General features: G+C 41.7%; 2 protein-coding genes across 5 annotated transcripts in view; both read right to left on the bottom strand.

Annotated features, from left to right (window-relative positions):
- The window catches only part of etv5a (ETS variant transcription factor 5a), a 13,474-nt gene extending 932 nt beyond the window's left edge, over positions 1-12,542 (bottom strand). Inside the window, exons 1-13 of one of the 4 annotated variants that reach the window (XM_028590871.1) lie at positions 12,398-12,542; positions 10,157-10,301; positions 9,881-9,977; positions 9,695-9,742; positions 9,065-9,115; positions 7,214-7,337; positions 6,809-7,099; positions 5,824-6,143; positions 3,932-3,994; positions 3,086-3,154; positions 2,612-2,781; positions 1,863-1,970; positions 1-1,154 (exon numbers count right to left, since the gene is read on the bottom strand). The exon at positions 1-1,154 is cut by the window's left edge and continues 932 nt beyond it. In XM_028590871.1, the coding sequence (XP_028446672.1) occupies positions 924-1,154; positions 1,863-1,970; positions 2,612-2,781; positions 3,086-3,154; positions 3,932-3,994; positions 5,824-6,143; positions 6,809-7,099; positions 7,214-7,337; positions 9,065-9,115; positions 9,695-9,742; positions 9,881-9,977; positions 10,157-10,204 (1,620 nt within the window). In that variant the 5' untranslated portion in view covers positions 10,205-10,301; positions 12,398-12,542 and the 3' untranslated portion in view covers positions 1-923. The remainder of the gene's footprint in view (positions 1,155-1,862; positions 1,971-2,611; positions 2,782-3,085; positions 3,155-3,931; positions 3,995-5,823; positions 6,144-6,808; positions 7,100-7,213; positions 7,338-9,064; positions 9,116-9,694; positions 9,743-9,880; positions 9,978-10,156; positions 10,302-12,397) is intronic. The other 3 variants (XM_028590873.1, XM_028590872.1, XM_028590874.1) reach the window with 3 other exon arrangements.
- A 15,170-nt stretch (positions 12,543-27,712) lies between these two features.
- Positions 27,713-143,677, bottom strand: dgkg (diacylglycerol kinase, gamma). Its single transcript, XM_028591639.1, has 25 exons — positions 143,386-143,677; positions 129,978-130,459; positions 122,821-122,897; positions 115,798-115,948; positions 110,878-111,144; positions 109,394-109,546; positions 108,883-108,932; positions 108,040-108,114; positions 106,951-107,070; positions 105,206-105,323; positions 104,392-104,480; positions 100,562-100,678; positions 99,531-99,629; positions 95,898-96,008; positions 95,715-95,788; positions 90,606-90,680; positions 86,305-86,390; positions 84,377-84,466; positions 76,665-76,825; positions 60,560-60,624; positions 48,161-48,251; positions 45,497-45,698; positions 30,724-30,844; positions 29,439-29,499; positions 27,713-28,947 (listed from the first exon to the last, which is right to left on the bottom strand). Exons 2-25 carry the CDS (start codon positions 130,042-130,044, stop codon positions 28,849-28,851), a joined length of 2,619 nt encoding a protein of 872 aa, XP_028447440.1. The 5' UTR covers positions 130,045-130,459; positions 143,386-143,677; the 3' UTR covers positions 27,713-28,848.
- Positions 143,678-144,179: the final 502 nt, after the last annotated feature.

Here is a 144,179-nt window from a genome sequence, read left to right as displayed (position 1 = left end):
GAGGAGTGTACTGTATAGACGGTGGGCTCCTGCCGTAGGGTCCAGTCTCTAACGGGAAGCAGATACAATCTCTTACACGGGCAGAACGATTAAAGAACGCAACGTTTACACGAGAGAGCAGCCCAACCAACTAGCCTGAAATACAGCAACACCCCAGAAACCTGAGAGTTCTGGGTCTCAGAAAAAAAAATAAAAGAAAAAAATCGCAAAACAATTGAACAGCTGGATTAAGAAGAAAAAGTAGTTCTATCTACAGAAAACAAAGTGATTTGTGAGTTTAGAATATGTTGCGTTTTTTTTTTTGTCAATCCGTTTTTTGCAAATTAAAGCCCTTTTACGGATCTTGTAAATTCAGATGTGGCGACATGAAAATGGGGGACCCAAAAAGGCAACTATAGAATAGTGCTGCACTTAGAATATCTTAAATGTTTTTTTACTCTGTTGGTTACTTGATTGTTTTTAAGAAAAGCAGATTGTCACAAAATGAGAAATGCAACAACTCTTGCAGTCTTGTCCAAAGGGGGGTTACTGTCAGTTCTTTTAAAGTTGGTGCCGTGTGGCCTCGCTTTGTCGGTCTCCGTAGCAACAGCAGCCCCTTGCAGTCCAGTTGTCCCTCGCTGGTTTCGCCAACCCTCGCTCTCCCATGATGCTGCAGTAGAAGAGCTGTCGCAGGCCTTTTCCCCTCATCCATTCTTAGCGTGGGAGCTTACAGAGTTTTCTGAAGGTTTTCCAGGGAGCAGGAGAGGAAACCATAAAAAAAAATAAAAAATAAAATAAAAAGGAGCAGAGCGTGTGGATTTTCTTCCGAGCAGCTCAGCCGTCCCAGCTCTGGATTTTTATTTATTTTTTTTTAAAGTGGCCGCCGAGAGACTTTTGGGAGTGTTAGCGTGCGTTATGTGCGTCATGACCCCGCGCTGGCTTTGTTAGTAGCCGTAGCCCTCTGGGAATGGCAAGCCTGCCACGCACTGCTCCCCGGCGTCCAGCAGGTAGGGAGCTGCGTCCTCATAGTGGGTGAGGGGCACGGTGTCGTCGTCCAGCCCCAGCAGGCTGTCCGGGTCCACCTTCAGGTTGGGCCTCTGGTTGTCAGGGAAGGCCATGGAGAAGAGAGCCTCGGGGTCGCACACAAACTTGTACACATACCTCTCGCCAGCCACCTGAGAAACAAAAGACAAAATACATATTTAACTCCCATAGGAAACATCCTGAGTGATACTTGTTGTGCAATCTGGGTGGGTGTAAAACTGCGAAGATTAAATCGATTAGTTGTCAGCTATTAAATTATTCGCATCATCGGTCATTTTTATAAAAAAATTCTCCAATTCCAGCTTCTTAAATGTGCCTATTTTATCGTTTCTTCTCTCCTCTGGGACAGTAAAGTGAATATCTTTACGTTGTGAACAAAAACAAGACATTTGAGGACGTCATCTTGGGCTTTGGGAAAACTCTGATCAACATTTTCTGACATTTTATGGACCAAACGACTAATCGAATAATTGAGTCAATAATCAACAGATTAATTGACAATGAAAACAATCGTTAGTCGCAGCCCTTAGTGCGTGCATAACATAACATTTCCTTTACAGACTCTCTATTCAAGGATGACTGATCCACACATGCTCATTTTCTTTTTTTTTTAGATCAAGTTTAAGACATTTTGATCTGGCTAAAACCAATATTTATTACGAGAAGAGATGTGGTCTGCAGGCTAGTATTCACTGCCACTATTTAGCCGCTTGCTGGGATAAGACTCTACTTTAGAGCATCCCCGTGGTTGTAATGAAATAGCACTACCTTGACTAGGTTAGCCCCATGCAGCGCAAAGTTGCTGAGGGAAGGGAGAGAAAGGAAAATGGTGAACGTGCCTTTACCTTCTGCATGATGCCCTTCTCGTAGTAGTAACGCAGCGAGCGGCTCAGCTTGTCATAGTTCATGGCCGGTCTGTTCTTCTGGATGCCCCAGCGACGAGCCACCTGAGGACACGCGAGACACAAAGAGTTGCAGTAAGCCGCAGTGAATTGCGGTGTATATAGGGGGGGGGCTGTCAAAATTTGGGCGTAGAGTCTCAAATACCACATGAGCATTAAACATTTTAAAAAAATATCCTTTTTTGAAGAACATTCAGAACAGATACAAAAAATTGCAATTAATCATGAGTTAAAAGCTTTTGTGCGTAACCTTTTGATATTAATCCGTCCGTTACATTCGAGCCGTCGCCAAATGAGTTGCTACAAAGCTAATTAAGACTATCAGCTCCACACAACTCTCTCTGGATTTCTCAGTATGACTATGTTCACAAGATTGGGGCATCCGGTGACTTTCCCGCGCAGAAACTCAAGTGAAGAGAATCACCTCTTCTGAAGAGTCCATCATGTTTTTTTTAATCCTCCTTGGCTACTAGCAGCTGCTTGGAGGATGGGTGGAGGGCGATCACGGAAGGCTTGTGTCATGTAGACGCACCGACAGTTTTGTTGTCGTTACTTAGAATTCGTCATGGGGGCGACAGAAACTACTAAAGCACTATAGCTTTAACAGTGGACATGTAATCAATTGACAGCCCTAATATTCAGTCGGACAGAAGACATGAGTCCAGGTGAGGACGGTGGGTACTGACCTCCTCGGGCTCAATGAGTTTGAACTCCATGCCCCGACCAGTCCAGGCTATGAAGTGGCCATTGGCTGGGTCGTCCAGTAATGTGACCAGGAACTGCCAGAGCTGCAGGGAGCCCCGGCGCTGGTAGGGAGGTCCGTCACGATAAACAGAGGGCTCCTGTTTGACTTTACCTGGGAGTGGAAGAAGAGCAGGAGAAGAGCAGGAGAAGAGAGTGTAGAAAAGTAAAAAAGGAGGCAGAAAAACAAAGAGTGAAGAAAAAGGGTCAGTCAGCAGTGTGGTGAGACATTCCTTCCAGATGGAGACTGTGAAGTGGACTTGCTGTTCATTATGCACCACGAGCAGTCAAAGGACTCAGAAAATGCCCACAATAGCCAACTTTACGGGCATACAATATCTGGTGCTTATTTTTTGCGCTAATTTTGGGTTAATATTGAGATTGTTTTTAATTTTTTTGTTGGGATTTCTCAGTCTTACCTTCTAATCTTTCAGGGACCACACAGGTATCGTCAAAGTACAGCTGATGATCTCTGTCGAAGGAGAAGCCTGCAATTGACGAAAAGAAAGAAATGCAACTTAAATGGGATGAAGGTGGAGCAGCGCGGGATAGAGCGGGGGAAACAGGCTTTTGTTCTGACATGAAGGCAAGTGACAATGTTCAACCCAAGAGATCCAAACTGCACGCAAAGCAATAACATAGCCGGGCAGCTTCCCAACAGTGGAGGCTTGTGTTGTGCGCAGCTTCTGCCAGCTGCTGATGTGCGAAATGTACTGCACGTGTGGAGCAGCTACACACGATTCATCGATAGATTTACTTCCCTCTTGAGCTGTCATTTCAGTGCTGCTGACCGCCATTCTTTCCCCCGGCTCTCGCCAACGCTGAGCTTTCAGCAGCTCGATAAGATGCGAGGTTCACAGTCACAATTCAAGGATTCTTTTTTTATTATTATTATTACAGATTATCTTGTCGATTAAGCGATTAGTTGTTTGGTTTATAAAATGTCAGTAATGATCAGTGTTTCCCAAAGCCCAAGAGGACGTCCTTAAAATGTCTTGTTTTGTCCACAGCTCAAAGATATTCAGTTTACTGTCACAGAGGAGTGGAGAAAATATTCACATTTAAGAAGCTGGAATCAGAGAATTTTTCAAAATTCAAACTGATTGATTATAAAAAAAAAAAAAAAAAGAGTTGGAGATTAATTTAATAGTTGACAACTAATCGATTAATCTTTGCAGCTCTACAATTGATGGACTTCACTAATGAAATTATTCAAACATCGGAGACATAAAAAGACAAAAAGCAGACAATAATCTACAACTTACTTTCGTGGTTATTTTGGTAGAAGCTCCCCGCTCTCCCAAACGATGAGTGACAGTTAGGCACTTCTGTAAACAAAGAAGATAGGTGTGTAAATTTAGACCAGAGACATCCTCACTGTTGTATCAAATGTGTAATACATCAAAATCCACCTCGCAGCTGACAGATATTTTTGGATCCCTGCCACCGTGTACAAAAAGATACACAGCTTTGATACTTATGTATGGTTTGCTCTATGTTTATACAGGAGTCATCGAGTCCAAGCTATATTAACGTGTTAAGTCACATTATTGGGTATAAAAAACATCCAAAACACATGGTGGCTGTTTTTCTGGCCAACGACGATGCTACAGATGAACATGGTCAACAGCTGGGCTGAAGAACACACACACGCACACACGCACACACGCACACACGCACACACGCACACACGCACACACGCACACACGCACACACGCACACACGCACACACGCACACACGCACACACGCACACACGCACACACGCAGGACTAAATCCCAGCTCACAGTACACTGCACAGCACACAACATCCCCCGCATGTCCACCAAGCCTTTAAATAAGATTAGCACCATGGTTGCTGTATTAAATCTCAATGACAATCGAGTTACGCCAGTCCCCCCCGAGGGGTCGAGGCCTGTCTTCCGTTTGCAGTGTCTCTGCAGTGCGTACCGACCATCTCCACCCCCCATCCATTATTCTCTTTCCTGTCTACTGATAAGCCAACCAGAGATCAATCAAGTGTTTTCTTAAGTCTCTGTCTGCTCTTGTCCTAACTAAAGGAAAGAGGCTGCAGGGAGTAAATCTCTATTGCCAAGTCGTACCACGCGTGTAGAGAAAAAGAAAAGGTGAGAGTAAATTGAAAAAGAAATGTAGGAAACTTCCTCTGTCAAATGCGGATATGATAATGCATGGAGAAAAACATGCAAACATGCACTTCTTCCATTCATCCAGAGACACTAGGCCCCGGTGACGTAGGTATTTAAAAAAGGCCATAAGAGGCTAAGAGGATTTGTCATTACATCACCGCCATGCCAGCCGGTCACCCACCAGGCAGAAAAGGAAAGACAATATATGAGTGAGCGAGAAAAGATTTAAAATAAATAAATAAGAGTTGCAGAGTTTCAGGAAAAGAGGATGGAAATGCATCAGAGCAGGGACAACAGCTGGGTGTGTGGGCGTTAGGATCACACAGTGCAGCGACAGTCGCTCTGGCTTGTTTGATTTAAACAAAGCGAGTAAACAGCATCTCTGCCGTGACTGTTTGACAAGGCCTTTTGGAGAGGCACAATTTGGCCCCTTGTGTATTCTGTGAAACCAAGCTGAGAATTTCCAGGCTCTTACAATCAGCTTGCTGTGCTGCATGTCACTAAGTCCTCGGAGGGTCCTAGCCTAGATCTATTCCAGGTAGGCTCAGTCAAGAGGTTCTCTGCACCTGGCTGGATGACCCATTTACTTTCTACCTTTGGAGGCTTAGGCAGAGCTAAGAGACCCACTTTTACTTTACTGGCATGGCTCTTGAGGAATGATGCAGATTAGAGAGAGAGAGCGAGATAGTGTGTGTGTGTGTGTGTACCGTATGTGTAAGTGTGTGTGTGAAATGAGCACCTGTGCGCCCAGGCCTCTGCTGCACGCTAAAACTCGCAGGCGCGTGTTAGTGCCCAGAACAAACACGGCCAGGCACATTCCACACCTTCTGCCCGCTATACTTTCACACGGCCCTAGACATCACTTTCACACAGCTAGCAGTGGATTTCCTTGCTATGCTAGAGCAGAGGAATAGATATGGAGGAAGCTCCACGGGGACATCTTGAGAGGTAATTGACTCTTCAAGGTTGTTTTTTTTTTGTTTTTTTATTAAACTACCCTTCTCTACTCACCAGAATCAAAGCAGTAGTCACGAGGCTCCTGCTTGATGGCCATGGGGTGGAAAGCAGCCTGATGCGGAGGGCCCGGGGGTGGACCTGGGGGGCCCATGGTGGGGACACCCTGCTCTGTGTAGCGTGGGTCGATGAGCTCTTGCTTGAAACCCTGGGGTGGCATAGCTACCAATGGCTCTGACATTTGGCGGTGGTAGGGCGGCCGGCCGTCACGTGGCAGACTGTTGCTGCTGCTGGGAGGCTGGGGCAAGAACTGGGGGCGCCCTTGACTCTCCGATTGGGGAAAGGGTAGACATGGCTCCGACATCTGCCGCTGGAACCTAAAAATGGAGGGGTGGCAAGACAGAGAGATTACGTCTCTTTTCAGAAACACGCCTGCGTAAATACACCAGATGAAACACAATGGAAACATTACGAGGAAGAGGCTCATACCTAGATAAAGGAGGTTCAACTCTAGCGGCGTTTTGAGAAAAAAAAAGCTCCAGTAGCAGAACTAATCTCCCTCCATATTAACACATTTGACAACACATTTACATTAATATTCTCATACACTAGGAATGCGTGCGCCAGTGTAAACTGGAAGCAGATTGTCTGACTTAACTCTGCTATTAAAAATCATGGATGCATAAGTTAAAAATACAGAAAACGCTTTGGAGAAAGAACAACGGCAAAAAGTAAGACCAGGGATTTATCTGCTTGGACCGACGACGAGGTATAACAGTTACTGTAAGGTATGTAAGCGTACCTAACCGATGAGGCTGACTGACGTGAGGCGGTTGTTTCCAAAAGGTCCCCGTTTGTGCTTTTCCAGACTACAAAGCAACCCCACAGTTTTCAAACCGAAACAGACCTTTTTTTCCCCCAAATGTCGGTTTTAGAGGCTCTGAAACGCCGGAGTAGCGTGGACGCGAGACTTGAACGTAGCAACAGATATTCGTTTTTAAACCAATACGTAGTAGTGTAGACGCAGGCTCTGAGTGCTCACCTGTGCTCAGGTGTGAAGTTGTTGGCATCCTGGCTGATGGGTGCACAGGGCACGGCGAAGGGTGGGCTGTGGACGGCCTGCTGGTTAGGAGAGCCGGCGCTCGCCGTTATGGGCTGCTGTACGTGCACCGGACGCGGCCCCGGGGTCGGATTGGCTACGTGGGGGTGAGGAGGGGGGGTCTGTGCACTCAGAGGGTGCGTCCCTGCTGGGTTGGCAGGGCCGCAGGGAGAGACTGGTGTTGAGGGGGGAGTTAATGGCTTGAACCCAGGAGTGGACTTCCTGTCACAGGCACTGTGGATGAAGAGATGGGGGAGGGGGAAACAAACACAGTCAGAACTCCTTTAATCGGAGAGGAACAATCAATACGCTATCCAGTGGCTGCCGTCTACAAATGTAATTACATACCTGTAGCTGTAAAGGCACTTTTCTTCGTAGGGCATGGGACTCCTGTCCTGGTGACAGGGAGAGAACTCTCTGGAGGGAGTCAGCTCTCGTTTGATCTTGGCTGGGGGCGGGCCATGAAACATCACTGGATACGAGGAGACATGCAAAGAATTGAGAGCATTAGATCAACTCCAGATATCACCTAATCGCAGCCACAAACAGAAGTGCAGCAGTTATCTTAACCACATTTGGAATTGATGGATAAATGGACGTATGGACAACGTCCGTGTATTCCCTCGACTGACAGAGCCACTTAGCAGCAATTTATCATGCAGCCCTAATGACGGTCGACGCTGGGCTCTGAAAACAACCAGCTACCACTGCTAGGTAGCGCGATACTAACTGCACTATACACACAAAAGCTATCAAACGTCTCGTCTGATTCCCATTAGGGCAGGCCAATACCCATGAATCAGTGTGGCTGTAATCTAATGGCGGTGAATGATTTTCTTCTCCCGTGCTGTAACCATTAGACACTAGCTGCAGCTTTCTGCGTATCGGCTGCACTTTCCAGGGCGCCACATAATAGCCAGGCAGAAACTAGATCTCTTGGCACAGAGGAGCGGGGGCCAAATAAATCACCCGTGGTGCTGATGGACCGAAGCGGAGTTACAATGGGCACGTGAGCTCCACTGTGTGCACGGTGAAACCTAAATGGCTCGAGTGAGGCTCCTCACACACACACACACACAGAAAAGTGAATAATGAGGAGATTAGGCATCTTTTCCTTCTCCGGACTGGTGGCCAAGTGAGTGGATTAACAAGCAAGCACCCAGACTCCTCTCCTGGAGGATCGGAGCTAAAGCATCACACGTCAATGAACTGAGAGCGCTCCTCCACTCTGGAGCAAACTTAAACACAGTTCGAGACATGTGATGTCCTGTGGCTCATACTGAAAAGAAAATAAAATAAATCTGGTTTTGGTGAATAGGCAACTTGTGAGAGAGAATGGCCTGCAGCCTGGCAACAGAAGCAACTGCCAAACTCCCCCACACACACACTAACTAAACAAAAACAAATACATACATGTCAATGCATCAACCTCAATAATATGTTTGCACCAGAGGCTGGCGGTCAGTTTGCAGCTCGCTGAGCACATTAAACTAGATTTAAAAAGGCAGCCCTCACAATGACAGCGGCTGCCACACCCTGTCTCCACCTCCTACGCATCAGACACAAAACATAAACTCAGAAAGACAGAGGGGATGGGGGAGAGATCATAAAAAAAAAAAGGAAAGGACTGAAACAGGCAGCTCTGAAGCTGCCCTATCCACTGGAATCCAGCCCACTTCAGCAGCAGGGCCTGGGTGCGGGAAAGTGTGAAATCAGATTAGGCGCTTGGCTCATGTGATGCCCCATTCCAATCGGCTGATTAAACTCAAAATGAGGGAGAGAGGGAGGGGGGGTAAGAGCAGCCTTTCCCAGAGCTGTGTTTTAAAGGCTGAAGAATGGCGTTTGTCCTCGGCAGGATGAAGAAATGTTGATAAAAAGGAGGTGGTGACCTAGACATCTGGTCAGGGACAGTAACGCAATAAAAGAGCACTTTCTTCCAAGCAGAAAGAAGCCTGTGGTGAAGGATTCTGATGCAGTGCTGTTAAAGCATATCTTGGTTTTCAGCCTGAATTGCCACTGTGGTTTGAATCCCTGCCCAAATCAGACAAGAACCAGGCTGGGCTAAAAACATTGTAATCGGTTTGACGGATATCAAAAAAGCAGTAACAGAATCGGTTTAGAGGACCCGGACCCGGACCCGGACCCGGACCCGGACCCACACACACACACACACACACACACAAAATCTCAGGTACTCACAGCTATCCGACTGGAAATCTGGGACAAACTGTTCGTCATCAGGCACCTGGGCTGTGAAGACAGACGAGAATGTTGCACATGTGAGAAAAATCAAGCACATACCCCTTTTTGTTTTTCTATAGCCAACATATTTTATGTGCCAAAAAACAGTGGACAAAAAGATGAAACAAGGGAAACAAAAACAAGAAAAAAAAGATAGAAAAAAAATCTGCTGGAAACTGGTTCATTAAAAAGAGTTTTAAAGAAGAGTAACAATGTAATCTAACAGAAAAAGGCGAGAAAGCTACTTAGACAAAAGGGGGGTCTCGGTAAGCAGTTTTTCATGCATAGGACTTTGCTCTTCTTGCTCTAATTGCTAACAAAAAAAATATATTGAAAAAATATGAAATATTTCACATTCTCTACAAGTTAATCTTTAATCTTGCCCAATTTTATCCTGTTCACTATTTAGAAAACAAAAAGGACTACAAAATGTTTCTTAAGTCAAATATGACTTTCACAAAGCCAAAAAAAACCAAATCCAATGTAATGATTTTGAAAAGGTTGTTTGTGTAGATGGAGACAGCAGCAGAAAACACTGGCGGCCATTACCAAAAATAACTCCACTAATAAAACCAACATGGAGCTCACCTTCTGCAATCCAGATCTCTTGCAGCTGACTGAGGTCTTGGAAGAGTTCTGAAAATCAAGAAGTGAAAGATATCGAGTGTAAGTCCCCCACCAGTTTGACTATACTTCTGATTGCATGTTAAAAACATGTCGTCGTGGCAGCTCATATGTGCAACCTGCACCGTTCATTCACATCAACGACGTTACCTTCTGTGTCCTGGGCGAGTTCTGTGTCGACAAACTTCCTTTTCCTGTCGCTCAGAGGCCTGTTGTGAGACGGTTCCTCCACGTGGGACTTGTGCTGCTGAGAAGGGGAAGATGGAGAAATGTCAGAGCATCCAACGGGAGAGAGGTCACTTCACCTCGCAAAAAAGGACAATGCAGATTTGTATGTAAGAGTATTAGAAGTGTCCATCCGTAATGTAGAGCCATGGGTTGAAAGTGTGAGGATGTGATGTGTGAGGCTGGCATGTGTCCACTTACACTGGGTGGGACCATGAATGGGACTTGCTGGTCATAGAATCCATCCATGTTATGTGGGTGATTGGGGGGGCTCCGATATTGTGGGGAGGGGAGGGGGGGAGAAGTTCGCTTTAAAGCGACAGCGCCCGGGTCACTTTGTGGGTCACTGGAAAACACAAGATTGGAAACATACAGCAGGTGTCACAAAACGGCGAGAAAAAAAACCATCCCTTTGGCCATAAATGTGTCTTTTAGCCAGTGTAAGGGTGGACACAGCGCATCAATGTGGTTGGAATTCACTTCTGTTGTCACGTTTGAGGCCATACTGTGTGCTGGGCTTCATTATTTTGTAATGTATTTATATTATCGCTGCAAAGACTATTCAATTAATTGTCAACCATTAAATTGCCAACTATTTTGATAATCGATTAATCGGTTTGAGCCCTTTTTTTTTTATAAAAAAAGAAAAGTAACAATTCTCTGATTGCAGCTTCTTAAATGGAAATATTTTCTAGTTTCTTCACTCCTCTGTGACAGTAAACTCAAGATCTCCGAGTACAAGACAGACATTCATCTTGGGCTTTGGAAAACACTGATAAACATTATTTATTTTTTTTAGACCAAACAACTAATCGAATAAAATCGAGAAAACGATCGACACATTAATCAATGAAAATAATGGCCGGTTGCAGCCCTACTTTGAGGCCATGCTGTTTGCTGGGCTTCATCATTTTGGTAAAGTGTTTATATAACAACACAAGTGGTCCTCTGCATCATATGCTGATGCTGTAACAAGGCCACCATCTTCTATTTAACCAACAAACTCTGTGAACCGAGCCGTGCCGAGTGAGAGAATGCAGCACAATGTAAACACACAGTCCCATGGAGCGCTTGTTATACACTTATAAAAGCCACTCTCTCTGGCCATCTGTGGGCACTACTTTCCACTATAAAATCAGCCTGGAGGGAGGTGTTGAGGAAAAAAAAAAAAAAAAAAAAAGAGAGTAAGTGCCACTCTTTAGATTATGTCTATGGTGTAAGATCTGCACTGCAAAACACAAAGCTTTCCAAACAAGATTAGACGCTTATAGAGGCTTGAACCTACGGAACCTAGTACTATAAAATCAGAAACACTAGCAACAAATACAAAGTTTTCCTTCAAACAATAATAACACTAAGCCACTAGCAGTGCCCTCTATCCTCACATCTCTCTCTCAGCAGAGTGATATGACTCACTGCTCCATCTACTGTTAATGGATGACGAATACAGGATAGCTGCTGGGCAATAATTACAGGCGCCGAGCACATATTAGAACCTTAGAACTCACTGTGTCTTCATGTGGAGCACTTGGTCATATAGCACGTCAATCAAGAGTAGGAAGTTTACTGACCGATTGTGCTGGCTCTATTCTGACATTCACACATAGTGGTTTACAGTGAGAATTGAACTAAGATTGGAGATTTTAAATTTAAAAAGGCAAAAGTTACATAGGCCTATTAAGACAAAAACTACAGTAATGACCTACAAAAGAATACGGCAGCAGCGTCAACTATCATAATAAGGTTAAATCAGAACTTGATGTGCCAAAATCTGGCCTCAACGCACCAAAAACTAGGCAAAGTTTACCAACACAACTGGCGTGTAATTTCCACTACGACTTCACAGCCATTGCGGTATTTAAAAAAAAAAGAAAAAGAAAAAAAAAGTCACAAGTAAACAGACAAACTTGGGGAGTGCGTAATTCAGACCAACTTGTATTACTGTGCTAACATGTCAAAATCGAGTCATTTTCCGTAGAAGTTCTGCGTTTCAGCCGAGGATGGGGGGACGAAATCACCCGACACCCCCCTGTACTCCTCCGCCACCTCCTACCCGCCCTTCCCCCACCCATACCTCCCTTGTTTTTCTCAATGAAGTGAAACTCGAGCCGTGTAGAAACAGAGGAGAGAAAAAAAATGCCCGTCCATTCATAAAAAAAAAAAAAAAAATCAATCAGTCGCCTGACCGCGCCGATAAGCCAAAGTCAATATCCACGCAGATAACCGAAGGACCGAATACAACACACGCTGGGCTTAAATATGACATACGGCGTATAATTTTACACAGATAGGAGCCGATATAAAATGGTTGACAAAGTAAATACTTTAAAATAAGATGGCGTTGCAGTAGTTTGTAGTCTAAAAGAGCGTAAGAAAAAAATATCTAGCTAAAACAGGGCTTCACAAAAGCAAGTTGTCGCCGAAATAAACGTTGCAGCTTACCTTGTCTGTGCTTATAGACGTCCTCTGTGTCGAAACAATACGGTATTAATATCCACAAACACAACAACAACGTGTCGATAGTGGTGTAATCGACTGCGCACTGGTACAACGATGTGTCTCCTTCGACTGACAAAACTTGACTGAGCTTTTCGTTAATGGCCCGGTCGGTTTTTCCCCTGGGCTCGAGCGGCACGCAGAGACAGGCGCTGATTGGTGGATCGACCCTGTCCGTTAAGTCAGTAGCCAATGGCGTCTCCGGGGTTAATGAATAATGCATGAGGTTCTGTTTGGCCAATCACAGCGCAGCACAGGCCTATTTTTATGAATGGCTGGATTTCATTCACATTTTTTTCAACCATCAATGCCAAGATGTGTTTGTTAAAGGGCCAGCAGCAGTGGAAATATACTAAAGATCGACACAGAGCTATACAGACGCTGCTGTAGCAAAGTCAGTGTCACGCTGATTTCCCATGGACTCTCATGATAGATAATAGTGAGAACAGCAATTGGACTTTAACACACTGTGCTCAATCAATTTGAAATTGACTTAAACAGTAATTTAACAGATTTGTGTTTCAGGAGAGTGACGCAAATGGTTGAGAATTAAAAGGGATGATAAAGAAGGAAATGTATTTTCAAGTAAATGATAAGTGAATGGATCATGGAAATGACTTATTATTAATGACTGATAATTATTAATTATTAGCTCTTATATGGCGCCTGCATCTAAAATACCAATTATGAAGCATTACTTTTTTTTGCCTTGGTTAAATGTTTTGTTTGTTTGCTCACTGTCTTTTAATGCTCATCTAAGTAGTATATATTTATCAATAAACAAATACAATTAACTTCCATCAGCATCTATTTGCCCACAATCTGATTCATTTTATTTAAAGAGCCTTATTTATTATAAGAGGTGATAAGATGATGAGGTTAGTACATCTGTTCATCACTTTGTTGTCAGAGCAAGGTGCCAAAACAAACGCTGGTCAAATTTGCATAAAATGGGGTATAAACATGTATTGATTGGTTCCCATTTTATTTAGCCATTTAACTGTTCATTGACACTACATATTTTTTGTGTACTTTAGTACCCAGAATTAAGGTCTAAATCCATGTGGGTAAATCCTGACGTACATGTTCTAGAAGTACACACATTTATAGCATATTAAGTGTAAAAATTGTTGAATCAGGCTTTAAAATAATGTAAGTCCTCCCCAAGTTGCTATTGAGAGCATGACCCCAGTCTCTCATTAGCTACCTTCAACCAACTCTTGGGTCTATAATAATATATCTTCTGAACCCTGTTATGGATATTCATGTTTCCAAGAGAACCAATCCAACGTTTTCTTTTGCCAACCAACATATGAGAACCTAATTGAGATATATTTCATATCAGATTGCTATGAAGTAGCTCCCCAGAAGATGAACCACTTTCATTTTTGATTATCAGCTTTCCTTTACGCAATAAACACAATGTCAAATGAGCAACTTTGTACACAAAGGTCCTAACTTCACCACCATGGTATTTGCTGAACACATTCATGCTTCCGAGAGGATGAACTGATGTCGTTTCAACAGCATCAAGTAAAGCAACATGGTCAGTATTTTGTTCTTTGGCAATCTGTAATCTGCCAACAAAACTGAAGCATTATTTTTTAAACAAGTGGTCTTCAATCGTAATAAAATGGCTTCAACTTCCTAAATCTCCTGAACTTTTTGCACATTTATCAACATCTTTGCAAATCCTGAACTAAACCATAAAGCCTTCTTTATAACAGTTATATTGTAGGCCTACATATTTGTTCATTTACGTTACTGTTACTTTTACATTTATTGTTTCCGTTCAATATGTTCATGTGTTCAAATGCCTCGTCAGTTAGTAGTGTTACTTATTTAGCAATAAATTAAATTAATAAATAAATTTTCTGATTCTCTTTCTGTTTCAAAAGCCATCCCAAGTTGACCGCCATAAAGCATTGAGAGGAAACAAATAAATAAAAGATAGCATGACTTGTGTGTGTGCAAGTGTTTGCTCACAAACATGTGTGTGACGGAACGGCTGTTGGAACCCCAAAGGTTAGAGTTCATGAATAACTAACCTTTGCCATTATCACCTCGGTCACCAAATTAGGAATCCCTCGCGTAAACTTTGTGTCACTGCACGCGCAAATTCCAGCAGCCGGTATGAAAACTCGAATCCCCGGCTAAACCCTGCAGCCATGATGCAGATATTATGAGCCTGCCGCCGAGGCAATAATAGTAAGAAAAGACAAACACACAATGACATAATTACTGAGCTATCTTTGTTGGTCGTCCCCAGAGAGACCTAAGGCCAAAGGCAAAGAGCTTGTCTTTCAGGATATAAGCGCCACTTGGAGATGTGGCGCTGAAAAAAATGTGAAGGGGAGAGCGTTTAAAAATACCCGCTGTCACATTCTATTGTACGTGTGTGTGAAGCATTAAATTGCAGAGGACTGTTTGAAAAGCAACCGCCTGCAGGTCCACTGTACACAGTGTTGGGGAGTAACGGAATACATGTAACGGCGTTACGTATTCAGAATACAAATTATGAGTAACTGTATTCCGTTACAGTTACAATTTAAGTAGTTGGTATTTAGAATACAGTTACATTGTTAAAATCAATGGATTACATGACAATACTTCTCCGTTTCACGAGTTTATTCACTCTGAATAAATTAAGGCAACTTAATGCATTTTCCAGAAGACCCGATATGAAATAGAAAAAAAATAGCTACTTGCGTGATCAGTCACAATGGAGTCGGAACCGGCACGACAGAGCCAGGGCAGCAATAAGTTTCTATCTTGGAAATTCAAACAGCATTTCACATTAAAGAACGAACAGGGAGAATGAAATACAGCTAACTGTGCCGTGCAGCCTCTGCTTGCCAGCAACCAACCTCCTTTCAGCTCCAAATTACTCCACTTCCAACCTGAAGAAGCATCTTAAAGTAAGTTATTTTGTTAATTAGCCAAGAGTAGTCGTCTGCTGTAGTTTTACTGGTCACCTTGCTATTTTAACATTGACGTGCGACTTTACATTCTCCTAGGTGCTGATGTACTAGCTCCAGAGCCGTTTAAAGACTATAGCCCCGTTTGACATGCTAACTAACGTTAGCTAAAATTAGCTTTGTGGTAGTTTAGACCGTGGTTAGATTTTTGTAGTATGCAGTTCGGGACTACCAATACAATAATCTATCTGCTTGTTCAGGTACACATTCAGCCAGTTGGAATAAAAAGAACACACCATTATAGGCCTGTTTAGTAAACTGGATGGGATGGCCGCATTCCTACACTTATAAAACGCAATTCAATGTAGAAGTAATCTTGAAGTAATCCAAGTATTCAGAATACGTAACTCAGATTGAGTAACGTAACGGAATATGTTACAAATTACATTTGTGGGCATGTATTCTGTATTCTGTAATGAAATACGTTTTGAAAGTATCCTTCCCAACACTGACTGTATGGCGCATCTCTTCGTTGGTGCGGATGTAGTGGGTGGTCACTTGGAGGCGTGTGGAGAGCGAGCACATTGTGTTGCTCTTCTTATTCTTTCCTTAAATAAACCACATGCAAAGGGTGACATGCTGCTTGTGTACATATACCTCTTACTTTCTCTCTCTCTCGCTCTGTATGACTGCAAGTGTGAGAGAGGGTGCTGTGAAGGCAGGGTGAGATTTGAAGTGCTAATTTCCTGTTCCCTCGAAGACTACTACTGTAGCTTAGTGTGACAATGACATAACGGCCAGGTCAGTAGAGCTGCCTGGGCGCAATGTGGGCTAATCCTGATGGTGAAAATCCTTGACTAAACCAGGTGAGGAAAAAAAAAAAAGAAGAAGAAGAAAAAAAAAAACACTACGCCCTGGAATCTCTGAACCATGACTCTTAACGATAGAAGTTGGACAGCACTGTGTGTACGACCAGACAAGACAGATGTGCTAATTATCTGTATATAACTACAGCTTTCACTACTGTTGATGCTAATCTGACTTCGGGGGGGGGGGGCGTACAGTTGAAATTTCCGACTTAGAACTCGGAAATTCCGACTTCCCAGTTCAAATGCAACGCACCGTTAGGCCTCTATCTATGATGAGAATCATGCATGATGGTCAAAAGCTCCAAAACGGCCACTAAATGGACCTTGTGGTGAGATCGTTTCCTCAACTACCACTGCAACACACAAACTATAAATGTAAATATGAACGTGGAGCTTTTTGAACTCTTCTTCTCATTTCTTGGCCCATCGGTGAACCCGAGCGTTAGTCTTATCACAGCTTATAATAGCGGCCGCTGTGATGAAACACAAGTGGGTGAGAGCATTATAACTGAGAGTCTGCGCAGTCTGTCCCAGCTTGCACACGTCTGTCAAATGTGTGCACATTTCAAAAAGAGTTAAAATGGGAAAGAAGTGCCTCTGGGTGTAGGATGCTCTCTCTCACCGAGGGACAAGATGTGACTCGCCTGCTATTAATAGCACTTTGGGAGATAATTCCTGCCTTGTTATCTTTGCAGCCGTAATCAAGAAGCTTTGCCAAAGGCAGACTCTTCTGAGGCTCCGAGTTGTATAACCATGCTGTCTTCATAATCTCTCTCTCTCGTCTCTTTCCCATTGTTAATTCAATGCCTCTTTTCTTCTTTGACATTTTCTCTTTTCTTCCTGATTCTTTGTCTTTCTCCCGCTCTGCTTTTTCATGCCTCTGCAGCTACTGGGCCACAGATCAGCGCCAGAAGAAGATTTAAACACACTGCAGAATGTGACGAGCAGTGGCGTAGTCTACGCCAGTGGTTCCCAACCTTTTTTCCTTGGCGCCCCCCCTACTTAAGTCTAAGAAAAGCCTGAGCCCCGAAACCGAAGTTGAGGTAACTCTCAAGATAGAGCCTTACTTTCTTTCTGGATACAAAGGAGTTATCAGCACTTTTACGTTTCTCTGCCATGTTTCATTCCTAAAATAGTGATGCCGTGGCGGCAGGAGAAACGAGAATGATAGCAGCTAACAGCTAACAGCTAGCAGCTAGCAGCTAACAGCTAGCAGCTAGCAGCTGACCTGATAACAGCCAGGGTCCCAGGTTAAGAGGTCCTGGAGGTTTGGCCTACTAAGTAGCCTGCTTACAATTTTAAGCAAGAAAAAAAAAATATAGTTTTTATACAGATTTTTGTATACTATGTATACAAAAGTCTGTATAAAAACTATATATTTATACTATACAAATTATGATAATACACTAGAATATATATTCTAGTGTGTACCTCAACCTTAAACCAGATAAAGACATGCGCCCCCCATTGTGATCTTTGCCGCCCCCTAAGGGGTGCCCGGATCCCAGGTTGGGAACCACTGGTCTACGCGATACGCAGGTATACGCAGTATACCCACTAAGAGAGCTCCAAGATTTCCATATACCCACTTAAAAATGCAACAACATACTTTCCATTATATTTTTGATAGATTTTGAATTGCCATCTGTGCTTTTCTTCTTCACGTAGGCTAAATAAAGGTATCTCCACCGTAAATTGGTGCATAAAAGTGTATCCGAATACAGGAAATGAAGTCCTTGACGTTCCAAACTACAATACATTAGACTACACCACTGGTAACGAGGACAAAACCGAACCTTCCCTGCTTATCAAGTGTTTTTAGTTATTTGCTTCCAGGTTTTAGATTTAAACTCGGTGACACTAAACCCACCTAAAACCAAATTGCACATTTAAGCAGCTATAGCCGCTCCGTGAGGCTGCACTCACCTGAACTCACCTGAACTCTGGAGTCCAGTAGGAAAAGGCAGCGCTCTTCAAACCACTGTCTCGTCGTTTGTTCACTCAGTCAATCTCTCCTCACGTGTTTCTTCTCAGTCTGGATCGCACTGTTTAATGTCATCAGTGACTCACTCATGTGTTGTTGGATTGTCTTCAATGATCCATGAAGATTAAAGATAATACACAGCTTTCTGTCAGGCACCATGTAACAGATTCTAATTATATCACAAGTGAGCAAATGTAATGTTTATGATTATTTTAGGCCTTTAATTCCACAGGACAGATGAAGACATGAAAGAGAGAGAGAGGACTGACATGCAGCAAAGGGTCGCAAGTCAGAGTCGAACGCACGGCCGCTGCGTTGAGGAGTAAACCTCTATATATGTGCGCCTGCTCTGCCAACTGAGCTAACCCGGCCACGCAACTGTAATGTTTAATGCTAATGCTGCATGCAAATAATGCGTGTACCTGGAATCATTAAATATATATATAGCTATTCACAACAATGTACACTGTAAAAAAAAAAGGTAAAATTACGGCAGCCGGGGCACAAATTCTTTCTGGAAAAATAGGTAAAAATAACTTTCTTACTTTAATACAGTAATTTTCCATAATTAAAATAGTCTGTGGCTTTCATTTTACATGATATCTTGCGTTTGATGTTCGATGTTTGATGGATATTTATACCTGTAAAAACAAATTTTCACTAATCAGCAATTTTATTTAATTCAAGAAATGCATATGCAGTATTAAACTTGAATTTAACATCTACTAAATAAAAGATAAACATTTGTGAAATTGTGATACATATACGAATGTATTTTACCATTTGTCTTTTTATGTTAAAACAAATTAATTTTCTTTTCTTTTTTATGGAAATGTTATGGTCATTCACAATTACAGGTTCTTCATGTTCTTTTACCACTGACATGTAGATTCACAGTTTATTTGGGAAATTCTTTTTGATATCTTTGTGTTTTTAAAAGTACAATACAAATCTGTAATAGGTGATAGGTTTCTTTTAAATAATAGAAGTAATGTGTGGAGTTCAAAGGTCATTTCAAATCCAACTAGCTTAAGTAGAAATCCAGGAGTGGCTTTAGTTTATCTGAATTAAGAAAGAAAATAGACAAAATGCATATTCAACCTTCTTTGTTTAGTGGTAAAATGGTTCGTCCATGGAAATGCCAACAAACAGCGAGGGTGACATACTGTAGAGACAGACACAGGGCAGGCTGCAGAGGCTGGACATATTGATTTTCAACCTCTCTCATCCAATCAGGTCCTGGACAACACGGCGGACGGTCTGCCCTTGACCCTCTGTGGGCTGAGAGCCCCCCATGGTACCGCCCCCCGAGGGGGAACAGAAGGATCATATCACAGACGTAGAGTTTGGTTAACTTGATTAACTTGGTTACAAACCGTAGGTTTTTTCCTACTCTGTAATAATACCCTGAAGCTGTGTGATGATGTCGCTTTTGTGATGTGTAGTATCTGATCTGCGATCTGCTCTGTAAACTCTATTTCTATGATTTGGTGATTTGAATATACATGTAGAGCAACAAAACGCTGCAGGGGCTCTGCGCTTCTGATGTCACTCAATACATCTAATCTGTCCCAGGACGAGATCTGGATCACACTAGTCAGGGTCAGATAGTTCCACATGGGGGGAGCAGAAGGAAACATGTCTGTGAGGATCACAGACATGTTTCCTTCTGCTGTTGATTAACTAAAGTGCTGCTAATTAAGAACAGAGTTGTGCGGCGGTAATAAATATCATACAGTAACATGTCACACTTAGGTCTAGTCCTTGTGCACAGCACATGGGTATTTTTGGGCCTTTCATCCTCACACAAACTGTGTTTTAGGTCACTGCAAATGTATCTTTTGGAAAACTCCTGCCACGGTATAGATTTTCAGAAACGTTGTCAATGTTGGCATGTAGACAGCGAAAAACAAAGTTTTGGGCTTGTAGCGTCAGAGTGTTGGGAGGCGTCACAAACGAGGTGACATTTCATGCAATGTCGGACTAAAACTGGCTTTTAACACGTTTACACATAAGTGCACAGTTACTCTTCTGATATATTGATGAACAGATGCGTCACAATGCTACAGAGTGATTGATGCGCCATTGCAGCCAAGAAGTAGCCTGACAAGCCAGACCCACATCGAGATGTAGGGTCTGGGAACTCACCATTGGTCAGGGCTCAATCCGAGGGGTGGGATAAACGGTTGTCTTTCAAATTCCCCTCTGCACGTAATAGGATAGCGCTACAACCAGTAAGGGCCACGAAGAAGGTAGCGGAGCTAGTTTATAAATTAAACTTTTGCCGTATCTGGTCGGCAAAACTCAGAACACATCTTCCTTTTTTTAAGAATTACTTCAGTGCCGTACTTTTCTCAAAGTAAAGCTGAACTCCAAGTCTTCCAGAAGACCGCTGTTCCCAGCAGCAGCCATAAGCCCGCCCACCGACTCTATACACGATGTGATTGGCCTGACCAGAATTGGGTTTTTCCAGCTGGCAAGTCAACGGAGAGTGCCTAGACCCCCCTGGCTGCAAATTAAATTTACTGCCACTAGGGTGCGTCTAGATTTCTAGGCTAGCCACGAAGCCCTCCGGTAATGGCGTTTTTTACAGGCTTCTGATTGGCCAAAATGGCTTTAGGGTTATATCGCCCCCTGTAGGTTTGGCATGCCCTGGACAACACTTCAATTGTGTTTTCGCACTTTCATTTGGACAGAGAATTTTTAAAACAATGGTGATGGGATTTCTTTTGGAACGAAGGAGGGAGAAACCTTTGTTTTCAAAAATACCCATGCATGTGTGGACTAGGCCATAAAGAACTAGTTACATTTGAGTTCATCATACGGGCTGAATGGTTGAGACAGGAAATAATCCCATGTTTACGACTTGCAACTCAAGATGGTTGTATGACTGCAGAGTTTGTCGTGTGAGGGTTAAAATACTGTGAATGGTCAGTGACATTACATCCATAGAATTTTGGGTTTTACCCACGTCAAACGACTTTGGCTGACACGAGACATCCTCGTTTCCCCTTGCTTTCAGTCTTTATGCTAAGCTAAGCTAATTGCTTCCTGAGGCACGACAGAACAGTGGTAAGGATCTTCTCAACCAACGCTCGACAAGAAAATGAATAAGCATGTGTTGCCAGAATTATAAACTTCTTTTCCTTAAAGGTATAGTGGAGGATTTTCTTTTTCCGGGTGGATCATCAAGACTATTGGTCCTCCTGGTGGTCAATCATTCTGGTGATGTGTTTACGTAAGCTGTCGTACATGCACGTCCCTAGCTTTCAGGTGTATATGTGTGGTGAGCTTGAGCTACGGTTTCAGCCATTCATTGAAGCTTTTGGGAGAATATTTCACACGGTGGCGTGCGCTAAAAGCACAGGTTGGGCTTCCCACTGATGCCTCAGTCGTGAAGTTTCTACTCCACAGGTAAAGTTTGGCTATTTGGAGAAATCCATTTAAAATCACTGCTAGTAAAAGTTGATGTAAGCTATGATTAGCGATGCTAATCAATTTGTGAAAAAGTGCAAATCTTCTTTTGGAAAGTAGGCTTGTATGAGCCGACAGAAACTTGTAAACAGTGCACTCTCGTGCACACGTTTAATAGGCGTTCCCTCTTGGGAGCAGGCAGAGTGTTGCGCATGTGCATTTTTTTCAAAAATTACAGAGGGCGGTTCTTTTCTAAAATTCGGGAAAATCCTCCACAATACCTTTAAGGTTCTATATCAACATTTTTGGGTTTCTTTCAACCAAACTGTCAAAGAAAAATAACATGGATGGTTCCATACAGCACTTTTCACAATTAAAATAAATGATCAGTTCAGTAATTTCATTAAATTTGAGTGATTTATAAAATTTTATAGCATTTGAAAAATAAATGGTAAAAGAATGTTGAAAAAAAATGACAAAAATGTCTAAAAAAGCTTCAAAAACGTCAGAAAAAAACAACCAAAACGTCAAAAAGCGTAGAAATAAGCGACATAAACGTTGGAAAAAAAAAGTGACAAGAACGTCGGAAAAAAAGAGACGTGTCGAAATAAGTTGGAATCATAAATTTCGACCCAGGAAGTCAAAAAGTTGCATGGTCGACGGGAAGACAACACAAGGCTTAAAGGAACATTTGGACAGAGAGAAAACCATGAGTGAGAGGCAGGTTTTAGTCCAAGGGCAGAGAGAGAGAGATAGCGTGTAAGTAGACTAGAGACAGTAGCTTATGAGTAGACTAGAGAGCCACGTTGCATGTTGTGTGTTTTTACAAGTGGAAACCTGTTGGGTAACTCGACGAATAGCCTGTGGCTGATTTGTGCCAAGCTTGTCGTCGCTTTGCTCAGAAACATCATTCTCAGAACACAAAGACATCTCAAACTGAAGAAAAAGTAAACCAGCATTATACATTTGAGTGTCCAGGTGTGGCTTTTTCTTTTACTTTTATTGAACCTGGTTAACTACATGTTCCTTTTGAATACTTTGAGAATCAGTTAGTTATCAAATATCTAAAAAGTAGCAATAAAGGATAAGGATGGTAAAACCCACAAAAAAACCAAAACCAACAATTCATTGATATTACTAATCAAGTATTACATCAAAGCCAAAGTAGCCAAAGCCTCATGCGGTTAAATTCATAATACTTCCTGTCCAAGTTATTAAAATCCCATCAGTGATCCATACGCTTGCACTGTGTGACATGTTCCTTCATTACGACCAACATGGGCACTGTCGTTTTGGAGTCAATCCCACGTACACCTTTCTGCAGCCAGATAAACTAAATAGACCATAAAATGTGTATTAATCCGCTGCTGAAAGTAGACCCCAACAAATGTACCACTTACTCCTATTTAAAGTGCTCATATTATGCTTTTTGGCTTTTTCCCTTTCCTTTATTGTGTTATATATCTTTTTTGTGCATGTGATATGCTTCAAAAATGAAAAAGCCCAAAGTCCCCTCCAAAGGGACTTACCATCTCCAACAGAAAACACTGTTCACAAACTGCTCCAATCAGCTCTATTGTAGTCCAGCCTTTACTTCAGAGATGAACGTGCGTCACTTTGTAACACACATTTTACTGTCCTTCCAGAAAAATGTGTTTTTTTGTGATTGTTGCGGGCAAAAATCCTTGATTATGCGGCACGTTTTCTTAAAAAACGCGATGGAATATGTGGGATATTTATGCAATCTTATGCGATGAAATTGCGGGAACTTGCAAAACGTTTGATGAAAGAGAGAAGAAAAAGTGATTCGATGACGTAATTACGTCACTTCATAACGTTCCCATGGCAACAGGGGAAAATGCCTGCTCTTGTGTGAAGTAAACGCAACATTTTTAAGCTTTCTGCTAAGATATATATGCAACTTTTTTGCAACGAAAATGCGGGGATTATGAAATCATGCAAGCCCTGCATATTTTACGAAAGTGCGGCGTATTTGAACAAATGCAGCCCCCGCATCAATATGCGGACTTTGGCTGATTATACATTGAATTATGCAATTGCATAATCACATTTTTCTGGAGGGACTGGTTATAATGCTCGCCTAGCTGCTAGCATGGCACGCCCTCATACTCTGCTTCTGATTGGCTAGTAGTCCTTACCTAGCTACTGAGCATGTGCGACTCCCAACAAAGATGGAACAGAAGTAAGATCACTCACTCTGTAGCTAAAACAGAGAGCTCAACACACAGGGTGAAAAGAGGAGCTGCAGCAATGTCTAGTACAACAAAATATATGGTGTTTTTTGAAAATTAAACCTTGTAAACCTATTCTGATATAACCTCTAAATACAATTATGAACCTGAAAATGAGCATAATATGAGCACTTTAAGTAAAGTTTGCTAAAAACCAGGCTGTTTTAGGAAATTACAGAGCCTTTGAAAACTAAATATATGTGTCCTGAATTTAATGAAGTATTCAATGAGAACAAATGGTCTTATGAGTGCCACAGTCGAAAAAGTCTTTAGAGACAGATAGCGCATTGTTGGTTTTGGTCTCTTTTCATGGAATTTGATGCCTTATCTTTAAAGACAATTTGCTCCAGGAAACTCAGCCTGCAGATTAACATAGACACAGATATCTCCTCCTGTGTTTGCTAACAAAGGTCAGCTCAGTGGCACCAAATTACATTAGTCCATTACCTCGATGCCAACCTCTGCCGCTAACTGAAGGTTAGGATGCCACAGAAATTACTATGCTGGGTTGGCAAATATTGTCGCAATTGTCGGCATCAATTGTCTAAATCGTGTGGGTCAGCTGTTGACAGTCAGGGTTTAAAGCAATTCCTTTCTAGTAACTTTTAGGGCAATATTTTGCTACAAATAATCATCCTCCTGAATCCTGTGATTTGATTTCTCTGTGAAAATCTGTGAGCACATAACAGAGCCATTTATTTGTTAAGGCAATTGATTACTTCAAAGGACAGACATAGACATGAGTTGTGACACATATTGGATATTCACTCAGACAGACAGGCCCTGTGTGGGCGTTCGTGTTTCTGCCCTTTGATTCCACAATAAATCACAAATGGATGTTGTATTGGTAGAAACTTCATCTGGGGATTATACTTTTTTTTTCTTTTTAATGTAACAAGACAGCTACTTCCCTGCCTTTTCTTGCACATGATTATAAACATGCTGCCAAAAAAAGAAAAGAAAACCACAACAAATAAATATATATAGCCGATAAATGGAAATGTTTTAACCAAAGAAATGAGTTTTGAATAGTCTGATCCACACTCTCCTTTTTGTTCACTCTCCTTTTGTTTCAGCAGGCATGCGGTGATGTAAGTTAACTTCAGATAAAATATTATAAACAAATATATACACTTGGTAATATAGCCGTCTAAAACAATTCTCTCAATAAATGTAAAGTTACTGTAAACATGCACTCTTTTCCCACTGAGTTCTCTTGGCGCCCAGGCTCCATTGGGAAAAACTACAAATCAAGGAGAAAATGATTATAATGTGCTGTATTTCTCATCTTGTGACATCCCCACAGTGCCTTAGCATTACTGCCAGTTCAATAGGTGTATATTCAAACATGAACCATTGACATGGATGACAGTGACATACGGCAAACCTGTCTGTTTTCATGGGGCCTGGGTGCAAGAGTAATGACTCGGTGTATTTTAAAGGGAAACAGGGTATAAAGGCATCAGAGCCAGACCCTACAGTGGAGCTCAGTTTGGACCGTCAGAACCTCCCAGCAGTCTCCCTCCGCCCTGTACTGTTAGGATACACACATTTCAACAGGGTGCAAGACAGTTTCCCACAATCGTCTAACTCACAAAAAGATCGGTAGAGTTCTAACATTCACATATTTACATTCTCTTTGATAAGCTTGTCTGTAATTTTCTTGAGCATGAAAGTTCATTCTTCAGCTTGGGGAAAGTATGTGTGGCAAAATATTCTCACTTCAAGGTCCATTACCTGTACCTATGACCTTTTTCTGAGGCCGATATCGATGTTTGAGAGTCACAAAAAGGTGAGGATATATATATATATATACAGTATATATATATATATTCTTTTTTTTAAATAAACATTGATAAGGACCCTCTAAATATGTTCTTTTTTTTTGGTGCTTTTCCCTTTATTAGATAGATTAGATATTATTTTTGTTAAAATAAAAGCAATCATACAGTATCAGAACATTTCTTTTTCTTTCTAATTTCTTGTTTGTTACGCCAACGCCGCTATATCTGCAATAACCTTTTATCATTGGTCTAGCTTTACTTTTAGCCGATAGACAAGGACTTGAGCCTGCTCCATTCGCTGATGAAGGCCATGTTTAAAGCTCAATATGAACCGTGATATTATTTTGTCACACATTCTGTCATTTTGATGCATTTGATCCAACGTTCCCCGTTTCTTCTACAAGCAAGGACGAAGCCAAGCTGAGAAGAGAAGAGGATACAACAGTAAACCCTGATCTAAAACAATATGAATTAGACAAAGTGGGAAACTCACTCAGAGAGCGACTGCAGCGGCTCAGTACGGTAAAGGATACTGATCTGAACTCCTCTAAGCTAAGATTTCCACATTAATAACAATGATATATTAAAAACACATTCGTGTGTACAGTATGTGAGCTACTCCTACGTTCCAGAAATATACATATACTCTTTCTGCACACACTGTATAGTATACTTTGCCATATTATGGGGGCATTAATATGGATACATTCTTCCTAAACAATGAACTAAGCTCTCTGGTTTCTGAGTGATATAGCCATCTTCCGTCAAACACAATTCCTCTACAGTACCATCACATCTTGATTTGGTAAACAAATCATGAATGCATTAAAGCAGTAGGGGCAGACTCTGGGATTCGCACTCGGACAGCACACTTGACATTGTGAGTCGATGTTTGACACGGTAATTAGGCGTACAGTTTCACTGTAGGAGAGATAGACCCTCCCTGAAATAGAAGGATAAATTTAGTGCCCCTGCCAATGCTGTGGTAAATAAAAACCCTCGGGGGCCCTGCTGTTATACCCTTGTGGGGATTTATTTCCATCCTTGACCCACTGGAAGTGTCCTATACTGTATGGCATACGGTGCACAGGAGCTGCTGTTGATACAATTTGGATGGTAGCGTTAGACTACATCTACACGACTATGTTTTGGTTTAAAAAAAATATCTTTTTGCTACGTTTACGCCTTGCATTCACACTACTCCGGCGTTTCCCGAGCCCCTAAAACGGAGATGTTTGGAAAAAGTGCTGCCCCCATTTTGGTTTGAAAACTCCGGGGTTGCTTTGTAGTCTGGACCAGGCCCCCAGGAAGTGCGCCGGACTTTGAAGCCAATTTCACATAGTGGTCAAAACAGGTGAATTGCAACTTCTGTGTCCATCACGTGATGGGCATTTTTTTCCATAGACTTACACAGCTAAAGAGACGTCTGTAAATCAGTGGATACATTTTATCGAGCGTCACAACCCCTGCGAAATTACTCGTTTCACCATAACATGTAGAAAGTCTAGAAGAGCCGCACGATTGAATCTTTTAATCCCCATTCGAGTTAGCGGAGCGCTACACCGGAAGGTCCTCCTGCACCAGCTCTATGGGCCCCATGTGTGGAAGCAGCGTCGACCATCGGGCCAATTTCAAACGCTGTATCCATGTTTTACAGACCTTTCAGTAATCGTCGTCTCTCCAAGCTATTAAATCCCTGCTCTTAACTTTTTGCCGCAGAGTAACGTCAGACAATCTGCTTCCTGTTTACACTGGCATGTGCATGCCCAGTGTGTGTGAATGGCCATGTGAAATGTGTTGTCAGACGTGTTAATATAGAAAGAGATTAGCTCTGCAACTGGAGTTAAAACTCTTGTGGACAGAGATTGTTTTTTGTCTCAAAACCCAGCTTAAAAATGAAAACGTAGTAGCGTAGATGTAGCCTTAAAGGTGCACTATGAGTTCCTGCACGGCTTCAGCGCGATTTCATTTTTGTCTCAAATCATATGCATCTCTCCTTGATCCGCTAGCTGCCTGCCCCCTGAACACACCGTGAAAAAGCCCGGTCTCGGGAGACAACACAGGGGTCGTAAACGTCAAACAAACTCTAGGGGCGCAGGCTGTGCACCAAAATATAACAAACCACATTCCAGCCAATCAACAACTCATGCTACTCAATCAACTCTGCTCACTGGAATCGCGCTACGCCATGCAGGAACTCATAGTGCACCTTTAAACAACCACAGAGGACCAATGAGTTTCTTGAGAACGCAACTACAATGTCTCCAATCTTTACTTTCAATCTCGGTTTGATTTCTAAAGCAATAACTTGAGAACAAATGGACAGGAACTTCCTCTGCCTGAAGTCTATCGCCAGATCTTCCACACAGTCTATAAATATGGTTTAGAGGATCCCTGCATGTTTCAACCCATCCCAGGCCACTGTTACGCCCCCGCTGCCATTGACCCACAAACAAAATAAGTCAATAATGGATGAGGCTTTTCCTATTTTCTCTGCCCGGCTGTGCCGTGCTGTCAGTCTGTGGGGAGGCCCCGGAGCGAGCGCTCTTACAAGCAACCGCTCTTTCATTATTCATACAGGTGTTTTAACGAAGAGGTGGATGCTTCTCTATTTACTCACCGGTCTTGTAAACAACCACGGTTACTGCTACACCGCTCTCACTCCTTCTCTTTCTCGCCGTAGTGTGTCGGAGCTCTTTCTTTCTCATCACACAACCTGCTTTCTTTAACCCCTACGTCCCCTCTCACTATCACTTTCTGTACTTCATTTGAGGGCTGTGGTGGAATCCCAGCCGCCAGAGTTGTGTTTAGCGGGCAGTGTAGTACTGGTATGAGTTTTCTTTGGGGCTGAGAGACTAAACTAAATCCATGGCTGGGACGGAGTTTTGGGGAAAATAACTAGAGGATGATGGTTACACAGGAAAAGGTCGGTGCTGTATACTGAGAGTCATTTCTTTTCAGGTGCCATCACTGTAGTTGCTCTGGGAATGAATTGTCTGTAGGCATCCTGACCTCAGGAATGTTCCACACTGTGATCCTGTTGATGAACGTCCCACTTTCATTCTCCAACCAGGGAACAGTGTACCAGTCGTCTGATGGAGCTGCCTATACAGTGGGTGGCGTGTGTGTGCGTGTGTGTGTGTCTGTGTGTGTGTCTGTGTGTGCGTGTGTGTATCCTAGTCGCGGCTCCGGTTGCGTTTCTTGAAGAAAAAGAACGGCGTCTTCTGAGGCGGGCCCAGTAAAATGGGGACCTGGTTCATGTGTGTGATCCTGATCTGTAAGATTCCGATAGAGAAGAACATGACAATGGTACAATGTTTGTACAGGAAGCGGTTCTCAATATCTTTTTTCTTTTTTACAAATTCACAAGGTTGACAGTCATCACTTCCTTGCTCTTCACAACAGACCTTTTATAAAATCAGTCACTGCAGCCTTGCAAATAACCTCCATAACACAACAAAAAGCTTTCTATCTTCTATCAAGGTCCACTATGACAATATAAAAAGAGGTTGAAATGCCATGAGGATGAACAGATAATAATGGATTTCCCTCTTTTTTTTAATGAAGAAATAGTTGGACTGTGGTTTTTGATGGCATGTTGTTGTTTGAGGTCGAGGCTGGGGGCGCGCAGAGGAGGAAGAGCAAGAAAATTAACCCTTACAGAATAAAAGCCGAGTAACATACTGACTTTATGAATATAATAACATGCAGAAAATCCCAATCTTAAAACAAGTTTTCAGTGATTCTGATTTACTGTAACTCTCACCGTGCAGGGGGGCTGCATCCAGGGCTCGCCATCGATCTGCATGGGCAGCCGCCGGGACGTCCTGTGAAGAGAGACCAGAAGGACGAGCAAGAGAGGTGGGGGGGAGGGCAGAGAGAGAGAGAGATAGAGAGAGAGAGAGAGAGAGAGAGAGAGAGGGAGGACAGGGTGGGGGTTTGAGGTTGTGAAGGTCAGATCACACACACACACCTTTGAGGCACGAGAGGCCTGTTCACACTGCCCCAGGACAGGGTCAAACACTGCACCCTTTGTTCCCATGAGACCCATTCCCAGACAGGCCCCCAGTCTATAAACTCCCAGACCCACTGTATATGTACACACACACACACACACACACACACATGCATATGCACACACTCAAAGTTGGTTTAAGACTTTCATGCATGCCTCTCCGGCTAGAGAAACACAGTATGGGAGAATGACTGTGATGAATGCTCTTTTAATTCGGGTCTAGGAAAATATTGGGGGCAGTTCGCAGAACAAGTTAGAGAACGACTTCTAAATGTCACTTCTTTGGTGAAACTGGCTCACTGTAGATGTAAACTGGGCTGAGTCTGAAACAAATGCACTTTCTTTGAATGAAAAGAAATGGGTCAGATCTAAAAAGAAACCACAGTTGGATTTGATTGAATTACATTGAATCTGAAACCAGTATCGAATAAGCTTATTGAATCCGATCCATTCTATTTGCTTATCGTATTTATTTAGGTCAGCTTTCATTTGTAATTAGAGTTATAGTAAATAAAAAGTAAGCTTTGAGTTTAAAAATAATTTGAACCCATGCATTCAAATCGTTCATCATTCCAAAGTACAGACAACATTAGCTAAAGACGAGGCACATTCGACCTGATTGCTTTTTACTAAAACACAAGAGAGAGGACGGATAAGAGTCATTAGCATCCTAGAACAAAATCCAAACTCTACACAAAGACAGATCTATTTCTAATACTGTGACTGCGACTGCAACTCAGTCCTCGGCTCCAACGGCTCACGCATATATGAAATATATAGTTTTTTAGGTGCGTTATTCTTTGGATGCTGCAGGGATTTTGGCCTTCAAATGCACAAACACTCAAAAGGGAATGCATTTTTGATCACACATGTGAGATTGATGTATTTTGTGCAGAAAGTACAGCTTCCAGTTGGTTGACCAAAAAGAAGATAAAGGGAAGGGAGGGTTGATGACACGAGGCAGATACCGGGAAGGATGGAGATCAGGAGGTGACGAGGACGGATTAAATGTAGCTGAGAGGCAGCAGGTTCTGACCTGATGGTCACGTTGGTACACTGAGCCAGTCTACGCCCGGCACTCTTCAGTCCAGTGTAGATCTGTCCCATCTCTATCGCCCCTTCCAGGCCAACCACCTCCAACAGCTGGTCACTGAAGTCTGGAACAGAGAGAGATTAGAGAGAGAGAGTGTGTTAGAGAGAGACAGTGAAACAGAGATATATTATGACAAGTTATAGGTACGATGCTTGACCAAACTGAAAAATAGAGTTACAGGAAAAGGTCAATATTTGCACTGTAAAGCACATTTTTCACAAATGTATTTCCCTCATCTGATTCACTTTTTTGATTCACCATGACAGTGCAAAATTCTGACTAGCTGCTATTTACACATCCAGCAGTTACACAGCAGCATGATCATTCATTTGGAGTTGTGTTTGTGTCCACCTGATAAATGTGTTCCAATTCTCTCTCTCTCGGCTCTGTTTTTGGTTTCCACCAACTCCTGAGGGAAATTTCTGTCTCTTTAGCTGCTAAATGCTCCACTGTGTTCACCAGCTAGTCTCTAGTCTGGATCAACGGAAATACATTCCGGATGTCAGGCTTTGCCCTTCACCTTCCGCTCTCTGTGTGTTCTCAAAATCCTTTCGCTTTGGGAAACAACAACAAACTCCAAGCTAGCAAGCTGCACTCGTGCAACAAGGTGGACCTGCTGCTTGGTTCTTTTAGGGAATGATTGTAAAGATTTACAAAGAATATGTTTCCGGTCATTACTATCAAACTGGGACGTTTTGGGACCGATTGGTGGGATTGCTGTGGACGAAACACATCCGGCGATAACACTGGTAAGAGCAAATGATGTTCGTGCAAATGTTAGACCAAAACAAGTTCCTTGCCGAGACTATTTTGCAGAGCCACCGTCTTTGCTTCCAGAGCTTAGCGCCGCTCAAGACGATTGTGACTGGTTGAAAGAAATGCAAACAACCCAGAGCTAAGGTGTTCCCTTAAACGCCAAAAAAGTGCCTGTAGCTAGCTAAAAACATGAGGATTATTCTATCGAACTATGTCTACCAGTGAGGACAAGTTAGCTGTTAGTAAGCTACTGTTAGCTTTGTGTTAGCAAGCTAAGGCACTTTCAAACATAATACTATAGCTTTCTGATTTAGCCACATTCCACTATAACACAAGTTGCATACTGTGTAAATGCAGCTTGTTCACCAAAACGTTACAAGACATCTTGATTTCACCCATGCTCCACTCAAACTTTAGCCATCTTGCCAACAAGAGCCAGGCAGCCTTTTTGTCTCTGTGAGCACACTATCATACTATCTTACTTACCACTCGGCTAAGTGGCAGTATTAGGGGCTGGTACATGTACATGTGTTGAAGGGGAGTGCAAGGACAGGGTGGTGTCCGGCTGATTGTGGTGGGACAGATTCTAAATAATGAGCTAAAACTCAAACTATAAAGCTCTGTAAAGCCGCGTGGAGCTACAGATTCAGTTGATAATTCAATGATGTTTACTGTTATTCTGTGTCAAAGCGTTTAATAGTTGCGTAATTGTAAAAAGGGAATTTCCCCTTTGTGTTCTCTCTTTCTTTGGAAAGTGTGATGCCTAATATTCAATATTTACCAACATGATCTCAAAGGTCAGTGATGATGTCATTTAACATTTCTCGTTCAAAAAAAGATTAGCTCATAAAAAACCTAATATGATTGAGAGTGTTTGTAAGGCCCTAGCAACTTCACAGATTTTACAAATGAATTATTAGAGAGAAATCTGAGAAATGTTTCGTCTTCACAGCCAGGGTGATAATTTGTGAGGTGCTACAGCAGAATCAAATCTCATACAACTGTGTTTGTGGCAACTCATCTACAATAATTAACTGTGGTCGCGCCCGAACATAGTAACAGGAACAAAGCTGGAGGAGCTGACCAAAGATTTTCATTTTGATAGTCATTCTTGGTTTTTTAATTCTTTTACTTTCAGTAACAGTAACTATTAATACTATAATTAGTTTGTATTTGTTGAGTTGGTTTTATGAGTGTATTTATTACAAGATCTTCTCTTTTTATTTGGACAATATGGTCTGGTGGTGCCACACAGAAAAATAGACCCGGAGTTGAGTCCAACCTCTGCCTCTGTAACCCAGTCTCCATGGTTAATCATGCAGGTTAGTGTGGTACTCTGAGAGATGAATAATTTGATCCAGTCAGGCAGGCTGGTGCTAGCTGAACACCTAAACCTAAATATTCCAGTCCTTTCTCATGCATGCAAAAAGCACTGGATTTCCACTGATTGCCTCTCTAAATCATACATCTTGAAAAGTCAAAGAATGACTTCTGAAAGTTCTACATTTAAGCTCTCCAAATTGTGACAATTGTTTTTTTTTAAATTACATGTTTCTAATGTTAATGCCATACAGAAAATGTCAAGCATAAGAGTCTCTAGAAGGCTCTAGCAGAGTTTGCTTCAGAGCAAGAGGAGAAAAGAAAGAGAGTTTGTAAGAGGCACTCAGGGGAACCGGTCAAACCGTTACCTGAGGGTCTCAATCCTCCATCTAGCCCAGACAAGGTCCGACTGTCTGTCCGTCTGTCTGTCTGTTACAGTGTAAACAACGTTAATAATTCCCCAATGTCGCTCAGCCTGTTGGCTTTGTTACCAACCACAAAAAGGAAACGGTAGCATATGTTTTGCCCTGCTCTGGAGAGGAAATGTGTTCTGCAAAAAGCCTGGCGCAACAGAGTTGAGGACAATACTGAGTCATGACTTTTCCCACCTGAAAAAGGTATGTAAACATTGTGACACAAGTACAGAGTGAGCTACAGAGACCATGTAATGGTTGGCAACACATTCCGTGTTGTTTCCAATCTTATATCATTAAAAAAAACTATCTGTAAATTAATTTAGAAAACTGGGTGTTCATCTCTTCGTCAGTTATTCTCACTGTGGTCAAAATGTGTACAGCAGCTGGGTAATGTAAGTTTTAACATGTTGAGGATATGCAGTTTCTTCACATGTATAAAGGCACGAGTGTGGACCTGCATGTGTGGCATTTAGAAAGTGCTGCCATTTCGTGCCTAGCATCAAAGATGATCAAGGTTTATACAAGAATAAGGTTGCTGCTTCTGCTGAGTCACTGGCACTCTTGAATATTTCAGATGACAATTCAAAAATAAAATGTCAGAGCCGAGTAAGGAACAAACGTCTTAAAATCACTCGAAGGCTGTACTTCAGTTGCGTCAGTCCTCGTAAGAATTAAATGCTTGGGGCACACACGCAGAAGTGCTCGTGAGGGAAAAAACTACGACGTATTGTTTATTGCATGAGAATGTACATTATAAAGCTCTTTTTGATATTAATGTGGTGATGTAACTGATTTATACTTACAGAGGCTGGTTACATTAACTCTAACTCTGATTTTATACTTTACTTTGTACGTTTGTAGGGGTGATTGAATTGAAAAGTACAGTTGTGGTGCGAAAATGTAAAAACAATTCCTTTACAGTTGCTACAGAATTGTTGTTTGTATTTCTAGAACATTAATAGTAGATATTGTGGGCAACATTTACGACGTAAAGATTAAAGATCTATATGCTGTTTCACAGCTTGTTCCTCACTACCACAAATACAATTTTGAATACTGAATAATTGATTCAACAAAATACTGGAAATGAAAATGCCAGCCTGTGTACGTTTTTAACTGTAGCCTTTAAATCTGCAATAACAGATTGTTTTGGGGCACTTTTTGCAGGCATTGTATTACCTTTTAAGTTGTTATGACAGACTTTATAGACTTTATACAGGGCTGTATAATCAAGAACACCTTTATTGAGTCCAAGACCAGGACTAGTCGAAACCAAGTCAAGACCGAGTTAAAAGAGGTTCAAGTCCAAGTCAAGACCGAGTCCAAAGAGTTTGAGTCCAAGTCAAGACCGAGTCCAAATGAGAGACACTCAAGACCGAGACGGAAAAAAGAATCCTCTTTAATCCTTTAATCCTCACTTACCTGTTTATAATTTATGCAATGTGAGAGACAGTGTAGCATATAGTGCCGAACTTGGTCGAGACCAGCTAGAATATTTGACGAGCACAATGGCCCAGTCCGTGTGCAACTGCCAACAAGCCCAAGACTTGTCCGAGACAATAGAAAAACGTTGGACTTGAGTACTACAGAACTGATTCAAGGATACTGAATCTTTTATTTATTTACACAAAAAGGCTACAAAACACTGGAATCAGACTGGCTAGTAGTCCTTACCTAGGTACTGTCAGGGCACGCCCTCATACTCTGCTTCTGACTGGCTAGTAGTCCTTACCTAGGTACTGTCAGGACACACCCTCATCCTCTGCTTCTGACTGGCTAGTAGTCCTTACCTAGCTACTGTCAGGGCACGCCCTCATACTCTGCTTCTGACTGGCTAGTAGTCCTTACCTAGGTACTGTCAGGACACACCCTCATACTCTGCTTCTGACTGGCTAGTAGTCCTTACCTAGGTACTGTCAGGACACACCCTCATACTCTGCTTCTGACTGGCTAGTAGTCCTTACCTAGGTACTGTCAGGACACGCCCTCATACTCTGCTTCTGACTGGCTAGTAGTCCTTACCTAGGTACTGTCAGGACACGCCCTCATACTTTGCAACTGTCTAGCTAGCTGTCCTTACCTAGGTACTGAGCATGTGCGACTCCCAACAAAGATGGACCAGAAGTGCGATGCCTCACTCTGTAGCTAAAACAGAGAGCTCAACACACAGGGTGAAAAGAGGAGCTGTAGCAATGTGCAGTACAACTAAAATATGGTGTTTTTTTCAAATTAAACCACATAAACCTAATCTGATATAACCTCTAAATACAATTATGAACCTTAAAATGAGCATAATATGAGCACTTTATAATATGAATAAAATGCAATCCTCTACTTGTAGAATGAACTCCTCCCAGTTTTATAAAACCCCCAAATTCCCAGAAAAAATACTCAGGAAATGATCCGAGTGTCCTAAATGGCATCTGTCCTGATCACATGTCAGTTATCCTGCGTCAAATACAGAAACTATGGCTCATCTCTAGACTGCATGCTACAGCACAGACACATGGCTACCACATGAATCCCTCCGTCTCTGCAGAGTTTTCCAGGAAATAATTCTAATAGGATTGGGCATCCATTAAGAAGAAAATGGACAGTTGGAGACTGTAAGGGATCAAGAAGAGTAGTGACACAATGGCTACACATGACAGATAGGAATTAAAAAGGAAGGCTGGATGTAAATATGGACGCAGTCTGTCTTTTTATGATGTTAAAAAAACAGGAAGTGTGTAAAGCTGTAACACAGTCTTATACAGCAAGACAGAAGAGGTATAAACTGGCCTATTTTAGGATTTAAAACAGTACTATTAATATATCCTTTTCCTGTTGTACTATATATTAAATATATAAATCCCCCTCCTTCGCACGCCCACCTATATACACCTCTACTTCCTCCAAAAACCAAAAATGGGCATGCCATCCTGCCCGTGTCGCAGTGTGAGAGCCTGATGGCAGACTGTGCCAGTTCTCACCTCACTGATGATTCCCACCTCATCAGATCTCTGCGCTTTTGACTCTCAGGCAACCAGCACTGTTACTTCCCAGTGAGGTAGAGCTAAAGATAGAACAGAACAGCCTCTTACATAACGCAGCCACGGTGCATTCTGGGATGGGATGGCATTGCTTTGCCAAGCAGCGGGCAGCGAAAATCGTCACTGCTGTGCTGCACTATTTTCTCTGCTGTGCAGGCATTCTCATGGTATTTCAAAAATTCATCCATTACATAAAAAGAAAAATCACGCCTTATATAGTGACACCTCAGAATATTTCTGAATGCATTACTGCTGGATATTTTCTAACTGTTAAACTGATATTTAAATATTCAGAATTGCTTAATCAACTACAAGAGATATAAAATATAGGTTATTCATGACTAAAACCTTAAATATAAATATATAGAAGTATGAAACAAAAACTAGAAAGATGGAGATGACAATACAAATTAAAAGAGAAGGTTGGCTTTATTCTATATTTGAGTTGTTTTCAACGAATCAAATGAAAAGACCAAAATAAAAAAAAGTACTTTCACTTCCCTTTCTGTGTCTCTCAACCCATTTGTTCTGAAATAGAACTGCATTTTCGTTTGTTCTCCTTTGAGAAAAAAACAAAAAAGAAAACAAGGGTGAGAAATTTATATTTTATGGTTTCATGATAGCGCCCCCCTAGTTTTGCATTAATTTTACGGTGTAAGGCTGCATTTACACCAAATCAGTCGTAGCGTTTAGTGCAGAGTTGTGATGCAGTGTGGGAGTGTCTAAATGGCCCATTTGTGTCTCCATTGTGTTCCCCATGGTGCTAGTTTCCGGGTCCTATGAGTGATTATCTGTCCGCATTTACAAAAAAATAAGTACTTTTAATAACTAACCAGTATGTGAGACTGATTACGGTGGGTTTTTAAACTGGTGCACTAGGCCAAATTAAGTGACTACACATGAAACATAATGTTACACTCCATCGTGTTTTGTCTGATCACTGGTTACATAATTGGCCAGCGAAGTGCAGTGTCAGGTTTTTGCAGCAGGGCCACAGGTATGTTTGTTCATCTTGCATCCCCTCCCTAATCTGAAGTGCCCACATTCATCGTGATAAAGGAACATGTCACTCAACAACCACGCAGCTCTATGGCACGGAGGAATAAACTATATCTTTTTCTCTTTGGCCACACAGACAGCACTTGTTGCTGGCTTTTGGTTTTTCTGTAAGTTTTACATTTAATGATGAATTACTTATAACAACCTCTTCAATTTGAAATTGAGAGATAAATTAAAAAAAAATCCCCCAGAGCAATAGCTGCAGCTTTCATTGTGCATCGGCTTGAGTTGTTAGGCTATAATTATATCAGGCAAATTTGTGTATCCTTCCTCCGCCCACATGCCCTCCCTCGCCGACCGGCCTGTTATTGTCTCAGGGTGGCCAGAGTCATGGCAGATGGTCAAGAGGAACTGCAGCTCACCTCGCCTCCAACAACACCAACGGAGGTAAAGGTACGGGGGAGAGCACTTGGCCATTTGACAAAGAACACTGTGTTACTATGATACATTACACAAATCCACACACACACACACACACGTCTCTGAACAGTTTTGTTCAGAAACTAAATCGTCATGAGAATTTTCCAGATGGGAAAAAAACAATCATGAAGAACAGATTATAAAAAGAAGCTTTAAGAAATGTCATCTTTTCCGTTCCCATCTTGTTTGCAAGGCACTGGCCTCTTTAAAAGATCATTTGTCATTCATTATTTCATTTCATTATTCAATAACTTTGAGTAAATGTATGACTGGAAGGTCACCCACTCTCCCACCATCCGCTGAGAGCAACTCAGCAGCTTCATACAAAAACTATTTCCAGCCGCACAGACCGGTGGGCGTGAATCAAAGTAATTATAGGCGCTGTTTCTGTTGTGTGAGAAGAAAACAATATCTCTGGATGTGATCGGCCCAATATAGCCTCCTTCATGGTGTGTCACAGCTTGACTGCCAGCGGGGGGAGGGGGGTGGCTAGGGGTTTGTGGACATTGGGAAGCAGGAGGAGCGAGAGAAGGAAAGGTGAGGGGAGGGAGACTTTGGTTGTGTGATGGGTTGAAGAGGAGAGGGAGGAGAGAGTCTGACAAGCGAGGAAAGAAAACAAATGAGTCATGGAGGGGAGATGCAATGGGAACCTGGTCAGAACATAAACCTGAAATAGCAGGTTTCTAAAACACGGCAGCTGTCTACTGCCAGTGTTGAGCTACTTAACATGAACAATGCAATCAACTACTCATCAGTTACTGTACTTATTACACATCGGAAGAAGTAATCAGTAATCTCCAGTGAGAAACATGCTGTCTATACTAGGGATGCATTGAATCCAGATTTTTGGGGTTCGGCCGAATACCGAATCCACTGGTTAAGATTCTGCCGAATCCGAATACCGAATCCTATTCCCATCCTCAGTCCATTAACACAGTAAACGCATTAATGAAGTAATGACTGTCCTTCCTTTGCCGTATCTGAAGTTGCTGCATTTTGGCTGCTGTCTGTGGATTCCTTCATGCGCAACTCGTATTCTTTCGGATGTTTCATACTCAAACGTTTTAACTGCGGCGATGTTGTGTATAACAAATCAGCATTGCAAATTGAACATGTAGCTGGACATGAATGGCTTTCTTTTGACTGAAAGTACTGCCAAACAACACTTTTTCTGCACATGAGTTCCATTTTCACTTTCTCACAGCCTACTGCATTGAACGCTCCACCTACGTAAACACCTTCCCGTAATCATTACGTCGACCAGCGCATAGTGAAAGCGTAGGGTTCGGTTTGGTGGAAAACATATTCTAAGGTTCGGCAGAAACCCAACCCCGTCAAAAAGCCCAATATTCGGCTGTATCTGAAGTCGAATCCTGGATTCGGTGCATCCCTGGTCTATACTAATGTTCACACATGGCCTCTTTTTTAAAGCTGCCAGCATCTGTTTTACATTATAATCTTATGGAGTTAACCGTGTTTTCAAAAAAGTCCTGACCCTAACCCTATATAGCTATCTATTGCTCCGTATAGCACTCTTGGATACTGTAGCAGTAGCTGTTTTTATAGCAACAAAAGACGCTCTTGGCTGCTCTCATGCTGCCAGCTTCTTTTTTTTTTTTTTTTAACTGCAAAAGCGTCCAAGTCAACTTTTTCTTGTCAAAAAAGAACCCAAGTGGGATCATGGCCTAAGAGACACATACTGTACAGAGGACTGATAGAGAGAGCTGAGTCACATGGTGCAACAACAATCACCTGAAGCTCAATATCATCAAAACTAATGAGCTCACGGTGGACGACCAGAGGAACAGGATAGAACACAAAGCTGTAGCCAAGACAGTACAGAATGCTTCAAATATGGATGCTGCTGAAAGAAGCTATGAATTCTAAAATGTTGATTCTTCACACACATGTTCCACTGTACAGTCACCACAGCTTAAAGATGAGTGTCATCAATTCAGTATCCGACCAAATGTGCCCCCTTCTGTTCCTGAGTTATGTCGTTGAGTAATGGCCAGAAAATGGTTTCTTGCAGAACGTGACGTCACGGTGAAGTTGACCTTTGAGTATAAAATGTCATCATTCCAATATTTTATCCTCATGAAATTTTTGTCGTAATTACTCCTATTCTCGAGTTATGGCCAAAATATTTGTAATGTGAGGTCACAGTGACCTTTGACTACCAAAATCAATTAGCTGAGTCCAAGTGGACATTTATGCCAAATTTAAAGAATTTCCGGTTACACTTTATTTGAAGGTATCTACATAAGAGTGACATGACACTGTCATAAACATTAATGACATAACGCTTCTCTCATTAAGTATTATTCGGTTTTTGTTACATTACATGTCATTTAGATGACGCTTTTATCCAAAGAGACTTACAATTCTTATATACATATCAGAGGTCTCACACCTCTGGAGCAACTAGGGTCTTGCTCAGGGACACGTTGGTTGATGTATCACAGTGGGAATCGAACCCGGGTCTACCGCACCAAAGGCATGTGTCATATCCTCTGCACCATCACCACCCACGAGAAGTTAGGGTTAAGGTTAGGGTTCATGTGTCATGACAGTGTCATGTCACTCTTATGTAGATACCTTCAGGTAAAGAGTTACCAAATTTCCTCCAGGCGGTCCTGAGATATCACGTTCACAGGAACGGGATGGACAACTAGTAAACACGATGCCTCCAGCCACAGCTGCCGCCAAGACAGGCATTAAAACACAACATTGACTACTTTACAGTTACTGTACTTATCCCCGTAACACTCTTACCAGGAGATGATAGAGGGTTAACATAAGTTTCGATTCTGTGAATTCAGTGGACAGACTTGTGTAAGCTTGGCACAGGGACTGGAGATGTGGAGCTAGTCTTTTCAAGAACAACAAATGCAAGCCTTCCGGCAACGTCTTTTTTACGTGTTGTTTCTTCTTACCTGGCGAACTAGACACTGGTTAGCTACATGAGACATCAAAAAGGAAAGAAAGAAGAATTGTAACATGCTAGTGAGTACTAATGAGCAGCACAGTATACAGCACACTCACAGTTCCCACGTTTCAATCCCTGGACTACTGCTTGCTACAGCCACTTTATTTATGGGCATCCTTTCCAGCTCAATCCACAGCAGGAAGTTGAGGAAATCTGATCCAGGAGCAGGGAGGAAATAAACAGGGGAGGGGAGAGATGGCGCACAGATAAAAGTTGAGGAGGAGCAGGGTGATGGGATGGGCTGACACCGGGGGCCTTCGTACATGAATCCTGTTCCTGGCAGTAGCTCCAGTCATCGCTGCTCTGATTGTTATCCATCTTGATCCGGCTGACAAGAATGGACTTTTGACCCCCAACTTTTCTCAAAAATTCAGACAGAATTTGACTTTGTCTTTCCACAACAGCACTTTTGGAAAGTCTTTTTTCTTTGTTCCATTTGCTGTGCGTAATGTACACCTTGACGTCAGAACAGGAGGCACGCAGTGTTTTTGAGTACAAATGTTTGTTCAAAAATCACATATGTTAAGAGTCCAGCTGTGATTTCTCTCTCGCCTAAATTGCTTCCTTGCTAAAAGTTGAAATAAAAAACATTTTGCTTAAAATATCTGTGAGAGAAAACAAGCTAATTGACAAGAGTGATGTCAGCGGTGGGCATTATAATGAAGTGAAACTAAACAAACTTGAATGAGCTTGGTGTAATTGTTTTAGGGCTGTCCCGGATACCATTTTTGGGTCTTTGAAGCTTCAGTGAGAATTACATTCAACTGAGATTATTGTCTGTTTGACGTGATGGTGGGGGGACCGTGGGGGGATAATGACCCAAAATGACACTGTTGTGTCTCCCGTCATTCGCCGAACTTTTGCCAGTGGGTGAGTGAGGAGGAGCTACTCGTGCTTCTCTTCTCTTTAATCAGAACACTCGCTTAACGAAGCAGAGCCTCAATGTTTTTGGAACTTAACCACGAAATGCGAGCAGGCAAGAACGCTTTCACAGCAGCTCTCTCTTTCAGTTAAAGACTAAACCGGGTAATGCTGTAGATGCGATGTCTGTATTACAATGATACATTACTATAGGCTGTCTCTGTGTGTCTGTCTCCGTTGTCTGTGCAGAACAAAAACCAGAGCAGATACACAGTGACTCAGAGAACTGAAGTTTCATCACTGAGGTCAGAAGTGCCCAAGGCGTCTTTCAGTCACTCTGGGTAACCCTGGCTGATTGCATTAACTGAGGCAAATGGATTTAAAAGCTTTAGTTTATTGCGCCAGAGAAAGCAACTGCCATAAACAATTAGTTGTATGATAAACATGCCGGCACGCATACACACTGACAAAGGCATGCTAGCGCACATACACACTATACGGCACACAGACACCAAGGCACATAAATGCATACCTCTCTGAAACTGGAGCGCTCATCTCTGAGTCCGGTTTCCAAATAGCAATAGCTGGAAAAGCTAATTGAATAAAGGTTCAAACCTGAGGGACAACGCCGAAGCACAAAGATTCCATCACATATGTCCCAACATGCACGATGTGAGTGAATTTACACAAATATTAACATTATTTAAGATAATTTATTGGGCATTTTAGGCCTTTATTTGTATAGGACATGAAAGGCGAGAGAGAGAGAGGGGGAATGACATGCAGCAAAGGGCTGCAGGTTGGAGTCGAACCTGCGGCCGCTACATCAAGGAGTAAACCTCTATATATGGACACCTGCTCTACCAGGTGAGCTACCCAGGCACCCAGAAATATTTACATTTCAGACTAAAACTGTCCCTGAATGGTGAAGCTAGTGGTCCGCAAATTTTGTGTGTGTGTGCAAAGTAAAAAAAAATAAAAAATGGTTTAACTCATATTAGTCTCATATTAATTTGAACCAACGGAAGTTGGGAAACGGAACCGGGAAACAACAACAAACTTAGAGCGAGCAAGTTACAGAAAAATTTGGACCGGGCAACAAGGCAGGCCTGCTTGGTTCTTTCGAGGAATGATTCTAAAATTTTATGATATATGTTTACGGTATTTTCTCTCTAATTGGAACGTTTTGGGACAGATTGGTGGGATTGCTGTGGATGAAGTACACACGGCGGCGATACACTGGTAAGAGCCAATGAGGTTTAACCATGTATTCAGCTCATTTAAATAACTCACGTTACTGTATAGTGTGAACAGTTCACTTTAGTTAATATTGTATGTATTTAGTATAGAATGTATTTGTGGTGTAGCCAGAACTTAAACCACAGCACTGCTATAGAGCCCTCAAAGCTCAGATTTTATCCAAGAGCCATCACTAAAGTGAACAAAATCAAACATTTCCCCACCTTGGTGTCATGAAATAGATGTGCAATAATACAACCTGTGCAATGCTGTTCCCATGCTTTTATAATGCTTGTTCATCTTGTTCAATACCTATTTTGTCCAACAAACAGTCCAAACCCCCAAATCATTAAATGATTTTTTTTTTATACACTATCAGGACCATAATACAGTCTGTTTTATGGTATTGTACAGTATCTGTAGTATCATGGGTTAAGTGCCCAAGACAAATTTCCCACGATGTGGGACAATAAAGTTAATCTTGAACCTTGATGTAAAACAAACAGGAGCACATTGGAAAAGCCTAAAGTAGATAATGATTATGATTATGTAATGATTTTTATTTCCCCCCCAATAATCGATTGAGTAATCTTTTTATATACGCATTGTAATACAACTCCAGCACAAACTAACATCAATCAACTCCTTTCTGACATAATTAAAATGTGGTACAGGGCTATTAGGTTGTATTACAGTGTACAGAGGTTTATGTTTTTATTCTAGTCAGTATGTGTAATAAGATAATGAAAATCCCTTCAAGTGAGGACAGTTTATCATCAACACTTCTTTAAGAGGCTACTTTGGGATTACGGCTCGGATTTAGGTCAAGAGTTGATACTGAAGATTGAAGATTTACAACACAAATGGAGCTGATGGATGCAAAAGCTCTTAGACGTACACTTATACAAACTTGTGTTTCTGCTTGTGTGTGCCCACGGCAGCGTATAGATGTCTGCTCTGTGTTTTGTGGGTGAAAACACTTCTGCATGTGGACTCAACGGTGCTTTGGACTGAAGTGAGATAGGACAGGGTGGTGGGGTCAACAGCTAATGTCTTAATGGTGGAGGCACTGGTTATGGGAACCGTAGTCTCGCTTTGCCAGTCCAGCCATACGTCCACACAGCATTCCGGGATGGGAGAAAAACGTGCTCTGGTTTATTGGCATTTCTTTAAACCAATCACAATCGCCATGGGCGGCGCTAAGCTCCGCACGGAGCTGCTGTTAAATAGTTGCGCGAGAGAAAACTCAGATTGGACAGATAGCTGTCTCAATTTACCCTGCAGAGATGTGAGGAGCAGTTAACCATAGTCCTCATAAATTGATCGGAGTTTAGAATTCCAACAGAAAAAAAGCGGAAGACATCCGGCTGGAAAGAATGAAATCCGGCAGGATTTCTGGAGACAACGGAGCAATCCCGGGAGTGGAACATCATGGATATAGACCAGAGGAAGTGTATCTACTGTACTGTGTTGTATGTATGTTATCAAAGGATGCTATGTTCTAAAGGGGCACTACGGTAATTTAGTGGTTAGCATGTCTGTCGCTCAACAGCAAGTAGGAAGTGCTTAGTACCGGTTCGATCCCCCGTTCTGTATGTACATGTTCTCTTTGTCTTTGCGTGGGTTTCCTCCCACCACCAAAAACACTGGCAAAAAGACTGGAGATGGTTTAAATGCCGATGAGGATAAACAATAATTGTAATTCTTTTCCTCAAAATGCAGTATTAAGTGCAAAGACCGATCACCTACGAAGAGGTAAAGTCCGTCAACTTACAGACACACACAAAACTGAAAGTGACTGATATGAGTCACCCCTGTTCCTTCTATAGATTTTCTCACTGTATTCCTTTTCTCCTGTCTTTTGCTCTTCATGTCCTCCAGCCTTTACTTTAGTACAGCCCTGAGATCTCCATGGAAACAAGGTTCAGTTCAGTCAGCAGAGATGTAGAGACAAAGTTAAGTGAAAGAGACAGAAGTGGGATGAATTGACTAAACCTTGGCAAAAGCATAGAGTGGGTTGTTTTTCTAAGACAGTTGGGTTTACGAAAAGAAGAACAGGACAGTTGGGTTTAGGAAAAGAAGAACGGGACAGTTGGGTTTACAAAAAGAAGAATGGGACAGTTGGGTTTACGAAAAGAAGAACGGGACAGTTGGGTTTACGAAAAGAAGAACGGGACAGTTGGGTTTACGAAAAGAAGAATGGGACAGTTGGGTTTACAAAAAGAAGAATGGGACAGTTGGGTTTACGAAAAGAAGAATGGGACAGTTGGGTTTACGAAAAGAAGAACGGGACAGTTGGGTTTACGAAAAGAAGAACGGGACAGTTGGGTTTACGAAAAGAAGAACGGGACAGTTGGGTTTACGAAAAGAAGAACGGGACAGTTGGTTTTACGAAAAGAAGAACGGGACAGTTGGGTTTACGAAAAGAAGAACGGGACAGTTGGGTTTACGAAAAGAAGAATGGGACAGTTGGGTTTACGAAAAGAAGAACGGGACAGTTGGTTTTACGAAAAGAAGAATGGGACAGTTGGTTTTACGAAAAGAAGAATGGGACAGTTGGGTTTAGGAAACGTGACACACGGGACATGATCCGATACGATAAACATTCATCCGCTTTGACTTACCTTGCATGCAAAATTTGAGCTCTTTAGCGTCAGTGACAGTGCTGGCTGGCATCCTTTCAGGAACCTTCTTGCTCATGCGGTTGTAGTTCCTCCTCTTCTTCGTCTCGCCCCACAGATTGGAGCCGCCGTGCATGCTGGGAATGTTGAGCACAGCGATGCCCTCTAAGGAAGTGTTGCTGAGGTCCATGATGATCCCATCGCACTGGGAGGGGGGGGGGGGTTAATTGAGGAGACCAAAAAGAAAGAAAGAAAACAGACAAAAGAAAGAATGATTATGAAGAAACATTTCTGCAACTAACGATTATTTGCATTGTTGATTAATCTGTTGAATATTGTCTTGATTATTTGATTAGTTGTTTGGTCTATAAAATGTCAGAAAATGGTGAAAAATGTCGCTCAGTGTTTCCCAAAGCCCAAGATGACGTCCTCAAATGTATTGTTTTGTCCACAACTCAAAGATATTCAGTTCTACTGTACATATATTGTATAAAATTAAGTTGCATGTTAAACCAGGCTGGATGGATGAAAATGAATGGATATTAATATATTATTTATACATCATGTTTTAATGTTAAATGTTAAATGTTAAATATGATTCTAAACTGTACGGCTACAATAGTGGCTAGTTTACCTATAGTAAGCTTATCTTCAATCTATACATTTATTCATTTTATGTTTTACAAATAGGCCACTTTATATTTGCTATAATATGCTGGATTCATATTATTGTATATTTTCAGATATTTGAATTTTTGAAAAAAGAAACTTTCAAGAAATAATGAATTTGGCAGCCCCCTTGCACTACCTCTGAGGCCTCAAGGGGTCACAGACCCCCCTGTTGAAGATCTCTGCTCTAAGTGATGGGACTGCTGAACGTACACATGCAGAGGAGCGCAATCGTTGGGCCAGGGTGTAGGGTTTGACAATGGCTTGGGGTTAGGAAGGAGCAGGTCCTTTCAAAAAAATCGGAACTCTCTCTTTAAGGTCATAGTAATACAAGCCCCACAGTTAATGCAGCTGCTTTAAAAACTATCAAGACAACAACTGCACTTTCTCTATCCATTTCTGCCTCTGATTACGCTCACCAGGTGTTTATTTTCTACACACTGTGGTTTAGCACCTCTCACGGTGCCTTCCAAAGGTTTCCTGCCACTTTACATCACCTTAGCACCCTTATGATTTGCAACCTGCCTAAACAGTTGTCCCCTAGTTTTTTATTAGACATGATGTCACACTACATGGAAATGACATGTTTACCACTCAGAAGGGCTGAGTGGTAAACACGTCAGCGTCCCTTAACGCACACACAACACAAGCTGTTTTGCAGTCAGCTGCACAGAGAGATTGAGAAAAAATTCAGGCAAAATCTTTCATTGCCTTAGAGAGAAACAAGGTGACACTTATAAGAACTGTATTACTCATAAAGTACAAGGTTTTCTGAGTAAGATGCAATACAATCCATATCCAATTTCTTTTTGGAAAACTGCCACAGAAACATATCACATCATACAATGACAAATATCAGAAATACTAACTACATACAAACATACTTGGATTAAACAATAACTTCAATCAATCACACTAGCATTACGTAAGAAAGTTAACTTATGTAGCCTACGTAGTTTAAAGCTTTAGCGCGTAACTTTTTGATATTAAAGACCATCTCTACCAACTCTCTCTCTCTCTGGATTTCTCAGTATGACTATGTTCAGAAGACGGTGTCGTCCGGTGACTTTCCCACGCAGAAACTCAAGTGAAGGTAATTACCTCTTCTGAAGAGCCCATCGTGTTTTTTTTTATCCTCCGTGTCCTCCTTGGCTACTAACATCTGCGTGGAGGAGGGGTGGGGGCGCGTGCGCAATCACGGAAGGCTTGTATCATGTGGACACGCCGACAGTGTTGTTGTCATTACTTAGAATTCCTCATTGGGACAACAGAAACTACGCACTGTACAATGTTGACACACACTGGACACAAACTCGTCTCCCAGGTGAAAGTCCTGTTTGTTTGACCAATCCAAGAGTCCAATATTGACACAGATGGGTGATCCAGTTTACAAATCGATGATAACGGCCTACTGACAACTAGGAGCCAGAGTAGGGCCATACCGCCTCATATCGGTAGTGATATAACAACCGATTCAATCGGCTGATACCATTCAAAGCGGGTGACTAATGAAATCTTGAATATTGTTGTCTGACAATAAATATATAAAAATAATAAAAGATTCCAAAGATGGTCAAATTGGATTTTTTGAATCAATTAAACACATGAAGAGTGTTGGGCATGAACCCTTTGAGATGAAACGCTTGCTCAGTGAGTCTTGCTGTGCCTAAAGCATCCAGGTGACAGATTATGCAGCGCTGTATGACAGAATGAGGCAATCAGTGACTTTATGGAGCATTAATCTGATGGTGTGCTATGAATAGCCCATCTCATTAATATGAGAAAACTGCTTTGTTGTAAATCTCTGCAGCACATAAAAGAATAGCAGCATCTTAAAAGTCTTTCAGCAATAAGACAGAAAAGCTAACTTGTTGACATGTAGTGTTTTTTTTGTTTGTTGTTGCATCAAATATGGTATATTCTTGGGTATTTAAAGATATGTTGTCTCATTTCTGTCAGTAAAACAACCAATCACTTTTTGATCAGACTCTGACTCACCTCGACTTCTATGCATTCGTTAAGTTTCTTGCAGGTGGCAGATATGGTCTCAGTGGTGCCAAACTCAAAGTACCAGAGCTTGTTCTTCATTCTGATGAGCGAGAGGGGAAACAGAGAACAGATATGTTTTTTTTGACATTAGACAATATGCCCAAACCTAACTTGCACATGAGTACAGTGTTGTGAGCCTACAGCGGGATTTGTTTCGGGTGCAGTGGACACATATTGAAGCTATCTGGTGCCTCGAGTTGTGTCACATTTTGGATGTGACAGCTCAGGACAGCTAGCGGCTGTGTGACCACAGAGGCTCCATCGATGCACCCTAAAGCCTTAAAGTTTAGACACTGGCCCTGGCAGCATTGGTTTCTGGATACTGAAGCACAGAAAGTTAACGCCGCCATCTGTCAAAAAGGCGCCCTGCTGTCGTCCGCTCTTTCATCAAAACAATCCACAAAGTCGCATCAGAGTTGAAATGTCAACATTGCCTCTGGAGGAGACACAGGGTGGAACATTGTTGGTGTGCGATCACGGTAAATATTATTGTGATTCGCAACACTCAAAGCAACCCACAGGACTGAATGAGCAATGGTTGACTTCTGCCCTGCAGAGGATTTGTCAGAGGTGACCTGATTGATGGTGGCTCTGTTTATATCCTGATGTCATTTGTTGTACTTTTGGGACTGGACAGTGGCTGAACAACACGGTTTACAGTCAAGGTGAAACTTCTGAGTTTTTAACAGTGAGGGGTGGAGGGAGAAGCAAACAGCGAACCAGCTATCTGAAGAGAACTGAAGGTAACTGTGGAAATTCTGTCACGAAAAGGAGAAGAATCATTATCATATATCACAATAATTCACAATCAGCGGCCCTGCACTGTTGGTTTGTCTCTGTAAGTTGAGACTGAGTGAGCAAAGACACTGTTGAACCTGTGCCAAAAGTAATCATATGGATTTGTAATTCTTTAAAGACAGCACTGCCACCCTCTTCCCACCACACTTCACACCAACTCAATCTAAGGTTCAAAGTGTCAAAAATGAGTCTGCATAATGTGTGATTAAAAAAAAACAAGTGTCTACAGTTATGCCAGCAGCTCTGAGAGGCTGTACTTAGGCTAAGTGGCAATCATAACCCCCGTCTCTGTTTAAAGAGATTTGAACATTTTATCCTAAGAAATTCCCTCAAGGTGTTTCTGAGATATTGCGTTCAGAAGAATGGGACGTACAGACGTACGTTTTGGACAGATAACCCGGAAACATAATGCCTCTGGCCACGTCTGTCACCAGCGCAGAGGAATAAAAACTGAAATACCTGAAAAAACAAATAAAAACATAACTGACACAGCCTGCATCACTCTACAAATGACACTCATGTCATAATATGGACATGCTGCTGATACTGACAACATAGCTATTGACACAACAGCTCGGTAACATGTGGGTATACCAGTGCCAGGGTAATGTTATTGGCAAAAACACATTAGTCTACAATGCATCAGTACAGTGGAATGATATGCACACAAATCTGATACTGAGTATTTCACAAAAGCATTCTAAAAGTGGCTCTAAGAAAGGTTTTTATATATTATGGTAATTTCCCATTTTTTTTTCGGATCAATAAAAAAATCTATTGAAATCTTTTATTTTGTATGACCAAGAAAACAAGAGCATGTTTTACATGGCTTCCCTGCTATTTATATGTTGTATTGCATTGTCTGCAGTTGCTGTCTTGTAGATGTGCTGTGTTTTTATCGTCTGTGACTTTTAACGTATATAATCACCCCAGTGCTGTGTTGAATGTGTTTAGTCATCAAATGAAATCAATGAATCAATTGATCAATCGATCAATCAATCAATCAATGTGCCACCTTGGCACTGAGAACAAGAAGAGGACATTTAAACATGACACAACTCAAAGTAAGCGGTGCACAGTTTGAAAGGTTTCACTCGTGCACACTGAAATAATTCAGGAGAGAAAACTCACCATGGACTCAAACTGTACAACGGACGTCAAACCAAGCATTTCAATAATTCAGAACTGTTTATTTTACTTAATATTTAGCCTGAATGTCTTTTAAGCCGCCCCACTTCACATGTTTTTCTCCCTGCTAATTGTCTTTTTGTCCCTTATTCGCTCTCTTTCACCTTAATACCTCCCCAGAAACCTCTGCCACTGTCAAATCAGGGGATTATGAGCATATTTGAGCTCACAATTAGGAACAGTTGCGATTTTCAATGAGGCGCACTGCCTAACCTCATTAAGCTGCTTCCACTTGAGACGGTCTGTAAAAAAAAAAATGCAATTAACTCGTGTTTCTTCCCTCTCGTATGGACACAGAGTGCAACAGGGAGACAGACTACTTCCATAAGCCTTTCCTCCATTATTCCCATGTTTATGCACCAAAACTAGTGAAATACTGGAACAAAAAGGCTGTTAATGAATCTTAAATAAAAGAGGGTATTTATTCCAATTATGACATGTTTTTATCCCATTTTTACACTCCAGTTAACCGTGTAAGGCTTTTTCCCGAACAAAGCAGAGTCCTTATAAATTCTATTCATCTTTAATGAATACAGTCGGTTTGTAAGATAACTTGTCTCTTTCAAAAGAGAATTTCAAAGACCTGGGGGAGTCACACGCCGCCTCTATAATACAGTGGAAGGTGGAACCATGTTGTTATAAAAACACTGTTCAGCAAAAGCTCGGGGCTCCAAAGCTCTCCAGCTACTGTATCCAGCCATCTCTCCCCCATTGTGCCCCTTGCTACCCCTCCCTGCAGATAAGCATCTCCTTTAATCCCCAATATGTGCAGTGGCCTTGTGACCCCACCACCTCTTTCCTGCCCCTCCTCTTCCTCACCCTCATCTCTCTCATACATCTTGCATTAAGATATAGAGGTTGAGTTTTGACATCACTTTTTTTTCATGTGATATGGAACCACCCTCCTCACCACTGAGAGGCAAATACAAACCCTTATATGGACCAGAGTTTCTGCAGGTTTCTGCAAGTCAAATTTAAGACTTTTCAAAGCAACACCAAAGCACTTTTCCTCTCCGGTCCGCCTACAGGTTGGAAGCGGAATTGTCCATTATCATCTCATTCGAACTACAGATCAGCTAACCTGACTCCGATAGCTACGCTCATCTCATCCGTGGAAGCTGCCATGTTGTTTAGACTGAACAGTCGCTTCTCGTTGCGTCACACCTAAACCCGCCTCAAAACTAAAGCTGATTGGTCGGTCGTTTTTTCGCGAGCGGCTCCAAATTTTCTCTATCTCAAGATGCCAGACTGATCTGCGAGTGGAAAACTGGAGCTCGCGAGATCAGGATGGTCTCACAAGGCTACAGATCCGCTACCCGATCTGGCAAACTTGCATAAACTTATAGTCGATAGAGAGCCGCAAAGCGAATGCAGAAGTGCCGTTCGACCCGGTTACAAGTTGATGAACCACTGAAACGATTTAGGAAACATTATTTTAAGGTACAAAAGAATCTTTGGTGTTGCTTTGAGACCTTTTTAAGACCATTATGAATGAAATTTAAGACCTTTATCACAACATCAACTAAGCCCAAAATAAAAACGTATCGCTAAACTTGCACTTCCCCAAAGCTGAAGAATAAAATCAGTTTTTTATGCCTGTGGTACAATCTGAAAGAGACTCGCGCCAATAACACCAAAGCTGATTGGCTGCAAAATAAGTTACATGTTGGTCTCATTTGTAGTCGGAATACAGCGAAATTACATTTGGACTAGCGAAAGAAAGAACGACAACACCACGGAATGAGCATTAGAGGTAGCGTCGAATGGACGTCGGAAAATTTAGACCCGTTTAAAATTATTTAAGACCTAGAACACATTAGGTCAGCGAATTTTGAAATTTTTGACTTTTTAAGACCCCGTGGAAACCCTGTGGATGTTCGGATGGTGAAGCTGCAACACCAGGATGAAGACAAACTGTCAAACACCATAAACGACAATGATCCACACAACATATCGTGGGCAGAGCTTTCTGTGGAAATTGAAATTCATCCTAAAGAGTTCCTGCATTGTCTGTGTGAGTTTTCCGTCCACATGATTGTGAAAAATAATTCAATTCCATTACGTTACGCTTAGTTGTGTTGTTCTCAGTTGCAACAACAATGAATTTTGAATTTGAAAAGGCTCTCATGGGTGCCTCTGACTGGCCTTTTCGCCATAGCAACACAAGTAGTCATTTGATTCATTGTTCACATGAAACATATGAAATATTGATTGATAAAACTCAGCATAACATCTCCATCTATGCCTTTACTGTAGATGGTGTGTATTCAGCTGAATTCTACAATAATCATGATTTATTGATCAGGTAAAGTCTGTAAGGATGTGCCTACAAGACAGATGCTGTTAAGGGCTTAAAATTGCTCCCCTCAGGGAAATTGTTAAGCTGCAGTTGTTTCGCAGTTAAATTTAAGGCAAACATTTGAGTAAGAACAAAGAAATTGTCAATAAGTCTATAAAGTAACACAATAGCACAAGAGCTGGAAGAGATGAACCTGTCATGTGGAGAGGCCCAACATGCTGCCAGGGACCAAATGTAATGGAGAGTGCTCATTGAAGCCTTATGTCCTATAGGGGACGAAGAGGAGTAAGTAAGTAAGTTCACTCTGTAACAACATTTACAGCAAACATAAAAACATGATGTATTTACATAGCCAAATATATGTATATATTTTTTAAAAGCCTAAAGAATGTAAAGCAACTACAAGGAGCTTTCATTTTGTGTTGATGTGGCGGCCCCTGTGGACAAAGGCGGTAGTGTTTCTTTTTGGTGATCTCATTTTTTATTTCTAGTTAAAACAAACAAAAGCGTATATACAGACCAGTCGCAGTGTCTACGGACTGTTTTTTTCCCCGAGATTTCTCCTAAATGATTTGCCCAAAATGTGTCAATTAAACTTTAGTTTGTTATATATATATATATTTTTTTTTTAGTTTGCTATTTATTCTCTTTACTTATATTTATTGGTTGTTTGTTTATCTGTGTCTTGTACTTTTCCCCCTATCCCTTGCTGTTGCAACAGTGTGAATTTCCCCATTGGGGGATTAATAAAGGATGGTTTTGTTTGCTTATGTCGGTCATATAGAGGCGTCAGTATTAAATTGCGACTGTTTCATAAGCCGTTAAGTAGTTGTAGCTATTATCTTCTGTTATCATAGGTTTTGTGTTTGCTTTGCTACCGTAGGTACTTTCCAGTAAAAAAAAAAAAGTCCTTCTGCATAGAGAAACTGAGGCTTTTAATTTTCTAGGAGCAGTAAGAGCTGTTTGTTTGTAACAAATAGATGTCACTGTGGCTGAACAAACACAGAAGGAACATTTCTCAGACCTGATCACCAGAATACTTAAAGGGGAAAAACAACACCGCCAGGAGTGTTCTTGGAAAGAGGTCAAGAAGGTGTTGATCTCTGATCTCGGATAATCCAATCAGGTGTTAATCACCCCCCTTGTTCGTTAGGCTTGACAAAGCAGCTTATGAACAGAGCTAATGGTGACTGCGTTTACAAACGGCGGGCATAAAAAGAATCATTTTAAAAACATGTTCACTGTACTCCCTTACTACCGCGACAACTAAAACAATCATTTGATAGAAGAGATATCAGCGGGTGAATAGGGTCAGAGGTCATGACTCAGTGTATTAAAAAAGAAATCAATGTCTATATCTCAGCAGTGGAAAAAAATATATTTAACCGAGGTCATGTTTATGTGCATGTGTTTGCGTCATGGCATGAGTCAGCTTGTTTGCACGCATGTTTTTATGACAAACGAAGTCCTCAAATGCGTTTATGAATGTTTGCTCGCATGCTCGCCCGTCCTTGTCAGTCTAACAGGAAGCAGAGAGAGCGAGGATCATTTTTCCCTCTCTCTTTGGGACACGTCACATTTTCAAAATATTCCTTCTGGGACGAGCCAGGCAGAAATCGATTGTGTACATAGTACTCTTTAAGTTTAGATTTATTTTCTATCTTGTCTTGTAATGTATTGCCATGTTCAGCATGGATCTTCAGATAAAATGACCCCTAGTTTGCACAAGTGTACAGTAGATTTGAGGCCAGACCATGGACGTATAATAAAACCATGTATTTAATTTAATGTATTTAATTACCCGGATGATCGGTGCTGCTTCTACACTTTTGGGACCATAGAGCAGGCGCACTAGAGACCTCCGCTGGCCGAGCCGGCTACTTCCAGTTTAGCGCTCTGCTAACTTGAATGGAGATAAAATGATTTAATCATGCGGCTCTTTTAGACTTTCCAAATGTTATGAGACCGAATGGATCAAATAATTCTGCTAGTGAAACAGATGTCTCTTTCCCAATTTAAGTCTATGGGAAGACGTCTTTTTGGGCCAGAGGGCATCACGGACACGAACGTTGTAATTCCACTTGATTGGCCGCTTTGTCAAATTGGCTTCAAAGCCCGGCACACTTAGATAGATAGATAGATAGATAGATAGATAGATAGATAGATAGATACTTTATTGATCCCCAAGGGGAAATTCAAGGTCCCAGTAGCTTAAAGACACACACAACATCCACATACATCATAAACAGGATGATAAAATAACAAATCCACATGAATAATGTGGACAATAAAAGAAAAGATACTAAATAAAAAAATCCACATGAATGTACAAAGGGATGTATACGCATGAGACGCTTGCAGTGACAGTCTGCATGGTAAGGTGCTCTATGAGAGTGTGTGTCATGGTGGTAGTGCAAATCAGTCCAATAGTGGAAGGATAAAGTCTAGAGACCAGCATTAACTATGGATAATATAAGAGAATAAAGTAGACAGACAGGGTCTGAGCCAAACCTGGAAGAGAAAGATGCATTTCCAAAAACTAGTCTTTCCCCCCATCGTCTTTTAACACTTCCAAATCCAATTGTTCTTCTCTGAAACTCCCTCACTCGGGACGACACACACACATTCACAAACAGAAAGACAGCATTGTCCACACTGTGAGAAGTCATTAACACCTGGGCTTTGGGCTCCTGGAGGTCTGGCTACTGTGACAATTAGATGCTGGTGGGTTGAGGTGTCAGGAGTCACACATCCCCTCTGTCCCAACAGGCGCGGGATAGGAGGGTGACACTGAGGGGGGGGCGTATGCGCTAGTAGACAAGCGGGGGATGGTGTGTGGTGTGAGTATGTGTGAGAGAGACACACACACATGCAGACAATGTGGGACTGTTGAGTGGCAGGGAGGACAATAGAGCACTCAGTGCTACATGTGGCTATGGGCCTTTTCTCACTAGGTCAAAGGTGATGTATCATCTGCACGCCCGCAGAGAAAAAAAAAACAAACAGCTCCTTCTACACACTGACTTCTTTCAAATCAAATCGCTGTAAATAAATAAATAAAAAAGAAAAGGACGGATATTTACAGTGCCAAAACATCAGTCAGACAACAACAGAACAGTTACAGTTGTCCATCAGCTGTCTGTTACTCCGTGGAAGTACTAAAGAGGAAAACTAACAGAAGACAAATGTTGTTATTGTTGTAAAGATGTTATTTTGAGTGTCAATGCAGTTGGATCGGAGCCATGAGTGGCTCACACGGCGATGCAGCAAAATAGAAGTTATGTAATAGTTTGAAGCGGTGAAGAACATTTTGTAGAGAAGAAAGCGCTCTATAGCTTACTGTGTTTAACCTCTGAGTTTACAGTTTGTGTGCTGAGTAGGTCTCTCCGCATAATGCTTTGCATCTTTTCAACTGTTTGCTGTTTAGTGGATCAAAGATATATATATATATATATATATATATATATATATATATATATATATATATATAAGAGAGAGAGAGAGAGAGAGAGAGAGAGAGAGAGAGAGAGAGGGAGAGAGAGAGAGAGTCCCCAGAGCACAGAGTTGTCTTTCTTTTATCTTTCATCACCCTCTCTTCCTTCTGACTGCGATCCTGGAAAAAAAAAATACATGGGGCTCGGGATGAAGACTTAAGCATTAATTATAGAATGAAGTAGACTATTAGCTATTAGCTGTGGAGGGAGGCAGCGGCACACATGTTGTTGTCATCATGCAAACAACATGAACCGGCCCAAACATACGAGAGCTGCGCAGAGACTCGGTTCCCAAGTGAGTCGGTAGCCTGCAAAACAAGTTTTTACACTTTACTGAGTATTCCAATGCAGTAAAAGCACACGTTGTGTTCGTCTGTTGGCCACTGTTACTGTTAAATTGTGAATTCGAACCTTCAGAGCCCTCAGTGATCTGTGCTCATGTTGTTGTTTAAGGCACACAGTGTACAGTTTACACAGAGATGCTTTTAAGCAAATGACTGGTGCAGGTCTGCGTGCACGCTTTGCATACAGGTTCGCTTTGGGACACCTGGGGCCCGTTTCAGGAAGGAGGTTTAACAAACTCTGAGTCTAACCCTGAACTCTGAGTTGATTTACTCTGAGATGGGAAACTCTGAGTTTTCGGTTCCAGAACAGCACAGAATAGTATGTTGACTCAGAGTTAAAGGTCCCATGGCATGAAAATTTGAAAAATGAGTTTTTTTTTTTAACATTAATATGCGTTCCCCCATCCTGCCTATGGTCCCCCAGTGGCTAGAAATGGTGATAGGTGTAAACCGAGCCCTGGGTATCCTGCTCTGTCTTTGAGAAAATGAAAGCTCAGATGGGCCGATCTGGAATCTTCTCCTTATGAGGTCATAAGGAGCAAGGTTACCTCCCCTTTCTCTGCTACAACTACTACTATGATAGTATCAAAATCAACATTTTAAAACACTAAGAAGGCTCGACACAACATGAGACTTTGCTCCAAGTATCACCAGGGGCTCTACACATGAACTCCAGCATTGCTGAACATTGCTTGTGTACACAGAGTTTACTAAAAAGAAAGGTTTTTCATGTTGTGTCGAGCCTTCTTTGTGTTTTAAAAATAGCAATTTTGATGCCATCATAGTAGTGCCCCTAGCACTCCAATTCAAAAGGCCATTTGACCAAAATCGAGAATACGGTAAATCTTAAAAGTGTCCGTCCTAATTATGCTTTTAAACGAACGTTTGACTCGGGTATATTCACAAAAAGACCCTAGGTTGCATTTTGGCGAGGGTTACGCTTTAAAGAGAGCTGTATCAGAGGGAGGAGACTGAGAGAAACTCTCAGGTTTATTGAAGAAAACCTGCTCCCTGCTCAGTTAAGTTTCTGAAACCGGCTGGAGTTGCCCCTCTTTCTCAGCTTTAAATCACCTCCCTTTCTGAAACAGAAATCCAGAGTTTCCCTCATCTCAGGGTTAACACACACACACACACACACACACACACACACACACACACACACACACACACACACACACACACACACACACACACACACACACAGACTTTTCACTAAACCTGCTTTCTGACTTGAGAGCATTACCACATCCACAAACACACAAACATCCCGCTGCCTCGGGCTACAGCGAAGACAGCAGACAGCACCTTAACTCATCGGCAGTGATTCACCTCAGGGCTCCAGTAGCTGTCTACTGAAGGTGTGTGCCTACTGCTGCTGTTTGTTGTCTGTGTGCATGTGAATGAGTCGTCAGTGAGAAGTGTGGCCACAGCAAAGGCTGCTGGAAATGAAAGCAGGGAAACATCAAAGGTGGTGTTTCCCCAACAACTCATATTTGTGGATGTTATTGCTTTTGGGGCTGAGGGTTGTTAATGTTTTTTTTTTTTAAAAGACAAGGCCGGCGATATTCTTTGGGAATTCATCTTTCCTTTGGCTCGAGGTCATGGTGCAAAGGAGCCTAGGGTGAAATTACTCTGAACCATCCCTTTAAATGACTGCGGTGCTGTCTCGTCAATATTATTAACAAATTAAACACTTCAGGAGAGGTGTTCATTTTGATACAGGTTTAGTGGCTTAAAGGCTCTTATATACTAGACGCAGCCCAGCTCCTGAACAGCGGTGGCGCTAATGAGCAAAGGCTACCGACGTTGCTCTTTCTACGGACTAGAAGAAGAAGAAAAAGGTAAACAACGGCAGAACTGGCAGCAGCATTGCCGTCAATGCTTCGATTTGATTTAATGACCTACTTGGTCGGATCGAGCCTTTCATTCACCATAAAAGAGCTCATCTTAACCCGGTAAGTTTACCAGAGAGACGTGCAGTCACTCTGAGAGTCCTGGCATCACGTTGTCGGCGAACTCGTTCAGGTCTCCTGTTTCTGCTTTGCTGTGCGCCGCATAAAAAGAGCTGTGTGCGACCTCTGCTTGCGCGCTATAAATCGGGCGGGCAGGCATGATATTATGTCATTTTGACGTCACGATGGCACGTGCCACCTTAGATGCGTCCAGTATATAAGAGCCTTAACGTTGAAACGTGGAATGGATTCATTTTTTTTTGCCGATGGTACTGTTATTAGTGTTATGAGTTAGCAGCACACATAAAGTGCTCATATTATGCTTTAGGGCTTTTTCCCTTTCCTTTATTGTGTTATATATCTTTTTGTGCATGTTATAGGTTTACAAAGTGAAAAAGCCCAAAGTCCCCCCCAAAGGGACTTACCATCTCCAACAGAAAACACTGTTCACAAACTGCTCCAAACAACGTGGTCACTTTGTAACACACGTTATAATGCTCGCCTAGCTGCTAGCATGGTACACCCTCATACTCTGCTTCTGACTGGCTAGTAGTCCTTACCTAGGTACTGTCAGGGCACGCCCTCATACTCTGCTTCTGACTGGCTAGTAGTCCTTACCTAGCTACTGAGCATGTGCGACTCCCAACAAAGATGGAACAGAAGTGAGATGTCTCACTCTGTAGCTAAAACAGAGAGCTCAACACACAGGGTGAAAAGAGGAGCTGCAGCAATGTGCAGTACAACAAATATATGGTGTTTTTTGAAAATTAAACCATGTAAACCTATTCTGGTACAACCTCTAAATACAATTATGAACCTGAAATGACCATAATATGAGCACTTTACGTAAAACAACCGGACCCAGGGTGAGTCTGATGAAGAGTGTTGTCTTTGCCTGGTCAGCTCCGAGATAGTCTCGCAGTCTCGCACTGCCCAACCTTTCTGCACGTTACGACTACGTTATGTTCTGCCTCTGTTTAGAAGTGGTGAATTTACAGCTCACACCAACTTAATTTGTGATATTTAGTGTCTGCAAAATGGCTTTTATTGGGAAAGGGTAGACACAGAAGAGCTTATGGTAGTGCCTTTTTTTTCTCAACCTTTTTCAACCCAACAGTTTTGATGTTCCTGTCAGCTATCTGCTCGTGCTCCAGCAAAAGGGAAGAAAAGTCTTGTTGGTATATGCAGCAATCATGTAACGTTGGAAGCAGCAAAAAGTGAACCGCAGTCAACGCCAGTAAACCAAAGTACCAAGGAAACCTGATATTCCAAAGACAGACCCCCCCCCCACACACACACACACTTCCTGATTTATGAGATATATATCCGGGGGGGCGAGCCTGTTTAAAAAAAAATAATTATACAACATTTAAAGGGAAACTCCGCTGATTTTACACATGAAGATCAGTTTATTCCCCACGAGGAGTAGTACTCAACAATAGAGTTGTATAATGTATTGTATAATGGCTCTGGAGGGGCTTTGTCAAGTTTGATAAAAAAAATTATGTTAAAATCAAAATGATCTCAGATTACATTTGAGACTTCAAACTTATAACAGAGGGGCTTTTTAATAGACAGATGAAGCCAGTAATGTTACAGATTCCATGTCCCAAAAGGTCTCTTGCTGATGTGACCAGGTTGAATTTAACGTTCTTAACTTGTAGTGCAAGGTATTTCTATTTCTATATATACATGTAACAATTCATTAGACGGCTATGCCCTTGTCTGCCATTTGAAGATCACTTCTCTGCTTTGAGACTGACGTAAACCTCCATTTACATCACCACTGTCCTCAGTCTTCATTTGAACTCTCTCGCAATGTAACAGCACTGTTTTGAGACAATGAACTCCCCATTTGACTTTTTACAGTTCCTTTACCTGAACTGACAGTTTGCTTTTTTAACACAACTAATAATTGTCATTCCAAACATTTGTGTCTGAACTATGGAAACCATGGAGACCATGGCTGCGGCCCAGTTGGCCTTCACATCCTCTCACATGATAGCTCAGTTCAGCTTTAACACAATCGAGGCACAGCCAATATATTGATTCCACTATGCAGGCGAGTTTTGTTCTTATTGATTGCTGACGATTGCGGCCCGGTGTGATATTGGATTTCCAGATGAAAGTGCGAGGTCACCAGTTGGTTGTGAGGTTGCTCGCTAGCTAATGGTGTCAGGACGTCGGAGCAGGGAAGGCTATCAGTCTTTCTGAAATAACAGTATCCGCCTCATCAACGGCTCAGTGCTTTTTAAAACGTCCTTTTCTCTCACCTGCTGTTGAACTTTTCAGGGTGCTTTTCTCGCATCAGATGAAAGCGATGGGCGATGGAGGCATCCTGCAGCAAAGAAAAGAAGAGACACCATTAGCTGCAGGACTTCAGTAAAACCTACACATCACAGCCTGCTGTAGGTCAAATACTAAGGTAAACGTAAAAATATGTTACACTTCAGTTATGTTCAGCCATCTCTCACTTTTAGAACAAGCATTCTTGCATTAAAAAACCAGACATTCATCCAAATGCGTTCAGTGAATTGAAGGCCAATTATGGTGTTTGTCTCAAAGCCAAATTATTCTCTCTGCATCTGTGTAGCTGCAAGCGTCTGCAAGCACGTGATTTTAATTTTGTCTTCTGCCCATGTCTGAGAGAGTGCTGGTTAGTGCTACGGTCCAGTTTTGACCTATGTCCACCCCTTTACTGATGTAGTTTTGTCTAACCGGTTTAAACAATGGAGTCACCACCATTACTGTGGAGCTTGTGGATTGGATTTCAGTGCTCTGCAACTCTACATGGAAGCCCAATGAAGCAAGGGAAAGCCTCAGATGGCCCAGTCTTTAGATTTATTTTAGATTTATTGATTGGATTAGGACAATGCACATTAATAAACATTTCTGTAAATGCGCCAGTGTTAGCCAGTCGGCTAATTTTCAACATTAGTCCTAGTTGCATGCATGTCTTTATGGTGGGAAGAAACCGGAGCACCTGGAGGAAACCCACGCAAGCACGGGGAGAACATGCAAACTCCACACAGAAAGGCTCGGGAGCCACCGTGCTGCTATGAAAAGCAAATATTTGGAGGTGTAAATAAAGGAAAACATCAAACGTTAGTGTTCTCATATTCCATCGTGGCTGTCTTTTGCATCAAAGAGTTACTTCTCTGTTCAATCTCCAGGCTGATTTAACATACAGTAGGTCCTGAAGCTAAAAGGGTTAGATGAATCAATCAGTTGACTGACAATCAATTTGAATAAGTGCAATCGCAAAAATGCCAAACATTCTCTGGTTCCAGCTTCTTCAATGCGATGATTTGCTGCTTTCCTTTGTCATATAGTAAACTTAAAAATCTTCGGACTGTTAGATGGAGAAAAGAAGAAAAACAGAGGATTTTTGGGAAATTCAGGAAAATAATCAGCCGATGTGACATTAGACTTTCCCACCTAAGCACACGTGTCCACAATCCCAAACTGACAGTGGTGAACAAGTACATCATTTTGAGCTAACTGAACAGTATTTCTGGCCCAAACTACCACAACGAGCTTGTTGTAGTTTATTTGATCTTTGCAACATTCCCACTAAAACAAACGCGTCGTCATGCACTGCAATACTTCAGTCTTAACCCTCCTGTTGTCCTCGGGTCAAATTTGACCGATTTTCAGAAAGTTTCCACATCAGAAATTTGGGTTGTGTCCCAAAAAAATAACGTGGATGGTTCCATACAACGCTCTTCACAAGTAGATTAAATGATCAGTTCACTACTTTCATTGAATTTGGGTGTTTTATTCAATTTTAGTGGGTAGGGCAGGTGCACATATACTTGGAGGTTTATGCCTCAACGCAGAGGTCCAGTGTTCGAATCCGAACTGTGACGATTTCCTGCATGTCTTCCCCCTCTCTCTCTCCGCTTTCTTACCTAGCTGTCCTTTCAAAATAAAAAAGTGACAAAAATGTTGGAAAAAAAGCAACAAAAACGTCATATAACAAAAATCGACAAAAACATAGGAAAAAAATGAAAAAAAAAAAAAAAACGTCAGGAAAAGTGACAAAGGTGTCGAATAAGACGACCAAATCGTTTTTGACCCAGAAAAACAAAAAGTTGCACCGTCGATGGGAAGACAACAAGAATGTTGACAACGTAAAATACTAAGAAGAGTGGAGCTGTGGCTTATGACACAAAGCAGCGTTGAACGAAAGGTCACAAGTTGATCCAGCTCAGGCCGGACCCTGCCCTCCCCTCCCCATGGTTTAACCCCTGACCTCTGGGGCAGAGGTGACTGTAGCCCTGATCCGTCACAAGAGCAGCCTCAGTATGACCTCACTTACAGACAGACACAAACGCCTCAGGGGGGGGTCACGCTGTCACAACAGCGTAATCAATGGTCTACATCTTAAGCCATGCGGGCAATTTGATTTTTCATTCATCACAGAAATGCTTGATGGTCACAAGAGCCTCGAATAATGCTACATTACAGAGGTTTCACCTTTTAAAACCATTAACTTGCTTCATAATACTAAACAGTCACAAGTCAGATAAATCACAAGCATTTAGATTTAAAGCTCCCATCAGACATGCACCTCGTTACTTAACGTGTTATGTTAATTTTACAACACCTCCAACATAGCTCCAGTCTGAAATGTACGCTATTAAATGTAAGACTTTTTAAGACCTTTTTAGGGCCATTATGAATGAAATTTAAGACCTTTATACAACATCAAAAACAAAGTCAGATGTCAGAGTCCGGAAACATTGTCTGAAACAACTCCCCCATTTCCTCAATGGCATTAGAGGATTGGTGTCTGGATTGGCTACAATATAAGTTGAATGTTGGTCTCATTTGTAGTCGTAATACAGTAAATTATATTTGGACTAGCGACTGAATGAACTACAACACCACAGAATAAAAAAAAAAAAAAAGGGAACAGTTTAATGAGCATTAGAGGTAGCGTTGCATTGAAGTAGGAAAATGAAGATCTGTTTAAAATGATTTAAGACCTAGAACACAATACTTCAGCGAATTTAATACTTTTTAACGCCTAACATTTCGTTTTTGAAAATTGAGACTTTTTTTTAAACTTTTTAAGACCCCGCGGAAACCCTGCTCAACCGAATATCATGAACATCCTGCAAACCGCTTCACAGCATGTAGGCATACAGCACACACACACACACACACACACACACACACACACACACACACACAGACACACACACGCAGCGGTGCTCTGGACACTTGAGCTTTCAGTGGATGTGATCAATTAAACCGAGCAGCCTTCATTTGGCTGCAAGTTGAGTTTGTCCAGAGCTGCTTCTTCTCCACTCAGGCCTGAGGATGTGATCTGCCTTTCGCAGATAAACAGCCACTGTACATATAAAATAAGTCCAAGATGCATGGGCTCAGAGATTATATCGACTATACATCCGAGGAAGTGATATAGCTAACGTAAATGTACATGTGATGGAGATGGTACATGGAAAGTGTCACTCTGACGGTGGAGTCAGTAATGATGTTAACGTATGAAGGCCGAGTTAAGGACTGTTATTGTATAATTACATCATCTGGCTCTGCTTAAAGTGCTTAACAGAGACAAGACGCATGACACAACCCGACTTACTTCCACCAGTTAATGCGTAAAGACGATAAGGACATGAAGACATGATTATGGAATACCCAGAAAAACAAATTAACTGCTAAACTGTATGAAGAAAATCTATATATAACTCGTAAATGGCTACAGTTATGACAAAAAGCTATTCCGCGTGGAGAGAGAAAATATATAGTGAGTCTTGCTATACAAATACCTCATATTGATAGAGGAATCAAATATGCAGTTCTCATATGCAGCAATAACTCGTAAATCAGGGGGGATGAATTAGCCTTCAAATTTAAGTAAGTGGTTTTTACAATTTAACTAATTGGGCTTCAATCAAGTTAACGTGATTTGATAGATGACACTATCACACATGCATTGCAACCCTGAACTTATCCCGCAAGGAGCTGTATGTGACAACGCAAATGTCTGAATCAGTTAGACCGGACAATAAACAGCATTCAGCCTGCCAGCTCCCAAGTATAAAGTCCATGTAATGTCCGACTGAGCCCATGTGTGAATAGAGCCGGAAATTGTCCCAGCGAGTATCCACCAATCCCCTCCTGATTAACTCTTTTTTTTTTTTTGTTTGTTGACTTCCCGTCACCCATGCAACTTTTTTTTTTCTGGGTCAAAATTTTAAATTCTAACTTTTCAACATTTTGTCATTCTTTTTTCGACACACTGTCACTTTTCCCGATGTTGTCACTTTTTTCCAAGTTTTTGGTCACTTTTTCCGATGGTTTTGCCAATTTCTTTCCCGCGTTTTTGAAGACATTTTTTCACTCTTTTTTTTTTTTTTTTTTAAATAGAATAGAATAGAGAATAGAATTGAATAAAATACCCAAATCCAATGAAAGTAGTTAACTGATCATTTATTTTACTTGTGAAGAGTAATAGTTGTATGGAACCATCCACGTTATTGTCTTTGACAATTTGGTTGAAAAAAACCCAAATTTCTGATATAGAGGACAACAGGAGGGTTAACATTATTTTTTGGGCATTTTAGGCCTTTATTTCAATAGGCCAGCTTAGACATGAAAGGGGAGAGAGAGGGGGGAATGACATGCAGCAAAGGGCCCCAGGTCGGAGTTGAACCTGAGGCTGCTGCGTCGAGGAGTAAACCTCTATAAACTGTATGGGCGCCTGCTCTACCTGCTCTAACTAGGTGAGCTAACTCACAGCTCATTTTAAGAAAAACTCTAATACAGTACATTTTCATACACTATTATTACCGTCAGCGTAAGTTTTACAGCTGGAGATAAGAGTACTCTGCTCATGCTCAAACTACTACCCATATTTTGTACATTTCATAATGAAAAAAAAGAAGAAATGTTGAACGTGGTACACAGCCTAAAAATAAATATCAGTACATAAAAATGACACAATGTGACATCTTTAAACTCCACACTGTATGCTAATATTACCAACCTGGCTCGTCACTAGGCGCTAAGCTGCTAACAGGATGTAGCAGGAAAATGAGCAAGCTGCTGTTTAAGAGGCAACAAGTGTTTGGTGTCATGCGTCTCCACTTTCCTGGAAGTGTATGTGGCCTATGCTTTATTTCATTTCATAATAAAACTATGGCATCATAGTCAGTTAACTGATCTGTTATACCCTCTTTGTGTGTGTGTGTGTGTGTGTGTGTGTGTGTGTGTGGGGGGTTAGTAAAAGAAGTGTGTATTCACACCAAAGTCAAGCATCATGCAACTCTGAAGGGGAGCCTGGCACCCTGCCTGCCCGTGCAGGTGTTTCAACACTCTGCAACAAGGAGAACGGAAGGTTGTGACAAGACAGGTGGACGTGTGCAATTAAACGTGTCCTCCCTCAGTACCATCTACATACGTGCCCCCCCCCCCTACCGCTTGAAAACCCTCTGTTTTATGACCCAAACGCTCTTATACAGCGGCAGTCTGCACTGTGCACTGTAGGTGCATACAGTAACAAATACGTAGAATACATACAAATTACAGTGCAATACTTTTTTGTAGCTATATGTTCGAATGGTTCATGAGAACGACCTGACCGGGCCTGCTGCAATGCACTTCCTAAACCAGACTCTGAGATCTCACAGCATCAGCAAATATGAGATCTTAAAATAGAGCTGCATCTGCTGCTTTAACTGGCGGAGAATTTGACACTGGAACCAGGGGAGTGAGGACTAAAGTCGCCCCGCAGAGCTTGAACTAAAAAGCTGATTCTCATGGCAAGGTTACTCATCACAACAACAAGCATGCAACGCAAAAAAAAGTTTTTTATTATTTTTTTTATAGTTTGCCTGAGGAGGCTTGTCAAGTGTGAACAAAACAGGGAGTTATGTTTTCACTGATTTTGAAACAATGTGGGCAGCGAATCCAGCACAGCGTGTGGATCAGGGCCAGACAATGACACAAAGTGGCTTCCCAAAACCTGACGGGCTGTTTGATGTCACTAAATCTGCTCTCTGTCCCCTGCTGCAGGCAATCACTGACCAGTACCGCTTTTATGCATTCTGTCCCCCATGAAAAAATCTGGCTGTAACAATATGTGACATTTGCCTTCGCCTATAGTTGCCTGTGCGATGAAGGTTGTTTTGATCTTGCCGTTTGAAGTTCTGCACGTGGTGCGTGGGGGCGAGAGGAGGTGCTATTAGATGGGTGATGTGAAAAGTAGGAAGGGGGAAGAGAGAGACAAACAACGAAAAAACAACAAAAACGCTGGCTGGAAAATGTCACCTCAGTGGGACCCACAGCAGAGAAATAGATTGTCAGTTCCCCCAAGGGGCTTGGTTAGCTTAATGTCAAAGAGAAATGTCATAGCCAGCCCCAAATCTCTAATTTTATTATTATTCTGTTATACCAGGAGCTCAGGTTAGCGTGCACGATAGAGAGCAAGCTAAACAGGCACTGTCTATGATTTGAAGAGGGTTTTATACTAATATTTCCTATTACAAAGAACCTACAATTATTATGGAAGACCTTTTCTGCCAAGAAAAAAAAGAAAAAGAAATGAAAAGTTTGGCATTATAAAAATACTTATATATATATATATATATATATATATATATATATATATATATATATATACTAAACCAAACCTTTGACTGGGGGGTGTCATAATTTTGACTTATTTATATTGGTCATGCATGCTTATTTTCAGTGTATTTTAGTTTTTCCCTGTCATAAATTGGCTTCCATTTGTTATAAATAAAGTTTGAGTATTGTAGGTAGGTAAGGTATTTAAAAATGTATTTTAATTTAATTTAAATTAAGGTATTTTTTTATTTTTTATTTAATTAACAGCACTTTTACTTTTCCACTCTTCCCATCCATGTTGCTGTTGTTTGTCTATGTCAAAACAGAAGCTGTTGTTTTTTTTCAGTCTGTGAAAGAAAACAACATTATGTAATGCATGAAAGAATAAAGATGGGTATTGTTGCTAATTTAGTCGTGAATATTTCATGTTATAGAGACACACTTAAGTCCCCCCCACCCCCCTTCACCCGTTTTAAAGCATGTAAAAAATACTACATAATAATATTAACATGGTTTTCCCACATTAACCCTTGTGTTGTCTTCCCGTTGACCGTCAACTTGTTGTCCTTGTCCTTTTTTTCCAGGTTTTTTCTGAGCTTTTGACGCTATTTTTTAGTCAATAAACTTAATTTATATGACATGTTACGTATTTGTGAGTTAAAAAAGCAGAAATGATTAATTATTTTGACTAATAGTTAAGGTCAAAGGATGTTGAGTGAATCACAAACTGGTTTATGTCAAAGTTTAGTCAGGATAGTGTTTAGAAACCATTAAATACATTTTCTTTTTCAAATGCTATAAAATTGGCCAATAGTAGCTATTGAAGGGCAGGTCTTGGCGTGGCCCATAGTGGGGAAAAAAAATATCGCTTCCTGGGTACGATCATAGACTATATATTATTAGTCTATGGGTACGATTGAATCTCAGATTTCAGGGAAGTGCACAGACATCTCCCCCTTCAGGAGAGGGATGTAATTACACCTCTCTTGTGACAAACTATGCACAGATACAAGTCGCTATAGCCAGGGTCAGACATTTTAGGGGACATAAACGCAGGAAAAACATGTGTGTTATGAGCGCCGCTCCTCTTGTCTTTAAGACCAGCCAGGTGTCACTCAGCACGGTCATTCATTACCGTGGTAACCTGGCCTGAACCTGGCAGGCGCTTATTTCCTGTCACTGATACTTCCCCTGACCTTCAGTCTGTGCCAGCGCTACTTCATCACACACACGCACACACCGCACACACACGCGTGCACGCGCGCACGCACGCACGCACGCACGCACGCACGCACGCACGCACACACACACACACACACACACACACACACACACACACACACACACACACACACACACACACACACACACACACACACTCCATACTTTCTGTGCCTTGTTGCTTTGCCTGTTCTCCTGAACAAGACTCGGTTCAGGACAGCGTTGCATTTAATTTGGGCCTTTGTCTCACTACACTTACTTTAACAAAACTATGAACAGTTCTGATCTGATAAAGTGACCTGGTGGGTCAGGATTAACACTTGCCAACCATTGCACAGATCTGAGTTTAGCACCACTCAGCAGTTCCTCCCGTTTGTCCGAGCGCTCAATAAAAGACGTGCAATCCCTTTAGGTTAATCTGATGGCAATTTAACATGTTGGCCTCATGTCTGAAGAAGACCTTGTAACATTGCCGTGTGCTTTGAACACGGCACAAGAGGAGATTCTTCTTATATAGATCAGTCTATAAAAACAATTTTTTTTCCCCCCCTCGTGGGCAGAGAGGTTAAAACAATATTCAACAGCAATAATCTGACAAATAGCCTCTCCCTATAGTTTTAATTTACATTTATTCCAGCTGCAAGCTGAATAAATGAATATCCAGCAAAACACTTTACATATAGCATGTTAGCGTCATTCAATGCTTCTTCACTGACGGGAGTTGATAAAACAGAGAACAGTGGAATCCCAGGGATTCCCAGTCATTATTTAGGCCACCGATGTCTGAATAACAGGACAGTGTGTAACGTGTTTAGTTGTTCATTCTCAAAATCTGTGTTGCCCGTTTACAAACTTGTCCTTTTTCATGAATATTTACCACCACCATCAATTCCAAGTATTCCTATTGGCTTGAAATTTGACATTTGTGTTCGCATGAACTGGGGTAGATGCTCCATATTCATGCCCCATCTTGAAATACCTTAGCCTGTAAGGGACATACAGGACATACTGCTCTGCCTTTCGCGTTTTCGCTGTCACATGATAAACTCACAGGTGCTGCTAATGCTGCTAATGGGTATCGCAGCTTCACTGCCCCGGCAAGTTTGAAGAAAGAAACATGGAGGACCGCACGTATTCAAAATCCAAATTTCAGGACCAGGAGTCTTCTTCTTCTTCGCCCAGAAAAAGAAAAAGGATATCGAAAAGAGCAAGAGACCAACTTTTTGAAGTGTAAAGGCTACCGTAGCTGTAATACGTACTGTGAAGTGTGTAGTGTGTGGCGCGAGAGAGTTGATTGCGATATATGATCTCAACGCTAGATGGGAGAAATTCCCACTCATTGGACCTTTAAACTAAGACTTTTCATCTGAATTGTGTGACAATAAGTGAAAGCTCCGGAACACGCACTAAACCAACCTTGTGGTGAGGTTGTTTTTTCAAGAACAATCCAACTGAAATCCTATCTGCACTAGAATTCCAGAGGGCTGCGGTGAACTGCATTAACCTCTTCATGTTAGTTGCCGTGGTGCAGCTTCTGCCAATCAGGCGAAAGAAGCAGCTCGCGACTTATATGTCCATCAGAAGAGGCCCAGGGTCGTCTTCACCCTCCTGGCCAATGGCACAGCCAGGGATTGCGGTGCACATTAGGATTTTGCCATTAAGACGAGGTGCGCACATTCAAGTGCACACGCATACGGTACACATTTACACCTGCGCACCCATCCACAGAAACTCCTGCACACCGACACGCGCTGCAGAGGGATCAGCTTCCTCACTGCAACATGAGGTGGCATCTTTAATGGCTGCTGACATGGTGTGATTTCCTTCTCTCAAATTCTTTCCAGGCTGCAGGTCAAGTGGAAGCACTTTAAGGACTGACACCGACCTGTACACAGATGCTTAAACCCACCGCCGTTATTTGTAAATGAAATGTTTTTATTAATTCAGCAGAAAGGGTGTTTAAAAACAAAAGCTTTAAAAGTATTATTTTAGTATCTGCAACTAAATCAATACCGACACACCATTTTAAAACAAGGAAAATATCTGTAACTGTATCTGTACCTATCCTGTCACTGGTGAAGCTATAAAATGCATAGTATAGAATTATATGGAGCCACATGAAGCTAAAAAAAGGAGGCAGAGGCTTCACATATATTCGTTTGGCTATCCCAAGAGTACTTTCAGAAGAAAGTAAGAGATCTGGCGATTCGCCGCGGGTTGTGCGGCGGTGGGAGTGTCACTTAAATGGCCCAATTTCTGAAATGTCCCGTTGGGTTACTTAACTGAACAAGGAGACTTTATATTTCACAATTAATGTTTTCCGTCAGACCGTTTATAGATCTCGACATTTCCGCACTTGAAAGCAGCTTCATTTTACAAGCTGGGGCATGTTGCAGGAAACAGCTGATACCGAAACTTTTTTTACCCTCACAGTGTTTAAAGGTCCTATGACATGGTGCTCTTTGGATGCTTTTATATAGGCCTTAGTGGTCCCCTAATACTGTATCTGAAGTCTCTTTTATATAGACCTTAGTGGTCCCCTAATACTGTATCTGAAGTCTCTTTTATATAGACCTTAGTGGTCCCCTAATACTGTATCTGAAGTCTCTTTTATATAGACCTCAGTGGTCCCCTAATACTGGATCTGAAGTATCTTTTATATAGGCCTTAGTGGTCCCCTAATACTGTATCTGAAGTCTCTTTTATATAGACCTTAGTGGTCCCCTAATACTGTATCTGAAGTCTCTTTTATATAGACCTTAGTGGTCCCCTAATCCTGTATCTGAAGTCTCTTTTATATAGACCTTAGTGGTCCCCTAATACTGTATCTGAAGTCTCTTTTATATAGACCTTAGTGGTCCCCTAATACTGTATCTGAAGTATCTTTTATATAGGCCTTAGTGGTCCCCTAATACTGTATCTGAAGTCTCTTTTATATAGACCTTAGTGGTCCCCTAATACTGTATCTGAAGTCTCTTTTATATAGACCTTAGTGGACCCCTAATACTGTATCTGAAGTCTCTTTTATATAGGCCTTAGTGGTCCCTAATACTGTATCTGAAGTCTCTTTTATATAGACCTTAGTGGTCCCCTAATCCTGTATCTGAAGTCTCTTTTATATAGACCTTAGTGGTCCCCTAATACTGTATCTGAAGTCTCTTTTATATAGACCTTAGTGGTCCCCTAATCCTGTATCTGAAGTCTCTTTTATATAGACCTTAGTGGTCCCCTAATACTGTATCTGAAGTCTCTTTTATATAGACCTTAGTGGTCCCCTAATACTGTATCTGAAGTATCTTTTATATAGGCCTTAGTGGTCCCCTAATACTGTATCTGAAGTCTCTTTTATATAGACCTTAGTGGTCCCCTAATACTGTATCTGAAGTCTCTTTTATATAGACCTTAGTGGACCCCTAATACTGTATCTGAAGTCTCTTTTATATAGGCCTTAGTGGTCCCTAATACTGTATCTGAAGTCTCTTTTATATAGACCTTAGTGGTCCCCTAATCCTGTATCTGAAGTCTCTTTTATATAGACCTTAGTGGTCCCCTAATACTGTATCTGAAGTCTCTTTTATATAGACCTTAGTGGTCCCCTAATACTGTATCTGAAGTCTCTTTTATATAGACCTTAGTGGACCCCTAATACTGTATCTGAAGTCTCTTTTATATAGGCCTTAGTGGTCCCTAATACTGTATCTGAAGTCTCTTTCCCGAAATTCAGCCTTGGTGCAGAATTACAGCCACTAGAGCCAGTCCCACAATGAGCTTTCCTTAGGATGTGCCATTTCTGTCTGTAGCTATTGAGGAGGAGAGAGGGGGGGGAGGTGGAGGGGGGGGAGGTGGAGGGTGGGGGTGTGGCCTTGACCAACTGCCACTTTGCTCTTTTGAAAGCCATGATGTCTCTCTCTCATGGGTGGGCCAAATTCTCTGGGTGGGCAAAGCAGAGAAAGGGGAGGTAAAATGAAAGCTCAGATGGGCCAATCTGCAATCTTCCATAAGGAGAAGATTCCAGATCGACCCATCTGAGCTTTCATTTTCTCAAAGGCAGAGCGGGATACCCAGGGCTCGGTTTACACCTATCACCATTTCTACCCACTGGGGGAGCATAGGCAGACTGGGGGAACACATATTAACGTTAAATAGCCTCATAAAGTGAAATTCTGGGACCATGGGACCTTTAAAACCTTTCTTGTGGCAGCGATAGAGGCAGTGATCCTGTACGGGACTCTCACACAACCGCCTCAAAACAGACTGCCAAGTCTGATCGCCGGTTACATGACTGGCCACTGCAGCGTGATGCCGGGATGCATCTCTCCAAAAGTTGAATCCGTCTCAACTTTTTGCTGCAGGCTGCTGCGTTTTCTTCTGGCTCCCCCCCCCCCTACGGACCACGCCACCACTGCCTTATCGCACTACCCGCATTGAAAATGAATGAAAAGACCTCGTTTTTGGACCATCTGACGACTGCCGCAGTGTGTGTGAATGCAGCCTACTGCCAGCCCCTTACAGTGAGCCCACTGCTTTTACAGCCAATTGCTCCTGCTAATGACAGAACCTATTAAATACTCATCAGAATATTTGTAAACTTATTTTTTGGCCCTGGGGATCCAAAAATTCTTATCTAATCTAAAATATGGGAATGGATTGAAACAGAATTCCCTTCTGATTTACAGTTCTGAGTGCCTTGGCTGAGCCAGCCACATGCTCCACACTGTGTCATCCACAATTAAGTCGGTGAGATAAAGGACAGATGACTGTGCAAGCTTTTCAGATTCAGCCTTGCCAGCCTTCCGTCTCCACAGCAACCGAATCCTGAGCAGCAAGGTCTGTGATGGAGTGGCAGGAAATGCAAACCCTGTATGGTTAGTAAACCAGATTTGAGGGTTACTAATGGCTACCTCATTGGCGTGAGTCAGAGATCGGTTTGCTCTGGTGTTGTGCGCTGCCAGGTACTCAGCCATCTGTCACCGTGGCTCTCGAAAAGGCTCGCCGGTTTGTCGCTTTGTTTAACGGCCGTGAAACATCGTGGCGCTGTCACAACCCGAGGAAAACAGACGTGGCTTCACACATTAAAAGGATAAAGCTGGTGCTATTCTATATTTTGTTCAAAGTCTAATTTTCATTTGAATTTTCAGTTCATTAAAACGTTTTTTTAGTTTTAAGTTTAGTTTTAGTGAACCATTATAACCTTAACCTGACATACTGTATGCAGATATCAGTTGGGGGGCAGTTACATAACATCCCTGTGGTTCATCCTCTTCTTGCCAAAACCCCTTTAACGTCTAGCTGCGCACATATGTCCTCTTTACTCATGTGCCACTTCTGTTTATTTATGGCCATATGTACTGTATATCTAATGAGTTTGACTGATATTTTTAGTCATCAGCTTAATGGTGCTTAAATGTTTAAAAAAAAACATCAGATGGCACCTACTTTCTGATATGGTGATGATTCATCTCGAAGTTTGGCAAAACACTGAGTTTAACAGCCTGAAATACACCAGGCTGTCCTAATGAACCATTCGTACATACAGCTATGAAAAGTCATTTGTATGTATTCCACGTATTTATTACTGTATGCCCCACGTTGAGTGCTGCTGTGTAAGACCACGAAGATCCGCATAGGGACGAGGTCGGGTGGATGGTTGGGTCCTAAAAACACGGCGAGGGAGCGGAGTTTGTGTCCCGGAAGAAGTTAACGGGAAAGCGCAAGACTTTCACCCAGGACTCAGGTGTTTGTGTCCTGGGAGTACTACGAGCGGTGTTTTAAAGCAACATGATTTAACTTTTAGCTGCAGCTGGAGTTCCAATGAGACAACCTGTAAGGGGGCGGTCCGCCTACAGGTTGTCTCGGGTTGTCTCATTGGAACTACAACTCGCGAGTTGTAGTTCCAATGAGACAACCTGTAAAAGTTACATAGTGTTGCTTTTACCCAAAACACTTTTTTTCATTTCGCTGTCTAAACTTCGTTGCAGCATGACCTTCGCCTTTTGTCGGCTAAACTTAACTCCAAAGGCTGCTGGAAGGACCATCCCTTCGCGGTGCTCTGTATCCGGCTCACAGTCACCTTTTCTCGGGTAAGTTTAACTGTAAAGAGCACGTAAGCGGTCGTCACGTGACCAGACAGCGGTCGCTGTAATTTCGTATGATATCATACGAATTGTGCATACGTTTTCGTACGATACCATTCAAACCCATTCATGAGAATGCTTTGAATATACACTGTGCTCCTAATTAAAAGTTTGATATGATGGCGTTTATTTGCTGTGCTGGTAGACGAGTAAGGCAATGTTCACACTTGGCGTCTTTTTTAAGGCTGCCAGCGTCTGTTTTACATTATGAGTAAACCGGGTTTTCAAAAAAAGTCCTAAGCGTTTTTTCAAAAAGACGCTCAGAGCAGCGAGACCTGTCGTTTTCCATAACAACAAGAAAAAATGGAGAAGGCGCCGATAGATAGACTTGTGTTCGTTGCAGAGCACAGCGAGATACTGTATATGATACGAGCAGGTGCTCCTGTATATATATATATATATATATATATATATATATATATATATATATGTATGTAGCCTCACATTCATTCTTGTGAGCCCAAAACAATGCGGGAGCGGTAAAGTCATGGCTGCCATTTTTCCATAAAGAAATACCAAAGCCATACCTTTCACTGACTTTCAGTGCGGAGTGCAGACACGTCCATTATTTATCAACACTTAAGCTAAATCAGCAGAGCTGCACTGTGATTACTTCACGCCTTGTTTGTCACCTCTGTATTAACGTCCCTGAGCTTTTATACTTGTACCTCCATCAGGACAAGTTAAAAAGGTTGCCAAGCAACTGGGACCTGGCATCATGTTTCTTGCCTCCAATTAAAAGAAAAAAAAAAAACCTGCCCAAGAGGGAGCAGAAAGTCACTGATGAATCTACTAATTGCTTGTGTCCATAAAGACCAGGTAATCTTCCTCACCGTGTTGTTATTGTTGCAAATTTGTCTCAGTCAGACAATTTGGGGGCAGGAGTTTTCTATATATTGTATATTTGCTTATGGTTCCACTTTACATTCGGATGAACTTGTCATCGTCATCATTACAAACTTAATTGTCCCTTTTTTCTGCACCGAATCACATGGAGGTTTTTGATGCGTTTGTTTTAGTGTGATACCAAATTGGATTTCAGACGTGTTTAAATGTAATTGGACCAGGACATTTTGTCATAGTTGATAAAGCGATAGATTAACGGATAATTCTAATTTTTTGGTTTTTAAAATGTAAGTTACATGACATTTTTGTGCTTTAAAAACTAATATCCTTGTAATGCCTTATAATTGGATGATTGTGCTTTTTTTTTTTTTTTTCTTAAGTTCTTTAAACCTACATTGTGTAAAGTTTTAAGTTGATTCTTAGCAAACCCCCCTTCGTTCTTTCACAAATATGTGCTCATTCATGTGTAATTACTTCCACCAACTAATCAAAGTATTCTCATAAGCGTAGAATCTGACATTCACAATAATTCAGAATACATACGGGCGACTCGCTCGAATGACGGCAGCAATGCAAAGAGGGACATACCTCCGCATTTCGCCCTCTTACACTCAGTGGCACCGTGACGAATGCCATGGGGAGACTACTCGCCAGGGAAGCGAAGAGAATTAAAAAGAGAATTAAAAACGACAACGCGACAGGCAAAGCAACAAGACCAGAGTTAATGTTGGAGTGGCTAGAACGGCTGCGTGTAAACGATGGAGAGAGCTAATTTCGGGCTAGAAAGTAATATTCAGTTGGTTGTCATATACAATTTCACCGCTTACACACTCTTACACAGTGTAGCTTCAAGAAGCATATCTAGTAACAAGGGCTGTCAATCAATGACAATATTTAATCACAATTAATCGCACATTTTTTATCTGTTCCAAATGTACTTTAAAAAGAGGATTTTTTTTTAGGTTTATTTTCTTTTCTTTTTTTTTCTTTTTTTCTTATCAACGTGGGAGTAGACACATATGCTTTCTTTATGCAAATGTTTCCTATTATTGCAACAATCCAAAGCAATGACAAATACGGACTAGAATATTCTCCAGAATAACCCTAAAGGTACGGTGGGCTCAAAAAATACGATGAAAGCATAATGTGGCAAACTCAAGCCCAGCAAGCAACAACAGATGGGCACATATGACCACATGACATATTATCCAGCGTGGCCTGCCTTTGGCGAGGAGGAGGAGGAGGAGGAGGAGGGTTCTCTGTAACAGCCGTATACTTGGCCAACAAGTGGTATCTGAGCCTCGACGTACTCCGCTGGAAACTCAACAGAACATGCAAATAACTTGAGTGTGGAAGGGCTTTGAAACTGAACAGACCCATTTCTGCTAGCCATCCACAACGTTACTGCTGCATGCTTCCTGATTTCCCAAACTACGGAGCGGCCCGAGGCCCAAATCCCAGAACCCGTATGCATTAATCTGCATAAACAAAATGAGGCATTAAAAGGAATTTGTGTTAACTTGTTATTACCGCGTTCATTTTATATTAGGTTACGTTATATGTTGAGTTTCCTTACCACTCCGATAGAGAAGTAGTTGTTGATGATGCTGTAAGGGACGGGGTCTCCCTTCTCCTCCTTGTCGTCAGGGACGATGTCTATGTTCCAGCGGTCCAGCACCCCCTCTGTGCTGTGCTCGATGTCCCGGAGAAATTTCAGCAAGCTGCCGCCCTCGTAACCTGCCGAGAACCGCCAGAGACAAAGGTGCAATTAGTAAAATACGAGCACATGCACAGATCTTTTTTTTTCTGCTGAGATTCTGCCGAAAGAGAGAATCCCCCCTTAATAAACATACATGAACATATGACAAACAATATGAAATAACACATGAGAAGGAGACTTTAATCATTGGTCCTGACTATACATTAACACAATTATTATTTCACCCAATCCATATTTAAAGCCCTACGTTTAACTGGCGGGATGATGGGTTATACGAGATGAAACGTGAAACACAACGGCACTGATTATGCTGCCATTTGATAGAGAACGCCGCCCTCACCACCTCCGAACCTACAACACGGCCCGGGCCTAACAGCACCCCAGGGAGCCCTCTGGTTTTGCTCTGTAGCTGACAGCAGCCTGCTTCAAGAGCCAGGCATTTTAATAGCGATCAGAGGCGGAAGAGCGTTCCAAGGGTGTATGAGTACCATCACACTGGGAGCATCATGTGTAAAATGTAGGCGTGTTTGCATATTCTGACATACTGGTACTCTCACGGTATAATAGCAATTTCAGAGGGAACAATTTCTTTTTCATATAAAAACAATTCCTTTCCCACTAGATCCTTCAGCACAATTTATACAGGATGTGTGCACATGTATCACACACATTTATCAGACACCGAGGAGCCCGTGAATACTTTCCGATTAAATCAACAGATGACAACATGAGACTTAAAGTGCTCATATTATGCTTTTTGGCTTTTTCCCTTTCCTTTATTGTGTCATATATCTTTTTTGTGCATGTTATAGGTTTACAAAGTGAAAAAGCCCAAAGTCCCCCCCAAAGGGACTTACCATCTCCAACAGAAAACACTGTTCACCAACTGCTCCAAACAGCTCTATTGTAGTCCAGCCTTTACTTCAGAGACAAACGTGGTCACTTTGTAACACACGTTATAATGCTCGCCTAGCTGCTAGCATGGCACACCCTCATACTCTGCTTCTGACTGGCTAGTAGTCCTTACCTAGGTACTGTCAGGGCACGCCCTCATACTCTGCTTCTGACTGGCTAGTAGTCCTTACCTAGGTACTGTCAGGGCACGCCCTCATACTCTGCTTCTGACTGGCTAGTAGTCCTTACCTAGGTACTGTCAGGGCACGCCCTCATACTCTGCTTCTGACTGGCTAGTAATCCTTACCTAGGTACTGTTAGGGCATGCCCTCATACTCTGCTTCTGACTGGCTAGTAGTCCTTACCTAGGTACTGTCAGGGCACAACCTCATACTCTGCTTCTGACTGGCTAGTAGTCCTTACCTAGGTACTGTCAGGGCAAGCCCTCATACTCTGCTTCTGACTGGCTAGTAGTCCTTACCTAGGTACTGTCAGGGCACACCCTCATACTCTGCTTCTGACTGGCTAGTAGTCCTTACCTAGCTACTGAGCATGTGCGACTCGCAACAAAGACGGAACAGAAGTCTGTAGCTAAAACAGAGAGCTCAACACACAGGGTGAAAAGAGGAGCTGCAGCAATGTGCAGTACAACAAATATATAGTGTTTTTTGAAAGTTATGATATAACCCTTTATACATCTGTGAACCTGAAAATGAGCATAATATGAGCACTTTAAGGAGTAACATTTGTCACAGCCATGAACTCAAACATCTCAACAACAACTCCATTATGACTAGACCCTGAAAAACAAACGCCACCATAGGTCGTTTGTTGAAGCAGCAATTACAACTCATAAGGGCTGGGCAATATGGAGAAAATAAAACCAAATTGACCAAATACATCGATATCGATATTGCAGGCCATATTGTAGGGTTAACTACTGGAGCAGCCACATCAGGCTGTAGATGTTTTGCCTAATGTGTTTAGGATTGTGGTTGATTTTGAGGGATTAGCTGTTTCAGTTGTTTTATGTTTTTAGTGTATGTATGTGTGGTTGTACTGCTGCCTGTCTTGGCCATGAAACTGTTGAAAAAGAGATTTTTAATCTCAATGAGTCTTTGGTTAAATAAAAGGTAAATAAATAAATTTCACAAAATATTTACACAATGAGATTTTTGCTAAATAACCATCAATGACATGGATATAATAACTTAGTGGGCAAAGGGAAGTCAAATATTAAAACAGCTAGTACAGTCTCTTAAGTTCAGAAAATGACATCTCTTCATTGTAATGTAGCCTTTGAAACCAGGAAAAGACAACACTTGTGTCATATTGTGATATCCAAAATTTAAAGGTCCAATATGTAATATTCGTACTGTAATAAATCCAAAAATGACACCAATGCCTCATCAGATATAAAGGAAACATGTTAAACTGAAATACTATCTTTTCTGACAACAATGCTAATGTCAGTATTTTTTCTTTTTGAAATTTACATTCCGTGACGGAATTTATGTTTATGTTTTGATCTGTGTGTTGTTATCAACGGCCCAGTTTGACAGCCAGGCCGGGTTGCCAGATATACCTGTAAAAACGTAAACCCAGCACGCTACAGCTGTAACGGTAGTACAGCCATGAAAGCAGCAAACAAACAAACAGGATCAACGGAGATAGATTCTACATGACATAAAAATAGAAAACAGCATGTTTCTAACAGTTGCGTGACCAGAGACGTAACAACCCCCTGGTAAATATTGAAGATGTATTTGAAAGATGGAGACAGCTTAGATCCCAAAAGGACGCGGAGTTGGCTTATTTTCTCCTGAACAGGTAAGCATTAGCTTCAGGCTAATTTATCACAGCTACTAGGGACGGGCATTTTTTGTCATATCAACATTTGTGTACTCACATTGAATTATATAGCTAGAGTACCCGAGTTGGTTACTCGCAAAAACAATTGAGACAGCCAGTAGTAGCAAGTGATCCCGACTGGTCCGGGCTAACGCCGCCATGCTAACCCTGTTAACTGCTAACGTTACCGGGAGGACCAGGCATGCAGCCCATGGCTGTTTACAGCGTGTAGCCTCTTCAGCGGCTGGAGCCGACAACGGTGAGTTATTTTAAGCCACGAGAGGGGGGCTGTAAATCGGAAAGAGGGGACTGTGAGTTTGCAGTGTGTTTAGCGATTGTTGCCGTAATTCTAAGCCAATGAAGTGTGTTCCGTCGGCAAGGTAGTGGTATTTTTAGCGTTTCGTATTGTAATTCTAAGCCGAGGAAGTGTGCCTGACTGGCGTGTGGAGAGGACAGTGAGGTTGTTGTGTTTTTAGCGGTTCATACTGTAATTTTAAGCCAAAAAAGTGTGTCTGTCAGTTGGTTACAGAGCTCCGCGTGAGCACGGGCTTTTATGACTGTCAATATAGCCAGCATCTACCGTTAGCTACTCCGCTGTGCTGTGGAGTAATGTCTGGCTATGTGAGACTAGCATCTAACGTTAGCTACTCCGCTGTGCTGTGGAGTAACGTCTGGCTATGTGAGACTAGCATCTACCGTTAGCTACTCCGCTGTGCTGTGGAGTAATGTCTGGCTATGTGAGACTAGCATCTAACGTTAGCTACTCTGCTGTGCTGTGGAGTAATGTCTGGATATGTGAGAGCGTCTAGCAACATTGTTGTGATTGCTGGGGTCTCAGCCTGGCAACCCCCGTGAACTTCGAGTCTGGGCAGGAGGGGGCGGGGGAGACGACTCTCCAGTATTTTGGATTGGTAGTGCAGTAATTATTTTAACCGCTAGCTGCCAGTATTACATACAATATTACATATTGCACCTTTAAGATGATATCTAGCCTCATATACCGATATTGATGTAATCTCGATATATTGCCTAGGGCTGGGCGATATGGACCAAAAGTCATATCCCGATATATTTTGGCTGAATATCGATATACGATATATATCCCGATATTTTTTTCCGCAAAGTGAGAGCAAATGTTCAGTCAAAGCCAAAATCAAATATGACATGTCACAAGTAGTTTCATAGAGACAGTTGCAAAATCAAATAAATAATAAACCGGTTTCTTCACCTGGTTCATGATTAAATGCTCAGCTGTTCAAATAACAATAAAATGTAAACCTAAATACTGTATAACAGGAGTACCTTTTTTGAAATCAAAGCTCCATATTTGTGATTCGTTCCAAAGGTCAATTAAGCTTTTGATATTAATATAATCTACTTTGTTCAAAATGTAATGCCTCATGCCTGTAAGCCTAGGTTTATAGTCCCATTCTTCCACTTGATACTGCTTCCACTTAAGTAAACTAAAAGATGAACTATCGACTACAAAACAAAGAAACTAATTAATGTGTTAATACAAAGAATATTTATTATGATCGGTTCACAGATCTGAGTTCAAACGGAAACTTCACCCTTCTGAACTAAGAGTTTCTGCTTCAAGGTGAAGTTTAAAACAGACTGAAATGTCCAGGCTCATTCCTCCACTATTTATTTCTGTATGTATTTATGCGTTACATGTCATTTTAACGGGCACTGAGCTCCAGATCCTGCAGCCGCAGACGGTCTCTGCTGCCCGCTGTAGCTTCTCTCCGTCCGCCTGCCGCCGGCAAACTTAGTGGAACTTTCCGCCGATATCGACATACAGGTCGCCCTGGACTACGTGTAAGATCCTACCGATCACCACTCTGTCTTTGGCTGGTCCGATCTGGATCAGCGGGGACCCGGCGCAGCAGCGAGGCAAAGCTGTGTTTTTCCGGGGAAGAGACGCTGCGGCCGGCCACGGAGCTCTCCGCCTCCCGCTGCCGCCGGAGCTCAGGTTGCTGGTCGAAGGCGGCATACATAATCATAAAACACATTGTCACCTGTTAAATGTTATTCATTGCTGTTTGTTCTTTTCATTTCCTCTATCGAACATAATTAAGCAGTACAAAAGTCCGGCATCTTTAGCGTTGATCTGAATGCTTCGCACCCCTGTTCCAAGATGGCGGCGGTTTTGACGTATGTTTAGAACCTCAAGGCGACATCTGTGTATATATCTATGGGAGCAAGGATCACATTTGAACTATATCGATATATGCGATATGGTCTAATTCCATATCTCATTTAAAAATATATCGATATATTTTTAATATCGATATATCGCCCAGCCCTAATATTGCCCTATAACTCATGTAAAAGTTTTTAGTGGCGCCGACCTCTAGTGGCTGTAGTCATTGTTACGGGAGCAAAGTAGTAAGGTGAGGAAGTTTAACAGCGCCAAGTTCCACGTATGGAGGCCGGTTGGGGAGGGTCATGGGTCAAACAAACAGGACTTTCACCCAGGAGACTGGGGTTCAAAAAAAGAAGTAAACGGAAACTTTACAGGACAAACGGAACTACATCACGTTCTGCGCCACCTGAAGTTAAGTAACGTAACAGATGATTTAACCATGATCTTTCTCTAAACTTAATTTGGTAGTTTTGGTGCCTAAATGTAACTGTAACCTTTTTTCACAACGTTAATGTGATTGAAACCTATCTATCTATAGATTTATTTTAATTTTTTGGGGCATGTCTGCCTTTATTTGATAGGAAAGCTGAGATTTGAAGGGGGGAGAGAGAGAGGGGGGAAGACATGCAGGAAAACCACCATAGGTTGGATTCGTACCCTGGATCTTCTGCGTCGAGGAATAAACCTCTGCATATGTGCGCCTACTCTACCAACTGAGCTCACCGGCCACAACTGTGAATCATTTTCAAATAGAAATTTGAAAGAATGCAATTAGCTTATTGTGAAGACCGTGATTAATCGAATGTACAATATTTAGTTGAATGTTTGGCGTAACATTTAAAAAATTGTAATCCTCTTTTTATTATTATATTCACTGTTTATGAGATAAATGCTGGAATAATGTTACATATCTCGGATTGTTTACATAAATGTCCTATTTTCAGTGGATTTTTCATTTATTTTGTATTACTTTATTTAACATGATGGTAGAAGGTGTATATATAATATATATAATATGTATATGTATTGAACTGAGGCATATCAGAAGTTTCAGTTTACAGGAAAGTACTGAAATTTTTTATCGGAATAGTTTTTGTATTATTATAACTTTAACTTTTGCGATAAATGATCTGTATTTGACTGTTCAATGTCCCATGCTTGTTGTCATCCTTGCATAAGAATATAAAGCAGTTTTGATGGTGTCCCATGTTATAATGCTCCATGACATGTTTTATCTGTTACATAGTGAATATTGAACTTTAGCTAAACTTTATTTTAAATCGCATATCGAATCGTAATCGCAATATTTGGCAAACAAATCGCAATTCAGTTTTTCCCCCCAAATCGTTCAGCCCTAGTGTCTGTCTGTCAGTCTGTCTGTCTGTCTGTCTGTCTATCTATCTATCTATCCATCCTGTTAACAATGGCTGCAAAGACTCCAGCTCTTGCGTCAATGTTTATTTCTGGGAAAGATGATCTATTCAGCAAATCCCAAAGCCGCCCCCCCCCCCCCCAGACCTGGCAGTCATAAGCCTGGGTAAGTGCTCTGCTGGTCCTCCAAGCTGCAACAATCGAGCCATCATAACCAACCATTCTAATTACTGGCCCAAAGTACTGCAACAAATCAATGGTGCTTTGCATATTAACCGTTTTTAATTTGACACATAAGACATCCTAAAAAACATGCACACATATGCCTGCCTTTTGTATTCTAGTGTGCTACTGAGACCCTTCCTGAAACCACAGCCATTCTCTAAACATTAATAGAGTGTGAACAGACTGTTTAGACTGCTATCAGGTCAATCAACTACAAATGTTATGCCCGTTTTGTCTTTAATGAACCTTAACAGATGATCTGATATATTTTTCTTTTCCCTTAAATATTGGGAGGACAACTAGAAATCTATAACTGAATGTTTCATCCCCTTATATAGCTTTAAGGCACAAAAAAATCATCTTATTCTACGCTGAAAGTATCATATTTACTTTGCTGTGCATTATTTTACACACATTTCCACAAACTTCAGTCTGAAACATTTGGTATCTTTGTAAACTTTGGAATCTCCACTAAGATAGGAAATCAAGTTGTGTGAATTTGAATATTTGGCTGCACAGCATTAGTTTGTAATAACTGGGCCATCATTTATTTATATGAGTTACTATCTATTTTTTCTCTACTAGATGGTTTAAAACTTAAATCAGATCCCACGGCACGTAACCTCGCTGTCGGGCAGAAACCTTGTATCTCCATATTTTGTAATCCAAATGTTTTTTATAACACAATGCTTGGCCACCCATTAAGTCTGTCTGGGGTTTTTACAAAAATGTGAACAGTAAGGAGGCAATTTTGTTCATCTAAAGTAGTTGAATAAAATGTTTTTAAATTATTTAATTTCCTGAAAAACAGTGGTTTAGGGCACATACGTTTTTCACCCGACAGTGACAATAAGTGAGAGTATTGTGTATTCTGAGGCACTAAGCAACACTGTGGTAAAGCCTTCAAATTTGTCTGGCTTGTGCTGCTCTGGGTTGGTTTTACGTTTACGTTTTTTAAGTTTAAGTTTCAGAAATGTCTACGCAAGGATGAAATCACTCTGAACAATTACACAAAACAAGCACGCACACACACACACACACACACACACACACACAGATGATTAAGTGATTGCCTCACCTCCTCCCCAGCGTATGCAGCGAGCCAGGTCGTTCCCCGTGCCCAGAGGGAGGATGGCCACTGGAGGGTGCCTGGCAAAGTTGGCCTTATCTGCAAAGGCAAAGACAAACAGATCAATCTTATATTTGGTTAGTGGTACAGGTCTTGAAACAACTGTTTCTAGAACAACCTGGGGGCTTATTTTTGTCCCTTCCGCCATTGTGTCTATTGGTTATGACAGCATTATAATAAGATAATTGCAGCGATAAGAGAACATGGTAACATTGCTACAACAAAGCCTACTGGAGAAGGAAATGCTAAATAGTACATCGAAAAAAGTGATAAAAAAAGTCATAGACATAGTAAAGTCAAAAGACATAGTATAGTATGTTAAGACAGTTGCAGGTTTCTGTGTAATTGGTGGCAGTAAGTAGCAAGTAAAAAATACAGAAGAATCTAAATTCCTCTGGAGAATGCAGGCATCGATCCTGCTACCTCTCGCATGCGCTTCCTATATCCCGTAAACTTCGCTAAAGTAAGCACAAAGTAAGCCCACATTAGCCAATCATAAATAATGTGATTGTTTTTGTTTTAGCTGTATGAACAGTACCCTTGTTGTGACGTTAGATAATCACTGTAACAGAGGTTGCCTTCCCTCATTTAAAAAAAAAAATTGCCTACAGACACATAATGATGTAGGCCACTCTGCCCTGAGGGCAGGCAACCTCTGTTGGGTGAGTGAGTGTACATTTTCAATGACTCTTTATTTTTTAAATTTTCTTTGCGCAGCAAGCGCTCTACCATTTGAACTAATTCCCCTACATATTAACGACTGTGTAGCTCCGTAACATCATAACTAGTAACTATATGCTTTTTTTCGACATGCTATACTATGACTTTTTATCACTTTTTTTGATATACTATACTATGACTTTTTTCGACATATTATACTTTGACTTTTTTTGATATACTATGACTTTTTTCGACATATCATACTATGACTTTTTTATCACTTTTTTGACATAGTACACTATAACATCTGTCAGATGATCAGACAGGATGCAGCCAAGACATCTTTTGAGCCCATTGTCGTGCATGTATACTGGGGGGTCTGTCTTGTGAACTTGCAGGTCTGTGGCTGAGGCGACAACGAGAGGACTGGAAGCATCTGGCCAGTCCTCCCAGGCTATTTAACCCTGCATGCCCCGAGACCAGTGTGCAGCGTTCCCTTGACCGAGCACCATCATGATCTCATTGTGTTTAGTTATTTCCTTCGTTAGCTACTGACAACATGCACCACACATTTTTCGCTGCATCCATAGACTTTCATACATCGCTGATACTGACAACCACGCCTCATCGCCTTCATGTTTACATTTTTCTTTGAAAAATGTCACTTTTGTATTTGTATTTATTATAAGGATCCCCATTAGCTGACGCCTAGACGACCAGCTAGTCTTCCTGGGGTCCAAAACAACTTCATTATTGTTAAGTTGACTGTGCATCTCCCTGTTTTGTTGTGGCCTGTGAGCCGGTCGTAACACTATATTATTGCTTTTTTTTATCACTTTTTCGACATAGTGTACTATGACCAAGACAACTTTTTAGCCATGTTTCATGTGTCTACCACTTTATTTTGAGGTCAAACCAAACATGAGTACATTGTAATGCCGTTAATAAGCCCTCATTGCGCAGTAAAACTGTGTGTTAAGGATTACGGCAAATACGGCCGGTAAAAGTTGAACCAGAAAGTCTGCCTATAAACTGTGATGGATGCTTATGATGGACAGCTTGGGTAAAAACTTTAACCATCGTTTTTTCTGTCTTAACAGTTTTGCCAATCGGATGGTTTGTTTACAAGGTCATTCAATTGATGAGTACAAAAACCATGGCCCAAACTATGAACATAAGATCCAAAAATTTGGATTTTGTTATTAGAATCTGTGTACTTATACAGTCGAGGATCCAGCCCACAGTGCCGTCACCTCCGCAAGCAAGCACCCGGAAATCAGGGACATCATGGAAAAAGTTGAGCCTGAAAGACAACAGAAGATTCAGTAGGTTTAACCGACACATGCAGTATGAATGTATTGTTTGGTCTTTTTCTACACAAGGGTCCTCAATCTCAATGCCAGCGTGTATTACAGGTGATAATCCTTAGATTGGATTTCAGAACGGTTGAGACAGGGACTTAAAGCTCTGAATGATTTAATGGCATGAGCTAAAAGGCTGATGGGCAGAGGGACAGGGAAAGAGAGAGAGAGAGAAAAACAAGACAGAGATAGAAGGTGTAATCAATGTGTGCCCTCTCCAGCTGCGTTCACTCCAATCCTTTCCCTAGAAACCAGTCACAGAGTGCGTGCCCTTCAAAGGGACCTTTAATGTGCGTTGGGACAAAGGTGTCGACAGTAGCTTTCATCTCTTTCCATCATGAGACAGCTGCATACAGGGCACAGACCCCTTTCACACCGACCACCTGGTCCTGCTCAGTAACAGCACATATACCTTCTAAACCAGGTCCGCGCCTCAGAATAAAAAGAATGTGGTGTTGTGCAGCTAATACTTATTCAGTGTAGCGATTTGCTCTGATGATGTGGTGGCACTAACACGATGTCAGGCTCCCTCAACATTAACACAACATAAAGGTGCAGTAGGTAAGACTTGTCATATTTGCTGAAACTGAACCTATGTTCCAGTAGAACTACATGAAGCAGGTAATAAGAAAATCCAGCTCCTCTGGCACCACCTACAGCCTGTAGTGCATTTTGCAAAAATCCACCGCTCCCTGTTCAGATGCACCAATAAGGGCCGGGGTCTAACTGCGTGTCAATCACTGCTCATGCACACACATTCATTCTCCCTTGGTGGGGGGGGAGGGGCTTATGAGACGGTTTTGGGCTTTAGCGGAAAGGAGGGGGGAGGGACTGAGACGTTGTCGATGTTCAAATTCTTTGGCTAAGTCCTGGATCTCCACAATCCTACCTACAGCACCTTTAAGTCTTAACAGTCTAAACATATACTCCTAAATATCCGTTTTCCAGTGGTCCAGTCAAATCAAAGTAGGTGCTGGATTATTCCTGGATCGGGTCAGATGAAGCAGAGGCCGTGAGACAAACAGCCCCCTCTAATGCAGAGAAACTATACCAACGTGCACTCGTCGTGGGGATATTTCCACAACATGGAGCTGTGTGTCGCATCCAACCAAAACCTTTCCATGTCAACATAAAATTTTAATCAAGCCACATAATCCTGACTGTGGCTATGCTTTATGTATGAGTTTAGGAGAAACATATGCATCAGCAAAGAGGTTTTTACATTTATTGCATTCCCTAAACAAATTACCCTGAGTGAGCTGCCTCTCATCCTAAAGCCTGCTGAGCCTGTTGCTAGGGAGCCCATAGTAACAGTTGTGGAGAGTTCCGCTGAGAGTAGGTTGACCCTCTACGTGTTAACAGACCTGTATTCAGCTCTGTGTTTATTTGTACGCATGTGTTAATATTCCCCTTGTGCGTACTGTAGAGCCTCTCTCACACTCTTAGCAGCACCAGCTAAACTCTCACACTGCTAAGGAATAACAGTTTTACATCACCCTGCGCTCAGATGTGTGTCATCGGAAGAACAGACACATATGCACTTGAATTTGAGTTGAGTACGACAAGGAGCTTCTTTATTAAAGGTCCCATACTGTAAAAGGGTATGTCTTTTTTTTTATCATAAAGCTGGTAAATACTGTGAAAGTATCAAAATGCTCAATCCACAGAGAAATGCACACAGTCCGTATTCAGAAACTGTGCCTTACACGAGCCATCAGGACATTGATAAGGTTGGGATGTCACAACTATACTAAATTTAGCACAAAAGGTAAGGACATTTGTGTTTGGTGGATTATTTCTCTGTGTTAACAATGCTTTTTGGCAATAAATCTCATACCGTTGGAAAGCCTGTTTAGTTCCCTTTCAAATTGTGCCCCATTTGTAAGGAACATGCATTTGTGGGATGAGCAGCAGTGCAGGAAGTTGTATCACTAAACTGTAATACAGTAGGAGAGACATCACAAAAATTAAAATTACAAAAGGCTCAGATCACAATATCTTTAACCATAACACCATCCATCCATCTTCGTCCGCTTATCCGGTGTCGGGTCGCGGGGGGAGGAGCTCCAGCAGGAGACCCCAAACTTCCCTTTCCCGAGCAAAAATTAACCAGCTCCGACTGGAGGATCCCGAGGCGTTCCCAGGCCAGGTTGGAGATATAATCCCTCCACCTAGTCCTGGGTCTTCCCGAGGCCTCCTCCCAGCTGGACGTGCCTGGAACACCTCCCAGGGGGAGGCGCCCAGGGGCATCCTTACCAGATGCCCGAACCACCTCAACTGGCTCTTTCGACGCAAAGGAGCAGCGGCTCTCTCCCGAGCTCCTCACGGATGACTGAGCTTCTCACCCTATCTCTAAGGGAGACGCCAGCCACCCTCCTGAGGAAACCCATTTCGGCCGCTTGTACCCTGGATCTCGTTCTTTCGGTCATGACCCAGCCTTCATGACCATAGGTGAGGGTAGGAAGGAAAACTGACCGGTAGATCGAGAGCTTTGCCTTCTGACTCAGCTCTCTTTTCGTCACAACGGTGCGATAAATTGAATGTAATACCGCACCCGCTGCGCCGATTCTCCGACCAATCTCCCGCTCCATAACACTTGAGAGTAAATGCAGTGTTTGTGTTTGACGCCGCATGTATCATCTACAGCATTGTCCCCTAAGACCTGAGTGCGTCACTGGGTCGCTTTTCTTACAATGGACCCTCGAGGGCAGCAGTTCTGCTAGTCGTGACTCAGAGAGCGTGTGCGAGAGAGAGAGAGAGAGAGAGAGAGAGAGACATGGGAACAGACAAGGGAGGAGAGAGACACAAATGGAAGTGACAGGATGGTGAAGGGAGTGCTTCACCTTCAAGGTAAAGCATTTACAGCCCTTAAGCTGCGTCGGGCATTTTTCTGCCTTGAATACACAAAAGGCGCAACAGCGTACATTTCAAAGTACAAGCTGTGCTCAGCTCTGACGTATGAGCGTGTGCGTGTGTGTGTGTGTGTGTGTGTGCATCTGTATGTCAAGAGGTCAAATGCACAGCATAGCAGTAATGCGATGTTCCCATTACCCTTCACCCACCTCAGCAGGTTAGTTTGACATGAAAGAAAGACACAGCCCACTGACAGAACAATAACTAACTGTACTTTATATTCACAATGTTGGTTTCATTTTGAAATACAAACGCCTGATGTAGCTTAAAGGTAGGGTAGGCGGTTCTGTTTATGGAATCATTGGGCAAAACTTGCATATTAACTTTTCAGCATATAATTAAATAAAAATAAAGCATTATAATTCAAGTGTTCTGAGAGAAAGCTAGACTTCTGCACCTCCTCTCGGCTCCATTTTCAGCCTTTAGAAAATGTAACCCGTGACGGGAGACTTTAGCCAATCAGAGATCATTTCAAAGAATGGCTGTTTTCCAATTGGCTGTTCTACAAATGCAAATGTGCATGCACGTCCCTTCAGATTGTGAAAGCCTGATTCGATGGAAGAAAGTCCTGCAGAGAAAGTTGCTATTCCAGCATTGGCAACAACTGCCTTCACTGCAAAGCAACGCAAAATAGAAAATAAAACAGACTTCTTAAAAAGAGTTTTAAAGTAAAAAATGTAACGTGTCAATATCAGATATCAGTCATCTCAAAGTGTTTTACAAATAAAACAGGACAGTAATTCTCATAGAATCGTCGATATAAAGCCATCGGGATCATAATGATGATTGGGATGATTGAAATGAATAACTAATACTCATACAGGTTACTGTATGAAGAGAGGGGCTGAGGACAGAGCTGCAGGAGGAGGGCTACACAATTCTGGTGTTGCTCTTTTCAGAAAACAGTTTACCCCAGCTTTAAAGTCACAGAAACATAAATTTCCATATTTCAATAAATAACAGCTTTATTTCTTTGTATGTGGCTCTGTATATCAATTCTTTATCCACTGAACGATAGTCTGAAGTTTACTTTTACATGTTCTAACAGGCATGCTCAACCTCAGATATATATGTTATATATATATATATATATATATATATATATATATATATATATATATATATAACATAACGCTCTGATGGCTGAGGCCTACATTAGAAACAGTATCCTGGGACAAAGATGGCTGCTCTATTCATTCACCGACATCAAAATAGCGACAAAGGGACAAATGCAGCAGACTTACCCTACCATTGGTCCCCCTTGGTCCAAACTGTACACCTGCCTGGGGTTTAGTAGGTACCTGAACTTCCTCAGTACCCTGGAAGAAGAGAGAAAGACAGAAGAGAGAACATCTGAAATAGTTAAAAATACAGGGAGCGCCTATGGAGTACATTGACCAGCATACGCAATTTGCCAATCATTACATCAGCCTTATACAAGTTAAATGTTCCAGATTATGAAAGAGTTTTCATCTATATGTTCCAAGAATGAAAACGGTAAGTACCTCAGCCCATAAAGCCCCCTTCACAATGTGAAATAAGTGCAATTACTGTAATGTCACAATGTGCTGGATGGGTCTAATAAAAATCTTGGTTGCATTTGTGTCTAAAAATATCCCTTTTAAGGAACGTCAGATCAGATGCTGCAATAAATGTCTGGTGAATCCTAGCGCTAAGATGTGGAGATCAGGGTTGGGTGATTGGACGAATATATCAGCTATCGGCGATTTGCTGAGTACATGGCTGGTTGAAATTTTTTGGCCGATTTTTGTCATATTACTGAATTGTTTTAATTTAATTCTTTGCATCTGAAGAACGAGTGAGAGCTGCTGCTCAGTGGGCAACGGCAGAGGGAGACAGCCAACTCTGTGAATTAAGGGTTTATTTCGTGATTGATGGAGCAGCGGAAAGATCCTTTTGGTGAATTATTCGGTAACACTTTACTTGAAGGTATCTACATTAGAGTGACATGACAGTGTCATGAACACATGACACTGTTATGACACATGGACCCTAACCCTAACTTGTCATGACAAAAACCGAATGACAGAAGCGTTATGTCATAAACGTTTATGACTGTTTATAATGTTTATGACACGTTCATGACAGTGTCATGTCACTCTTATGTAGCTACCTTCAAGTAAAGTGTAACCAATTATTCTTTTGTTTCAACGACATGTCATTAACTCTCATCATCCATCTTTGCAAATTTTTAAAAACACCAAAAAAACACAACATTTTTCTCACAACGTTTGCCTCCAACTGCCCAAAATTGCATGATGTTTAGGATCCTTTAAACTCTGATGGAACAAATTGATGTTTCCATCTCTATAAAGTATTGTTGTGCAGCCAAATTTCAACTACTGTATGTTTAAAGTTGTACACAGTGTTGGGGAGTAACGGAATACATGTAACGGCGTTACGTATTCAGAATACAAATTATGAGTAACTGTATTCCGTTACAGTTACAATTTAAATAGTTGGTATTTAGAATACAGTTACATTGTTGAAATCAATGGATTACATGACAATACTTCACTATTTCACGAGTTTATTCACTCTGAATAAAAGGCAACTCTATCGCATTTTCCAGAAGCCCCGATATGAAATTGAAAAAATTAGCTCCGTGATCAGTCACAATGGAGTCGGAACCGGCACGACACAGCCTGGGCAGGAATAAGTTTCTATCTTGCAAATTCAAACAGCATTTCACATTAAAGAAAGAACAGGGAGAACGAAATATAAATGTGCAGTGCAGCCTCTGCTTGCCAGCAACCAGCCTTCTTTCAGCTCCAAATTACTCCACTTCCAACCTGAAGAAGCATCTTAAAGTAAGTTATTTTTTTAATTAGCCAAGAGTAGTCGTCTGCTGTAGTTTTACTGGTCACCTTGCTATTTTAACATTGACGTGGGACTTTCCATTCTCCTATACGTATACGTGCTGATTTACTAGCTCCAGAGCCGTTTAAAGACTGACAGCCCCGTTTGACATGCTAGCTAACGTTAGCTAAAATTAGCTCGTGGTAGCTTAGACCGCGGTTAGATTTTTGTAGTATGCAGTTCGGGACCACCAATACAATAATCTATCTGCTTGTTCAGGTACACATTCAGCCAGTTGGAATGAAAAGAACACACCATAATATGCCTGTTTAGTAAGCTGGATGGGATGTCGCATTCCTACACTTATAAAACGCAATTCAATGTAGAAGTAATCCTGAAGTAATCAAAGTATTCAGAATACGTTACTCAATCTGAGTAACGTATTCTGAATACTTTGGTTGATAACGGAATACGTTACTATTCTGTAACGAAATATGTTTTGAAAGTATCCTTCCCAACACTGGTTGTACATCAGAATCCAACGTTTCCCGAGATATAAAATACATGTCAGGTTAATCTTCAGGGAAGATCTAGAATATTACATTTAAGGGAATGGTGCAGCCATAGAAATCAAATCTTGGGTTTGTAAATGTAACTCAGTGGAAGCATCATATGGGAAGTGACTTCTGTACAACCTCCACACACATCTTAAATAATCTGTTCTTCTGCATTTTCTGTCTGAAATGTACAGAAATAATCATTCCAGAGATCAGGAAGATGAGGCATAATACAAAAGAGAGAGATGAAGAAGTGGAGAGTTTTAGTTTGCATGCTCTTCACTCTTCCATCTCTTCCATCTCACAAATTATCAGTGTATTAGCGAGCTGCATGTCGACACAGCAGTTTCCTGTAACCTTGTGAGGGTTACATAAAGTGCCCATTGAAGCTTGCACAATTATCCTCGTACACGTCTCATGCAGGCAATTTTACTGGTTGCTAATATGCTTCTACAATCCAATGGAGGTTAGGCAGACTACTTGAATACATTTAGGCTACGTTCACACCGCAAGTCTTAATGCTTAATTCTGATTTCTTTGCTCAGATCCAATTTTTTGTTTGGCTGTTCACATTACCTTTTAAAATGTGGCCTGTATGAGATTCCAGTGTGAACTTTTGCGGTTTCGATCTGACCCGTATGCGCAAAAGAACAATAACAATGACATCAGATGCAGCAAGCTGTTGCACTAAAGTTAGGGAGGTTATGGAGGAAGTCAGCATTTTCGCTTTTATTTCAAAATGTTTGTGCAATGGCAGCCGTAACATTAATGAGCAGGTACTGAGGAGGAGAAGAATGAAGAGAAAGAGAGCAAAATTGGCTATTTTGGCTTTTTTTTGGGGTTATGGCTGCAAATTCACCACAGAGGTCTGTGTGACCGGGCGACCGATTTGCACGTCACCAGAGTTTCCTCTGGCTTCGCCCTGCCCGGGCATAGTTCACCATCTTTCGGGTCCTATCGCACGCGCTCACGCTCCACCTCCCTGGCGGTGCAGGCGAGACGGGCCGGCGATGCGCCCGACCCCGAGGGACTGGGATCCCACCTCAGTGAGCGCGCGCCGGTCCTCACTTTCATTGCGCCACGGGACGACCTTCTGACTGCGCGCATTAGACTCCTTGGTCCGTGTTTCAAGACGGTTCGGATGGGTTGCCGAAATCGGCGTAGACCCCTGACACCTTTTATGTGGCCGATCCTCTCTAGCGACGCAATGCGGTTGGGGCGCACTGAGGACAGTCCGCCCCGGATGACAGCCACACTGGGAGCAGGGGGCCCCGTCCCTCCCCGCGGGGAGAGAGGGCGCAGCGAGGGTTATTGACGTAAAAGTCGCATCAAATCCGCCTTGGTTGTTCACAATGCGGCCACATTGAAAAACCAGACCTGGGTCTGACCACATATGGAAGTGGCCTGAATCTCGTAAAAAAATCTGATCTGGGCTAGATTTGAGTGTTCACACTACTTCTGAAGAAGTCCGACCTGGTCACTTTACCCCACTTTTGCCTGCAGTCTGAACGTAGCCTTATATAAACAAGTGAATGTATGCCTCAGCCTTGGTGTTAGATCTACACTACTCCCAGGTACATGAGATAAGTTTATATTACTCAGTGGATAACACAGATTTAGACAATGTGTGTAGGACAGAAGCCCATACAACTTCTGATAAGTTCATCAATCACACCAACCATGTTATGTAACTGAAAGAAAAGCTTTTTCTTCTTTTTTTCACACTGACACAAATAGCAATACAACAGCCTCTGGTTTCCCGTTCTAAATTATTATTTTTGTTCTTGTAATGTCTATAAATAGAGAGTAATTTCCTTTCTAATGGTAATAAAGAGTGGGTTGCTATGGTAGTGTCAGCCCGAGACAGAGCAACAGGGTATAATTTGTCTCCGCTGTTTGGAAGGTTGGGAGAAAGAAGATAGAAGAATGAAACATCGAAGATATTTATGTACAGCCCTTGTCATATTTAAATTGCAGCATTGAGAGGGACGGCAGGGAGGTGCAGAACATATAGTGCCCTTTGTGGCAGAAATCAGCTTCCTGAAGTGTGGTTTGATTTTCAGATAAAGGCCCAAAAGACTCATTTAATCGTGCCATATCTGGGTATCCAAAGGTACTGATTCTACCCGTTCTCACTCTGAACTCGTTAAATACGGACGTTTGGCCTTTTCCTAAACCCAACTGTCCCGTTCTTCTTTTCCTAAACCCAACTGTCCCGTTCTTCTTTTCCTAAACCCAACTGTCCCGTTCTTCCTTTACTAAATCCAACTGTCCTGTTCTTCTTTTACTAAATCCAACTGTCCCGTTCTTCCTTTACTAAATCCAACTGTCCCGTTCTTCCTTTACTAAATCCAACTGTCCCGTTCTTCCTTTACTAAACCCAACTGTCCCGTTCTTCTTTTCCTAAATCCAACTGTCCCGTTCTTCTTTTACTAAACCCAACTGTCCCGTTCTTCTTTTCGTAAACCCAACTGTCCCGTTCTTCTTTTACTAAACCTTATTGTCCTGTTCTTCTTTTCCTAAACCCAACCGTCCCATTCTTCTTTTCCAAAATCCAACTGTCCCGTTCTTGTCCTGCGTGTCATGGAAACATACCTTTTTATAAGCCCACCCACAAGCTTTTCCTTAACCTAACTGCGTCAAAAGAGACACCAATTATAGTCCCGACCAAGCGCGTTTAGATAAAGCGTGTTTAGATATGACGCTAATGGGGACTTTTAGCGTCAATAACAACGTAGGTTTCTGAATGATTGTTTTCTGTTTTTAAAGCTTTCACTCGTTTCTTTAAAATCTAAAACCTACTAATAACTTAACTAACAAAAAAATCCCAAATTTTAAATAAAGGGCACCAATTCTCTTTGACCTATAAAATCATCAGGTTTTAAAATTGTTTATGAGAAGCCAATGGCTATCCCCTGTATGCATGGTCTGCAACGGCAGACCACAGTTGAAGGCCCGTGGGTGGCGGGAACTTACCGCTCCCCCTGTCTCCCTCCACTCTTGGGATTGACCAGGACGAGAAGCGGGTGAGTACCTGGGAGAGGGGTGATCTGCAGACAGGAAGAAAAGAAACGGCCTCAGGCATCAGCTAACCAGCTTTGAGAGGTCACTTTAACGTCATACGGGATTGGATGACTGCTGGAAGCTGGACCTGCATACCTGCAGCGCTTGTCCGTCTCCAGGGGAGAACTTGAAAATCTGAGTGATGTCATCGGGGCTGGTGCTAGGTGGCGACTCCCCCTCACCGCGCTTCACCACAGAATGACGGTCCTGTGGAAGGAGGAAGACGGTTATGGGTACACAGTTAAGCAACCAAGGACCAGACGTCTTATGTAAGCGTGATTTATGCTCCACGCAGAGCTTCCGCCATAGCCTACGTAAGTGGCCTGAAGGTTATACTTGTGCGTTGATCTCTTTAAGAGAATAGCAGGGCCGGCAAGTGTGTGTGTGTATTTGTTAGAGCTGATTCCTATCATTTTACACAGGCTCGGGCCAGGCTCGGGCTTGCGCTCTTGGTTGCGCGTTCAATGAGCCGTCAGGTGATACATTTCGATTAGTGCAAAAATGGATGCTGAGGATGTGAAACGGAGGCTGGCCTCTGGCGATTAGGTTTTGTTTGCACCTGCAAAGAAAGCCAAGTCTGAGGTGTGGAAAACTTTTGACCATGTGCATAATGAGAATAATGAGCCAGTGGGTTATGTGAAATGCTAAAAGATGCGACATTCTGTTAAAGTACATTTGAATAATAATTTGAATAATGTCGGGTTGTAAACGGGTTCGGCCTTTTAAAAAGCTGTCAATGTACTTGTCGGGTTCAGGCCAAATTCTGTCAAGCTAGGGCCTTGTCGGGCCTAGCTTTTAAGGCTTGGTTACAGCTCTAGTGTGTGTGTGTGTGTGTGTGTGTGTGTGTGTGTGTGTGTGTGTGTGTGTGTGTGTGTGTTAGAGAAAGTATGAGAGTGACAGCGATTATTTTCAGAAAAGTTAACCCTCTCCTTGATTTCATGTTGTTTATGGAGGATAACCAGGAAATGAGTTGGAAATATCATGATTTATGAAACCTGTTTCCCTGCATGCACTTTTTTAATGAGTTTTAAATATTCTGCAGGTGCATGTTTCCTTGTATTAATGTTTGAAATGCCCTCTATGAATATGGATAACATGCATATAAATCAGCTTCTCAATGAGGTATTTCTGAGGAAAATTGAGAAGTCAGACCACAAACCCCAATAAAGAAGTGTGAAATTGAGGCAGGGTTTGGTGGACATGATGGTCTGACAGGACTTATTAGAAGAAAATCTGTTGATTGGCAGCGTGTCACTAATACCAGGTTCAGGATGTGGTGGCAGCACGCTAAGTAAGTACATCCTACTTGTCAATGTTTTCCAGCTCTTGAGGTGTGGAAGACCTGGATACAGCGTTCGAGGCAGAGCCCTGTTTATTCCTATGAGAATTGCTCAGTGGCACAAAAAAGTTCCGCGAATAAAATGACCTGGATAATCGGCACTAGTTCCGCAATATGCTGCCCATAAAGGAAGGGGCACTAGAGACCTCCGCCGGCCGAGCCGGCTACTTCCGGCTTAAGCGCTCCGCTGACTTGAAAAGGGATGAAATGATTTAATCATGAGTCTCTTCTAGACTTTCCAAATTATATTGGACCGAATAGATCAAATTCAGATAGTGAGACGAGTCATTTCGCGGGGGTTGTTACGCTCAAAAAAATGTATCCACTGATTTACAGATGTCTCTTTCGCCATGTAAATCTATGGGAAGTATTTTTTTCGGGGCAGAGGGCATCAAATGGCGGACACGGGAGTTGTAACTCTACTGATTGGTCGCTATGTCAAATTAGCTTCAAAGCCCGGCACACTTCCTGGGGGCCTGGCTGGACCTTCCAGTAATACCTCCAAAGGGAGGCTTCCAGTGGGCATTACGGGCCATTTAATAGCAATAACACAAATATGTTTCATAAGAACCATAATGAGGCCCTGATTACAATTTTTATCAGTGCATCAAGGATTACATCTGCAAATTGTTCAACGACAAACCATTTGTAAAGTAATAGTTAATTTCCTCATTGACAGAGAACAGTCGCTGTGGTCGCATTCAAAGGTTTCACAGCAGAAAAGAGCTATCTAATTATTTGTACAAACTTTAATTAAACAATTCTCAAAATATGGCTTGAAGTGCTATTTCTCTTAGAAGTGTGGTCCTTGTTGGAGCAAATAGAAGAAACACTGAAGCATTTGGCAATGTTTGGCAAACACATTGGGTACAGTCTGGATCATACTGAGCTGCACATGAACAGCAGAAAAGTGGATAGAGTTGCAGGAGTGGTTTGAGTTCTTGAAGTTACATTTATTAAGGATAAATGGAAAATTATACATAACTATGCACTCTACAATAGCACACACTCAAGCTAATGCAGCATCATACAGTCCTGCAATAAATCGTCCTTTCATGAAGAATATACTACTATATGTAAAAAAAAGGCCAATCCGAGAAAGTTGAAGGGGTTTAATGTTAACAGATCACTTCTGAAAATGTTGTATTCATCCTTGGTTGAGTCAATTTTAACCTTTGCTTTGATCTGCTGGTTTGGCAATTTGAGCGTGAACAACAAAAACAGACTGGCCATTTTGGCCACCTCCTACCATCAGGAAGGAGGCATACCTCCCAAAAACGTGCCAGGTCTAACAGATACCTGAGATCATTTGTATCATCAGCTGTTGGGTTTCTATCAAAATATGTCACAGCACATATTTTTTCATTTTTTGAAGTAAAGTGTACATGTGTATTTATGTTCTTATCTATTTATTATTTCATGTTTTTATGTGTTTTGTGCGAATGTCTATGTGTTGGCTACCTGTTGTGAACCAAATTGCCCCTTGGGGACATTAAAGACATTTCAATTCAATTCAGTTCAATAATCTTTCAGTTTTTCTTGAAACTGTTTCAGAGAGGTGTTGATTCATGATCATTGTGGATGCTGCCGTTTGTGGTGCTGTTGAACTGTATTGCGTTATACTGACGGGGGTTTCTATCATTTTTTTCCCAACCCATTTGTCAATGATTGTAGGCTAACTATCAGAAACACCTCTCTGTATGCTATAACCACAAGCTACAGCCTCCAAAATGATCATAACCTTCAGGAAGGGAGGATGTAATGCAGGACCTTTATATTAGACTGCATCAGCTTGAGCTAGGTGTACCTAATAAACTGGCAACTGAGTTCACATTTCAAATGTCTACTGCACAATCACAACTAGAGCTGCAAAGATTAATCGATTAGTTGTCGACTATCAAATTAATTGCCAACTATTTTGATAATCGGTTTGAGTCATTTAAAAAAAATTCCAGCTTCTTAAATGTTTTAGATGCAGGTTTTAAAACAAGACAGAATTAATCGGTTTGAGTCTAAAAATTCTCTGATGTCAGCTTGTTAAATGCGAATATGTTCTAGTTTCTTTACTCTTCTGTGACAGTTAACTGAATATCTTTGAGTTGTGGAGAAAAATTAAAGACATTTGAGGAAGTTATGGGCTTTGGGAAACACTGATCCACATTTTTTGCCTTTTTTGGCCATTTTATAGACCTGACAATTAATTGAGAAAATAATTGACAAATTAATCGACAATGAAAATAATTGTTAGTTGCCGCCCCAAATCTCAACAGTCAGCTCAAGCATTCTGAAAATGTTTTTTTTTTGTAGAGAATGATATAATACTGGAACTATTCCTCCATCTGTGGCAGTCTTGTTTGTGGACAGCAGAGAGAGAAAAACAGCATCCTCACCAAGACAACGGGGCAGATGTACGAAGGCAACAGAGTGTGGTCCCTCAAGGCTCCTCCGTCACACTCCGGCTTCACGTTAGATGCACACTTATTATGGAGCTACGGAGGAGAGGAGAAGCAGAAACATCACAACTGTGGGCGTAAATCCATCTGTGAGACTCACTTTATCAAACGCTACCAAGTATGAGACACTTCACTTTTGAGCTTGTTTACCCTGACGGTATATACAGATTATTTCTCAGGCCGTAAATCAGAAAGTTATTCATATGTATTTCTATGCAGGATCCTTTTCATGTTGGAAGTAGAACAACTGTGTGGACTTGAGAGTTTTAAGAGCAGGATTAATGTTGAGCAAACTCCAAGTCAGCGGTGACATCTAGTGGATTTGAAAAGCAATGCCAAGTAAAATGAATAAAAGTGTTACAGTGCTTGAATTAATCACATTGTGGGGACAAAAGGCGGATTCCTATAAAATAAACCTTTATTAAACCTATTTTTTAGTGTCAAGATTTGGCATTTGGTTTATAATGTACACCACAGCTAATGTACCCTCTAACCAGCGCAAATCATTTTTGGTAGAAAAACAAAGTCTACATTAGAGTGTTCCTCTTTATGTAGATTTTGTTTTTCTACCAAAAATATTTATATATAGCGATGTCAGCGATAGATTTACTAACCAACAGCCTTGTACCTGGAAAACATTTAAATGATGATGAAAAAAGGCGACAAAAAAAAAATAGAGACGGTAGAAAGAAGGAAGTCGAAAAAAGAGACAAAAACTTTGAAAAAAGCAGGAAAAAAAAACTTTGACAAAAGAGACAAAAACTTTGAAAAAAGCGAGAAAACTTGGAGAAAAAAAGACAGTAGTCACTACAGCGTTGTAACTGAAAAACATTTAGCAAAAAGTTTCACATACCCCCTACAGTCCTCCAAAGTACCCCTAGGGGGTACACATACCCCCATTTGAGAAACACTGGATTAGAGTGTAACCTAAAAAGAATGATCTGTGTCTACATGAGGCAGCAACTCACAGTGATGTGACACCAGACACAGTGCAGGCCCGTCAGGCCCTGGTAACACTTGATGCTTCTGTGACAGCGGTCGCACTTGGTAGGAGAGTTCCCCTCCATCCAAACATGCTGCATAGCCTGGCGGGCCAGAGAGAGACCAAAATCAGTTCATCATTTAATCATTTACTAGTTAGCAATGAGCATTTTTAGTTAGTCAGTAAGCAGGGATGCACCGAATCCAGGATTCGGCTTTGGATTCGGCCATATATTGGGCTTTCCGACGGGAAACTACGCGCGCTACGCTGGTCGACGTAGCGCCGCCGCCGTTGGTTACGGGAAGGTGTTTACGTAGGTGGAGCGTTCAACGCGGTAGGCTGCGAGAAAGTGAAAATGGAACTCGTGAGCAGAAAAAAGTGTTGTTTGGCAGTACTTTCAGTCCAAAGAAGGCCATTCAGGTCCAGCTACATGTTCAATTTGCAATGGCGGTTTGTTATACACAACATCGCCGCTGTTAAAACGTTTGCGTATGGAACATCTGAAACAAATCTACAGACAGCAGCCAAAATGCAGCAACTTCATGCACGGCAAATTACTCATTTTCTTACTTCATTACTTCATTAATGTGTTTACTGTGTTAATGGACTGAGGATGGGAGTAGGATTCGGTATTCGGTTTCGGATTCTGCAGAATCTTAACCAGTGGATTCGGTATTCGGCCGAACCCCAAAAATCTGGATTCCGTGCAACCCTATCAGTAAGTCAATATGTAAACATCATTTAAGGTTTATGTAACAAACAAAGAATTATCTAGAGATAAATAAAACATGAATGGAGCTAAAGATAACATCAGTACAATAACCAGCTGAGACGTGGTTGCTTTGCAGCATAAAAAGCAAAATATCCTTTTGTTGTCTTTAAGCTTTTTTGCTAGAACTTCGTTGCACACAATACACACATGACCTTGTTCTTGTTTAGCTTCGACAGAAGTAAAACACACAAGCTGGGGTGTACTTTTGATTTGTTAGAACCTACAGTAGGCTTCAGGGCTGCCGTTAACAATAATTTCCATTATACATGTCAGGAAATAGTAAACAAAATGAAGATACAAAGTTCAAAAAGGTCTTCAAATGGCTTGTTTTATCTGAGTTATATACAAAGAGAAGAGAAGCGTTTCTGTTTGATAAATGACTGAAGGCAAGACACCTGAGGTCAACAGGGTAAAAATGTGAATTAATAGATATCACTCTGAAACTTCCCCAGTTGATTATTTACATTCAGACATTCATTATTTGTATAACAAGTAAAAATGTTATGTTTCAATGTGAACATTGGATAAAGCCGGGCTCAAAATTCTTGTTTCATTTTGTTGACATATTTTAGTCAAAGGTTTTTACAAAGGAAATTTTGGATATCTCTTTTTATTACCCTATACATCAGAAAATGTTGTCAACAGTCATACGAAAAAACTAAATTACCATATGTTTTTAGGTATACAATGTTGTATAAATCCGTCTCTGAATGATATATGAACAAATCCCTCTGTAAAAACTTTTAAGAAAGTTGAAGGGGTTTAATGTTAACAGATCACTTCTGAAAATGTTGTATTCATCCTTGGTTGAGTCAATTTTAACCTTTGCTTTGATCTGCTGGTTTGGCAATTTGAGCGTGAACAACAAAAACAGACTGGCCATTTTGGCTAACACCACTCACCCACTACACTACAGGAATAAAACTGGAAAGTGTGGTTTATGTTATGTCCCTGACACACCAACCCGATAATCGGCCGTCGGACAGTCTGGCGAGGTCAGCGGACTCAATGGCCAATCTGATTGGTGGAGCGCTAACCCGGAAATGACAGCCCAGTCTCATGGCAGTTCGTGAAATGGTCACGTTATTGAATCTATTGATTTGCGTACTGAACACGTTAATGTCGTTATTTTCGTGTTGTGAGCACCTGTACACGAAATAAACGAGAAAATCGTGACCTGTACACAAATCAATAAATCAAAATAACGTGACCATTTCACGAACTGGCATGAGACCGGGTTGGGAAATGAGAAGCAGGATGAGCCTGACTAACACCTCTCAAAATCTGATGAAAATCTTTTAAACTGACCTTTGTCGATCTGAAATGAAGACAGATTCAGCAACTGCACGGCCTATTTCTCGCTTAAAATGTTTTCAGAAACACGTTTCGGTGAACTATCTTCATAAAGTAAGAGATCGTATTGCGAACAAAGCCACCATTATGCCAGGTTGTAAAATCCGGGAGCAGCCAGACCCACGTGACGCGTTTGTCCAATCAGCTGCCAGTTTGAATTTTTACTTACAGATTAGCACCACCTGCTGTTATGGAAACGTATCGGGGAGCCGACTGATCGGTCCGACTGCCTTTTCTGCCAACGGTCGGCCGTCGGGTTGGTGTGTCAGAACCTTAAGTGCTACTCAAGTGAAGATTTTTTCGCCTCAGAATCTGAGAACCAAACTAATTTTGATATGCAAATAGAGAAAGTGTAGAACAGGGGGTCTCCAACAAGTAGCTCGCAAGCTACCGGTAGCTCGCGAACAGGTTTTGAGTAGCTCGCCAATAGGTTGACAAACTGAGACACAAAATTACGACGCTATTAAAAGTGAGGCAGCTAAATTCATGGGCCATAGAAGTGTAAAGTGGTAATGTTTTCTTGGACCTTCATGAGAATAATTTCAGTGACGTAGTTATAACTATGTGGCCAATAAAAAGTGTAAAATAGTCATGAGCCTTGACATGAAGTTAAGATTTTTCATAAGCTTTGGCTATTGCAATTCCATTTTCCAGCTTCGTTCATCTTATGTGGGTTGTGTAAATAAATGTAAGCGATGTGATGCAAGTATCTCTTGGCCACTTCTGTTTTTTTAACCCTTGCGTTATCCTCGGGTCAAATTTGACCCATTTCAAAGCTTTTTATATCAGAAATATGGGGTTCTTTCAACCAAATTGCCCAGAAATAACCTGGATGCATCCATGTAAGTTGTATGTACAGTATCCAGTCTGCGACTCACTCAACATCCTCTGATCTTAACTATCAATCCAAATAATTCATAATTTTAGCTTTTTTTAAACCCTAAAATTAAGTATAAAGTCATTTAAATTAGGTTTATTGAACATGAATTTAAAAAGAAAAGCGTCAGAAAAGCGAATAAAACGTTGGAATAAGCGCCCCAAAAAAGTTCATTTTCAATATTGACCCATAAGGACAACAGGTTCATGGTGGACGGGAAGACAACACAAGGGTTAAAGCAGCCCTCAGATGAAGAAAGGTTGGAGACCCCCGGTGTAGAATAAACACCTAAATGTGTATTTTGGTTGTTTTCCTTCCACTAGTCCAAAAGAAGGCATGTTATGGACGCAAAATTCAAAGTTGACCAGTGCATGAAAAAACGATATTTTGCCTGTAGCGTCTGGCCTTAAATTAATATTTAAGGATTTCACAATTCATTTTCTGTTAATACTGTATCAATTAGTAGACAAATAAAGAAAAACAAATAAAAGCAAAAAATGTATTGACTGGAAGGAGTTTTTGCCAGAGAACACAACCCGGAACTGAAGCTCTGCAGATTGTAATCAGCGTGTGAACGGAGCCAGAGGAACAACTCTTTAGAGCCTAATGACGTCAAAGCTAAAATACAGAGGATATTGACAAGATGCCTCCCCGACCATCCCATGATCCTCGCTGCCCTGTTGAACGGAACCATGAGCCAGTGGGAATCAGCTTAACAGACTGGTCAGTGTTCCCGTCTCTATTCCCCTGCAGCATCGGTCCATGCTGGCAGAATAAAAGCCTTTCATGCGTTTTTTTTTTTTTTTTTACTCACATTAGTGTGTCTCCGGGACTTGGCGTAGGTGCTGATGCAGGCAGCGATGTCTTTGGACACACAGCGTTCGTGCACTGTGTACTTGCATACTGTGGGAAAACAACACCAGACAACAGTATGTAAACCGCTGTGTTCTTCACATCTAGGGCTGCAACTAAGGATTGTTTTCAAATTGATTTAATCTGTCAATTATTTTCTCGATTAATCAATTAGTCGTTTGGTTTATGAAATGTCAGAAAATGGTGAAACATTTGGATCAGTGTTTTCCCAAAGCCCAAGATGATGTCCTCAAATGTCTTGTTTTTGTCCACAACTCAAAGATATTCAGTTTACTGTCAGAGGAGAGAAGAAACTAGAACAATATTTGCATTTAACAAGCTGACATCAGAGAATTTTTTGACTCAAACCGATTAATTCTGTCTTGTTTTAAAACCTGAATCTAAAAACATGGCTTGCAGGGGGTCTGATGAAAAGTTGAACAAATTAGAGTTAACTTCAAAATCGCGAGTATACTTTCAGTCAACTGTGACAATAACACCAGCCTGGAGAACTGCCACCTGGCAGAATTCAATCAGCGACGAAATTACACACGATAACTTTGTTAATGTTCTTTTAATGTTGCCCGTAAGGGCTTTTTAATTAACAAAAACATTGACTCAGAGGCACTCAGGTGCAGCCAACAACTTAAATTTGAGTCAGATGCAGATGGCAGTAAAGGGAAAAACAGATCAAGATGGAGGATCAGACAAAGAGATAATGACTGAGTTGGAGAGGAGAGGAAGTCAGAGAGAGAGACATACAGAGAGAGACTCACAGGAGCAGCAGAGGCCCTGCTTGCGGACTCCGAGCAGCATGGTATGGCAGTAGTTACAGTAGGCTGGTTTGTTGAAGTGCTTCAGACGCCAAACATGCTGCCCATCTTCCTGTACATTCTAGGAGGAGACAACACAAGATGGATGAAGCATTGAAACTATCCTTTCAGTGGCTCGTCTTTTAAGGACTTTGGTTATTATTGTTGCTACAAACAGTGAAGAGAACCCGAACTGTGCCATTGATCATATTACCTTGGAGCGGAGCCAGGCACAACTGAGATTTTATAGTTTTACACATATAATACATGTTTGCTTATCTGAACTCATCATGTCTTACAGTGCTCATATTATGCTTTAGGGCTTTTTCCCTTTCCTTTATTGTGTTATATATCTTTTTTTTGTGCATGTTATAGGTTTACAAAGTGAAAAAGCCCAAAGTCCCCCCCAAAGGGACTTACCATCTCCAACAGAAAACACTGTTCACAAACTGCTCCAAACAGCTCTACTGTAGTCCAGCCTTTACTTCAGAGACAAACGTGGTCACTTTCTAACACACGTTATAATGCTCGCCTAGCTGCTAGCATGGTACGCCCTCATACTCTGCTTCTGACTGGCTAGTAGTCCTTACCTAGGTACTGTCAGGGCACGCCCTCATACTCTGCTTCTGACTGGCTAGTAGTCCTTACCTAGCTACTGAGCATGTGCGAATCCCAACAAAGATGGAACAGAAGTGAGATGCCTCACTCTGTAGCTAAAACAGAGAGCTCAACACACAGGGTGAAAAGAGGAGCTGCAGCAATGTGCAGTACAACAAATATATGGTGTTTTTTGAAAATTAAACCATGTAAACCTATTCTGGTACAACCTCTAAATACAATTATGAAAAAAAAAAAAAAATTAGCATAATATGAGCACTCACAGACAGCTCTTTTCTTCTTTTGCTCACTCACATCTCCCATACTTCATGATTTTTCAAACTGAAGGTAGCGTTTAACCTGCACTTCCGGTCTCCCTTACACAGAGACACGAGTAGTTCTTTTATCCCAAATGCAATAATTGTGGTCAACAAACTACAGTAAACTTAAATATGTGAGTGTAGGCTGTACAGCATGGGTATGAATGAAATGACTGTTGTAAAATTGAATTTTATTATTTTGTGGACATGTTTTGTGTTTAATATTTTCCTGGTTGAGACCAAAGATAATTTTCCTGCCTCGGCTGGACAATAGGGTTTGTTCTATCCTATAATACTTTTTTTTTTTTGGGGGGTGGAGGCCTACATGGGGCGCACACACTAGCAGTTGAGCCATAGGCCACCCTTATTAAATGATATTGTAATGTTTTAAATTTCAAAAAGTTTGAACACATTAAGATTTAGAAGACAAACATGTGAGTAGTTGGTGTGAGAGAACACACTGAAAAGACGACATTTGGTACATTTCAATTAGTGCTGCTGACTGAGAATCGACCTCACAACAGCCAGTGAGAGCTTTGAACTCAAGATGTCAACAACAACAAAAAGTGAAAATATTCTGTTCACACACACACACACACACACACACACACACACACACCATTTTATATGCAAACTTTCTGTTCCTTGTTGCTTTGCCTGTTTCCTGAACAAACACTAAGACTGTTCAGGACAGCGTTACATTTACACACACACACACACACACACACACACACACACACACACACACACACACACACACACACACACACACACACACACACACACACACACCGTTTCCATGCCCAGCAGGACCAGTAAAGGGATGGTGGTAAGGCCTCCTCTGATCCACTCCTCCAGTGTGACTGTCCCGTCTCTGTCGTAGTCAATCTCTTCCATCATCTCCTTCAGTATCTAAAGTAACAGATATACAATATATATATATATATATATATATATATATATATATATATATATATATATATATATATAGTTGTTAAAACCAAAGTCAGACCATGATAGTTGTGTGTGTATATGAAGTCAGTTACAGGCAGACTATATACTGCGGTTCAGAGTTGTACTCTATTATTAAAAAGTCTGTTAAACAATGTTCCTTAAGGTTTTCCTTTTCCTTAAGGAGTAGTTCAAGACAAACAGACTAGAGACTACAACAGGGTAGGGGTGGGAGTCCCCACGATTCAATATCATCACCATACCCATGTCACGACTTTATTTATTATTTCAATTTTAAACATAACCTTGGGCAAGACACTGAACCCTGGGTTGCTCCCGATGCTGCGCCATTGGTGTGCGAATGCTAATTTGAAGTCGCTTTGGATTAAAGCGTCAGCGAAATAAAATGTAATGTACTGTAATATACTGCAATACGTCGCAATGTATAACCTTTTTTTCCAGCATCAAATGACGTCACCCAAAGGAAAAATTTGTCAGCATCTGTTTTATCTAAAAAGATTAACGTCTCTGTCCATCTGACTTCAATTTTCCATCCAGTGGACTGAAAAAGACAAACGATTGATTTTATTATTTTAGTACTAAAAAGTTAAATTCTCAAGTATTCTCATGATATAATAAATGATCGATACTTGGCGTCCGTGTACAAGGGCGTCGGACTGGGGAGGGAAGAGATGCTAGAATGAATAGCTGTGGATGTGGGGAGGGGCCCATAGAAAATGCCGTGAAATCTGTTTCAAGCTATTTTATGATTGTTTTTCTACCTTTTTGAAACTCAAACCCACTTTCTTGGAGTCTCTCGAGGTTTCAGCTGGTATAAAGGGTGTGTACATAATGAACCGTCACAGAGGGGCCTGTTTACATTTCTCTTCTTTCTACTTTATTGCAGCGGAGGAGAGTGTGTTTGCTCACCGGTCGCAGTTCTGTTGAATCCCACTCCAGATACTCTGCCACGTGCACCATCTGATTGATGATGCGATCCAGCTCCTACGGAAAGAAAGACGTACCACATAGGACAAAGAGATCCTATCTTTACCTTCTGCTAAAATACAATCTAAATGCTAATGCTAAAAAATCAACTCTCACACATTTCAAACATGGATGACAGGCATTAGAGATGGTTTTAGGTGACATTAACCTGTTTAAAACCACCCTTTTGGGGGGATTTTACCCAAATGCTTATAACATGAGACCTGTATGTGCAAAATGCAAGTATGAGGCTTAATTTGAAACCGTTAAGTCTTCTAGTTTCTCTGGATCAAAACCTAAACTCCATCAGATCAAACATGGTTAAAAAAATATTTTTTTAGTCCTCATCTATGATAAGTAATATTTGAATAACAATAACTAAGACATACTTTATGCCACACTAAAAGAACTCCCCACACATACCTGTTACGTCTTGTCAACAACACATGTACAACGTTTCAGACCTCTAAGCCTTACCTTAAGGGAGCTAGGGAGTTTTAAGTTTAGTTAGTTAGTGAAGTCCGCATGTACATGTTTATGTGGTCACTTCAGCACATGGCTAATATTAAACTGAACAGAACCATTTACAAATGATCTCATGTAAACACAACTGCTGTATCTGGGTGTCCAAGTGTCTATTCTTCTAGCTGCTGTGTGCTAAGGGCCAAGAGAGAGACAAGACACAGAGAGAAAGATGGAGAGAGGAGGGCGGGAGGGGGGGGAAAGAAGTGTGGGGGGGGGAGAGAGAAAAGAGAGGGAGGTGCAAAAGCAAGAAGAGACACTCACCGAGCTGTCCAGAACCCCGTTGCCGTCTGTGTCGTACAGCCGGAACATGACTAGGGGGAAACGAGAGAACAGAGATCCCATGATGACTCAGATAACAAGGGTAGATAGAGCTAGTGTCTCTCTGAAGCAACATTTGTTCTTGGACTCTCTCCAGATGGCCAAAGGGTTAGAGAAGCGGAGCGTGCTATTTCCGTACTGAAGCACAGGGACCAGTTAGAAGAGATTAGCCTTGTCAGTGTGCTCCAATACAGCCTTAAAGAAGTAAATTGGGCACAGCAGGGCTTAAGCATGACACTGACCTGCCCTGTGTGGTGGTGTAACCACCGTATCTAAGGCCCTGGGGAAGAAGGGAACAGCCTTATTACTCTTGCTGTCAACCTGAGCTGACATGAAACCAGCGGCGTTAGTGGGCCGAAGCACATTCACACATTTCATACGACAGGTGCCCAGACTCGACACCCCCCTGAGAGGAGCTGACCCTTGCCAGAATCCCCCAAGCCCTGTCACTCACACTCCAGCTTGTCCTCCGGCGTCCCTCTCTCCAGCAGGGAAAGGTAGCAGACGATGTCCTTGAGAAAGACCACCTGGGGTGACGGCAGGGGGGAGCCTTTCTGGGGCGATGGACTCCTCCGCAGCGACAAATGCTTCTCGGAGTGGCTCCTCTCTGTTGACATACAACACAAATAGTCAAAGTTACTTACAGCACCCAATGCTCTTTCTACTCCGCTGTAGCTCCTCTGGTGAAATCATTGGAAGGAATTAAGTAAAGGCATCTGTAAATTACAATACAATACCTAATAAAGTATAACGTTTTCTATTTTCAAATACATTTTCTGAATTGTTAGTGACGTTGAATATACAGTAACGGACCGTAGTTGATCCCTGATCCAAACTGATCCCCTGCAGGTGAGAGGGAGGTAGGGAGGGGGTTTATTTTGTGTGGTGTTTAAAATGTTCTAAATTAATAACAACATGTAAACAGGTTGAATAGGTTTGGACTTGTTACAATTTAAATTTATATTTTGTTATTACAGAGAGAAAGTGGGCTACCAAAAAAAAGGTACCAATGGGTACCGGTACCGGATTCCAGGTACTGATACTGGTACACTCAACTTGAATGTATGTTGCTTTAAAGTTATAAGTGAGTTGATTACATGTTATTTAGTTGTTGCCAATTGTTCCGGCCCTCTGGCCCTATGAATAAAAATCAGATGCATACCTTTGAGTAATACGTTTGAGAACCCCTGGGCTATTACCTGAGAGCGTGTGTGTGGTGTGTGTGTGTGTGTGTGTGTGTGTGTGTGTGTGTGTGTGTGTGCTACGCTGATTTCCATTTTGAGAGCGGTGAACAAACTTTTTCACTTTCTTTCTGTTCGCACACTGCTGCTTCTCGCGCCTATGTTCCCACATTTCCAAGATTTTTTAGGCCTAATTTTTTCAAAATTAGGCCCTCTGTTCCCACATTTCCTTTTTCATAAATTTGTATCAGATTTTATCCCCCTAACCCTACAAAAATGTTTTGGGAGGATAGGGCTTAAATTGAAGGGAAATGTAGGAACAAGACCTTATTTGGAAAATGTCCTAGAAATGTGGGACAATAGGGCTGTGGGAACATAGGGCTGTGGGACCATTGAGCTGTGGGACCATAGGGCTGTGGGACCATAGGGCTGTGGGACCATTGGGCTGTGGGACCATTGGGCTGTGGGACCATTGGGCTGTGGGACCATAGGGCTGTGGGACCATTGGGCTGTGGGAACATAGGGCTGTGGGACCATTGGGCTGTGGGAACATAGGGCTGTGTGACCATTGGGCTGTGTGACCATTGGGCTGTGGGACCATTGGGCTGTGGGACCATTGGGCTGTGGGACCATTGGGCTGGGACCATAGGGCCCCCTTCTACATGTGTGTACGTGAGAAAACTGTACAGACTACATAGCACTGAAAAGAAAACGAGGGAAGACCAGATACTGTCAACCTCAGCGTAGCTAACCTCACCTGGGGAAAGTTTGGGGGACACTGGCAACCTGGCAGGACCAGTGTTGGGGGTCAGGGCATTGCTGCTCGCCTCTGAGGTTTTGACCTGGGTGCAGGGTGATCGGTGGGGACCTCCAGGTGTGCAGGCCCCCGTCCCTGAATGCTGCGAGGAGGAGCGAGATAAACAAGGGGAGGTGTTGGCTCCTGAGCCTGCTGCTGCGCTCATCACACTGGAGTGCTCCGGTGTGTGCCGGCCCATCGCGGACAGGATGCTTTTCCCGTTCATCCCTGTTAGTGCGGATATTGAACGAGACAGAAAGGAAGGGGACAAAGAGAGAAAGAAGGGACATATGAGTTGGACAGACATTAGGGAAATTATAGAGGGGAGTAGGGATGCTATGCACTGAGAGTTGTTTAACTTTTACGAAGCAACATAAAGAAACACTGTCAAACTTCACAACAATCCAAATTACAGCCGCACGATGTGAGGGAAAAATGCGATAACGTTGTTGAATATTCGTAATAACGATCTTACTTGCAATGAATAAACAGATATAAAAGTGTTCTCAGTTCTGCTGCTTTCAGTATTCTGCTAAAATACAAAAAAAAGCTTGTTGAATTTAAAAAAAACAAAAAACAAATCAATATCAACAATATTTTATTGAAGAAACTGAACATTAATCTGAAGGCAAAACGCACCGTTACATTACATTACATTACATGTCATTTAGCTGACGCTTTTATCCAAAGCGACTTCCAATTAAGTGCTTTCAACCCTGAAGGTGCAAACTCCAGACAACAAGTAGTAAGAGCAAGTACATTAGCTTTAAATAAGCAAAGCTACAAAGAGCCATATGAAAGTGCAAGAAATATATATAAATGTATTATATATATAATTGTTTTCATGTTTATCCGAGGTGTAGTTGGAAGAGATGTGTTTTTAGCCTTTGGCGGAAGATGCGTAGGCTTTTGGACATGCATCTTCACAGTGCTGCCCATTAAAAAACAAAATGATAGTTACATTTTAAAGTGCAGTTTTTTGATGATACTCTTTCAACTAACCCCAAAAAATGTCTGAGTGACTTTCACAATATATGTTTACTGCGCAAGTCGATATTGCGTTGACAATAAAAAACAAAATAAAAAAAAACAAAGTTTGTTATGCAGCTCTACTCCATATACTAAAAAACTCAGGATGCATAGAGGGAGAGGAAGCACATCCAATTACAACACTGCGTTAAAACCCATTCACAAAGCATTAAGTCATCCACTGACCCACAGTACAGGCAAAATACCAGAAACTCACATCGACACAACTAGAGCACACCAAAAGGGGAGCAGGAGGTTATAGCCAGCAGGGCTCTTGTCCCATTAAGATGACATCACCATGATGATATGGGCCACTCGGCCTGCTCCGGTACCTGTAATGGGGGCACAGGCCACTTCGGTCTGAATAGAGATGCCCGCGTCAATGGAACGGGCCTCTGCGGTCAGTCATTGTTTTTCGAAGAAGAAGAAAAGAAGACAGCGGCAGACGCAGCAAGAATGAGTGAGCATCACTGAAGAAAGAGTATGTTCTTTGTATATTTGTTTCTTTATATTGTTTGCAGAAACCAAATGGGTTAAAAAAATAAGGCAAGATGAATTAAGTACAGAAAGTACATCAGAATAACAGCCCTATTTTTGGATCCTTTGTCGAAAGCAGAGAGCTAATGTTTCAATGAGTCATCAGTGAGGCCTCTATTATATGTTGCACCATATTCTCTATAGTCGTCCGGGCAGCATAGTTGGTGGCAATATTGTTCATTTTATCTCCTTCTCCATCTGACATAAAGGCCTCCTGGTGACAAATCAAAACAATCCGAGTCTATATCGCTACAGCCATCAGTCATAAAAAAAACAGTCATCTGAAGATACCAAAGGAGTCAATCAGTACACAAACCAGCTCCATCCAGACTGGTTCACGTCATGTTATTGGAGACTGCCACCAGGTGGCAGTGCAGACTGTATCAGCTGTCTCCCTGTGACACACACACTGAAGCAGCAGCAGAATCCACACAGGTATTCATTCATTTATTTTCAAATGTAATAATAACCTACACAGCATGTCACCTGTATTTGGGCTTCCGGTGTTAGACTCGTGATATAAATGTATCATTGCTGATGCACAGACAGACCGGCAGCTGCAACGTTAGCAGTACTGTTCATATTCTTGCCTGTGTACTTTGTTTGAACCTGGAGAATCAAAAAGGACATGAACTAAGAGCAGATAATAATCCCTGTCTGGCGTGGGAATGTCTAGATATATGGTTATTTTATATAATTTGATAAGTAGTTTTCTGCACAATGCGTATACAGTATTAACAAGTGAGTTGCTACATTGACTAGCCAGACGTGGCATTTTACTTGCCCCGTGCAAAGCCTGTCGTTGTGCCTTGCAAACGTCCTCCAGTTTCAGCTTCTGAGGATCTGCTACTTTTATTTCGTCATGTATGATAGCAAACTGAATATATTTTGAACTGATGGTTGGTTAAAACAAAGAATTTGAAGATGTGACATTTGGTCTCTGGACAATTATAATGGATATTTTCACAATTTTCTGGCAAAACAATGAATCAGTTAACAGAGAAAGTAATCGTCACAGTAGTTGCCAATGAAAATTATTTCAAAAACTGCCCCCCAGTTATTGCATCTTTGTTTGTTACACCTCAAGGATGCAAACAATGGGTTTTGGTGAATAACGCTGAATGCCAACTTTTGTTTCCTAATCAAGAAAACTCTGTAGGGCATCTTTCATTTTTGAGGACTCCTTGAAGGAACGCATTTCTGCATTTATTAGATCATTCACAGTGAAGACAGTCGAGAAGGCTGGCACGGAGAATGAAAGCTGAAACGTCACAAACTCAACTAACTGAGACACTTTCGCCGAAGCCTACGTAAGTGGCCCGATGTTTATACTTGTGCGCTGGTGTGTGCGTCGAGCCGGCATGTGTGTGTGTGTGTGTGTGTGTGTGTGTGTGTGAGAGAGAGTGGGTGACAGAGCAAGGGAGAAGTGAGAGAGTGACGGCGATTAGTTTCGGAGCGAGTACAGACTCTATAGTGAGAGAAACAAAGCGTCTCCCCTGTTCTTTCTGACCAAGGTGGGAAATCTGGAGCAGGAAAAGTTTATGGAGAAGGAGAACCAGGAAATGAATCGGGGGAAATGCAACGCTACCGAGCCACGGCCGAGCAACGCGCGTCGCTGCAACGTGTAGTTACATTTTCCGAGAGGTGCGCGTCAGGCTACGGTGTAGGGTCCGGCGTAGACGCAGAGGGCTCTGCGGGGGTACGCCGTCGATTCGACGCAGAAGCATAAAACAGCCATCAGCGGCTATGCTGCTACCCAAAGCGACATGCTGTCGCTCACATTTATCCTCTCTTCACTTGTTGCCTCTTACTTTTACAAGCAGAAATAGATTTCCAATTCGACAGTCCATCTGTCTCCTCAGCTGCTCTGCAGTGAGGAGCAGACAGGCAGACGCCGGTGCCAGGGCCCACGCAGCACTCACGCGGACGGATGGAGGCAGACACAGTTTACACCTGGAGCAAGGTGCAAACGATCTACAACACCTGAAGCTTTCTGTCTTCTGCTCTGGTCAGTCCGACGCACTTGCGTAATCAGGGTTTGGTCAATTAACCCGTGTGTTGTCTTTCTATCGACCATGCACTTGTCCTCCCGGGTCCAAATTGAAAATGAATTAATTAATTCAATATTGTTTTGAGACCATTTACAAGGCTAAACAAATTGAGAAAAACAGCCAACATTCTATGAAAGTGGTGATCCGATCCTTCATTTTAGTTGCGAATAGTGTTGTAGGGAACCACGCGTGTTCTTTTTGGGCAATTCTGTAGAAAGAAGCCTAAATTACAGAGGAAGAAACTCTGAAAACCCGAGGACAACAGGAGGGTTAAGCCTGTCTGTCTGCCTGTCGCCTACGTGTCAAAGAATTACAGTATGTTTTGTGTCGTGTGTTGTGTAATTTTGTCAAAATCTTGAACAGGTTGCAAAGACCACAGCTGTTTCTACCAACTTTTACTGCGGCAACCATGACTCACACATTATGATCTGCACCTGCATGAAAGTAAAGCAAGTAGTCAGTAATCTTTGTTCAAACTCAAATAAAGATTGCAGGAAAACTTAAACCCTTTTCACGTGACTGTTAAATGGTATAAGTTTTGCTTTGCTTTGATCTGGCATCTTCTGTTGCTTGTGGAGGCAGAAAGAACAGGTCACAGGTGAAAAGTACGTAAAAAAAATGGTGCTGTTAAATCACTGATTCTCCTATCAGGCCGCTCTCTCTAGCTGACTGCTCCTATTGCTGATTAAACAGCCAAATAGCCGTCCATTAGAGCCAACTAGTGCCAACAATGCTAGAAACAACAAAAACTACAGGTAATGATAAGCCACAGATGCTTAAGGGCGCCCTACTGCTTGGTCTGTTAGGGTCCAAGTCGGTTTTAGATATCCTGGGTAAGGCATGCTGTTTAAGATTTGCTATGAAAAACAGCACGTCATTGTTTTAGGAAATTGAAAGTCTTTTGGCCGAGTGCCCAGTTTCCTCTACTTTTATTAATGTGCCTATTAATCATGTATTCTGGTGGGGTGGTTTTTAGCTCCCTTGTTTCAGATTGTGTTCAATATCCAGACATTATTTAACTCCGGGTTCTGGAGGGAAGTTGCTGTCTCAAAAGATTTGTGAGAAGATTTTGGATTATTTCAAAGAGAATTTGCATGGTATCAAAGAGCTAACCAACTTTCATAGAGCAGGCGTACACTGGATCGTTCTCTGACAGGAGCAAAACCTGAAATGCATGTAGATGAAAAGTCATGGATTATAATTCTGTGAACGATGTGATCAATGGTGTTAAAAGATGCAACCATATGAACTCAAAACAGCCTACCCAGTAAGCTGGTTCCTGCACGAGACTGAGCGGGAGAGCAGCCTCCCGTCTTGCTCTTGAAGGAGGTGAAGAGGTGCTGACACAGCTCCTCTGGGATGTCATTTTCCAGGTAAGTGGCCATGAACAGCTGGAAGCCATCATAATCAATGGGCTGCATGGGGAAGGGAAGAGCAAACAGGTTTACACAATTACTGAGGAGGTACTCTTATGAATGAAGCTCACACCAACCACGGATGGACGGATTCATTTTGGTAAAACGAGAAACAGGAGAAATGTGATGGACTTTTTGATTCAAGTTGATCTGCAGCCTTGATGGTGACATGCCAGTTTCTGTAAACATTCTGAATAGATTTTATAGTAAGACGTTAAAGGTCAGTCAACTGACCACCGCAGAATAACTCATAAAGGTAAGCAAGGGCAGACTGATGGATTAAAGGAAAACAATGTAAAGAACGCGACACAGACAGCAAAACATGTCATATTAACATTCCGGAGCTCATTCCATTCACCTCCTGCAAATCCCCTCCACCCCTTCCCACAGCCATGTGGATGTGGCGGGTGCATAGAAGCACTCAACTCAACTCAAAGACCCTATGAACTCTGGCCTTTTCCCCCTCGGGCAGAGTGACAGACCATCTGTAGCAGATAAGGCGGGGTTATGTCATGTTAGTGGACAGAATGTGCATGCAGTCTGCCGACACAGACACCACACAGCATGCAGAGCCCGCGATGCCGAGGCTTACTTGGTTGAGAACGTCTTGCTTCTGTTTAACAGTTGGGACAACGAAGAGCAGAGGGAGGGAGGGAGGGAGGGAGGGAGGTAAGAGTGAGGGAGGAATGGGTAGAAGAAGAGAAGGGGTTAGCTACTAACTAAACTAACTAACTAACTAACTAACTAACTCTCTGCTGCACGCACTCAATCATAGCCTGAAAAGCCTGAAGCTGTCCTGTTGCACAATTCAACCCTTTAAAAAAAAAATCTTCAAGGCGATCTTGACCCCATATTTCAAGTTAAAATGGCGATTAATCAAATACGGTAAGCACAATGCAGCGAAACAGGCTTTCGATCTGGATTTGGCTGCTTGGTCTCACACAGACACACACGCACACACACAACATAGTTTGAGACGTGTGATGTCCTGTAGCTCATACCGAAAAATCTGGTTAAATAGACAACTTGTGAGAGAGAATGGCCTGCAGCCTGTCAACAGAAGCAACTGCCAAACTCACTTCTCCGACACACACACACACACACACACACACACACACACACACACACACACACACACACACACACACAGTACTGGCGTGTTGACACACCTAAAGTAAACAGCGCCATTGTTAAAGCTCAATAGCAGAAGATTTGAATCAGCGAGCCGTCTGTTGCACTTTTGCTAAACAATAAGACGAAGTGAATGCTGCCTGCTGCTCACCAATTATGGCGGATGGCGAAGCATATACAGAAAGTTACAGTAACAATATTGTTTTATTGTTTCGGTTCATCAAATTAAAATGAATCGCTTCTTGTGCACCATTACATTTAGACAGCAGAATTCAAATCTAATCAATCAAATTAAATTCAATAACCTTTCAGTTCTTATTTGTTCAAACTTGATTATTTTATCTTGTACATCCTGTCGGAGGGAGTCAACGCTAGCAAACACTACTAAAAATAGCAATGTTTTGTTATGAAAAAGTTAATAGATAAAGATCAGTGCTTAATTTGTAAAGTGGCAGAGTGGGGGTGGATCCGGCGACTCAAAACGGCGGTTGGAGGTAATGGAAAAAAATAAAAATTACACTGCCTACGTATCTTCTCTGACTAAAAATACCTCAACAACTCTGTGTGTACATCAGGGCAATGTTTATTTTAATTTCAGAACATGCACTGCATGGGTACGAAATGTAATGTCTCCACGTTCTTGATTGGCTGAAACGATTTTTGCTTGTTTGGGATCCGACTGGCCAGCGTATTTGAACAGCGATCCCAACCAGCACAAGCGCATGTGTCACTTGAAGTGCCTCCCCTCCCTCTGTCCCTCTCTCTTACCCTGAAAATTCACCTCAAAACGCATCGAAAATGCAAACACAAGATGTTTGTGGAACTTCAGTTGGGGAATAAAGACTAAGAAGACAAATAACAACATTGAACACTACACAAACAGTCATTTTTTTTTTTTCATTTAGGCGATACATTTTCCATAGTGACACAGGAGGTGCCGAATCCAATAAAAAAATGTTCAGGATCCAACGTTGGAGGTGCCAGAACATGTTCCGGTGTGTTCCGGTTCAAATTAAGCCCTGGTAAAGATATTTTAGACCTCAGGAGCTCCTCTGGCTCAGCAGCACCATCTAATCTGCTCAAGGATTTCAACAACTAACCACCATGATAACGTTTTATAAACTTTTATGACCTCTCTACGGAATGCAACTTATGACGTATCTCATGTCAGTCTGGTTCATCTACCCATTTAGTACATTTTCCCAAAGAAAGCGATCACACGTAAGTCTGCAACTAACCATTATTTTCATTATGGATTAATCTGCAGATTTTTCTAAATTAATCTATAGACTGTTTAGTCCACATATTGTCAAGAAATAGTGAGAAAATGCCCTTAAAAAAATTAAACTCAAGTTGACCTCATACAATGTCTAATTGCTTTGTTCAACCAGAAGTCCCAAACCCAAAGACATTTCAACGATACAATGAGATATGACAGAGAAAAGTAGCAAATCCTTTCATTTGAGAAGCAGGAAGAACCCAGAATGTTTGACATTTCTTCACCATTTTTTGCTTGACTGAACCAACTAATCCATTATCAAAAGGTATCAACTAATTGATTAATCGACTAACTAGTTCAGCTCTCGATCACATTGGTGCACATCAGTGTCAGGCAAATAATTTCTAGGTGCGTGATACGCGGTCAACATCTCCTCTGCTTTTAAATAGATCTGGTGCAGTAAAGGCGATAAAGCTAAGCAAACATAATAAAACTGCAGTATGAGCAAACTAAACTCTTTTCCTCCCAGGGAACATTTGGTTCACACCAAAATAGGACAAAGTAGAGTTAAATCCTCTTTGCACATCAAGACTTAGAGGGAATATGCTTCCAGCATGCCTCTGTTCAGCTGGTTGGAAGCTGCTGTAACTGACGCCCTTCACAGAGAAACACGCCGTGATAGGATCCTCCTCAGCTCGACAGCGTTGACCTATGACCCCGAGATCTCCCAACGCCAGCGAGGCATCATTCATATCGCTCTCTTCTCCTTATTTGGCCAAACAAACCACAAGGCTTTCGTTAGCGTTGCATCTTATAGCACGGCAGGTTCAGACAAATATGCTCACATGCCAGAGAAAACACACACAGTGTTTTCACACAGTACAGATATTGAGATATACTATATATGACATCACAACATTTTGATAGATTGCCTTGAAGTACACCCAGATGCATTTGTGGAAATTCCGGTCCCTCTGGAGAACACGTTTGCCCCAGAGTGTAAGTCACGAGTACTTTCCCCGTGAGCGGGCTCACATTCAAGGCTGCCAATCTGTAAATATCTCCCAAGGGCAGTTATGACACATTTACATGGTTCATTTGATCTTTTTCATTTTGCCAAGGCTGTCTGAATGATTGATGATTTTTTTTTTTTTTTTTGGCATTAAAAAAAAATAGCACTACGTGAGGTAACTGTCCTGTCTAGATCCCAGATTAACAGAGTAGATTTGTCAACCTGCAGCACAATGTTGGACTGAAAAAAAAAAAAGAGAATGTCTTTTGCGATAAGCTGCATCCACCTTGCTTGAGAGGAGGGGTGTGAACAAAGCGGGATAAGAACCAGGGATCCTTGGTGTGCTAAATGTGGTTTAAGGCTTATCGTTTTAGAAAAATGCCACGGTTTTATAAAAAGAAACACGGATTTTATGTCGCACTGATCGCAAAGTTGCTCCCTGCTGCGAGAAGACAGCATAGTGTATAGTAAACATGGTGCTCCTGCAACGAGAACATGGAGGCAGGTCATAAAAATGCCTCATAAAATAGAAAATAAGAAAAATAATGAGAGGGTTTGTAACATTAAATGTAATAAGAAGACAGTGCTTGTGCTGCAAAGAAAATTTGATTTTTATATAGAGTTTTTAATCAGATTTTCAGCTATTAAAAATAAAACAAATAATTTTCCTCTTGTTTCACAATGCCCAGATTGCAATTACAAACACTGTTAAATACTAAACACTGTGACATATTTCCCGTGCTTGTTTTAAGATTCTCTTTGTTAAATACTATTATTTTTATGTTTTGTTTCAATTCAATTTTATTTATAGAGTCAAATCCATGGGAGCGTGCCTATGTTCCCACAGCCCTGTGTTCCCACATTTCTAAGATTTATTTTTCAAAATTAGGCCCTATGTTCCCACATTTCCTTTTTCATAAATTTGTATCATATTTTAGCCCCCTAACCCCTAACCCTAAACCCTGTGGGAACATAGGGCTGTGGGACCATTGGGCTGTGGGAACATAGGGCTGTGGGACCATTGGGCTGTGGGACCATTGGGCTGTGGGAACATAGGGCTGTGGGACCATTGGGCTGTGGGACCATTGGGCTGTGGGAACATAGGGCTGTGGGACCATTGGGCTGTGGGAACGTAGGGCTGTGGGACCATTGGGCTGTGGGACCATAGGGCTGTGGGACCATAGGGCTGTGGGACCATTGGGCTGTGGGACCATTGGGCTGTGGGAACGTAGGGCTGTGGGACCATTGGGCTGTGGGACCATAGGGCTGTGGGAACATAGGGCTGTGGGAACGTAGGGCTGTGGGACCATTGGGCTGTGGGACCATTGGCCTGTGGGACCATTGGGCTGTGGGAACGTAGGGCTGTGGGAACGTAGGGCTGTGGGACAATTGGGCTGTGGGACCATTGGCCTGTGGGACCATTGGGCTGTGGGAACGTAGGGCTGTGGGACCATTGGGCTGTGGGAACGTAGGGCTGTGGGACCATTGGGCTGTGGGAACGTAGGGCTGTGGGACCATTGGGCTGTGGGAACGTAGGGCTGTGGGACCATTGGGCTGTGGGAACGTAGGGCTGACCCCAGATCGATACAGAAGTTGTCTCAGGACACTTTACAGATAGAGTAGGTCTAGATCACACTCTATAATTTACAGAGACCCGACAACTCCCTCAAGAGCATTTGTTTGAATCGTGTTATCACTTCTTCCTAAACTACCAAGATGGTGTAGTATTAGCCAAATGTGTGTAAATGTTGGGTGCGCCTATCTGTTCTGCCATTATAAGAAACCTTATTTATCGATATATGTGCAGGATGTCAGTCTCAGAAAACAGAATTATACAGGCTTTAGCCACACTGATATTAGCTCTGTCAGGTTCAAATCTAGACTGTGGAGACATTGGCACTCCTGTTTGTATTTTACAGGTGAAGGTTGCTGGAGGCTACTAAAATCCACTGAATGAGTTACAGGCTTCATGCAAATGTGTGGCAGTGCTGTGATTGTTTAGCAAAAGACACGAAGCAACCATCTAAACATGCTTTCAAACTGCTTTATATTGACAGTATTTTTATGTGACATCATCAATTATGCCACAAAAAAAACAGAACATAGCTAAATGACAAAGATGCGTGACGGAGCCTTTAACTGCTGTGGAGGGAAACCCTGTGGGTGTAATGTACAGCTGCCGTTTCTCAGTGGCTCATCAATCACTGAGAATTATGGTGGTGGTGCTGTTTGTTTGCCAATCTGTTCAATGGAGATACCCAACACTGCTGACAGCTTAAAGTGTCAATCATTGTTCTGTCTTTTTAACTATTGTCCTTAGTCAGTTTTATAAACTTCTTGAGAAGAGGCAGAGCCACACTTTGGCTAAAAATAAGCTAAATGAAAGCACAAAAGAGAAGTCATAGTCTTCTTTTGTCTTTTGATTCATCTACCAGAGGCTCAAGGGACTGATGAGTAATTATATATAATAGGTGTACACACACACACACACACACACACGGTGGTCATCGTGGCGCCAGGAGCCAGTGCGGTCTCAGAAAGACTACACTACATGATCATTAAGTCTGGTTCCGATGGCGCCCAAAGTCCAGCCGGGCTGTTAGTCATGTCATCACAAACCCTGAGGAGAAATATACAGCTAAGTGGAGAGGATAATAAAAAAGGTGAGAGAGGGGTGAAGAAAAGGGAAAATATAACACGTACATGTTAAGAAGTCAGAGATGCCAGGAGAAGGAAGAAATGAATCATGGGGTGTGTTAACCGCCATTATCGTAAAAATCATATGGACGTATAGGCACATCGCCATTGGGGAAGGAATCGGATGTGAGGTGTTTGGTCATCAATCACTCCCTCTGACATTTTAAATTAGTACCTTCTCGAAACACTTCGACACTAAGTTTTTGTCTTTTGAGCTCTAATGGCAATGACCAGTCATGTGACCATCATGACAAAGACAAAATTCAAATTAAAAAAAAGCAAAATAAGAAGAAGTTGAAATTACTTACTATGTAAATCTGCCCGCAACACATCCCTTAAAGGTTTCACACAGGACCAACTCTGCCAGTTCATTATTTGGTTTACAAGCGCTCAGAAAGTGACCGAAAAACATCTTGAAATGAAAGGTGTGCAATTGTGTTAGAGAAAGAGAACATGGAGAGAGATGAGAGTGAAAACTGAAGGAAAAAACAAAAAGCAAAGGCATTAGTGACGCTGTCCAAAGTCCAGACGAGTCAAAGTCATTGTAGTCTACAGCACAGCTGGGAGCTGATCTGCTGACGTCAGGCGCCACCACAGCCTTTATCTAAAAATGGGGGCGGAGGGGATGACTAAGCGTTCTGGTGATTGATATTATACTGAATCAGAGGAACTTAACAAGCATCCGATAGCATCACACCAAGTGTTTGTGTGTGCACAGAAAATCAAGTGACAGAAAAGAGCGGATAAAAGGAAAATAGGGTGTGTGCACACACACACACACACACACACACACACACACACACACACACACACCTGCTCTGGATTGTATTTGGAAAGAATTCCTTCCCCGTGAAACTCCTCCAGCACATCCTTCAGCTTCTTTGTGGAGTCTGACGAGGGAAAAACAGAAAAACAGAATTGTGTTAGTACATTCACTGCAATGCATTTGCTTTGATACACTTTTGAAAACCCTGCGACTAAAGAGCAGAGTGTTTTTAAAGCAAAGGAGGCCTCTAGCCCGGTAGCCTACATTTCCTCAAGCTGCCTGCCTTTATAATCATATCCCTTAAGTCTAAATGTTCCTTTGGATAAAACGCATTTCCCTGAAACTGAATAAACATGCTGCATCTCATCAACGAATGTCCTGATAAATACTCATGTGTACCAGGAAGTGCTGCATCAGGGGAGTGGAGCCTGTGAGTCACCATGTTAATGAAAAGTAAAAGGAGACATGGTGTCTTTCTCACTTTTAGATGCTAATCGCATATTTATGCGCACGCACGCACACACACACACACACACACACACACACACACACACACACACACACACACACACACACACACACACACACACACACACACACACACGCTCACGTCACACACAGAGCCCAGGTCCAACACTAACTGTGATGACCTCCTCCTACGATCATTTGTCAAACAATTACAGGGGACAAATAAATGTGCACGTGTGCATGGACAGATATCCATTAGCTCCCCCATCATTAGCACACACACTTATGCATGCACACGCTCAAGAACTGATTTCACCAATCATGTTAGCTCTCATTATCCACTACGGAGGACACTTCCCTTCATTATTTTTAGTGCTCAGCAGCTTTGCAGCCTGTAATGCTTTCCTATTTCCTGCTGCATTAGATGTCCACAATGACAGAAGGAGAGAGAGAGAGAGAGAGAGAGAGAGAGAGAGAGAGAGAGAGAAAGTACAATCTCAGGTAAGATGAGAAACGTGATTAGAGAACATCCGCTGACAGTCCACTCTGCCGCATTATTAGCCAGAGGCACAATGGGGTTAGTTATCCGCAAGCACATGAGTCACCGTCAGATGCGTTCAATTCACCAGGATTACAAATAATAAGTATTATTTAAAGGAAAGCTAAAAGATTATTGGACTGATAATTAAGCAACTACTTTGATAATCCATTAACATTTGATGTCATTCTCTGGTTCCTTTGTTGCTTTTCTGTTTCATACGATTGTAGATGGAATATATTTGGGTTTTGGATTGTTGATTAAGCACAAATATTTCAATGCTGTGACCTGGATATATTAAATGATTACTCCAGTTGAACTAAAAAAATATATCTAGAGATCATTCCATATTGAAAATAATTGTTACAGAGCTGCTTTACAAAAGGCAACCAAGACATCTTCAGCCAGAGTAAGAACTTGTGTTTTTAGTGGATTAAAAGGTTAAAACATTATTTTTACTATGAATAAATCTTTTGATAATTTCTTTGATTGATCAAAGTCAGAAAATAGTGAAAAATGTCCATCCCGGTCAGTGTAATGCTTATCAGTTCAATTTTCTAAGCACAAATGGACATTTGGAAAAACTGAAAAATGGGTTCAAATATCCAATTTTTCATTTTTTTCCACCTTGACAAAATTAAAAAATTGGATATTTAACCTGTTTTTCCAATTTTCTGTTTTTATTCAGAGGATCAGAAATTGAGAAAATTACAAGCTTGCGTCTGGGCTTCAATTATTCAATACTGCAATGGTATCTCTTCCTCTACTTAGTGGAATATGCATGTCATTAACTGCATATGGACCAAAAAAAACTAAAAACTGATAGACTTTGAGCTCAGAGGTGATTGCAACTGATGGTTTTGTGTGGGGGGGCGGGGCGTAGCTAGGTGGAACGAGGGAGAGAATACCTTTGCAGTATTGAATAATTGGAGCTCAGACGCAAGCTTTTATTTTTCTTAATTTCTGATCCTCTGAATAAAACAGAAAATTGGAAAAACAGTTTTAATATAAAAAAAAAATATTTTTCAAGGTGGAAAAAAAATGAAAAATTGGATATTTTAACCAATTTTTCTTTTTCCAAATGTCCGTTTGTGCTTAGAAAATTGAACTGATAAGCGTTACACTGACCATCACGTTACCAAAGTCCAAGCTGACATCTTCACAGTTAAGACCTTTGCACACCCTGTCCATATTTTTTGTCCGAAATTATCGCAAGTTCATTGTTTATTGTTCATTGTCACTATAGTTACAGTTGCAAAGCTGGAAGTAGAGAGTGTTTAGCATCTCTGCTTGATAAATAACTTAAAGTGCCCATATTATGAAAAAAAAATCACTTTTTCGCTTATTGTTCATTATCACTATCCTTACAGTTGCAAAGCTGGAAGTAGAGAGTGTTTAGCATCTCTGCTTGATAAATAACTTAAAGTGCCCATTTTATGAAAAAAAAAATCACTTTTTTGGGGATTTGGGGTGTTTCTGGTGTTTCGGCACGCATACAAACTTGGAAAAAAACAAACATCCGTGCTGTTTTGAGTGAGATATTTGGTTTCTGAATTTGTCCTGCCTTCAGTCTCCGGGTGAGCTGGTTAAAATACGTCATCGGCCGAAACATTTGGTGTGTGCTAACCACTTTAGCTAATACCACATCAGCTAGCTGCTTCTCCAACTTCGGTCAGTACAAAGCAGGATTAGCCGGGAGACTTCTTCTAAACGAGGGCACACTTCCAACTTTGCGTGGAATACCTGCAGACGAGTGACATGTAAGTAGTTCTATAGTGTTGTAGCAGTGTTTTGCCATTGAGAACAAGGTGGCTAACCGCTAGTAGCTTCTAGCTAGTAGTCCTTACCTAGCTACTGAGCATGTGCAACTCCCAACAAAGATGGGATGGAAGTGTGATGCCTCACTCTGTAGCTAAAACAGAGAGCTCAACACACAGGGTGAAAAGAGGAACTGCAGCAATGTGCAGTATGACAAAAATATAATGTTTATTAAACCATGTAAACATATTCTGGTACAACCTCAAAATACAACAATGAACCTGAAAATGAACCTGATATGGGCGCTTTAACTGGTTAAGCAATTATCTAAATTCATGTTGATTCATTTCTGCTCAATGACTAATCAATTAATTAACAAATAACTTTAGCTCTAACTGATTATATTAGAGCTGCAGCTGAGGATCATATTCATTCCTAATTAATCTGCTGAATTTATTGCCTATATGTCCCAGAGCCCACAGTTTGTTATGTTCGTTTTGTCCGACCAACAGTCCAAAACACAAAAATATGAAGTTCACTATCTTACAACGCAAAGAAAAATATCACACTCTGACATTTGAGAAGAAAGAACCGGTTCTCAAATGCATAATCAATGACCAAATTGGTTGTGATCGATTGATGAACTAATGGTTTCAGGTCTATTTGATTATATGGCTTATTAATGACGCTAGCCCTTGCCCGATAGTATTGCTCCCTCGCCTACTTTTATCTCCACAGCCAGTGTCCTTCATTAAGTCCTTGATTGATTGGCTGGTGATACACAAGCCTGTCTGTCTTCCCACTCCGCACCATCGGTAAAAATGATATCTCCCAGCGAACAGGGGCATTCCCAGCGTGCACATTAATCATGTTTCGATTATGGTCTCTATACTGCAACCTGGCTCATAAACCAAAAACCCTGCTCGACCACAGCGACAGCGACTTAAATTAATTGAGGATTAGGACTAGAATATTTTCGACTTTGTGCCAAAGAGCACTTTGTTTTTATTTGTAGCATATATGAAATCCTGAAGGCAAGGGACAAACAAAAGAGGGATCTCAGAAACTACAACAAAGGTAACGGTACTTTATTGTCATACACATACATGTAGCAAAATTCATTCTCTGCATTTAACCCATCCCTCAGGGAGCAGTGGGCAGCCAATCACAGCGTCCGAGGACCAACTCCAGATGTGAGCCAGTGCCTTGATCAAGGGCACTGACTGGAGAACCTAGTACATGTTTTTTGATGGTGGGGGGAAAATGCAAACACGGGGAGAACATACAAACCCCACACCAAAAGGCCCAGAACGACCTGGATTTGAACCCATAACCTTCTTTTTGTGAGGCCACAGTGCTAACCACTGGACCACCATGCACCAAGATCTTCTGCTCCACAGACATTCATCCACTGCAGGTAAACACTACACTTCCTGTCTCCCCACAATGCCACTTTTATGTTTTTTGGCAAATCACTAAGGAGTTTCCAGGCAAATGTTATCCTCATTTGGATTTATAAACTAAACAAATAATATAAACATTTATATACTACAATGCTCACATCCCATGTAAAAATAAAAGGCGAAACATATTTTCCGTGTGTGGCTCATTGTTGTCCCTTTGGTGGAGGTTGGGGTAAAAAGAGCACTAGCCTTTCTTCACAAGCAACTGAGTTCAGCAGTGACCGCCCACTTTCTGAACGTCTCTGGTTCCGGAAATTTCACCATTCAATATCTCCACTGACGTTTCATTAAATGCTTATATAAAGAGTTTTAAAGTGCTCATATTATGCTTTTTTGTGTTTTCCCTTTCCTTTATTGTGTTATATATGTTTTTTGTGCATGTAATAGCCTTCCAAAGTGAAAAAGCCCAAAGTCCACCCCAAAGGGACTTACCATCTCCAACAGAAAACACTTTTCACAAACTGCTCCAAACAGCTCTATTGTAGTCCAGCCTTTACTTCAGAGACAAACGTGGTCACTTTGTAACACACGTTATAATGCTCGCCTAGCTGCTAGCATGGTACGCCCTCATACTCTGCTTGTGCGACTCCCAACAAAGATGGAACAGAAGTGAGATGCCTCACTCTGTAGCTAAAACAGAGAGCTCAACACACAGGGTGGAAAGAGGAGCTGCAGCAATGTGCAATACAACTAAAATATGGTGTTTTTTTGAAAATTAAACCATGTAAACCTATTCTGGTATAACCTCTAAATACAATTATTAACCTGAAAATGAACATAATATGTGCACTTTAAGCTTGGAACCAAGCCAACCAGCCACAAGATGAATCTTGACCATTAAACATTTGATTCGGCTCATGAAAAACATTTAGAAAATGGAGAAAAAGGCAAAGGTACAAGACTGTGTACAGAAACGATCATAGACTTCAGTGGTAGCAGCACGCTATAGCTGTTAGCGGGTGCGCTGGTGCGGTAAATACTTTCCATGGTAACAGTAAGGTCCACCATTTAGAGAAGCCGCTTTTACGATTAGGATTGCCTGTAGTGTAGTAATCACAAATTAAAACATGTTTTTCTTCAAACAAAGTTAATTTCTGGGCACTCTGGTAGCTCACCTGGTAGAGCGTGCACCCAGCGTATGAAGGCTCAGTCCTTACCGCAGAGGACAGCTTTGCTGTATGCCGTTCCCTGTCTCTCTAATCCCTTTCCTGTCTTAATCTGTCCTATCAATGAAGGCCAAACAAACTATAGCCTAATAAATAAATGTAAAAAACAAGTTTGATTTCATATGGACTCCTGGCTTCTTCAAGGACATAAACCTTTGTTACACAATCTCACAGCTCGTGGTCAGTCTACCTTCGATGGTTTAATGGTTTTTCAAAATCCTTATGGAGAAAATGATTGGGATTTAAACCCTCCTGTTGTCCTCGGGTCATATTTGACACATTTTCAAAAGATTTCTATATCAGAAATCTAGGGTTTCTTTCAACCAAATTGTCAAAAAAATAACGTGAAAAGAGTGGCAAAAATGTTGGAAAAAGCTTCAAAAACATGGGAATAAAAGAAAACGTCAAAAAAATATCGACAGACATCGGGAAAAGTGACAAAAGTGTAAAAAAAAAAAGTTTTAATTTTAAATTTGGACCCAGAAAAACAAAAAGCTGCATGGTCGACGGGAAGACAACACAAGGGTTAACTTCCGGAACCACATTGTTGAGCACTATATGGAAATCATGCACCAGATAACAACATAATTTCTCCTGCAGACATAAGATAAATCCACAGCCAGTATAGATCCACACATGTGTGGTTTAAGCAGACAAAAGTCAAGACAACCATTTTGGTAATCTCTTACTCTATCATGGTGGTTCAAATCAGTCTGACCTGCTGTGGTTTCACTTCATACGGGTCTATAAAACAATGATTATGCATGATTGTGTAACTCCTCAACCGCATAGCTTGCATGAGAGAGTGATACTCTACACATTCCCAGGTGCGAGACGACAGATGCTCTTTTGACTAACAAAACAACTAACAAATGTGCTCGTCAGTGAGGGAAGAGGGGGGCTCATCCACAATGTTACACCAAACATCCCGACTGAAGTCCTGCTCCAATGTTTGCGCTCCTTTGGATTTTTACAATGCTTTTGCAACATGTTATCGTACACGCAACGTAGAACATGTGAAATGATAAGCTAATAGTGTAAAATAAACAGATGATTTAACACATTCGGACCATGACAAGTGGGAAAATGAAGAAGTTAAATAATTGCATTTTTAATTTATTGAATTGACTTGGAGGTAAAGATAAAAACATTTTTTTTAACAATTACATTTAGATCTTTTTTATTTATTTATGTATTCAGTGCTTTATAAATAGTATAAGTGGCTTTTGTGGGTTCTGACTGCAAACCTACTTAAAGTCGATGTAGTCTTCTTTGTAATTGGGATGCATGAAGCCGTGGGCAAGCTATAGGATGAATACCACATTATTTGACTTTGTAAATGAGCGAGCACATAGACACACATGCGCACGCACGCACACACACACACAGACATACACACACACACACACACACACACTTTATTAGAGTAAACGAAAATTAACAGTGAAAAATATTCAAGAAATTCTCAAGAAAAACTAAAACTAAACTGAAACTATATTGCCAGGTTGAAAAAGCTAATAAAAATGCAAATCATGTTTGTCTTTTTTTATGCTTTATTTCTGAAAAAAAAGTGACAGCATCAATTTCTGTCAACTCACGTGACACTGAACCACAGAAACTAGACGGACTTGACTTAAACATTAAACATCGTGGCTGTTCTCCAACCATGTATTCTGTATGTAGGCTGTATGTAGCTACATACTTCTGAGACATTATACCTGGCCCTAACAAAACAAACTCATCATCATCCACACCACGATCTCCCACACTCCCAAAAGAACAAAAGCACATTCAGACACGTGGGTACTCACACTCGCTGTATTTTTGCAGCTGGGTGAACTCAGCTGGGCTCAGACAGACCCAGCTCCCGTCTCCCATACTGCCTGAAGCCAGGGGCGGGGCTCTGTGTCTGGGAGTGTGTCGGCCCACAAGTGGCGCTTGGGGGATTGATGGTTATCCTCGGGTCAAGTTGCGTATTGGGATGTCATCTCTGCCACTTTACAACAAGCACCGTGTGAGCACACAGGAGGTGGAAAGTTGAAATAACTGAGGCCGCATGGGTAGAGGAGGAGGCAGAAAAGATGATAATGTTCAACTGAGCAGGATTATTCAAGTGTTTTATATTGCTGAGGCGCTCCAAATATTGAATTTGTCACTTTGAATGCCAAAATACAAAAACAAAAAGGACGTATGGTGATTGTCTTTCAATGTAACTAACTAAGCCTACTCCTCCCGACTCAGAGATGGCACAAGGTTACTCAGGAAGTCTGCAACAAAAAACTCCTTCACTGACCTGCAGAGAGAGAGAGAGAGAGAGAGAGAGAGAGAGGGAGAGAGAGAGAGAGAGAAACACAAAGCAGAGGAAAGAAGCAAAATGTAAATAAAGGTGAACAACATTCTCTGGACTGTATCAAATTTGAAATGTATGAAAAGCTTTATATCAGTAGTCATAACAGAATTAATCTGTAACTACTCAAAGTCATTTTAAAGATATAGAAAGGAAGAGGATGAGGGTGGTTGTAGAGGAAGAGGGAGGAGGGAAAGAGGCAGGCAAAATATGAACAAAAGGAGATTTACAGCAGTAAGGAAGGTGGAGATAGCCTAGGAATCTAGACGCACCCTAGCGGCAGCAAATGTAATTTGCTGCCAGGGGGGTCTAGCAACTCTCTGTTGGCTTGCGAGCTGGAAAAGCCTAACTCTGGTCGGGCCAATCACATCGTGTATAGAGTCGGTGGGCGGGCTTATGGCTGCTGCTGCTGACGAACAGCGGTCTTTCGAATCGGCTTTGGCTGTGACTCTGGAAGACTTGGAGTTAAGCTTTGCTTTGAGAAAAGAACAAAGCACGGCACTGAAGTCATTCTTAAAAAAGGAAGATGTGTTCGGAGGAAAGACAACCGTTTATCCCGCCCCTCGGATTGAGCTCTGCCAATGGTAAGTTCCCAGACCCAACATCTGGATGTGGGTCTGGCTTGTCAGGCTAAGGTGGAGAGTGAACACTGAGGAGCAGGAAAACTGCTAACTAAGGGGAAAGGCTGCTTGGACTGTCATGTGATCACTGGTCTGAATTTATAGTTTTCAATCTAGTGCACTATGTTTATGTGGTAATTCTTTCTTTATGTCCAAATGCAATTCGTTTCTGCAGCTGATAGAGACTTGAAAACTGAAACAACACACATCAAAGTAAGTAATAGAGAAAGCGTAGGATTAAATAAGCATGTGCCGCTTCCTTTTCCTTTTCGGACAGGTTGCTCCGCAGACACTCTATGGCTGTCCACTGCTACTTATGCAGAGATTGAATTCCACTACATTAAGTATGTTTACATGCATGCCAAAAGTCCACTATAATTCAGAATATGACAATATTCCGAATTTGATACAGGTCATGTAAACAATTCAGTTCAATTTCAATTCCATTTTATTTATAGTATCAAATCAGAACAAGGGTTATCTCGAGACACTTTACAGATAGAGTAGGTCTAGACCACACTCTATAATTTACAAAGACCCAACAATTCCAATAATTCCCACAACACCATATTCCGGTTGGATATACCAAATAAGGTATTAATCCGAATATAGTATTTTCCGATTAAAGGTGCCCTGCCATAAAAAAACGTTTTTACTTGCATTTTTTGAAATATGTTAGGTCCATATGTGTTTGTGTTATGTTGTGAATGTGAAAATGAACTGCTACCTCCTCTGTCAGCTCTAGCCACTGAAAAGAAATAAGCAGAGAAATCAGGCCGATTACAAAAGCTGGTCAGTCTGACATCATGTTGCCTGAGCTCATGCTGCGTTCATGCCACCTTGGAATAACAGGCACCGCCCCCGTTGTTATGTTGTTTTTCCGACTGGCAGCGTTCACATGGTCGGGATGCTTGTTCTTCTTCTTCTGTTATATTGGCGTTTGGCATAACAACTTTTTGCATGACTGACACCAACTGTTGGCCGTAGCCTAGAGCATCAGCTGTGTGAAAACACGGAGGCCACAATAACAAAAGATTCTCTGCTGTTTTCTTATGCGAGCATCCAAACAGCACATCGCCAGGTGTTTGTTTGTGTTATCTGCAGGACAACCAACGGGAAAGGACACGGATAATGTGTTTTTTTTTTATACATAGGCCTATTTATGAATAATTTTAAACATATTATGTCTGTGTATATGTTTCTTGGCAGAGGCATTTGTCCACAATAAACAGTTTATTATCATTGAAATATGTTCAGTGAACCAAAGTCGCCTCCATCAAACGTCAGTTGTCAACAACGCATCACCAACTGGGGAACTCGGGTATCAAAATCCAGCCCGAGTTTCCCACCTCTGATTCCCACAGGAAGTGAGGTGAATGGTGACGTTTTCACTTGGAAAAACGTTTTTCCGATGTCCATGAACGCACAGTCATTACTATTCATTAGCTCGCCCAGTTGGGCTGGGTAAAGGATTCTGACAGCCAGGCTCTCATTGGCTAGCTTTTAGCCAATCAGATTCAAACAGCTTAGCTTGTTGAATATTAATGAGAACTGGCAGAAATCTTTCTGTAGGCTTTCTATACCACGCTAGAATGGCTTGAAACAAGGTAACCAAGGCATTTTTTCCACACAAAATGTTATAGAGTCCATGGTAGAACTTCAGACATTACCACAAAGTAATGAAATAGGTGGGGCAGGGAACCTTTAAGACATGTGGGATATTCTGGTATTATTTGGGTTTACACAGTGCATTCGGAATATGCGTCTCAATCAGGGTTTTTACAGCAGCCAACCAGCCAACAGTTTGCAGGGCTGCAGACCCGATAAGAAGGAGAAACACCGCTACTTTTAAACATTCTCAAAGACTTGGATATCAACAGGTTTTTGGATATAAGCACACATCGTGTTCGCACGGCCCAACAAGTCATATTTTGCATGGCTACATGTAAACGGGAACATTAGTGGAATATACACTTTCATAAGCCTGTAAACAGCTTAGTGGGAATATCATCTTTTTCAGAATAAGGGCCAAACCGTAATATTATGTGCATGTAAACGTAGTCAATGTACTGTACGATTGTATGTGACAAATAATAAAGTTTCTTCTTCTTCTTCTTATAAATGTTTTTTTTAATGATTTTTTACATGTTTAAAATAAAAACGTCATTCATTCAACAGCACAGAGGGCATCCTCCCTCTCTTTTATTTAAACACATTTGGCTGGGTTTTTTTTTTAAATCAGAGAATTTAAATTGTTAGGGTAAAGGGTAAAAAAAGTTTTTTTCTTTTACAATCATTTGTCAACTGGGTCTGCTCTCATGGCATATAGATGTTGGTTATCCTTGTTAGACTCAACCAGGTTGAGTTTTGTACATTACATTTTAGTGTTGCATTCCAGTTTACTGGGTCAGTTCCTGGTTTTCTTCGTACACGCTGGTTCACTGTGAAACTTGAAAAAACAGGGCCGGCACTAATGTTATAAGCTGCATCTGTGCTCTTCTTATGAATCCAATGACCAGCAGTTAAGACTGCTTTTCTTAGAGAGCCATGGCACTTTTGGCTTAAAGTCACCTTTGAAACTAACAGGTGTCTGTTGTAAAAGGTGTAGAATATCATCTGGATGATGTGATTTTGGGTTCAGGAAGGATCCTCGCTTGTGTGTTTTTTGTAAGGTGGAGCTGAGAGGACTTTCCTCACGCAATAGCATTTCGTGGCTTTAATATCATTTTTTTATTTCTTTTTCTATCTGTGGTCCATCCGGGGCTCCGAACTTTCTGACTGATGCCAGAGTAAACATAGTTCCCAGAGAGAAAAAATAAAACTCACATTCACCAAGGGAATAGCTTATTTTTAGAAATGGCTTTCCACTAAAAGAAACAACTTTATATTTATTCAGGATACTTTACAGTTCAGATTAGCATCATAAACATTGCATTTATGATTCTAAAGCCGCTGCTTTACATATGAATCAGTTGGAGTCAACATGAAGTATATTTAAATGCATTTAGTGATGGAGAACGCACTTTTGGAAGTACTCATACTGTTTGGGTCTTTGGATTTTCTGCAGTAAGTTAAAAAAATAAATAAAAAGGTGATATGTACGGAAGCCCAGGTGAAAAAAAAAGATTTCAGTTCTTACTTCATATCCTCTCTCTTTATCAGCTGCTCTCCTCACTCCCGGACTACATGCTCAACAGCCGATGTACTAATGGGCTGCACATGTTTCGTGATGCTACCACCGCAAAGGCAACAAAGGGGATATCTATTTGCATACACAGTGCGAGTGTGTGACAGGGAAACAGAGAGAGAAGCACGTGCCAATCAAGCGCACGGGGCCTCCCCTCTGTGCAGAGAGGGATTCTGTTTTGCTCACGAGGTTGCCTGGCAACTATGACGTCATTAGGGTGCACGACAAAGAGAAGCACCATGACGGAGACAGACAGAGAGGGAACGCGGGACAGATGTAACTACATCAATTCTGGACATATGTCCTCAAGTGTGTGTTTTTCTGCTTTTACCACAAACCATGTTTTATTCAACCACAGAAGACCCAATCGCAAAGTTTGTTTACAAAAAGTTCCGCGTAGAAAACTCCTGCAACGGTACAGAGTAAACGGGGACGAGGAACGACTGGATATACTCTTATCTCAGCTTTCATATGTCAACACTGATACTAACGTTAGCTTGGAGACCTTTTTACCGGTTGGGCCACAGACCAAAGAAAATGACACCACCCAAACTAGCAGTCAGTCCGACCGCAATGAGATGTAGCCGTTCGTAACGCTAGATTTGGTTTATCAAAGACACTAGCAAAGCAACACAGGACAGCAGAAACGTCAGATGAAAGATGACAACAGAAATAATTTTAAAGTCAACTGTCCACATCCTAAACTTTTCAATACTTGTGTAGTCACACAAGCCAGAGGAAGACCACAAGATGTCCTTGTCAGGTAAACATTGGTTGTTCTATGCATCTGACAACGAAATACGTTAACTCCACACCCATATTCTTTTGACTATACCTAAGATAGCAGGAAGCTGGGGGTTGACCATTTGATTACCATTAAATCCAGTCCAACACACCACTCTAGTCTGCTGCACATTCACTACCAAGAGGTGTTCCAAGACATAAGCCATGTGGAGAGAGCAGCACTGCCAAATTAGGATGCTGATGATGATTACAGTGATAACACCGAAGACGAGGGAAGGTAAACAGAAACCGGAGCTCTGACATAATTATGTCCACAGAGGACACGTGAAGAGCTAATGCAGAGTCAGTCCAGCCATCTGAGCGGAGCTCAACGTTGGCAGCACTTAATGCCGACCTTACACCAAATGACTTTTCACGCGATTCCACTGTCGCAGACAAATTTCTAATATCGGAATGAAAACATGAGAGTCTTGCTAGAGTTGGGGCACGCTCCCATCGCAATCATTTGGTGTAAGGTGGTCATAAAACTCAGTCCGAGCTGTCTTAAGTCAGTCTTTTGTCCCGTCTTGACAAAATCAAACGTGTTTTATATTATTGTATGTTTTAAGTCTTGGTAGTGCAAAATCTTATAGTCTATGACTACAAACGAAGTGATATTATGACAGATTGTCTTTAGATGTGAGATGGTGTAAGACTTTAGTCTTTTCAAAGTCATTTTAGAGGAATAACTGTAAAACTGGAAGCAAAATGCCGGACAGGATGCTTCTAACTGACATTTCCCTACAGAGAGCTGAGCAGGATGCTGTGGGCAAGGCAGGCCCTCGCTACAGGAAGAGTGTCAAAGTCCTGATTGCAGCAGCAGCAGCAGCGAAGCTCTCGACACACTGTCGCACTCAGTGTGAGCATGTCTGCTGCAGGAAGCTGAAGGACTGTGTGACCATATGATTGAGTGGATGCCAACAGCAGCTTTTCTGTGTCAAACATCAGTCATTTTCAGCACTGAGATAATCTTCATGATCCATGCACTTGCTAAATATAGACCTCCCGCTATAACTGGGTCGGTAGCTTACCGAGCAACTTTAGAAACCTAAATTTCAAGCCAGAATTTGCACCTGCATAATGTGGCGGCTTCTCCTCAAACATTGTATTTTTTGGTTATGTTTTTGTTAATGCTTTTGAAGCTGAAATGTATCAGCTTTTGGTGTAAGTTTGCCAGACCAAAACATGTTTTTTAGGACTAAAATTGTTGGATAATGGATGCCTCAAATCAGCATTGACACAAGAGCTCTACTGCACGCGACACTTAGGTAAAGGCCTTTAGGCTGCAATCGTGCCTGCGAGACCAAACCTATATTTAAATGTTTGTAATGGGGAAGCCGAGTCACACGCATAACAGAAAGCGCTATACCGTTTCACAGACTTTTGATACCGCCTGGTGAAAGATGACAAGTTGAAGGTTGAGTCAACTGACAAGTAGTGAGGTCAGAAAAGTAACAGGAACCTTACAAAAAAATCAAGTACACTAATTATCTCATGGGAAGCCCAAGTGTTCATGACAACATACAGATGAAAATGCTCTCCACAAATGCTACACAAATACCAACACCGCGACAGGAGAGCTACCTACTCAAAACAAAGTGTGTTTGGTTGGCGTGGAAGTTTCATCATTTCAGAGGAACGTTTCCGTTAACATGCAAGTCACACGTGCAGAATCTTTACTTTTAACCATTATGTGTGTCCCATACACTGCCTGTACATGCAGTATGAATTTGGCAGCATGTTTCCTGACTATAAGCGTTGCACACCTGCAGTATCTTGTGCTTTACATTTTCCTGTGTGCAGATTTGTTTGCGTTTCTGAAATCCTCACTTTAGCCACCATCATTGCTTTCTGCATATTCACCACTTTCTGTAGAATAGGGAAATTAAACAGCTCAAGTGTGCTCAAGTTTGAAGTCTTTCACCCTTGAGACCAAAAGAGGGCCAGTTTTCCAGCATTAGTCACTGAAGCACTTCCATCAACTGAAGGTTTCCTCTGCTTTGTTCAGTCAAATTAGCTCCTGTAATGGCCTGCTAGGCTCTTTGTAGCGGTCTAGGATGCGTACAGTGCTTGAACAATAAAGAAAGACCATTAAGAGTCATATGATGAAAAAATGCCAATGACATTAAACCATTTTTGACCATTGTTCATGTTTCGTTTTGTGCAATTCAGAATTCCAGTAAAAATCATAGTTTTGATATCAAAACAGTAGACATTGTGGGTTATTCTCTTGAGCAAAGTCTACAACAGTTGCAGAGTGAAAGAGAGTGTGCATAAAGGGCTCAAAAAGTCAACCAGAGATCCCTCAAACACTGATTTCCCACTGGCACAGCCCTGAGCTCTCATGGACTTATAGCGGATCAAAGTCTGTGAGTGGAACTGGCCCCATCTTAAATAACTCCTGACTGAAGAAATCACAACGCTGTTGAATGCTCCCTTTAAAACTCCTATTTTATTACATTAGAAGAAGTACAACACTTTGAGTTCTTTATTAGGTACAGAAGTATTAGCAGGTTTTTTTGGGACCTGGAGAAAAAAGATGTCCATGTGTTTTGCACCCTGACCCATCTGAAATAATGCCTACCGCAGTCCTCCCAGGATCAGTCATTTCAACAAGTGCCCCAAAACGACACGTTTACGTCCAAGTGACAATACGCCCTCGAACGACCGCAGTATTTATGAGTGGAGGAAGGAAGGGAAGAAGTGTGATGATGTAGTGTGACGTCTGTGTGGTGTGGAGGAAAGAGGCGATGGGTGGGTCAACAAATAAAATAAAAATAGGACACGCTGTTTGTTTCCAACTTCAAGTCAACCTTGTTGTTTTTTTTAAGCATGACCATTATCGTTCCCCTAGAAGGCAGGCAGACTATGGTCTTTTGCTTTGACGTGAATGTGACCTCAGAGAAATCATTTATGTTGAGTAGAAAGCAACACGGATAATAAAGGCCTATAAAAGAAAAAATGCTGCAAAAAAAATGTTCTCCTCTTGTTGACAAAGAAACAACGGGTAAATTCAATGAGTGGTGGCACGTTGCTTTATAATGACACCCTCCCCTGGGCCGACAGAGGGAATTAGCAGTGACAACAACCACATGGGAAGTGGCCTTTCCAAATCAGGAGCTTTTAGTCATTTAGTCCCAAAATGAACCACTTCTCAGACAGTGGAAAACATTTCTGCCGGAGTGAATTATGTTTTGATGTGTTGCTCTGGAGTTTCCTTCTGTATGAGGGTTTCAGCGCGGGGCATCAAAGGGCAGCAGCAACGTTTGCAGGCCAAAGATAAACAGTAGCTCAAGACAAATTTAGTGGCTAATGTAGTTTCACATGCTGAACTGCATGCGGGCACGGTTAACCTTAGAGCTTCATCTTTACCCATAAAAGGAGTGCTGCTGATCCCATGTCATGACACACATACTGTACAGAAGATCTTCACCTCTCGCCCCCCTATTATCAGAACTCACTGTTTCCACTTAGCGCTTTTCTTTCCTTAAATGTGATCTCTGTGATCGTTTCTTTCCATCTGAAGAGAATGAATCATCTCAGTTTTCACCTCTGTTTTCACAGCTTGCAGCAGCGGCCAGTACGATGAACGTTAGATCTTCCTTGGTGTCGTTAGTCATCTGCTGAAGTTCTACCACACGGTTATTTGCCTACAGCATGTCTACATTATCAAGGTTACGGATGAATGAGAGATAGGAAAAAGAAATCAAACATGTGATGTGCTGTGATCCGGTGTAGCCAACACCTACAGGACACAGAGCACACCCCGGACACTCAAACTATCTGAGAGTGCCGTGGATTGATCTGCGATTAGCTCTGCTGCAGGCTAGGCTCACATAGGGCTGTGGCTTTCTGTTCTCTAACCTACTGGGGATGTAGCCTCACAAATACCAGGAGTATTTATGGAAGGCCTGGGTGTCATGGAAACTGGGGGATTGTGTGTAAAACGCAGTGGGGAATCGAAAGGCAAAGCTAATACACAACTGATTGTTGCTGTGCATTTAAAGGGCAGTCCCAACGGAAAGCTGAGTTTGTCCTGAACATTTTAATATGAAACATATAGGGATCAGTTTATGCAAATACCTTTAAAAGGTAAATTTACGAAGATATTTGAAAGTGCCCTCAGACCTCAGAGGGTTAAGTGTCAAACTGCACATACATCATTCTGCACAGTGAAGGTCAAACATATAAGTGAAGCATATTTTTAGTTTTAGTTTTTTAATTCTTGTTGATTCCTGGTTCGGATTCTGGTCATGTTGTGTATTACAGCAAAACATAAATAAATAATTTGAGAAACATCTTGAAAGCAAAATACATTATTCTTAGCAGATTTAAACTTAACATAAATTACAGGATATTTTATGATTCTCTCGTGTTTAAATCTGCTCTGAGCTCAGAGCTGTCATGATGCAGACCTAAAAGCCTCAAAATGCTTCAAATAAAGTGCTAATCATATTGTCAAAAACATCTGAAACCTCCTCTCCAACGGTGGAATCAGAGAGAGGGTGTGTCCCATTTTTACAAAACAGATGATCGAACAATCACGCCCACTCAACTCATGTTTGCAGAGGTGTTAAAGTAAAGCAGGATTTTAACTTAACACACTTCATGTTGCTGCTTCAAAACTGAATCTTTCCACTGGGATACAGTTACAGTGTCATGTAGCTTTTGTCACCCTTTATAGTGACTGCCAACTCCTTTGTGCATTGAAAGTGCCTAAAGGGTCTAGAGACTACAAGAAGATTTTCGGCAGTCGGTCCAAGTTGGGCCGCCCTAGTTTTTGCGGTGTGTCACAAACCGTTGTGATGCATCGCCCTTCATCGCCCTTCATCGCCCTTCATCTGCCTTTTTTCTGAGCTGCCGGTGAGAGATTGAGTTGAAGGCGAAATAGTGCACAAGAAAAAAAACGGTAGTAAGGAAAGCAAACAAACGACAAGAAGGGGCACACAGAAGGCTCTTCTTATTGTTCATCTTCATCTAATCTGATCAATCCAATACACCTAGAGCTGTCAAAACACAAAGGATCAAACTACTGAAATATCTTTTATTGCACATTATGTCCATAAGAGGGCAAACGTATGACGAGATCTATAACTATAAAGTTGAGTTTCTGCAAATCTGTTGTAAACATCCCATGATTAGGGAACCTAAACTTCCTTGAAAGCCATCACAAATCCTCTGACACATGGCTTTACATTCCACTGAGGGCATGCAGGCCTGTTTTTATGAGGCAAACTAGAGCACTGCAGTAGGTGGGCAGAATATATTTCATTAGGGAGGTTGGACCTGTCTGCTAGCTACTGAATGGCCTTTATTCGGATACCATCAATGGACATACATTTCCCGGATGATTGCGCCACGCGCCGGATGTCCCTTAACTTCTGCTCTCTTTGTGTTGCCTTTCTCAACCACTGTTCATTTCGGGAAACATCCACAAACTTTGAGCTAGCAAGCTACACGCTGAAAATTTAGAATAATATTTGGATCGTACAACAAGGAAGGCATGCTTGGTTCTTTCGTGGAATGATTGTAAAGATGTACAAATAATACTGTATGTTTACGGCATTTACTCATTTCGTCGTTCAACTCGTCATGACTGTTTTCCCAAGATGGCGCCTGCTTGTATACTTTATCATCTATCTTTTTAATAAACTGTCTGTACACTTACAAAGTTCTCAATGCTACGGTTTACATGTAGGGACCCTCATTATGCTACCGTGGAAGTGTGGTGCTATTTTGAGCCTTGTTATTGGTATAGAAATAGCGATTTCTTTTTACTTTACCCTCTGCCCCGACGACTAGCTTTATAAGCTAATCAGCGGTTTGCGCTAGCTTGTTTCAAGCTAGAGACACATTCGATTAGCATGAAAACATCGACTCGGTAATCATGTGTTATTAACCCCTAGGTTAATTTTGCGCCGGAATTGTCCTTTAACCATGTATCCAGCTAATTTAAATAAATCACGTTACTGTATTGTGTCAACAGTTATTTTCATTTAAAATTTGATGTGGTGTTTTCTTTGCGGGGTGCAAAACAAGTTCCTTCCTGAGACTATTTTGCAGAGGCACAGTCGCCGCGTCCGGAGCAGAGCGCCGCACAAGACCATTGTGATTGGTTTACGTTTTTTTCTCCTATCCCATACTGTATTCGTGATGTAGCCAGACCTTACTCTACAGCGCTGCAGAGACAGGTCTGGCAATGCGAGACTAATATCGGACTTACCAGGCCCGCTGTTGGGGAGGGGGGTGGAAGGGGCTCTATGGTGCTGCAGTGTGAATGAAGGGCCCACTTTGGAAAATGTTGACCCACTGTCTATAATTCCTAATGGCGGGCCTGGGACTACATTCAGCACAGAAGTAAAAATTATGAACAACAAAATGAACAATGGTTAATGGCTCAGCAACCACTTTTGCAACAGAGTTATCACATGTTTCTTGTGGATTTCTCAGCATCACAGTGTTTGTCTGTTTTTTACCTGGAAGTAAAATTCTGACAACGCTTTCAGTCACCTGTGAGGGGAGCTGCAATACCAAAAGCTACTGATTCAGTCAGTGACAATAAGCTCGGAACACTCAGAACATTCATGTACAAAGCTCCTCTATTATTTACCTTATAGTGATTTACGGTGTTTTATTTAAAAGATGCAGTGCTAAACAGTGTATTGTCTTTAAAAAGCTCAAAAGCCAGGTGTAGCGAAAGGAGACGGGACGTCTCATAATCAGGGTTGTCTTGTTTTCGGGTCGGTGCAGAAATGAAATCAATTTGAGTGGGTCTGTGTGTGCTCTCGTCCTAATCACACAGATCCATATTGAGACAGGCGATTGGTCACCTCTTAATCCACGTGATGAATTATTGTCTGATGGCGCACGGATCGTCATCCAGAAGGCTTTCGCCTCCATCTTCACAGACCTCCACCTGACCCACCAGCCGGCCTCGCACAGAGACACACAGACATTTCCTGTACACATGATATTCTTTCATGGGACTCCGAACGTGAGCTGCATATCTCAGCGCTGCTAAAAGATCCTGTTCACTTCACCCTCTATCCATCTTCTGTCTTTCTCCTCCCCATTCAGTCTCTTATTCTCTGTGTTGGTCCTCCTCGCCTGATTCTCTCTGCACTGCTCATTATCCTAACAGTCGAGACTCGGGCAGAGATTCCCTAATCTTTATCACCAGCAAGTGGGTGCTGTCAAGTGATAAATAACCATCGCATTTGGTGATTGCTTGATGAGATGTAATTAGGCGCGCCGACAGCCGATTAATCACGAGAACTCAGCCGTCTCATGCTAAAGCATCGCTCTTAAGGAGGCACCCCGGAATCAGAAGGGAGTGACAGTGAGTAAGACGGGCAACACATACTCAAAAACAAAGATTGTTTAATTAGAGACTAAAATATAAAGTGATAAGAAATTATAGTTCACAATAAATGTAAGCGTTACAGTATTCAGAGAGAAGGACGGCACAAGATTAAAACAATAATCTAGAATATTGATGCACATTTTTGGTCAGTTACTTTAATACATCCTGGTTGAAAAAAGTTAAAGTATTATATCTGATTATGAGAGACGTTTTTGCAAAAGGAGTTATGCCCTTCTCCTTCTCCCTGACAAAGGTCACCCTATTGGTGAAACATGTTACAGTATATTTCCAGTTCATTACTGTATCATTACAAAATAAGCATTTTTATTGATTTTGTTTTTTATTCCCAAAAAAGACTGACCTGACCCTTAGAGGTTAGGCTTGACACTGTCACTGGATACCAAGTGATCTGACAACATTATAGATCCTATGTTGTGTTGGATTTGTTTTGCTCCTGAGGTAGAATGAGTCTGAGACATTTCGTTTTAAATCCACCTCCACCCAATCCCACATCCAGTGTTGTTTTAAACCTCCTCAACTACCAGACAAGTTCTGATGCCATTTATTTTCGCTTGAAATCAACATCGCAAAGCCTCATCAGCATCTCTTGGTTCAGATATAGTCAATTGACGAAATAAATAAATAAAAAGTTGGAGCGAGAAAAGGCACATTTGGACACACGAGCGAAACACTGAAATGGGTCAGAAAAAGGAGAGGGAATTCTGCAAGAAACAAGAAATGTGTCAAAACAAAGATATTTAAGAATGAGCAGGGGGGAAAAAAAACAGAGTCAAGGGAGAAACAGCAAAGAGAGAGCAGACGACACTGATAACAACAAAAAAACAGCATGAACATCGACATGGAAGCAAGACAGAAATGGAAGATGAGGAAGAGTAATCACAGAGAAAGTCTTCCCTACCTCGGGCTATTGCTGCTCCCTCTTTAGTCCATGTATCATCCCTGTTTGCTCGTTTACTGAAGACCCAGCTATAGTCAGACAGTCAGTCAGTGGGCTCCAGGATGTGGAGTCGTGGCTGGGCTGGTGTCTGGTTCCCAGTAAGCAGTCAGCAGCCGAGTCGTCCTCTCTGCTCACACAAACGCTTGGCTACATGCAGCACGACAGCAGAGGCACTGGAGCCTCGGCAGGGACAGCAGCAACATCCCTCCTGTCTACCCTGAATTGATTAAGCCTTTTTTCTCCCTCTGCTGCCCTCCCCTCTCTCTTTCTCTCTCTCTCTCTCTCTCTCTCTCTCTGATTCTCATGTGTGCATGGTTAATTCTCTCTCTCGCTCTCTCTCTCTGCTTCCCCCTGTGTTCCTCTCGAGCTCACTTCCCTCTTTCTGTCTCACTGATCAACAGCTGTGAGTGGGTCGTCTTTTTCCCTCCTCCATTCACCCTTCTGCAGAGTTAAATCGGTCTTTCCATTTTTGTATTTTTTTTTTCCTACATCATTCACATCAGTGAACAGGAAAATTAACTTTATATATTCTTATTTATGCAATATATATATATGTATGTGTGTTTGTATGGCAGGGTCCAGGGTTCAAATCCGACCTGTGATGATTTCCTGCATGTCTTCCCCCTTTCTCACCTAGCTGTCCTCTTAGAATTAAAAGGTAGAAAAGACCAACATTTTGTCCCAATGTTTTTAATCTCTGCATGATTTCATGTTCTCATTTTTACTTGTGTTTTTCTTTTTGTACATAATCAAAT

Source organism: Perca flavescens, chromosome 11, assembly GCF_004354835.1.
Source record: "Perca flavescens isolate YP-PL-M2 chromosome 11, PFLA_1.0, whole genome shotgun sequence".
Taxonomy (NCBI): domain Eukaryota; kingdom Metazoa; phylum Chordata; class Actinopteri; order Perciformes; family Percidae; genus Perca; species Perca flavescens.
This window is presented reverse-complemented; position numbering and strand designations above follow the sequence as displayed.

Coding starts and splice junctions, on each gene's coding strand:
- dgkg (XM_028591639.1), bottom strand. CDS start 130,044: ATGGGAGACGGGAGCTGGGTCTGTCTGAGCCCAGCTGAGTTCACCCAG. Junction 122,898..129,977: donor GCTGCAAAAATACAGCGAGT/GTGAGTACCCAC, acceptor TTCCCTCGTCAG/ACTCCACAAAGAAGCTGAAG. Junction 99,630..100,561: donor GTGTCTGGTGTCACATCACT/GTGAGTTGCTGC, acceptor TCTCCTCCGTAG/CTCCATAATAAGTGTGCATC.